The sequence below is a fragment of the Hyperolius riggenbachi genome, chromosome 2, assembly GCF_040937935.1.
Source record: "Hyperolius riggenbachi isolate aHypRig1 chromosome 2, aHypRig1.pri, whole genome shotgun sequence".
NCBI lineage: Eukaryota > Metazoa > Chordata > Amphibia > Anura > Hyperoliidae > Hyperolius > Hyperolius riggenbachi.
Genome location: NC_090647.1, coordinates 489,595,770 through 489,739,948, shown reverse-complemented (window position 1 = coordinate 489,739,948; position 144,179 = coordinate 489,595,770). Strand labels below are relative to the sequence as shown.

At 46.1% G+C, this 144,179-nt stretch overlaps 1 protein-coding gene across 1 annotated transcript; it reads left to right on the top strand.

Moving 5' to 3' along the window:
- Positions 1-41,144: 41,144 nt before the first annotated feature.
- Positions 41,145-142,906, top strand: LOC137545245 (interferon-induced GTP-binding protein Mx2-like). Its single transcript, XM_068266365.1, has 13 exons — positions 41,145-41,174; positions 41,254-41,443; positions 43,153-43,290; positions 44,720-44,874; positions 47,453-47,591; positions 80,506-80,704; positions 82,655-82,733; positions 85,021-85,143; positions 89,188-89,329; positions 108,329-108,487; positions 113,042-113,118; positions 115,942-116,166; positions 142,670-142,906. Exons 1-13 carry the CDS (start codon positions 41,145-41,147, stop codon positions 142,904-142,906), a joined length of 1,893 nt encoding a protein of 630 aa, XP_068122466.1.
- The last annotated feature ends 1,273 nt before the right edge of the window (positions 142,907-144,179 follow it).

Genomic DNA, 144,179 nt, shown 5'->3' with positions numbered 1-144,179 from the left:
AAGGAAGACCGCCAGGTCCTCCTGGGACCCCCTCCACACGCAAAATATGTCATCAATATACCGTAGCCAGCATGCAACATGCCTACGGTAATATTCATGTGTATAAACAAATGCCTCCTCGTATAGGCCCATGTATAGATTTGCGTAGGAGGGGGCCACATTTGACCCCATGGCGGTCCCCCTGCGTTGCTGATAATATACGCCCTCAAAGACAAAGTAGTTTTCCTCCAATATAATCCTAAGTAAAGCAATGGCAAATTTCCTCTGCTCCTCAGAGAGATCCGATTGGGTAAGTAAAAACCAATCCACAGCCTTTACACCCCCATCATGGGGGATGGAGGTGTAGAGGCTTTCCACATCAAGAGTGACCAGATAAATGTCAGAAGATCCGACATCCAACGTATTCAGCTTATCAAGAAACATGGTTGTATCCTTTAGATATGAATCCAATAATACAACAAAAGGTTGTAACAACCTATCCAAAAATTGAGCCAAAGGAACAAAAATAGAACCTACTCCGGCCACAATGGGTCTCCCTGGTGGCCGGAGTAGGTTCTTATGGATTTTAGGTAATGTATAAAACTGGGGGGTAGCAGGGTGGTCACAAAACAAAAATCTGCGCAAATCTTCATCTATGATATTTCTAGAATAAGCCTGATCCAAAACAGTCAATATTCTTTTACGTATAAGGTGAATAGGATCACCAGTGAGTCTCTTATAAACCTCAGGTTGATTCAATTGAGAGAAAATTTCTTCCTTGTAATAGCAAGTGTCTAGGACCACCACTGCACCCCCTTTATCAGCCACCCTTATAGTGATGTTAGAATTTGCCTGCAATCTCTTAAGAGCCAATCTTTCAGATTGATTCATATTGGATCTATATTGTAAATGTCCACTACGGAAATTACGCTCCAAAGATTGAACATCTTCCAAAATTCTTGAGGCGAACATATCAATTGCAGGATTACTTGGCGGAGAAAAAGAACTTTTGTTCCTCAAACCGAATTCCCTGGCCGAAAAAAGTCCCTCCTCAGGAGATTGAGATCTGGACAATCTGTTCAGGGGTATAAGCATCTGCAAATTTTGATGACAGGTGGTCTATGAGGGGCCGAATTTTATGGAACCGGTCATAAGCAGGGTGGCCTCTTAGATGACAGGTTGTATTGGCACTGAAGTGCAGGAAGCGCAGGATGTTCTCAAATCGTGACCTGGACATGGGAGCAGAGAACATGGGCATGTGATGTACTGGGTGCGTAGACCAATAAGACCACAATACATTCTTTTTGACTGGACCCATGTTAAGGAGAAGGCCCCAAAAATTGTTATGTTCGGAAACTTGGAGTGGTTTCCACCGAAAAGGCTGGGCATGGTAGCTTCTTGGATTGGCGGTTGCGTATTGTGTGGCATAACGGTTGGTCTCAGCGACAATTAAGTCGTAGAGACCAGCAGTGATCAGAAAAAAAAATTCTGTCACTGCGGTGGGGCGGGTGAGGGTTTGGCCGGGTGATCAGAAGCCCGCAGGGGGCAGATTAGGGCCTGATCTGATGGATAAGAGTGCTAGGGGGGACAGGAGGTGATTGATGGGTGTCTCAGGGGGTGATTAGAGGGGAGAATAGATGCAATTGATGCACTGGGAAGGTCATCGAAAGGGAGTCTGAGGGGGATCTGAGGGTTTGGCCGAGTGATCAGGAGGCAAATTAGGGGCAAATTAGGGCCTGATCTGATGGGTAGGTGTGCTAGGGGGTGACAGGTGGTGACAGGAGGTTATTGATGGGTGTCTCAAGGTGTGATTAGAGATGCAAGCATTGCACTGGTGAGGTGATCGAGGGGGAGGGGGGTGTCTGAGGGTGTGGGCGGGTGATTGGGTGCCCGCAAAGCTGCAGATGAGGGTCTGATCTGATGGGTATGATGGGTAGCAGTGACAGTGGGTGATTGATGGGTGATTAGATGGGAGAAAGGGGGCAGTTTAGGGTCTGATCTGATGGGTAGCAGTGACAGGGGTTGACGGGGTGATTGATAGGTGATCAGGGTGTGATTAGAGGGGAGAATAGATGCAAGAAATGCACTGGCGAGGTGGTCAGGGCTGGGGTCTGAGGGCGTTCTGAGGGTGTGGGCGGGTGATTGGGTGCCCGCAGATGAGGGTCTAATCTGATGGGTAGCAGTGACAGGGGGTGAAGGGGGGATTGATAGGTGATCAGTAGGTGTTTACAACGGAGAATATATGCAAGCAATGCACTGGCAAATTGATAAGGGGGGGGGGGTCTGAGGGCAATCTGAGGGTGTGGGCGGGTGATTGGGTGCCCGCAAGGGGCAGTTTAGGGCCTGATCTGATGGGTAGCAGTGACAGGTGGTGATGGGGTGATTGATGGGTGATTAGAGGGGAGAACAGATATAAACAATGCACTTCGGAGGCGATCTGAGGGCGGTCTGCGGGCGATCTGAGGGTGTGGGCGGGTGATCAGGTGCCCGCAAGGAGCAGGTTAGGGTCTGATCTGATGGGTGTTAATGACAGGTGGTGACAGGGGGTGATTGACAGGTGATCAGTGGGTGATTACAGGGAAGAATAGATGTATACAGTACACAGGGGGGGGGGTCTGGGGAGGATCTGAGGGTGTGTGTGTGTGTGTGTGTGTGGGGGGGGGGGTGATCAGGAGCCCCCAGGGGGCAGTTTAGGACCTAACCTAAAAAATAGCGTTGACAGATAGTGATAGGGAGTGATTGATGGGTGATTAGGGGGGTGATTGGGTGCAAACATGGGTGTGGGGAGTGGGCAGGGGGGGGGGGGTCTGAGAAGTGCTGTGTGCGATCAGAGGGCGGGGGGGTAGATCAGTGTGTGTGTGTGTGTGTGTGTGTGTGTGTGTGTGCAGACAGAGAGGGCTGCAGCCTGCCCTGGTGGTCCCTTGATCACTGGGACCACCAGGGCAGGAGGCAGCCTGTATAATACGCTTTGTATACATTACAAAGCGTATTATACGCTTACTATGCGGCGATCTGTGAGTTAACAACCCGCTGGCGCTTCCGAATGGCGGGCGGGTGGGCGGAGCCTATTGGCGGCGGATGCGCGTGCAACGAGCGCGCAATCCCCGGACAGACAGCGCAGAATGAGCCGCCGCCGATGGGCGTATTGCTGTCGTTCTGCGCACCACTTTGCCGCTGTCCATCGGCTGTGGGTTGTCGGCAAGTGGTTAAAGCTGTCCAGAGAGGGAGCCTATAGAGTAGGGACTGCATAGGAAAAGGCCCGAGCACCAAATGTTAAGTGTATCCTGGGAATAACCAGCTTCATCTTGTTGGCAGAGCGGAGGGTGCATGGAGGGGCATAAAGTTCCAATAGATCTGCTATGTATTTGGGTCCCATGTGGTTTAGGGCCTTGAATGTTAGCAGGCAGATCTGCTCTGGAAGAGTGGAGGCATTGGTTAGAAGGAGCTGAGAATCCTGTGATTGTTTACTAATCCTAAAATTCTTGAATACATTGAAAATGCTAAGAGGTTGAATTCTAGACAGGCCTCGATTCAATTTCGTCATTATCAAAATATCAAAGCAGATGCTTTATCTCGTTGCTTTGAAAAAGAAGCTTCTGGTAATGATCCTATTCCCATAATTCCTAAGAAATGTATTATTGCAGCTTGTGAGTTATTGCCTGATTTATGTTCTCAGTTGACTGAAGCTCAAGATGAGGCACCTCAAAGAAAGTTACCTGAGAAACTTTCTGTTCCCCTTAGTCTGAGACTCCAAGTGTTAAAGCGGTATAAAACCCTGATATTCAATAAAAATATGTGTTCCTACTTTTTATATGCCATAAGGTTATCGTGCCAGTATAGGAAACAGAGTCGCCAACAGAATAAAAACAGTAAATAAAATGTTCAAAAGTGCTTAGGAGGCAGTAGTGGACTTGCTTCCTGCAAGCAGACACAAGAAACTGTCTGTTTTCAAACAAAGTAAAATGTATTGGCATACTATAAAAAATGGGAGGGCTGCAACGCGTGTCGCAGGTTTAAACCTGCTTCCTCAGGCAATGAGTAGGAGCATACAACAGTATTTGGTCCGGGTAACACCAGACAGAGGCGCCAGGTTTTACCCGGTCCACATACTGTTGTATGTTCCTACTCTCATTACAGATGGCCCGTACCTCAGATTTTAGGTTCGCGAACCTCCCTAAATGTTCACGAACTTGCGAACTTTTGCGAACCGCAATAGACTTCAATGGGGAGGCGAACTTTGAAAACTAGAAACATTTATGCTAGCCACAAAAGTGATGGAAAAGATGTTAAGATGTTTCAAGGGGTCGAACACCTGGAGGGGGGGCATGGATGAGTGGGATAAATGCCAAAAGTCCCGGGGAAAAATCTGGATTTGACGCAAAGCAGCGTTTTAAGGGCAGAAATCACATTGCATGCTAAATTGCAGGCCTAAAGTGCTTTAAAACATCTTGCATGTGTATACATCAATCAGGGAGTGTAATTAGAGTACTGCTTCACACTGACACACCAAACTCACTGTGTAACGCACTGTAAACAGCTGTTTGTGTAGTGACGGCCGTGTTGGACTGGTACACACCATGGTGAGAGTGCCTGCTGTGACGGTTTTCAAGCCCATATGGTCGCCAGGCTGTGGTAGCTCAATGATAGAACAACAGTGACTGTCCGGCTGATCAAATTTGGTCTGTCCACAATGAAGCAACGACCTTATTATCTTTGGTGTGCCCTCCCCCCCCCCCGAGACACTCCTATAGCCGGCGGTCATTGCTCCATTGTAATACGCAAGCCCCTTCACCGCGGCAAGGTAATGATCATGAAGGGGAATTGACACATGTACATGTCTTTTTGTTTTGTTGTTGCAGCTGCACAGTGCAGCCAGAAACATTAGGCAAGCATGTACATGCACCAGAAAAAATATTATACCGGCCGCTGCTAGAAGCGGCATTAAAAATTCAGGAATCTGCCTGTAGTCCTGGACACTGTTGGTGGTGGCGGAGAAGGCAGTCAAGTGGCCTGCGGGCAGAGGTGCTGTGTGGGGAGCGACTTAGTCTTGGGGCAGGCAGCCAGTCACACGGCATGCAGGCAGAGATGCTGTGTGTGGGGACTGACTTAGTCTTCAGGCGGGCAGTAGCCCTCCGGGAACCATGCCTCATTCATTTTGATAAAGGAAAGGTGATGTACTGAATGCTTTTGTGACGTTGGTGACTTCTCTTCTCAGTGACAATGCCTCCAGCTGCGCTGAAGGTCCTTTCTGACAGGACGCTTGCGGCAGGGCAAGACAGAAGTTGGATGGCAAATTGGGACAGCTCTGGCCACAGGTCATGCCTGCGCACCCAGTAGTCCAAGGGTTCATCGCTGCTCACAGTGTCTACATCCACAATTAAGGCCAGGTAGTCAGCTACCTGCCGGTCTAGGCGTTGGTGGAGGGTGGATCCGAAAGCGCTAAGGCAAGGCGTTGGACTAAAGAATGTCCGCATGTCCAACATCACCATGAGATCGCTGGAGCGTCCTGTCCTTGCCTGCGTGGACATGGGAGAAGGATTACTGGTAGTGGTACCTTTATTCAGTTGTGCTGTGACATCACCCTTAAACGTACTGTAAAGCATAGTTGCCTGCTTGTTCTGCATGAGCTGCATCCTTTCTGCCTTCAGGTGAGTTGGTAACATGTCCGCCACTTTGTGCCTATACCGAGGGTCTAGTAGCTTGGACCCAGTACAGCTCATACCCCTTGAGTTTTTTTTATACGGGGGTCCCTCAACAGGCTGGACAGCATGAAAGACCCCATCTGCACAAAGTTGGTTCCAGACGTACTATCCATCTCCTCTTGCTCTTCCTCAGTGATGTCAGGTAAGTCCTCCTCCTCCACCCAGCCATGAACAATACCGCTGCCTCCTCCTCCTCCTCCAAAGAAACACCTTCCTCATCATCTGAGTCTGACTCCTCTTCCCCACACAACTCTTCCTCCTCCTCCCCCCTCTGTGCTGCCGCAGGTGTTGAGGAAACATCAGGTTCTGATGAAAATTGCTCCCACAACTGTTCCTCCCATAACTGTTCCTTTTCATGCTCCTCCACAGCTTGATCCACCACTCTACGCACGGCACACTCCAGGAAGTAAGCGTACGGGATCAAGTCGCTGATGGTGCCTTCACTGCAACTCACCAGGTTGGTCACCTCCTCAAACGGCCGCATAAGCCTGCATGCATTCCGCATCAGTGTCCAGTTGTTGGGCCAGAACATCCCCATCTCCCCAGATTTTGTCCTTTTACTGTAATTGTACAGGTACTGGGTGACGGCTTTCTCCTATTCTAGCAGGTGAGAGAACATGAGCAGGGTCGAATTCCAGCGGGTCGGGCTATCACATATCAAGCGTCTCACCAGCAAGTTGTTTCTCCGCTGAATGTCCATAAAGCGTGCCATGGCCGTGTAAGACCACCTGAAATTTCCACACAAACAACTTCCTGGCCTGCTTCAGGACGTCCTCTAAGGCTGGGTACTTTGACACAAATCTTTGAATGACTAGATTCAGCACATGTGCCATGCAGGGTACATGTGTCAGCTTTCCCAAATTCAAAGCGGAAAGGAGATTGCTACCGTTGTCACACACCACGTTGCCGATCTCCAGCTGTTGCGGGGTCAGCCACTGATCCACCTGTTTGTTAAAAACAGCCAGAAGAGCTGCTCCAGTGTGACTCTCCGCTTTGAGGCAAGACATGTGACACCGTCGTACCTGGCATGCAGCAGAGGCCCTGGGGAGATGGGGCTGTGTACCTGGAGAGGAGATCACAGCACCAGTAGAGTTGAACTGCCATTCAGCCGAGGAGGAGGAGGACGACGACGATAGCGAAGAGGATGTAGCAGGAGGAGAAGGAGAGGAGGTGGCAGAAGGCCTGCCTGCAAGCCGTGGAGGTGTCACAAGTTGGTCCGCTGCACAGCTACGTACTCCCTGCTTGTCAGCGGTCACCAGGTTGACCCAATGGGCTGTGTAAGTTATGTACCTGCCCTGACCGTGCTTGGCAGACCAGGCACCCGTGGTCAGATGGACCCTTGACACAATGCTGTGTGCCAGAGATGACACCACTTGCCTCTCAACTTCATGGTACAGTTTGGATATCGCCTTTTTAAAGAAATAATTGCGGCCTGGTATCTTCCACTGCGGTGTCTCAAAGGCCTCAGAGTCCACCAGCTGGTATGGTAACAGCTGGCGAGCTAACAGTTTCGCCAAGCCAGCTGTCAGATGCCGGGAAAGGGGGAGACTGGCAGAAATTGGCTTCTTCCGCTCAAAGATTTCCTTCACGGATACCTGGCTGCTGTGGGCAGAGAAGCAGGAACCACTCAAGGGCAGAGGCAGAGTGGAGGAGGGTGGCTGTGAAGGTCAAGGGTGAAAGCTGCTGAAGATGCTGCACCTGAAGGAGGAAGAGGAGAAGGAGGGTGGCTTTGCTTTTGTGTGCTACTTTTGCTTAGGTGCTTTTCCCATTGCAGTTTGTGCCTTTTCTGCAGGTGCCTTCGTAAGGCAGTTGTCCCTACGTGGGTGTTGGCCTTTCCACGGCTCAATTTTTGGAGGCAGAGAGAACAGATGACATTGCTCTGATCTAGGGATGATACACGAAAAAAATTCCAAACCGCTGAGCCCCCTGGGGTGATGGCACTATGGTGGCATCAGCAGCTGACCTTGAAGGGCATGCTTCTGATGACGAGCTCCCCCTGCTTCTTTCAGCAACTCGTCTCCTCCTACTCCTCTCTGGCGCCCCCTCTGAACTGTCCCCTTTTTCATCTTGTCTCTTAGGATCCCACGTGGTTTCCGTATCATCGTCATCATCATAATCATCCTGCCTAGGTTTGCTTGCCTCAGACACCTCCAAAACTGCACCAACAGCAGGTACTTCATCATCCTCATCCTCACACGTTACGTCCATAGTGTCGCCACCTAACTCAGACATATGAGGTGGTGTAATTTTCTTAGCTCCTTCATCTTGTTGTAACAATAATGGCTGTGAATCAGTGAATTCCCCACCAAATAACTCCTGCAAAGTGTCAAATGCAGCGGATGTGGTGCTTGTAGTAGCGCTGGTGGCTGTGGAAGATGAGGTGTTCTGTGGTAAATAGTCAACCACGTCCTGACAATCTTGGGAGTCTTCTGAGCACTGTACTTTGGGCCAGGGCCGCATAAAATCACATCAACACGACCTCACACAGACCTGCCGGGTGGCCTTCCTCTGGGTCTGCCTCTACCTATTTTGTCCATTTTTTCCATATCGGTGGGGATGAAGTGAAAGGTATGCACTGACTTGACTAATACAATGTGAATTTACACAGGTGCAGTTAACAGGTATGCACTGAGTGGTATATCACACTGCGTGTGCTCAACTCACGTAGGTAGGTGGGTGCACTGAAGTGAACAACAGGTACGTATATGCAGTAATGGATATTACAATGTGCACCTGTCAGTCACACACAGACAGGTTGCGACCAGGCACAGTGACACTGCGTGCACTCAGCTCACATAGGTAGGTAGGTATATGCAGTAATGAGTAATACAATGTGCTCCTGTCACACACAGACAGATACCGGACAGGCACAGTGACTTTGCGTGCACTGACATAGGTAGGTGGGTGCACTGTGAACAACAGGTAGGTAGGTATATGCAGTGATGGGTATTACAATGTCCACCTGTCACACACACAGGTAGTCAGCCACTGAATGTGCTGGGCCTGGCTGGCAGTGGCACACACAGTAAGAATTACCAAGGCTGTCTATGCAACACAAGTGTCAGTGGGGGACACACACACACAAAAAAATAGATCACAAGAACAAGATTAGCTCTTAAAAGAGCTGTTGTGGGGTGCGTTTTAGCAATAAGAATCAGCAAGGAGCAAGCTAAGAAGCCTACAAGAGCGTAACTAAGCTTTCCCTATGAGAGAATCTGCTACAGCTTTCCCTTCTCTAATTAATGCAGGCACACGAGTGAGTGAAATCCCTGACTCAGCCTGCCTTTTATAAGGGGGGGAGCGGCTCCAGGAGGGAGTGTAGCCTGATTGGCCACAATGTGCCTGCTAAATGTGATGTAGAGGGTGAAAGTTGATACTCATGATGCACTATAGGGGCGAACTGAACTTCTGGGAAAAGTTTGCGGTTCTCCACGAACGCGAACCATGGAGGTTTGCCAGGAACAGTTTGCCGGTGAACCGTTCGTGCCATCTCTAACTCTCATTGCCTGAGGAAGCGGGTTTAAACCTGTGAAACGCGTTGCAGCCCCCCATTTTTTTGGAGTATGCCATTAAATTATACTTTGTTTGAAAACAGACAGTTTTTTGTGTCTGCTTGCTGGAGGTAAGTCCACCACTGCCTCCTAAGCACTTTTAAACATTTTATTTACTGTTTTTATTCTATTGGTGCCTCTGTTTCCTATACTAGCATATATTATCCACCCTTGGTGGAGGGGGATACCCCTTTTTTCCTATCTACAGAGAGCGACTTCTTAATCCTGAGTGAGGACAGGAGACTCTCCTCACCTGCCTATACAGTGGTTGCCTTGGAGGTAACCCTGCTTTGTGAGTATAACTACTGTACTCTTTTCATAATTACATTTATTGCAGTAGTTACTACACTATATTGGGCTCTCGGTTTTATTATTCATTTAGAAATTACAAGTTCCCAAAATACAATTTTTTGCTCTGAGAGCTGCCTTTGCATTTTATTCATAACTGTTTTTTTCATCTTGTAATATAAGCAGAAATTCTTTCTGAGTGTCTGACTGTGTTCAGGAGTGTCTGCACAGTCAGAGAAGTATTTACTTAATTGTATCAAGTGAGGAATGTTCACACAAGATAACATTATCTGCAGTTCAGATGCGTCCAGCTTTCTCTGCAGGGAACTTGTGAGTCCTGTCTTTAACTAACTGAATGCTGTTCTAGTAAAAAAAAAAATGGTGGTAGTATATAATATGCTGTAAATAATATTTTAGAGCAAAGAAGAAATGCTGGGTTTCATTCTGCTTTAACACCCTTGGCGTTATGTTTCTGTGTGGACTTTAGGGTCTAAAAGTGGTGCAATTTTTTTGCACCCTTTCAGACCCTAAGGCTACTTACACACCAAGACATTGCGTTAGGTGCTACGTTAAGGTCGCATAACGTGCACCTAACGCAACGCATAGTGGGGTAGAAGCTGGACGTCAGATCGTGCCGCATTAAGCGGCTTTTCATGCGTCCTGTGATGCCGTGATGCATACTCTTGGACGCATGCGGCATCACGTGGTCCCGCCAGCCAATCACCGCGCAGAGCGGCGCTCCAGGAAGTAAACACTGCACGTCACACCGTGCAGTGAATATTAATTAGCCATGTGGCTGGCCGAGGAGGAGGAGGAAAGACCTCCTCCTCTAACACTACTGAGCATGTGTGCACAGTCTAACGCGGCTTAGCTGGGCAGAACGCACAGCATGCAGCACTTTCAACGTACGTGCTGCGTTACAATGTAACGCAACGTGGGCACTGTGAACAGCCCATTGATTAATCATTGCTGTGCGGTGGGCTGCGTTACAGGCTGCACTAACATGCACTGGTAACGTCTCACTGTGAAAGCAGCCTTAAACCTGGAAAAAAATCATGCTGCCAGGGAGATCTGCAGCAGTTCTGCATTCACTCACCTTCCTGGCTCCAGCGCTGCAGTTAGGCCTCCATCCTCTGGGTGGTGCTGCAACTCTAAAGTGAAATTGCCGGCTGTCGTCCAGCAGGAAGCAGAGCCCCGGAGGAGAGGAAGAACAATGCCGGCCGACATCGGGATCCAAGAGAGGTACAGTGGTGTGAAAAACTATTTGCCCCCTTCCTGATTTCTTATTCTTTTGCATGTTTGTCACACTTAAATGTTTCTGCTCATCAAAAACTGTTAACTATTAGTCAAAGATAACATAATTGAACACAAAATGCAGTTTTAAATGATGTTTTTTATTATTTAGTGAGGAAAAAAAACTCAATCTACATGGCCCTGTGTGAAAAAGAAATTGCCCCCTGAACCTAATAACTGGTTGGGCCACCCTTAGCAGCAATAACTGCAATCAAGCATTTGCGATAACTTGCAACAAGTCTTTTACAGCGCTCTGGAGGAATTTTGGCCCACTCATCTTTGCAGAATTGTTGTAATTCAGCTTTCTTTGAGGGTTTTCTAGCATGAACTTCCTTTTTAAGGTCATGCCACAACATCTCAATAGGATTCAGGTCAGGGCTTTGACTAGGCCACTCCAAAGTCTTCATTTTGTTTTTCTTCAGCCATTCAGAGATGGATTTGCTGGTGTCCACCCCGACCCTAGCTCGGGATAACCGAAATTTCATGAAGTTAAGTCGGTGGGTCATCCCAGGGAAAAGAAAACCATTGAATTATTAAAGAGACATGTCTGGTTGCCTTCCTTGAATAAAGATGTGATTGCATTTAAGTCTTGTTCTGTCTGTGCTTGCAGTAAGTCTTTGCGTACTGCTCCTCAGGGTAATTTACTACCACTACCCATTCCTGAGAAACCATGGACGCATATTTCCAATTTCCATGGATTTTGTTGGGGATTTACCAGATAGTTTCAATAAAATGGCTTATTTCATTCTTTGCCCAAACTTCCTTCGGCTAAGGAATTAGCTAACATCTTTGTTAAAAATATTTTTAGGTTACATTGAACCTAAAAAATTAGAGATTTAGAGAAACTTAGAGATGGCTCGGACCTCCGATTTTAGGTTTGTGAACTTCGAATGCGAACTTCCGCAAAAGTTTGCAAACGTGAACTTTGCGAACCGCAATAAACTTCAATGGGCAGGTGAACTTTGAAAAATACAAACACTGTTTCTGGCCACAAAAGTGATGAAAAAGATGTTTCAATGGGTCTAACCCCTGGAGGGAGCATGGTGGAGTGGGATATTCGCCAAAAGTCCCAGGGAAAATTACAGATTTGACGCAGAGCTGGGTTCTAAGGGCAGAAATCACATTGCATTGCTAAATTGGAGGCATAAAGTGCTTTAACCACTTTGCATCCACGTTTTAGCTATGTCCCTATTTAATCAGCCATAATATTATACTTACTCACGACACCTAAATGATCTAGGTATCGTTTTTTCAGGACAAACTAGACTATTATTGGAATCGGAGCAAGAGGAGGAAGATATGTCACGGTTCTGTGCGGAAGCTGAGGAAGATGAGGTGTTCTGTATTAAATAGTCAACTACGTCCTGACAATCTTGGGAGTTGATGGCACGTGCCTTCTGAGCACTGTACTTTGGTCCAGGGCCACACGAAATCATGACAGCATGACCTCGAACAGACCTGGCCTGCCTCTGGCTCTGCCTGTTGTTTTGTCCATATTGGAGGGGATGAAGTGAAAGGTATGCACTGACTGGACTAATACAATGTGCAGTCACATAGGTACAGTGAAAGGTATACACTGACTGCTGGTATAATACAATGTGCAGGTATGCAGTGACTGGTATAATACAGCATGCAGTCACACAGGTGCAGTGAAAGGTATGCAGTGACTGGTATAATACAGTGTGGAGTCACACAGGTGCAGTGAAAGGTATGCAGTGACTGGTATAATACAGCATGGAGTCACACAGGTGCAGGGAAAGGTATGCAGTGACTGGTATAATACAGTGTGGAGTCACACAGGTGCAGGGAAAGGTATGCAGTGACTGGTATAATACAGTGTGGAGTCACATAGGTGCCCTGAAAGGTATGCAGTGACTGCTGGTATAACAATGTGCAGTGAAAGGTATGCAGTGACTGCTGGTATAACAATGTGCAGTCAAAAGGTATGCAGTGACTGGTATTATAATACAATGTGCAGCAGTCACACAGGTGCAGTGAAAGGTATGCAGTGACTGTGCTGGGCCTGGCACAGTATAGCAATTAGCAAGGGCCATCTGCGACAGACTGTATATCTAGTGTCAGTGGGTCACACAAAAAAAAAAACATCACAAGAACATTAGCTCTCAAAAGAGCTTTTTTGTGGTGCTTTTCAGCAATAAATATCAGCAAGGAGCAAGCTAACAGACCTCCTAACTAAAGCTTTCCCTATCTCTCCATTGTCTCTCCCTTCTCTCACTAAAATCAGCAGCAGACAGAGTTAGTGTTGGGCGAACACCTGGATGTTCGGGTTCGCGAACGTTCGCCGAACATGGCCGCGATGTTCGGGTGTTCGCGCCGAACTCCGAACATAATGGAAGTCAATGGGGACCCGAACTTTTGTGCTTTGTAAAGCCTCCTTACATGCTACATACCCCAAATTTACAGGGTATGTGCACCTTGGGAGTGGGTACAAGAGGGGAAAAAAATTAGCAAAAAGAGCTTATAGTTTTTGAGAAAATCGATTTTAAAGGGAAAACTGTCTTTAAAATGCGGGAAATGTCTGTTTTCTTTGCACAGGTAGCATGCTTTTTGCCGCCATGCAGTCATAAATGTAATAAAGATAAGAGGTTCCATAAACAGGGACCGGCAACGCTAACCCAGCAGCAGCACACGTGATGGAACAGGAGGAGGCACAGGAGGAGAAGGCCACGCTTTCAGACACAACAACCCAGGCCTTGCATGAGGACAAGAAGCGTGCGGATAGCATGCATTTTGCCTCCATGCAGTCATAAATGTAATAAAGATAAGAGGTTCCATAAACAGGGACCGGAAACGCTAACCCAGCAGCAGCACACGTGATGGAACAGGAGGAGGCGCAGGAGGAGAAGGCCACGCTTTCAGACACAACAACCCAGGCCTTGCATGAGGACAAGAAGCGTGCGGATAGCATGCATTTTGCCTCCATGCAGTCATAAATGTAATAAAGATAAGAGGTTCCATAAACAGGGACCGGCAACGCTAACCCAGCAGCAGCACACGTGATGGAACAGGAGGAGGCGCAGGAGGAGAAGGCCACGCTTTCAGACACAACAACCCAGGCCTTGCATGAGGACAAGAAGCGTGCGGATAGCATGCATTTTGCCTCCATGCAGTCATAAATGTAATAAAGATAAGAGGTTCCATAAACAGGGACCGGCAACGCTAACCCAGCAGCAGCACACGTGATGGAACAGGAGGAGGCACAGGAGGAGAAGGCCACGCTTTCAGACACAACAACCCAGGCCTTGCATGAGGACAAGAAGCGTGCGGATAGCATGCATTTTGCCGCCATGCTGTCATAAATGTAATAAAGATAAGAGGTTCCATAAACAGGGACCGGCAACGCTAACCCAGCAGCAGCACACGTGATGGAACAGGAGGAGGCGCAGGAGGAGAAGGCCACGCTTTCAGACACAACAACCCAGGCCTTGCATGAGGACAAGAAGCGTGCGGATAGCATGCATTTTGCCTCCATGCAGTCATAAATGTAATAAAGATAAGAGGTTCCATAAACAGGGACCGGCAACGCTAACCCAGCAGCAGCACACGTGATGGAACAGGAGGAGGCGCAGGAGGAGAAGGCCACGCTTTTAGACACAACAACCCAGGCCTTGCATGAGGACAAGAAGCGTGCGGATAGCATGCATTTTGCCTCCATGCAGTCATAAATGTAATAAAGATAAGAGGTTCCATAAACAGGGACCGGCAACGCTAACCCAGCAGCAGCACACGTGATGGAACAGGAGGAGGCGCAGGAGGAGAAGGCCACGCTTTCAGACACAACAACCCAGGCCTTGCATGAGGACAAGAAGCGTGCGGATAGCATGTATTTTGCCGCCATGCAGTCATAAATGTAATAAAGATAAGAGGTTCCATAAACAGGGACCGGAAACGCTAACCCAGCAGCAGCACACGTGATGGAACAGGAGGAGGCGCAGGAGGAGAAGGCCACGCTTTCAGACACAACAACCCAGGCCTTGCATGAGGACAAAAAGCGTGCGGATAGCATGCTTTTTGCCGCCATGCAGTCATAAATGTAATAAAGATAAGAGGTTCCATAAACAGGGACCGGCAGCGCTAACCCATCACAGATGGTCATTGTTCATGTTACTTGGTTGGGGTCCAGGAGTGTTGCATAGTCGTTTCCAATCCAGGATTGATTCATTTTAATTTGAGTCAGACGGTCTGCATTTTCTGTGGAGAGGCGGATACGCCGATCTGTGACGATGCCTCCGGCAGCACTGAAACAGCGTTCCGACATAACGCTGGCTGCCGGGCAAGCCAGCACCTCTATTGCGTACATTGCCAGTTCGTGCCAGGTGTCTAGCTTCGATACCCAATAGTTGAAGGGTGCAGATGGATTGTTCAACACAGCTACGCCATCTGACATGTAGTCCTTGACCATCTTCTCCAGGCGATCGGTGTTGGAGGTGGATCTGCACGCTTGCTGTTCTGTGGGCTGCTGCATGGGTGTCAGAAAATTTTCCCACTCCAAGGACACTGCCGATACCATTCCCTTTTGGGCACTAGCTGCGGCTTGTGTTTGCTGCCCTCCTGGTCGTCCTGGGTTTGCGGAAGTCAGTCTGTCGGCGTACAACTGGCTAGAGGAGGGGGAGGATGTCAATCTCCTCTCTAAAGTCTCCACAAGGGCCTGCTGGTATTCTTCCATTTTGACCTGTCTGACTCTTTCTTCAAGCAGTTTTGGAACATTGTGTTTGTACCGTGGATCCAGAAGGGTATAAACCCAGTAATTGGTGTTGTCCAGAATGCGCACAATGCGTGGGTCGCGTTCAATGCAGTCTAGCATGAATTGAGCCATGTGTGCCAGAGTCCTGCCAGAATCCTCATCATCCTCTTGTGAGCGTTGTGATAGTTGTTGTGATGCATCATAGTCGTCACCTTCTTCCTGGTCTGCTTCTGCTGACCATTCGCGCTGAATTGTGGAGGTCCAACGTGCACCGCTCTGGCCCTCGTCAGTGGTGGCATGAAATTCCTGCTCCAACTCCAGCTGTTCCTCATCCTCTTCTTCGTCATAGCTGCTGGGGCCAGCGTTTCCTGAGGCAGATGGCCTGATGTTGGTACCATCACGCTGATCGTTTTCTCCTTCAGATTCCCCCAGTTGCATCATGACAGCTGTTTCCTTGATTTTCAACATTGACTTCTTCAGTAAACACAGCAGTGGTATGGTAATGCTGACTGAAGAGTTGTCACTGCTCACAAGCAACGTGGATTGCTCAAAATTTTGGAGGACTTGGCAGAGGTCCAACATGTTGGCCCAATCGGATCCACAGAAGCTTGGCAGCTGTCCGGATGCGCCTCGGTACTGCGCCGTCATGTACTGGACCACTGCACTCTTCTGCTCGCAAAAGCGGGCTAGCATGTGCAGCGTAGAATTCCAGCGCGTAGGGACATCACACAGCAAGCGATGGTGGGGGAGATTGAAGCGCTCCTGCATCTTGGCGAGTGCCCCCGAAGCAGTACTGGAATTTCTACAATGTTTGGCCACTCGTCGCACCTTCAACAGAAGATCGGCCACGCCTGGGTATGTCCTCAGGAACCGCTGAACTACTAGGTTCATCACGTACGCCAGGCAAGGGATGTGTGTCAGCTTAGCCAACCTTATAGCGCGAATGAGATTACTGCCATTATCACATACAACCATGCCCGGTTTCAGGTCCAGCGGTGCCAGCCACAAATCCGTCTGTTCCTTTATTCCCCTCCAAATTTCCTCCCCTGTGTGCTGCTTATCCCCAAGGCAGATCAGCTTCAGCAACGCTTGCTGACGCATGCCAACAGCTGTGCTGCACTGCTTCCACGATCCTACTGCTGCTGGGTTAGCGTTTCCGGATGAGGTACAGCTTTGAGATGCATTGGAGGAGAAGGAGTCAGAGAGGTAGGTGCTGCTGTTGTTATCCAGTGGGAGGGACGGCGGTGCAGCTGTTTGCGGCGTGGGCAACACCTGCGCCGTAGCAGGTGAGGAATCGCTGCCAGGCTCCACAAGGTTCACCCAGTGCGCGGTAAGGGAGATGTATCGACCCTGGCCGAACGCACTTGTCCAGGTGTCAGTGGTGAGGTGAACCTTGCAGGCAACGGCATTCTTCAAGCTTCGGGTTATTTTGCTGACCACGTGCTCATGCAACTCAGGCACTGCAGAGCGCGCAAAGTGGTAGCGGCTGGGAACCACGTAACGTGGGATGGCCACTGACATCATGCCCTTGAAGCTGTTTGTCTCCACCACTCGATATGGCAGCATTTCGCAGGCCAGAAGCTTGGCTATGCTGGCTGTTACTGCCACGGCCCGGGGGTCATTTGCTGGCAATTTCCTCTTGCACTCAAGCATCTCCGAGACAGACAACTGAACCATAGGGCTGCACACTGAACGGCTGTTGGTTGTTGTGTTTGATGACTGGGAGACCTCAAGAGCACTATTCCGGAAAGTGACAGTGTCAGCGTCGTCTGATGTTTGTGAATGTTGTTGTGAACCACGCAATGGCTGGGCTACTGCTGCTGCTGAGGAGGGTCTGGTGGTGAGTCTGGTGACCCCAAGGGAGGCAGTGTTGCTGCTGGTACCCTGTCCTGGCGGCCACAGAGTGGGATGTTTGGATACCATGTGGCGGGTCATGCTGGTGGTGGATAGGTTGTTAATATGTTTCCCCCTGCTCAGGCGGGTCTTGCACACCTTGCAAATCACCATGGTACCATCCTCACTGCAGTCTTCAAAGAAAGGCCAGACTTTGGAGCACCTGCCTTGCTGGCGATTTCTGTTTGCGCCTCTTTTTTGTCTCACTTGAACTTCCACGCTTGTGGTGCCTGAAATTTCGCGGCGCCTACCTTGTGGCACAAGTCGAACTCGTGCAGCAGTGGGTTCTTCAACAGACTCATCTGTGCTGCTGCTACGACGGCGATGTTCTCCTTCACATACAAAATCTGGGTCTCTGTCAACATTGTCCATACCCTCCTCCTCCTCTTCCATCTCCTCAAACTCGTCATATGTGATTGTGGGCTGCCGCCGTGGAGTAGAGCTCCCCACAACAACCTCTGCGCAGCACACTCCAACGTCGTCTTCAAGATCTTCTCGGCCGACCTCCTGCAATTGAAACCCGTCCTGCCCAACTTGCTCTGGGATTTGGGTTTCCGAGTCCTCCTCGGACTCGCCTTGCATTTCAGTGCGCGGTGCATTTCCTACAGTCAATGGTTGTGAATCCGGGCACAACATTTCTGGCAGTTCCATTGACCTTTGAAAGGTGGAAGTTTGTTGGGCTGGGAATAGCTCCTGCGAATACCCCATTGTGTCCTGAGGAAATTCTTCGGACTGGTTATTTGGCAGTTGTGTGCGTGGTGTCGCTGCCGGTTGTGTCTGCTTTGTGCCCACTGGCTCCTTGTAACTGGCTGAGGACTCGGACCTCGTGCGTGATGTGCTGGTGCTGCTTAACCCACTGCTGGACGCTTGAGAGGTCATCCAATTAATTATCTGGTACTGTTCTTTTGGATTTGTGAGGGTTGATTTCCTGGACAACATGGGCGGTATTGAGTGGGTTTTCTTCGGTGCTCCACTGTGGCCTGTACGTGAACCGTCAGGGGGAACACCTCTTCCCTTGCCCCTCCCTCTTTCACAGGATTTCTTCTTCATTTCACTTATCCGTAAAAGTACACGCTGACTGGCAGCAGTACAGTGGCAATACAGAAATGCTATACAGTGGCGGGTGAGTGGTGTACTACTATTCCCAGCAGCGACACAGAGCACAATGCTATACAGTGGTGGGTGAGCGGTGTACTACTATTCCCAGCAGCGACACAGAGCACAATGCTATACAGTGGTGGGTGAGCGGTGTACTACTATTCCCAGCAGCGACACAGAGCACAATGCTATACAGGGTGAGCGGTGTACTACTGTTCCCAGCAGAGACACAGAGTGGCAGTAAACACAATGCTATATAGTGTGGGTGAGTGGTGTACTACTATTCCCAGCAGCGACACAGAGCACAATGCTATACAGGGTGAGCGGTGTACTACTGTTCCCAGCAGACCCACAGAGTGGCAGTAAACACAATGCTATATAGTGTGGGTGAGTGGTGTACTACTATTCCCAGCAGCGACACAGAGCACAATGCTATACAGGGTGAGCGGTGTACTACTGTTCCCAGCAGAGACACAGAGTGGCAGTAAACACAATGCTATATAGTGTGGCTGAGCGGTGTACTACTGTTCCCAGCAGCGACACAGAGCACAATGCTATACAGTGGTGGGTGAGCGGTGTACTACTGTTCCCAGCAGAGACACAGAGTGGCAGTAAACACAATGCTATACAGTGGTGGGTGAGCGATGTACTACTGTTCCCAGCAGCGACACCGAGTGGCAGTAAACACAATGCTATATAGTGTGGCTGAGCGGTGTACTACTATTCCCAGCAGCGACACAGAGCACAATGCTATACAGGGTGAGCGGTGTACTGCTGTTCCCAGCAGACACACAGAGTGGCAGTAAACACAATGCCATATAGTGTGGCTGAGCGGTGTACTACTATTCTCAGCAGCGACACAGAGCACAATGCTATACAGGGTGAGCGGTGTACTACTGTTCCCAGCAGACACACAGAGTGGCAGTAAACACAATGCTATATAGTGTGGGTGAGCGGTGTACTACTATTCCCAGCAGCGACACAGAGCACAATGCTATACAGGGTGAGCGGTGTACTACTGTTCCCAGCAGACACACAGAGTGGCAGTAAACACAATGCTGTATAGTGTGGCTGAGCGGTGTACTACTTTTCCCAGCAGCGACACAGAGCACAATGCTATACAGGGTGAGCGGTGTACTACTGTTCCTAGCAGACACACAGAGTGGCAGTAAACACAATGCTATATAGTGTGGCTGAGCGGTGTACTACTATTCCCAGCAGCAATACAATGACCGGGGGACCCTGGCTAGCCTGGCTGGAGAGAGAACTACCCTGCCTGCCTACCCAAAGCTAAACCCACAGACAAATGGCGGAGAAATGACGTGGATCGGGTATTTATTCACCCAAACCACGTGACCCGTTCGGCCAATCAGAGCGCGTTCGGGTCCGAACCACGTGACCAGTTCGGCCAATCACAGCACTAGCCGAACGTTCGGGGAACGTTCGGCCATGCGCTCTTAGTTCGGCCATATGGCCGAACAGTTTGGCCGAACACCATCAGGTGTTCGGCCGAACTCGAACATCACCCGAACAGGGTGATGTTCTGCAGAACCCGAACAGTGGCGAACACTGTTCGCCCAACTCTAGATAGAGTGAGAAAATGGCAGATGCTGCTGTCTTTTATAGGGTGGTGGGGGCTCCAGGAGGGAGTGCAGCCTGATTGGCTGCCATGTGTCTGCTGACTGTGATGTAGAGGGTCAAAGTTTAGCCCAATGATGTAGTATAGGGTGCGGGTTGAACATGCATAAAGTTCGCGATTCGACGCAAACGTGAACTTGCGTTGTTCACGCAAATAAGTTCGCATACAAACCGTTCGGGTCATCTCTACTGAAAATTTTATTTCTGATAGAGGAGTACAGTTTGTATCACAGTTCTGGCGAGCCTTCTGTGATAGTTTGGGGATCTCTCTTTTCATTTTCTTCAGGTTTTCAACCAGAGACCAGCGGTCAAACTGAAAGAATAAATCAATTTCTGAGATGTTTTGTTGCAGGTTGTCACGAAGACTGGGCTCAGTTTCTACCCTTTGCTGAATTCGCTATTAATAACCAGGTTAACAGTTCAACAAAAATGTCACCATTTCAAGTTGTCAATGGGACAAGTCCCAAATTTAATTCTTTGTCGAGTACATCAAATCTTCCTGGTCTGCAAGAATGGAATTCACGTTGTAATCAAGTCTGGAGTCAGGTACAGGAGAATATTAAGATGGCTGTCAGTAATCAACATTTTTTTTCAGATTTGCATCCTGGGGATTTAGTATGGGTTTCTACTCTACATATTTCTCTCCGTCAACCTTCTGATAAGTTGGGTCCTAAGTTTATTTGTCCATATCCCATCTTGGAAAAAATCAATAAGGTAATTTACAGATTAAAATTACCCAGCTCTATGAGAGGTGTTGATTCATTTCATGTTTCTTTATTGAAATCTGCTGCCAATTTTGATACTTCAGATACTCCTCCTCCACCCATTGAAATAGGTAGAGAACAGGAATATGAAGTTGAGAGAATTGTTGATTCTCGATTTTTTTTTTCGCAATTCTCTTCAGTTTCTTATTGATTGGAAGGGATATGGACCAGAAGAAGGATCCTGGGTTCCTGCCAAACGGGTTCATGCTGATTTGGCTGTTAAGGAATTTTATTCTAAACCTCCTGACAAACCTAGGTTGGAGTGTTCTGGGTCCACTCCTAGGGGAAGGGGTAGTACAGGGAATGTACCTGATGCTGAGACCCGGGTCAGGACCGCTACTTCCAGGTCTTGGCGCTTGTTCCCCGCTGATGACGTGCAGGCTGGGACACAGGCCGCACTTCCTGATAGGCGGAGGACGCGTTCCCAATAAGCTCTCCGTAAAGGTAAACACTTAGTCAGCTGACTGCCGTCAGATGACAGCGCAGTGTCAGCTAATCTTACAGCTGACACTTAGGCAGGGAAATCTGCTGTGTGATTGGATGTGTGGAGTGTGGCCGGGCACTGATTGGATAAGTCTTGTATTTAAACATGCAGAGTGCTCCCAGTTATCGCCCGTGATAGCATAGCTATGGCTAGTTGCTGGCTGCGCAATCATACCTGTAGATAACTTGGAATTGACCTTGGCTGTATTGACTATTCTTGTCTGCTGTGTTATTGACCCTTGTTTGCTTCCTGAATACTCTTGCCTGCTGCCTGGACTGACTGTTGCTTGTTACCTGGATACCTGTTGCCTGCTGCCTGGACTGACCCTTGTTTGTTACCTGGATACTCTTGCCTGCCGCTTGGACCGACCATTGTCTTGTTGCCTGGATACTCTTGCATGTTACTGGACTAACCTTGCATGCTGACTGGATGTTCCTGCATGCTATATAAACCTAACACTGCCCGTTTCCTGAATCAACTGTATATTGTCGCTGAGAGCCTCATCCTCATTACCAAAGGTACTAATCCTGTTTATACTTGTGAGCTGTTGAACTTTGCTCTCTGCCTCAGTGGGATGTTGGCGGGTTATTCCACTCTACTTCAGTCTGTATGCCTTGCACAGTAAGACCTGGGGGTAACCATAGACAGTAGACGTATTGTGTGTCCTGTTCACGTGGGGGCTTGTCTATAGGTGAAGATGTGGGCCGGGCTCAGTCACCACACCAGATTGGGGCATAGAGACTGATTGTGGACATAACCTGTCAAGCCTTACACAGCTTCCATATAGGATGCCTGGACGGTGCTTCCACACAGAGAGGATGATTGAGGACAGATCAACTGTGGTTTAACCACTAACATGCTTGTATGCTAAGCTGTCAATATTGACATTTTCAGCCACGTAATAAGGTGAGCCGCTCTCTGCATTGAGAGGCGGGGATCTATTTTATACTTTTAAACACAAGGGCCCATATGCAACTAAAGAGTAACTGTCAGGCTGCAAAAGCTACTTTAAACCTCTATTCTCCTGTGTTAAACAGTTTAGAAGGAAGCCAAAAAGGCAATACTGAAGTTAAAAATCTCTCTTACTTTGATGTTTGCTGAACAGCAAGCCTCTATATTCCCAAGCTCCTAAGGAGGCCGGCAGGTCGCATAACAGATACTGCAAAGCATTCTGGGGCTGCTTTTTCTCCCCACTGCACTCCCTTGGTCCTTCCCTTCATTTCCCTATCCCGCCCTAAGGCTGCTTTTACAGTGAAAAGTTACAGGCTCATGTTACAGCAGCTTGTATCTTGCAGTCCAGCTCACAACACTGAAAAATCAATGTGCTGTTCACAGGGCACATGTTCCGTTAGAGTATACTGCATGAGTCCGCTATTGTTCCTAGCCACATGGCTAATTAATATTCACTGCACAGTAGTGTTGTCCGGATCATGAACCATTAGGATCTTTGATCCTGATCTTTTTTGTGAGCCGAATCATCAGGAAGCAAGGTAAGGGAGGATATTACATCACAATTGGCTTCATACAAGACAGACAAACATGGAACCTGCCATGAGCTGTCAGGAGCATCAATCTCAGCAAATACTATATACAAATTCTGTGAAATCCAAACGTGGACAGTGAAATGCATATGTAATGTAAGTACAGCCAATATTTAGCTACTGATATGTGTTTTTTTTTCTCTGAGACCTTCTACCTAACCGCTCCTCTTTAAAGGGAACCTTAACTGAACGGGGGTAAAGAGTTTCACTTACCTGGGGCTATTACCAGCCCCCTGCAGCAGTCCTGTGCCCTCGGAGCCGCTCTGGAATCCTCCGGTCCCCCGCTGTCACTTAGTTTCGTTTTTGATGACTCACCAGTCGGCCGGCCGCCATGCTTATTATTGGACGCATTCCCTACTGCAATTAACGCCGTTACGGACAGCAATGCGTACAAAAATACGCATTGCCGCATTCCGCACATGTAGATATGCGGCAACGCATATTTTTGTACGCGTGGCGGTCCGCAACAGTGCTAATTGCAGTAGGGAATGCATCCAATAATACGCATGCCGGCCGGCCTACTGGTGAGTCGTCAAAAACGAAACTAAGTGACAGCGGGGGACAGGAGGATTCCAGAGCGGCTCCGAGGGCACAGGACTGCTGCAGGGGGCTGGTAATAGCCCCAGGTAAGTGAAACTCTTTACCCCCTGTTCAGTTAAGGTTCCCTTTAAAGTGAACCTAAACTGAGTAGGATATAGATTTTTCCTTTTAAAATAATACCAGTTGCCTGACTCTCCTGCTGATCCTGTGTCTCTAATACTTTTAGCCACAGCCCCTCAACAAGCATGCAGATCAGGTGCTCTGACTGAAGTCAGACTGGATTAGCTGCATGCTTGTTTCAGGTGTGAGATCCAGATACTACTGCAGTCATAGAGATCAGCAGGACTGCCAGGCAACTGGTATTGTTTAAAAGGAAACATCCATATACCTCTCAGTTTAGGTTCCCTTTAACTTTTTCCCCTGAGTTTTCTCTTAGGTGATATTTTAACACCTTGTCAAAAATTCCTTTTAAGCCACCAGCAAGCAAGAAAATGCTTAAAATAATTTTGATGGTACCCTTTCTTTAACTTTTGGGTACTTTTTCAATTCAAACATCCTCAAATTATTTTAAACTAAATGTAAAAATTATCTCCTAGGAGATAACTTGGGAAAAAAAGTTAATATACAATCAACTTTTTCGTTTTCTCCTAGGAGATAATTTTTCATCTTCAATTTAAAATAATTTCAAATAAGCACTTGGCAACTAAAAATGTACCAAAAAGTAGGTGAAAAAGTACTATCAAAATTATTTTGAGTATTTTCATGCTTGCTGGTGGTTTAAAGGGAATTTTATTGACAATTTTGAAAATATCATATAGGAGAAAACTAAGGAGAAGAAGTGAATTGCATATGGGACAAGGAGTGCTTCCGCCTTATAAACGTGAAATAACATAATCTGTCATATCAGCCATTTTGTTTGAATTATGAGTTGTGCATGAAACGCAAATCTCCTCTATGGCTTAAAGCGATAAACACGGCATAAAACTAATAGAAAAAAAAAAAGATATGAATGGTTTCAAAGTCACTGGAAAGGTTAATACTGAAACTTCTTAAAGGGGAACTTCAGCCTAAACAAACATACTGTCATCAAGTTACATTAGTTATGTTAATTAGAATAGATTGGTAATATAATCTATTACCCGCCCTGTTTTAAAAGAACAGGCAAATGTTTGTGATTCATGGGGGCTGCCATCTTTGTCATGGGGGCAGCCATCTTTTTGGTTGAAAGGAGGTGGCAAGGAGCAGGAGACACAGTTCCAACTGTCCTGTGTCATGATTACCCCTCCCAGCTGTACACGCTAGGCTTCAAATGTCAAATTCAAAATGTAAAAAAAAAAAATTGCACCAAAACAGCAGAACGAGAGCAACAAAATCAGAAATCCCATCATGCTTTGCACAGCATCAGGGGAAAAAAGCCCAGGCAGTTTTCCTCTGTGCAGCTAAAAATGAGGCTTGTATAAGAGAAACAAAGTTCTGATGCTGTGAAACTGTTAAAGAAACACCAAGCCTTTTCAGTGCTGCTGAGTCGATTTTTAGTCCGGAGGTTCACTTTAACTTTACTCAAACGCTAAAATATAAAAATTGCCTTTGCCATATTAAAATTCCCAGATTGACTTGAGATGCACTAAACTGTGTAAACAATACACAATAGCTCCTGCTTTGTCCAAGGGGGAAGCAGAGAAATTTCTCTATTTTTGTTTGCACAGAAATTACTAAATTACAAGACAATCTGATCATTTGTCTTGCAATTGGCAATGTTATCAATAGGCTTTAGTGAAGTATAAACATGCTTTTCAGTTCTTTGTTTAATGTTTTAGAGCAAAAATGTATTTTTGAGTTCCATACCGCTTTAAAATAATGTTAATTAGGAAGGTGAATTGAGGAAGCCGGGATGTGGGGACACATGATAGACCCAATTCAAGTTTAACTATTATTAAAGAGGTTTCACCTGCAGCTCCACTTCCAACAGTTTTTTACTATAAGGCTGCTTTCACAGTGGGACATTACAGGCGCACGTTAGAGCAGCCTGTAAAGCAGCCCAACTCACAGTAATGAAAAAATCAATGGGCTGTTTACAGTGCCCACGTTGCGTTACATTGTAATGCTGCACGTTATATGAAAGTGCAGCGTGCTGTGCGTTATACGCGGTTTTAGCCGCGTCAGACTGTTTGCACATGCCCAGTAATGTTTTTTTCTTTTTCGTTTTATTAATGCAAGAGAGGAGGAGGGGAGAGCATGCTGTTGTGTTTAGCAATAGCCACATGGCTAATTAATATTCACTGCACTGCAGTGTTTAATTCCTGGAGAGGCCGCTTATTGGCTGGCGGGACTATGTGATGCGGAGTGTTCCGATCACGTGGTCTCCGTGACTATAGAACATAACGCGGCTCAATCTGGCTTCCTCCTTCAACACCACCAGGCATTGCATTAGGGGCATGTTATGCGACCTTAACATCCCCTAAAACGCAACGTCCTGATGTGAAAGAGGCCTTAAGGTATGTACACATGCACAATTAGGGACTCAATCCCTTGGGCAACGGTTGGGACCGAGTTCTATACAGACATGCCGCTAGCCTAGACTGCTGAAACAAAATTCTTATCTCTAAATGAAGCAAGTTCATTTATTGCTCTTATTAATTTTTTATTTATTTATTAATATCCAAGGTATTTAGGAGTTACCACTGTCAGTTGGGGCATCTGTTCCACAACAAGGATTCTCCATGCCAAAGAAGCAAAGTTTTAAGTGGTTACGTTCCTCTTCACTGTCACAGAGCAAAGATCCAGTCTTTGTGGAGGCTACAACAGATCATGGTATGTGCAACGGGGTTTATTTATTAAGGGTTTTCAAGGTTGGAGAACATAGATGATTGGAGAACACAAGACAACCCTCAAACCTGGCCTACAATTATTAACCACTTAAAGAGGAATATAACCCTGCATTTCAACTTTGCTCTAAAACATTATTTACAGTATATTATATGCAACCAGCATTTTTTTTTTTACTAGACCAGCATTGGAAGGGTTACACAGTGCTTTAAAGTTCCTGGAGATTTCTGCAGACGCATCCGAAGCTGACATAGATGCATTTTGTTTGCATAAATGTATCTAAGTGTTAATTGTGACTTATCTCTCTGACTGAGAAGGGGTTGGAGGACAGCCAAAGAGTGTGTAAGATTTCTCAATAGATACATATAACTAAATAGAATGTGACAATCTGAACTTCTGCATATCTCTCCACTGAACTTTAAACCTCTGTGTTTAACCCTTCCAATGCTGGTCTAGTTAAAAAAAAAATGCTTTTTGCATATAATATGCTGTAAATAATGTTTTAGAGCAAAGTTGAAATGCAGGGTTATATTCCGCTTTAAGCCTAACTGGATGAATATATTTGTCCAGTGTAGTTGTGGAGACTGCACCCCCAGTTTTTTGCTAAATGAGGCACATTTGGTATCATTTTTACCGTGACAAGTTGTAGAATACATTTTGGTGTGTCTTAAATCTTGGACACATGTCACATAAAAAATGGGTGGGGACAAACTCAATCCAACATAAAAAAAGTAATTTATTTTCAAAATTATGATCAAACTTGGGAAAGTCATAGCAAAACTACAAGAGACAAATGTGGTAACATTTTAACCCTGATAAGTTGTAGAATAGAGTTTAGAGACTTTTAGGGTTGAGGTCCATGTCTTGTGTATTCTTTTTAGTCACAAACTGAATCAAAAGCAATTACATTTTTGCATATTCTGTACCAAAATAAAAGACTTGTAAAAAGAAAACAAAGTGACAGAATATAAGAGAAAAGACATGTATTGTTACCTTAAGGAACTTGGCTTTTTAAATATGTATATCATGAGGGTATATTACTATTATTTTTATAAATGAGGTCTCGTAATTATCGATGGTGTACAATAAGAAAGCAAAATACACAAAACAGAAAAAAGACACCTTTATTTCCAAATACAATATTGTCACCATACATTGTGCTAGGAGCATAATCTAAATGTTGTAATAACCAGGATGGATAAGCAAATAAAATGTATGGGTTTAACTTATAGTTAGCACTGTTTATTGTAAAGCTTTAATGGATGTAAATGGAGAGTGTGTTTTTTTTCTAAATTTTTACCTTAATTTCCCTTTAAAATGCATAGAAAATAAGGTATTTGCTAAACAACATTTTCACGCACTAAAAGCCTAATTTGTACTGAAAAAAAATATAGATCATTTAACTGTGATAAGGAGTAATAAAGTTATTGGCGAATGAATGTGAGCAGCCCTGATATGTGAAAATTGCTCTCGTCCTGAGGTGGTAAAATAGTAATAGCTATTAATGAGCAACAATTTGCAGTTAGAGATGGAGCGAACCTCAAATTTTTAAAAGCTTAGCAGGAAGCAGTTTGTATCAGCATCTATGCAGAGGAGGAGACCAGCGGCAAGTGAGTGGCGATTGGTACGCAGGCAGGTGAGTTGCTGTCTGTATATAGCGCTTCCTTGCACTAACTCTGCAGTCGGAGGGGGGAGCACGGAGGGTGGCTCGGGGAGAGGAAGGGAGGGAGAGGTCGGGTTGCCCTCCCCGCGGCTGACTCCCCCCTCCATTACAGCGCCCCCCCTCCTTCAGCTCTCAGGGCGGCCGCGTGGGCCGCACGGCCCTAGAAACAGGCCTGGAGGAGTGGGATACATGCCAAAAGTCCCTGGGAAAATTACGGATTTGACGCGCAGCAGGGTTATAATCCCTAAAGGGCAGAAATCACATTGCATTGCTAATTTGGAGGCATGAAGTGCTTGAAAACATCTTGCGTGTGTATACATCAATCAGGGAGTGTAATTAGAATACTGCTTCACACTGACAGACCAAACTCACTGTGTAACGCACCGCAAACAGCTGTTTGTGTAGTGATGGCCGTGCTGGTGCGCACAATGGCGAGAGTGCAGGTGGAGCTGAGGTAGCTCAATGACAGAACAACAGTGACTGTCCAGCTGATCGAATTTGGTTGGTCCACAATGAAGCAACGACCTTATCACCACGTTCACACTCATATAGGTCATTGTTTCATTGTGATACTCAAGCCCCTTCACTGCGACAAGGTAACGATCATGAAGACGAATTGACACATGTACATGCCTTTTGTTTTGTTGTTGCAGCCGCAGTGCAGCCAGAAAAATTAGGCATGTACACGCACCAGAAAAAAATATTATTGATTTTGTTAGCGGCCGCTAAATTCAGGAATTCCCCTGGCGTCCTGGACCCTGTTGTTGGTGGCGGAGAAGGCAGTCAAGCAGCCTGCAGGCAGAGATGTTGTGTGGGGACTGACTTAGTTTTTGGGCAGGCAGCAGTGGACGGCAGGTAGAGATGCTGTGTGGGGACTGACTTAGTTTTCAGGCAGGCAGTCACACGGCGTGCAGGCAGAGATGCTGTTTTTGGGACTGACTTAGTCTTCGGGTAGGCAGCAGCCCTCCGGGAACCATGCCTCATTCATTCTGATAAAGGTGAGGTACTGAACACTTTTTTGACCTAGGTGTCTTTTCTTCTCACTGACAATGCCACCGGCTGCCCCGAAGGTCCTTTCTGACAGGACGCTTGAGGCAGGACAAGCCAGAATTTGGATGGCAAATTGTGACAGCTCTGGCCACAGGTCAAGCCTGCGCACCCAGTAGTCCAGGGGTTCATCGCTGCTCAGAGTGTCTACATCCACAGTTAAGGCCATGTAGTCGGCTACTTGTCGGTCGAGGTGTTGGTGAAGGATGGATCTAGAAGGGCTGAGGCGAGGCGTTGGATGAAAGAATGTCCGCATGTCCAACATCACCATGAGATCGCTAGAGCTTCCTGTCCTTGGCTGCGGGGACATGGTAGGAGGAGAAGGATTACTGGCAGTGGCACCTTTATTCCGTTGTGCTGTGACATCACCCTTAAATGCACTGTAAAGCATACTTGCCAGCTTGTGGTGCAACTGCTGCATCCTTTCAGCCTTCAGGTGAGTTGGTAACATGTCCGCCCATTTTGTGCCTATACCGAGGGTCTAGTAGCGTGGCCACCCAGTACAGCTCATTCCCCTTGAGGTTTTTTTATACGGGGGTCCCTAAACAGGCTGGACAGCATAAAATACCCCATTTGCACAAAGTCTGATCCGACCTAGTCATCTCGTCTTGCTCTTCCTCAGTGATGTCAGGTAAGTTCTCCTCCTCTCCCCAGCCATGAACAATACCACGGGAAAGGTGAGCAGCACATGCCTCCTGTGACGCCTGCTGCGGTTGTTCTTCCGCATCCTCCTAAAAAAAAAAACACCTTCCTCATCTCACTCCTCTTCCTCAAACGGATGCATGATTACGCATGAATGTCCAGTACCTCGGCAACAAAAATGCCTAGCTCCCCAGAGCATGTCCTAGCATCGTAGCTGTACAGATACTCATTGACGGCTTTCTCCTGTTGTAGCAGGCGGTTGAACATCAGGAGCGTTGAATTCCAGCGAGTCGGGCTATCACAAATCAAGTACCGGCAAGTTGTTCCTCTGCTGAATATCGGCTAAGTGCGCCATTGCCGTGTAGGAACGCCTGAAATGCCCACGCACCTTCCTGGACTGCTTCAGGACCTCCTGTAAGCCTGGGTACTTAGACACAAATCTTTGGATTATGAGATTTAGCACATGTTCTATGCAGGGTACATGTGTCAACTTTCCCAAACTCAAAGCCTAAATGAGATTGCTGCCGTTGTCACACACCACGTTGCCAATCTTCAGTTGGTGCGGGGTCAGCCACTGATCCACCTGTTTCTTCAAAGCGGCCAGGAATGCTGGTCCGGTGTGACTCTCGGCTTTGAGGCAAGACATGTCCAAGATGGCGTGACACTGTTGTACCTGGCATGCAGCATACGCCCTGGGGAGCTGGGGGTGTGTAGTTGGAGAGGAGATCGCAGCACCAGTAGAGTAGCACTGCTACTCAGCCGAGGAGGACAATAGCAAAGAGGATGTAGCAGGAGGAGTAGGAGGAGAAGGAGAGGAGGTGGCAGCAGGCCTCCCTGCAAGCCATGGAGGTGTCACAACTAGGTCCGCTGCACAGCCACGTACTCCCTCCTTTCCACCAGCGGTCACCAGGTTGATCCAATGTGCTGTATTAGTAATGTACCTGCCCAGACCGTGCTTTGCAGACCAGGCAACACTGTGTGCCAGAGATGACACCACTTGCCTTTCAACTTGCACGGTACAGTTTGGGTATCGCCTTTGGTATCGTTTGGGTTCCCACATGACATCCATGGCAGTATCCTCATCATAATAATCCTCCACTTGTATCAGATGACTCTAAAAACTGCACCAACAACAGGTATTTCATCATCCATCCACCTTACGTCCATAGTGACGCCTAACTCAGACATATGTGGTAGTGTAACTTGCTTAGCGCCTTAATCTTGTAACAATAATGGCTGTGAATCAGTTAAATCCCCAACAAATAACTCCTGCAAACTCTCAAGTGGAGCGGATGTGGTGCTAGTAGTATCACTAGTGGCTGCCGACTGAGTGTTAAGTGGGTTGCCAGAATCAGAGCAGGAGGAGGAAGATATGTCATGGTTCCGTGCGGAAGATGAGGTGTTAAATAGTCAAGTACGTCATGACAATGTTGGGGGTTGATGGTACGTGCCTTCTTCTGAGCACTGTACTTTAGTTGAGGGCCGCACAAAATCATGTCAGCACGACCTCGAACAGACCTGCCAGGTGTCCTGCCTCTGCCTGCAGTTTTGTCCATACTGGGGGGATGAAGTGAAAGGTATGTACTGACTTGACTGATATAATACAATGTGCAGTCACACAGATGCAGTGAAAGGTACTGACTGCTGGTATAATACAATGTGTAGTATCATACAGATGCAGTGAAAAGTACTGACTGCTAGTATAATATGTGCAGTATCACACAGTTGCAGTAAAAGGTATACACTGAATGTGCTGGGCCTGGCACAGTATAGCAATTAGCAAGGGCCAGCTGCGACACACAGGGCTGTATATGCAGTGTCAGTGCCACAAATGTGCAGTCACACAGATGCAGTGAAAGTTACTGACTGCTAGTATATTATGTGCAGTCACACAGATGCAGTGAAAGGCACTGACTGCTGGTATAATACAATGTGCAGTATCACACAGATGCAGTGAAAGGTACTGACTGCTGGTATAATACAACGTGCAGTATCACACAGATGCATTAAAAGGTACTGACTGCTAGTATAATATGTGCAGTATCACACAGATGCAGTGAAATGTACTGACTGCTGGTATAATACAATGTGCAGCAGTCACACAGGTGCAGTGAAAAGGTATGCACTGACTGGTATATAAAACGGCATGCTGTCACACAGGTGTAGTGAAAGATATGTAGTGACTGGTAGTATAATACAATGTGCAGCAGTCACACAGGTGCAGTGAAAAGGTATGCACTGACTGGTTTATAAAACAGTGTGCTGTCACACAGGTGCAGTGAAAGGTATGCAGTGACTGGTATTATAATACAATGTGCAGCAGGCACACAGGTGCAGTGAAAAGGTATGCACTGACTGGTAAATAAAATGGCATGCTGTCACACAGGTGTAGTGAAAGATATGTAGTGACTGGTATTATAATACAATGTGCAGCAGTCACACAGGTGCAGTGAAAAGGTATGCACTGACTGGTATATAAAACAGTGTGCTGTCACACAGGTGCAGTGAAAGGTATGCAGTGACTGGTATTATAATACAATGTGCAGCAGTCACACAGGTGCAGTGAAAAGGTATGCACTTAATGTGCAGGGCCTGGCACAGTATAGCAGTTAGCGAGGGCCAGCTGCGACAGACAGGGCTGTATATGCAGTGTCAGTGGGCCACACACAAAAAAAAACACATCACAAGAACATTAGCTCTCAAAAGAGCTCTTTTTGTGGTGCTTTTCAGCAAGAAATATCAGCAAGGAGCAAGCTAACAAAAGCCTAACTAATATTTCCCTATCTCTCCAGCATCAACCTCTCCCTTCTCTCACTACAGGCAGGAGAGAGAGTGAGAAAATGGCCAACGCTGCTGCCTTATATTAGGGGGTGTGGGGGTCCATGGGTGAGTGCAGCCTGATTGGCTGCCATGTGTCTGCTGACTGTGATGTAGAGGGTCAAAGTTTAGCCCAATGATGTGGTATAGGGGGCTGGTTGAACTTGCTATGTGTTCGCGGTTCGCTGCAAACGCGAACCACCAAGTTCGCAGGCGAATCGTTCGGGCCATCTCCATTTGCAGTGATCAAATGGGTCAATAATAAAACATTTGTTAAAAAAAGCATAACAAAATCATAAATTAGGGACTCAGATTTCTTTTAATATGTATGTCATAAGGGTATATCACTATTATTATTGCAAATTAGGGTTTTTCATTATTAACATACAGGGTGGGCCATTTATATGGATACACCTTAATAAACGGGAATGGTTGGTGATATTAACTTCCTGTTCGTGACACATTAGCTTATGTGAGGTGGGAAACTTTTCAAGATGGGTGGTGACCATGGTGGCCATTTTGAAGTCGGCCATTTTGAATCCAACTTTTGTTTTTTCAATAGGAAGAGGGTCATGTGACACATCAAACTTATTGGGAATTTCACACGAAAAACAATGGTGTGCTTGATTTTAATGTAACTTTTATTCTTTCATGAGTTATTTACAAGTTTCTGACCACTTATAAAATGTGTTCAATGTGCTGCCCATTGTGTTGGATTGTCAATGCAACCCTCTTCTCCCACTCTTCACACACTGATAGCAACACCGCAGGAGAAATGCTAGCACAGGCTTCCAGTATCCGTAGTTTCAGATGCTGCACATCTCGTATCTTCACAGCATAGATAATTGCCTTCAGATGACCCCAAAGATAAAAGTCTAAGGGGGTCAGATCAGGAGACCTTGGGGGCCATTTAACTGGCCCACGATGAACAATCCACTTTTCAGGAAACTGTTTATCTAGGAATGCTCGGACCTAACACCCATAAAATGATGCACCACCACATTATTGGTGTCAGGTCTGAGCATTCCTAGATGAACAGTTTCCTGGAAAGTGGATTGGTCGTCGTGGGCCAGTTGAATGGCCCCCAAGGTCTCCCGATCTGACCCCCTTAGACTTTTATCTTTGGGGTCATCTGAAGGCAATTGTCTATGCTGTGAAGATAGGAGATGTGCAGCACCTGAAACTACGGATACTGGAAGCCTGTGCTAGCACTTCTCCTGTGGTGTTGCTATCAGTGTGTGAAGAGCAGTGATGAGCGAATATGCAAATATCCTTTCGCCGAATTTCCGCCGAAATAAGTAAAATTTTCGCCCGCATATTTTAGCGTTTATTTTCGCGGTAAATTGCCAAGCGGCCTTACAAGATAAAATCACCAAATTAGCAAAGTATGTTAAGGAGAACAGTGGGTATAAGGGGGAAAAATAATTTTTTTAAAAGTCCTTATAGTTTTTGAGAAAATCAATTTTAAAGTTACGATAGGAAAAAAGTATACATTTATGTAAATTTTTTTTGTAAAACGCCTCAATAAACATAGTGATTTGAATAAAAATGAATATATGAAGAGCACGTGTCAGTATTATTACAGTGTCAGGGGAGCAGCGGCTCGGTCAGAGTGACCATCACCCCCATAAGTCAGGAGAAGCAGGCAGTGTACACATCCTATAAAATGCCAGTGTCATAGGAGCAGCGGCTCCGTCAGAGTGACCATCACCCCCATAAGGCTGGAAAAGCAGGCAGTGTACACATCCTATAAAATGACAGTGTCAGGGGAGCAGCGGCTCCGTCAGAGTGACCATCACCCCCATAAGGCAGTAGAAGCAGGCAGTGTACACAACCTATAAAATGACAGTGTCAGGGGAGCAGCGGCTCGGTCAGAGTGACCATCACCCCCATAAGTCAGGTCCAGGAGAAGCAGGCAATGTACATATCTCATAAAATGACAGTAGTGGGGGGAGCAGTGGCTTGGTCAGAGTGACCATCACCCCATAACTCAGGTCCAGGAGAAGCAGGCAATGTACATATCCCATAAAATGACAGTGGTGGGGTGAGCAGTGGCTCGGTCAGAGTGACCATCACCAACATAAGTAGGTCCAGGAGAAGCAGGCAATGTACATATCTCATAAAATGACAGTAGTGGGGGGAGCAGTGGCTTGGTCAGAGTGACCATCACCCCATAACTCAGGTCCAGGAGAAGCAGGCAATGTACATATCCCATAAAATGACAGTGGTGGGGTGAGCAGTGGCTCGGTCAGAGTGACCATCACCAACATAAGTAGGTCCAGGAGAAGCAGGCAATGTACACATCCCATAAAATGACAGTGGCGGGGGGAACAGCAGCTAGATCAAAGTATCCATCACCCCCATAAGTCAGGAGAAGCAGGAAGTGTACATATTCTGTAAATTGACAGTGGCAGGAGGGAAGGGGGGGTCAGCGGCTTGCAGTGTACAAATAAAAAAAAAAAAACATTGGAACCTCGGCTTGGACACAGCGACCATGCTTAAAGGACAACTGTAGAGTAGGAAATGGCTGCCAAATGTATGTCTTTTAAAACAAAACAAGTTGCTTGGCAGCCCTGCTGGTCTGTTTGGCTGCAGTAGTATTTGAATCAAACCAGTCCAGAAACATGCATGCAGCTAATCTTTTCAGAAATCTGACACAAATATCACAAACAGCTGATCTGCTGCATGCTTGTTCAGGGTCTATGGCTAAAAGTATTAATGGTAGAGGATCAGTAAGATAGCCAGGGAACTGGTATTGCTTAAAAGGTAATAAATATGGCAGCCTCCATATACCTCTCAATACAGTTCTCCTTTAAAGGACAATGTAGCAAGAAGAATATGGAGGCTGCCATATTTATTTCCTTTGAAACAATACCAGTTGCCTGGCTATCTTGCTAATCCTCTGCCTCTAATACCTTTAGCCATAGACCCTGAACAAGCATGCAGCAGATCAGCTGTTTCTGACATTATTGTCAGGTCTGACAACATTAGCTGCATGCATGTTTCTGAAGTGATTCAGACACTACTGCAGCCACATTGATCTGCAGGACAGCCAAGCAACTGGTATTGCTTAAATGGAAATAAATATGGCAGCCTCCATATACTCCTCACTATGGTTCTCCTTTAAAAAAGACTTTTGTTTTAGAGTACAACTACAACCCAGTCTGCTGTAGCTTGTATTTGTGGAAATTTTCAAACCACAAACACACAGCAGACTGCCAATAAATGAGCAGTAGCTAGCCGTGGCATAGCTAAGAAGCTGTGGGCCCCAGTGCAAGTTTTGCACTGAGGCCCCCAAGCTCTCTATACATAACAATTGATACGCCACACCAAAACCAATCAAGGACAACCACAGTGTCAGAGGTGCAAGAAAGGGATGGGAAACAGTGTGTTAATGATCAATGCTATTCTAATCATATCTATAGAAGTGAATATTATCAGCATAGGACCAATAAAGAGCTAATACTGTGGTTGAGGGTGGGCCCCTCGGGGCCCCTCTAGCCCAAGGGTCCTGATGCGGTGGCTACCTCTGCACCCCCTTTTGCTACGCCACTGGTAGCTAGCTAAGCTCTCTCTACTCCTATCACATCCACTAACTCTTCCCAACAGAGGCTGGTGTGTCAGATAGCTAGTGTTATACTCAGGGGGCTGTCTGTTGTCTGATTGGTTGTAGGTATATGGTTCCTGGGTCAATTCTACAGCTAAGAATCATGGGAGACCTAATATGGGGAGAGAAGACATTACTTCCTATCAATTTATCGAATTTTCATGCTAAGCACATGTCGAATATAGCAGTTATTTTCGAAATTTAGTATTTGGGCGAAAATATAGCACTTTCCCTTTAAATTTTGCTATTGAGCGAAAATGTAAGCTAATTTTTGTGAAAATTCGGCGAAAACGGGATTTTCAATGTGAAAATGACTTTGGTGAAAATTCGCAAGCAACACTGGTGAAGAGTGGGAGAAGAGGGTTGCATTGACAATCCAACACAATGGGCAGCACACTGAACACATTTTATAAGTGGTCAGAAACTTGAAAATAACTCATGAAAGAATAAAAGTATGTTAAAACCAAGCACACCATTGTTTTTCTTGTGAAATTCCCAATAAGTTTGATGTGTCTCACGACCCTCTTCCTATTGAAAAAACAAAAGTTGGATTCAAAATGGCCGACTTCAACATGGCCACCATGATCACCACCCATCTTGAAAAGTTTCCTCCCTCACATATACTAATGTGCCACAAACAGGAAGTTAATTTCACCAGGCATTCCCATTTTATTAAGGAGTATCCATGTAAATTGCCCACCCTGTAGTATAAGGCTACTTTCCCACCAGGACGTTGCGTTTTAGGGGACGTTATGCTCGCATAACGTGCCCCTAACGCAACGCCTGGTGGTGTTGGATGTGGACGTCAGAGCGAGCCACGTTGTGCAGCTCACTCTGGCGTCTGTGATGCCGTGATGCATACTCTTGGACGCATGCGGCATCACGTGGTCCCGCCAGCCAATCGCTGCCGCTCCAGAAAGTAAACACTGCACACGTCACAAAGTGCAGTGAATATTAATTAGCCATGTGCCGCTCTCCCCTCCTCCCCAACATTACTGAGCATGCGCAAGCAGTCTACCGCGTATAAAGTACTGCATGCAGTACGTTGTCTTGACATCTTGCGTTACAATGTAACGCAACGTGGGCACTGTAAACAGCCCATTGATTTTTCATTACTGTGCGGTGTGCTGCGTTACAGGCTGCACTAACGTGCGCCTGTAACCTCTCACTGTGAAAGCAGCCTAAAGAAACAGAAATGGAAACAGAAAAAATACACCTTTATTTCCATATAAAATATCGTCTCCATTCATTGCACTAGGAACATAATTTACATGTTGTAATAACCGGAACAAATGGGTAAATAAAGCATGTGGGTTTTATCTACTGTAGCACATTTCATTTTAAAACTATAATGGCTAGAAATTGAGAAAGTGTTTTTTCATCTTTTTCTTCCTATTCCCTTTAAAATGCATATAAAATAAAACAATTCTTAACAAAAAGTACCACCCAAAGAAAGCCTAATTTGTGCCCCCCTATATATACGTTATTTTGGTGTGATAAGTAGCAAGCAATACAATTATTAGCGAATGAATGGAAGGAGTGTGATATGTGAAAATTGCTGTGGTTTTTAAAGGAAAATAACCTGTGAAGGGAAAGTGGTTAAGAATAACCACTTACAAAATTGCTTGTATATTTGAGAGATTTTTACATTTTTTTATGTAGATCTATTTTACATTGTATATTAGCTTTTTATCTGCTTACAATACTTTTCTATGTCATTTCTACAGTGCCCGAGCTTCAAAGACCAGCTGGCATGGTAAGAATATGTGACAATAAAGTGGTAAAGACAATAAATATGGACAGTTGCCATTTATTATTTGTACACCTGCGACCCATTGGGATTCCGTTTGACCACATTGCTGTGACTGCAGTTACACGTTAGGTCTAAGTTACAGTAGTAGCAGTAGAGTATTGTACCGTGTTAGCTATCAGTAAAAAGCAATCAGGATGATACCAGTTATTGGCTAACTTAGAAGAACAAGAGCAAGCTTTTGGCTAAAAAGCCTTCTTTAGACTCCATTCCTGTCTGCTGACAAGACGCTAGAACAGGCATTAAATACAGTACACTGGACATTAAAAGGAGATGCATTGTTTTGCAAACTTAAATAAATATCATTAAATGCCTTATTAACAAAATAAGGAGAGTCTCACAGGGATACTAGCTAATTTATGACAAATAGATAAGACCACTTGTTTGCTTAAACATCACATACCATGGACTCAGGGTGATGAGGAGACATCATAAAACCATAGTTCAAAAGTTAACTTAGGGCGTGTACATACAATATATATTTATTATTGGTTAAAAAGAAACCCATCTTACCAGCACAAGAAATAAAAAAGAATTAAAAAAATTGTGGCACTGGTGATTGTTTGGGTGACAGTTAGGAAGGATCAGACACACTGCTGAGCTAAAGCCTGTTGTCTTTTATGAAGAGGCCTTACAAATTGATTAGATTATCACCAGGGCCGGGCTAAGGCATAGGCTGGAGAGGCTCCAGCCTCGGGGCACAGTGTAGGAGGGGGAGCAGAATTTATTCAGCTGTCATTCCTAATTGTGTATGAAGCAGAAAGAAATAAGAAAAGGGGATACATAGCAGTGACTGCAAGCCAGATAACTGGATATTAAGGTGTTGGGGAGGTTTTGGGCCCTGTGGCCCTCTTAGTCTAATAGCAATCAGTGTGTGACAGCTGGGGTGGGAGGGATGGAGGGGCGCACTTTGGTGTCTCAGCCTTGGGTGCTGGAGGACCTTGTCCCTGCTCTGATTATCACGTTGTCAGAGGCATGGTCAGAAGTTAATACAGGTGTGCATTCTTTCTACTGTTTTATATGAAAACCTTTATTTTCTGGCACAATGTGTTCTTTAAAACTTTTTAACCAGCCAATCAGAATTTTCTTTTCTGACATTCTATTGGCCACACATATTTAAGTGCACAATCCATTTGGATTTGCCATTTTCTAAAGGTCTATACACACGCAACAAAAGCTAGCTCAAAAAAACAACCAATGTAGTGAAGACAACTTTACTAGTGACAAAGACAAATTATGAGTCTTTCCAATGCCGTTGTCTGCACTCTGTTTGATATTGCAAGCGACCAACTCATTTAAATACTGCACGTGAAAAAAGTGACATTATGCACGACATGCGCGCATTCTGTAGAAAAATAAAATTTGAACCAGAGCTGCCTCTAGGCACCAGCTGATAAGCCAACTGCCTGGAGCGGCGGATTTATCTGGGGGCGCGTCCAGGGGAAAAAAAGTTTTTTTACCGTCCTTAGAGACTGAAAACTGAGGGGGCGGAGATAAAAAATTCTAATGAAAGCATCTGCTGCTCAGCCTCTCATAAGGAGTCTACAAAACTTTTGTCTACAACTCTTTGTATGACATTCCCCAATTAGTTGTTATCTCGGGATCTAGAGTGTGTCCATTCCTGTCCCGCCCCTCTTTCCCCTCCTTATGACCATGAAAAGAAAACAAATCAGAAGATGAGGATGGTGTCTTTCTGGGAAGCAGGTACAAGGCATTCCAGAACGGACTGGCCAGGGGCAGAGGGGAGAGATTTTCCTCCAGGCTGCTGGTACCAGTACCTGGTGCTTTGAGGTTTTTCTTGTATAAGGCAATGTGAAGCACTAGGCTGGCTGAGGAGGCTTGCCTTATGCAGAGTCCAAAGAAAAAAAACTCTGTCTGCTATCTCACCATTGTAAAGTCTGCATGTGGACAGCTTGAAAGGTATTACACAGGGTGAAAAGTTTTCGACTGTCCCTAGACTCCAGGAGGGCTGCTGCAGCCTTGTGTGAGAGACTGGCAGGGCAGGAGTCACATTACAGACAAGTAGCCTCTGTGTGATATGGGACTGCAATACTATCTAAGCTCTCTGCTCCATCTCAGTATCTCTCCACTTCTCTTCTCTTCATTATTAACCTTCGTTTCCCCCTTACCCTAGTGCTGGCTGTCTTCTTGTCTTACAGGAAAGCTAAATAAAAGTTCTTTTCTCCCCTCTCTCTGGATAGTGTAATGGTTAAGGGCTTTGCCTCTGGCACTGGTGACCTGGGTTCAAACCTCAGCAAACCTCCGCTATTCCTGCTCAGTAAGCCAGCACCTATTTAGTAAGAGACCTTGGGCAAGACTCCCTAACACTGCTACTGCCTATAGAGTGCGTCCTAGTGGCTGCAGCTCCTGAGTCTGCCAGGAGAAAAATGCAATATAAATGTTCCTTGTCATTCTCTACTTTGCCCCCCACCACCTCTTACCCTCACAATTTAATCACCCCGATCTTGTCATTAGTAACCCTAGCCTATAGCTGTCAATACATGCATTCATTTTTACTGACAGATTCTTTCACTAGGATTGAATCTGGTGATTACCAACCACCGAGATCGATTATACTTTCGATCAATGAATCCGTTGCAAAAATGTATCAAAATTACGATCAAACAATACATTTTTCAAATGGACACAGTGGTATGGAGGAGGTAGATTGGCGGCTCGCAGTATTGCACTGAACCACTGCTATATTACGATTATTTTCTGGTGAAATGCTGCAGCATTGTGATTATTTTAATTGGGGGCGGCACAGATTTCCTCGCCTGGAGTGACAAAATGGCCAGAGGCGCCTCTGATTTGAACAACATTGTACACATGTGGCAGACATGAAATCTGGTTAACTGAGTTGATCCTGCCTGATGGTTTGGGCAAAATGCCCAATATTGGTCATTCGTCATTTTGCGAAATATGTAGTTTGTCGTATGTTTCAAAAAACGTTTGTTGAGCGTGTGTACAAAGCTTAAAGGAAACCTGTAAGGTAAAAAAAAGAGTTTAACTTACCTGGGGCTTCTACCAGCCCCCTGCAGACATCCTGTGCCCGCGCCAGGGCAAAACGATCCTCTAGTCCCTTCGACATGCCTCAGTTCCGCTTTGGTAGTCGGCGGGTCACTGCGCTGCGTCGCACGTCCTTGTTCCCACTCGCATTGACAGAGCAAGGATCTGTGCAAGGGCTGCACAGGCACATTGGCCATCGACTTGTAAGTTAGTGTTAAAAATCATTTGGTAACGTTGCCGGCACAGGATGGCTGCAGGGGGCTGGCATAAGCACCAGGTAAGTGAAACTTTTTTTTTTTAATAGTCTATAAGTCTGATTTAAATAAAGACTGTTTTATCTCTCACTGTAACCACAGGACAAAAATCTTCTGGGTAAAAATTATGAGGATAAGATCCGTCCTCATATTGACCTCATTGACTCGCTGAGATCACTGGGGGTGGAGAAGGACCTGGCCTTGCCGGCCATTGCTGTCATTGGTGATCAGAGTTCAGGGAAGAGTTCTGTACTGGAGGCTCTATCTGGAGTTTCTCTACCCAGAGGCAATGGTAAGGAACTTTACACAACTGCCTTCACTGATCAGGGATATAATGAACAGGAACGGGACAAGGTCCTCCAAGACATAGATACTAAAGTGGTGGCTCATCAGACCTTGATTGCTTGCTCAGGTCTCTGGCCACCCTGCCCTCATTTACTTCCTCGGGCTTCAGATGGGCAGCTTGCAAGAGGTTCCCCCCTCCCATACTCAGGATTACATTGTTCACACACTTTCCAGCCCTTCTGACAGTGCCATTTGGATCAGAGAGTGGATGGCAATGGCCCAGAAAGCATGTTATTCCCAGCTGTTAATTCTGATTTCCTAAAGGTATTATAAGTCTTTACTGTAAGTGACAGCAACATAGGAGAAAAACTGGTATTGCTTAAAAGGAAATAGAAAATGGCAGCCTCCATATACCATCCATCACTTCAGGTTCCTTTTAAGGTTACAAAATTCTGCAGTATTTTTGGATTATGCCTGTTCAGTCAAGCTTTCTCCTTTTAACTGTCTATCCCATGCCATGTCATGCATTAAAAACCTTAATGGCCTCATTTTGGGGTCATATGCTTTTAGATATAAGAAACACATACATTATATTCAAACCTATTTTCCAGGGAGCAGGGGACTCTCAAATTCAGGTTCACACCATTTATAAAAAATGGGCTGTGATAGATTGAGGATAAGAGAGCAACAGCACCTAGCAAGGCCTTGGTCCTATGATGTATAAAAAACAAAAAAAATTAGTTACTTACCTCAGTAAAGGGAAGCCTCCGGATCCTCCAGAGGCTTCTCCGATCCTTGTTGAGCCCACTTCTGGTCACTAGGACCCTTTTCTTCGTGGCCTCTCTCCCATCCGTGAACAAGCGTGGCAGCACTGATGGCTCGTGCCTCTGCAGTAGCATGGAGCCGCTCGTGCATGGAAGAAAAAGCCATACAAGTGCTGCTCCATGCTACAGCACATGTGAGTGGTTAAAAGGACAGCACTTTCTTTGAAATACCATGGCAAACTTTTTGCAGAACAAAACCTGATTTAACTTTATTGGCACAAAAATACAAAAATAGTGCTTTCATAAAACTCTTATCCCAGTCCCAGAATTCAATCTTCATGAACGGCAATAGGACAGATCAATATCCTTCACAAAACATATAATCTGACTTGGCGTAATGAGCAGTTCTACTTTCATGCAACGACACATGTTCGTTTCGGGTGACATATGCCCTTCATCAGGGCTCGGTTTATTTAGAATTTCTAAAAAAAATAAGCAAACAAACAAGATTCAGATTAAAATCCAATGTCATACAAAGAAAGTTAGAAGAAATGTAGAACAAACATGCTACAGCGCAGACGCAGAACGTTTGCACCTACATAGTGCAGCCATGCCTGTTCATGGATGGGAGCACAGCCTTGCCAAACCTATTCAACAAGCTCTTGTTGAATAGTTTTAAACTGTTCCAGTGTTGGAAATTCAAGTTCAGGGGGGTGGGGAAGCCTCTGGATTATCCAGTGGGTTCCCTCTAATGAGGTACAGTATCTAATTTTTTGTCAAAATTTGCCTTCAGGTACACTGTAAGTTTGCTGGAGTCAAGTCAAGTTGTTTTTTTGAATTCCTGGGGGTGGTCCATCAATGCGTGTATCCCATAAATGTCACCATGTTTTGTCTTCTACGAGTGTCTGATTCTGGACTGCTTTTGCCCTGTGTGGCTGTGTACCCCCTGCAGGAATTGTCACACGCTGCCCCCTGGAGCTGAAGCTGAAGAAAGACATGGGAAGCACAGAGTGGCGTGCAACTATTTCTTACCAGAATGTAACGGAATCTCTTGACAGCCCTGGGAAAGTGGAGGAGGCAGTGAGGAGAGGTAAAACTTTTTTTATTTTAACTGCTTAATGACAACCTGACTTATAAAAATGTCCTGCTAGAGCCTCTTAATGGCTCCAGGACGTTTTTATAAGTCAGGCAGTGCTGCTGCTGTGGGCGTGCATGAGTGCGCGCTCCCGCACGTGCACATGCATTCCCGTGCAAGTGCACGTGAAAATAGTGGGAAAAAAAACAAAGAAAAAATACACTTTTATTTCCAAATACTATATTTTCACCATACTTTCTACTAGGGACATAATTAAAATCTTGTGATAACCAGGACAAATAGGCAGATAAATGTGTGGGTTTTATGTACAGTAGCAGTGTTTATATTAAAACTATAGGGGATGAAATTGGAGAAATAGTGTTTTTCCCTTTAAAATGCATAGAAAATAAAGTAATTGCTGAAAACAAATATCAACCCCAAAAAGCCCAATCGGTAGTTAAAAAAACAAGCTATAGATCATTTCATTGTGAATAGTAGTGATTAAGCTATTGGCAAATGAAAGGGATGAGCACTGAAAGGTGAAAATCGCTCTTGTCCGTTGGGGTAAAAACCGCCTTTGGGGTGAAGTGGTTAAGACACTATTATGAAGACATAGTTTATATCAACCAGGGTATATTCTAGGTCAGGCGTGGGCAAACTTGGCCCTCCAGAACTACAAGTCCCACAATGCATTGCAGGAGTCTGACAGCCACAGTCATGACTCATAAAAGCAAATGCATTGTGGGATTTTTAGTTCCTTAACAGCTGGAGGGCCAAGTTTGCCCATGCCTGTTCTAGGTCATAGAGCTCCCAGGGCAAGGGTGTATAAATGGCGCCCCTTCCCCCCTTTTACATAGACTTGGGCACACTGTTTCAATGCAGTGGCCAGAAGTGCCTTCCAGTATTAGGTAGCCACCAATATAGCTAGCCAGAGGCACCCAGTATTAGTTAGCCAGACATAGCCTCCACCCCCACCCTGCGTATGTAGCCAGAGAAGCCCCAGTATTAGCCAGATACAGCCCCCCAGTATTAGGTAGCCACATGCAGCCCCAGCCTCAGTCAGAGAGAGCCCCCTCCCTGGTATTTTTAGCCAGATAGGCCCCATTTTGGAAGCCAGAGAGTCCCCCCTCCCCCCAATTTGGTACCCAGAGAGTCACTGTTTACAATAAGATAGACAAGATGCAGGGAACCAGGAAGTAAATTCAGAGTGTGGATCCCGGCAGGTGATCTTTTCCTAGTAATAATTATAGTGAAGCAGAGTAGAAAAGCTGATTTTAACTTTACTTAATTGCTGACAACCTTTAAAATCTAGCACAGGTTTGCTAGATGTCGTTCATTCTCCAGTGGTCTCCTGCCAATATATTTGAGTATCTTTGTCAGCTACTTTAGTATATTATTATCGTCTGACACCTTCCTTTGTCTCTAATACGTATTTTTGTTTCAGCCCAGGACAATGTGGCCGGCACGGGGAAGGGAATCAGCAGTGAACTGATAACTTTGGAAATTGTCTCACCAAATGTTCCTGACCTGACGCTTATTGATTTGCCTGGGATCACAAGGATTGCTTTGCAGGATCAACCCGTTGACATTGCACAACAGGTCTGAGACAATTCCCCCCTCCATAGTGTTATGGTCCATTCTGCATGCAACAGATTTAAAAGCCTTCTATGATTAAATAGAAAAAAATGTAGAACTCGTACCCTCAGACATACTTCTCAGGTAAATTTTAAAGTACATCTGAAGTGAAAAATAAAATTAAAACTAAGAATAGTTCTCCATCCCTGTCTGGATTCTCACGTTTCCTTCAGCATTCCTCCCATTAACCATGATCTTCCCCACAGTGGACTACATAGAAGAGGAGATTGTGGGAAACTGGAGGAAACTGGGAGCACAAGAAGGTAAGGAAAACAGGGAAGGAGCACTATACCTAGTTTTTGTTTTTGTAATTTTCACTTCAGGTGCACTTTCGTTTAAGGCTCGGTTCCCACTATAACACAAAACTGACTCATTTTTATGAAAAGCCACAAAACAGACCAAAAAAACCCCAGTTATACTGGCCTTATTTATTAATAGGATCTGTTCACACTTGTCAGTCTGAAATGGATCCATTGGATTTGTTGCAGTAAGCGGAATGCACTCTTGTATTGTCTGCGATTTATCATGGACAGCGGATGCATTTCCCATATAGCCTATGGTGGAAATGCATCTGCTCCATGCTCCAACTTGACCACAATGAACCACTGTTGGAGATCCGGCTCAAGTAGGAATCTAGCATAACTGAACTTTGTCATGTCTGGTAATGTGGGCCTTTCTGTATGTTCATACATGTACAGTGTGTGTACCATATTTTTTGGCATATAAGACACACTTTTCCCCCAAAAAATTGGGGAGAAAAAGTCCCGACTTACAAACGCCTGCCGCCTGTGGCCGGCGATCCGCCACAATGTCACGGACTCCCTGTATTGTAATCATATCTACTCCGCTCCCTATGTCCTCCAACGCTTCTAATGAATAAATAGAAAGCAGCGGCAGCTGAGCTCATCTAATCCATCAGCTCCAGCAGCGATTAGAGACCTCTCCCTCATGGCTCCCCTAGTGCCGGCTTCTGCTGATCATGTCATCAGCAGAAGCCGACTCTAGGGAAGCCAAGAGGGAGAGGAGAAGTTATACATGGGGAGCGCAGGAGGACACGATGAGTGGAGGAGACACATGGGGGAGCGGAGGAGACACATGATGGTCAGAAGGGGAGACATGGGGGAGCGGAGGAGACAGAAGGAGACACATGGGGGACAGAAGTGGATAGGATACATGGGGGACAGAAGGGAGTACATATTATTTTGGCACCATTCAGTTGGGCGCAAGGAGAGCCGAATGACGTCTCTCCCTGCTGCCGCTAAACTCAGAGGCGGCATTAAATACTATTCCCCATCCGGGTTGTTGCAACTCGGAGGGAGATGCAATTCAGGGTCTGGCAGTTGCCAGAGCCCCGAATTACTTTTACGTGTGGTGCGCAGCATAGCATTGCTGCTATGCCGTCGCTCATCTTTGGCGCACAGTGCTCAGCGTCGCAGGGTGAAATAACCTGCTTCAACAGAAGGGGACACATGGGGGACACAGGAGGACACATGGGGGACACAGGAGGACACATGAGGTACAAGGGAAATAAACACAATCATTGAGGTAAAAAATCTGCAAGACATTTCTGGACCATGGATGTACCAGGTTTAGTATATTTTTTTTCTTTTCCCTGTTTTTTTCCTGCGTCTTATAGTCCAAATTCTAAATTTAAAATACAAATACCATATTTTTCGGCACATTATGTGCCGACAAATATGGTATTTATATTTTAAATTCAGAATTTGAAATGCCCTTAAAATCTTCAGGATGTGTTCTCCTACCAGCCTCACTAGCCTATTTCAGATTTAGTTGCATCTGCAGATATCCAGATATATGTGCGCCTAGTAAACTTGAAAAGGGGTGCAGCATCTGAAAGAATGGCAAGTGCGTGTATGAGGACAAGTGGATTTTACAGTACTGTAAATGCTAAGAAAATTGTTGTAATGTGACTTGCATGGTTTACACTAACAAATGGCCCATCACTAGTCCATAATAACAGCATTATTGATGAACGCTGATAAGATCTGCACAGAGTGGGCAGCCAAACAAGAGAACAGGGAAGGAAAACTAGAAGCAGTAGACTTTTTTTTAGGCAAAAACAAGGAAATCTGCCACTAACATGCTTATTTATTGCCAGCATAGATAAAGTGACAAGTGCAAATGTACAATCCTCATGATACTTATAGCTGGTTGGCACATAGATGAGTGGGCGCCAGGAGGTGCACATGGCCTGATGACTGTTTCGAAGAGGGTCACCTAGCTTCTTCCGAGGCCAAATGGGGGTATAGTATTTGATTCTTTTAGACAGAGATCAGCACACATGGCAGCTAATTCACTATAGGTATCAACAAAATGTAACAGCTTAAGCCTCGTACACACATACGAAGACTGTCGCCTGGCAGGAATTGGGACTTGATCACTCGACAGTTCTATAGAGGGAGGAGGATAGGTTAGGGCTCAGTGCATGACAGAGAGGCACAGAGAGGGTGGGGTGAGTAGAAAAACTATAAACAAAAAACATTTTACTAATATTCTTTTGACTGTTGTTTGAACACCACAGATCAAGCAAATGATTAAGAGATATACAGAAAGACAAGAGACCATCAATTTGGCTGTGGTCCCCAGTAACGTGGATATTGCTACAACAGAGGCACTGGAGATGGCCCGAAAGGTGGATCCCACAGGAGACCGTACCATAGGTCAGTAAAATGTATATTTTGTATTGCACTGGTGTCACATGCCTGTAGTGCAGTAAAACCTCTTGTATATCTCTATAATGAAAGCAGGAAGCCATATGCACTACGCATGAGTGTGGTTTAGTTGGTGTGCAGTGTCACTTCTGAGGGTAGTGTGTGTGAATGAGCTAGAATTATTCGCATTGCAAATTAAATTTTAGCAAGACTAGACCTTTTTGCCAAAATAGAATGGCTTTTTGCAAAATATACATGTCCGTGAATATGAGAACTAATTGAAATCCACATACAATTGCAGAAAAAAACACACCTCCATGGGGTGTGCACAATGCTTAAGTAGGGGGGGGGAGGAGTTAGATACCTCAGTGCAGGGAAGCCTCTGGACAGTCCAGAGGCTTCCTCAGTCTTCTTACGCCCCTCCATTTGTGCGCTGTAACCCTCTGACGATATAAAACATTCATGTTGAGTATTGTTTGTTGAATGTTGTGAAAGATCTGAGGGAGCCATTGGAGCAATTACAGGCTTCCCTTTACTGAAATTAGTATTTTTATTTTTCATACTTCAGATTAGTGCATTTGCTAATTATAGCATAAGGGCAGAGTAACACATTTAAGGGTACATAATAAATAACATTTCAAATTAAAGTCAGCCATTTGGTTTTAAAGTGTTAAATGTATCAGTCCACCTACCTTCTCTCTGGAGCATGTTGCAATGGGGTGTTTCAGCTCCATGCAGGAAAAGACAGAGACAAAACGGGAGCCCAGATAGTGTATTATGTTGGATGAAAAAAATAAATAAAAATGTTACAAAGGTGGCTTGCGGTGGGGCTACCAACTAACAAAGGGGGGTTGCATTGGGGCAACCAACCTCTTGAAGCAGGTGGGGACAATAAACCTGACTCCACTCGGGGTGTCCTGATGGACTGGAGGTGGTCGCTCTCTAGATAGTAAAAGGCTGGCTATTACAATGGTTTAAACCATGTAGGGCCAGACGATTCCCCACTCACAACTCGTGTGAGGGAGTGACGCTCCGCACAATGGGGGTAAGAGGCACCCGGGTGTGGATAAAACAAGTTTAAAAGTTAAAACAACAATAAAATTTGAAGAGAAAATGAGGCAACAGTATCATGAGAAAAAATAAATTTATTAAAACACAGGCAATGCGTTTCATGGGTCCAAGCCCGCTTCCTCAAGCCAGTAGCAGTGCCAGAAGATAACAGCCAGAAGGTATCTTATATTGCTGTGGTGTTATTATTATTTATTGTATTTGTAAAGTGCCAACATATTACGCAGTGCAGAGGTGTTCATTCAATCATAAATGTACTGATCTTGAGGTCTGACCGACATATCCCATCCTATAGAGGCATTTGAGAAAATAAATCGCATTGTTAGTATGACACGTCAAAAAAACTTTATTATTGATGTTAAAGCCACCTGCGGGATGTAAAATTCCATCCCCTCTCATTATGCTGGAACAGTTCTAACGGTTCCAACTTGGTGATGTGCCATTGCACCTTGCAGTCAGGGTTTTCTAAACCATTGTGTAAGCAGATATAGGCCGAAAAAAAGAAATGGTGCAGATCACCCAGACTGTAAGACGCAATGACACATTCCCATGTGTTAGCTGTCACAATATTGTACTGCTATGCGCTAGCCAGAGGACAAATAGTGTAATTCAACAAGGACATAGAAGATGGATTAGGGGTATAGGTAGCCATACATCTAGCGATGTATGGGCAGATTCGATCAAGAGACAAGTCTCTCTCTAATTGAATCTGATTAGAGGCTGATCTGTCAGCTGCCCATACACCGCAGGCAGATTCCCGATCAATTTCATGCTCTACTCGATCCGGAATCGGCCTTGTGTGATTGCCGCTTTGTCCCACAGACGCTGTCCACTGATGTAAAATGTCCCCCTGGTGCCCAGTGTAAAGTATACATTACCTGTCTGTGGCCTGCTCTTGTCCTAGCTGGCTTAAGGGATTCCTCCTCTGCACACTCACGCACCACATGGTTTCCTAGTAAGGGTGCACTTGTGTGACATCACACGCATGCCCTTACTAGGAAACCACGTGGGTCGTGCGTGTATGGAGGAAGGCGTGTGCCCGAAGCAGCAAAGGGACAAGTGCAGGCCGTGGACAGGTAATGTATACCTTTTACTGTTCACCGGGGGGACATTTTACATTAGGGGACAGTGTTGGGGGTTTTATCGCATTCGTCAATCATCGCAAAATTGCATGCCATTCCCGCTGCGCACCCATTCAAGCAAGTCTGCCCAACATCTTGCACCACGCGCAATCGAGAAAAGGACCAATTTTTGCCCCAAAATTGGCTGCATTTTCGTTCGGGCATGCACTTGGCGGCACCGATTTTCATCCATTTCGATTATAATAATCGAATCGGATGGTCAAACGGCCGCCAGGTCGCCTGATGTATGGCCACCTTAAAGCATACCTGAAGTGACATGGGACATGAGATAGACATGCGTATGTACAGTGCCTAACACACAAACAACTATGATGTGTTCCTTTTTTTCTTTCTGTGTCTGAAAAAGTTAAATATCAGGTATGTAAGTGGCTGACTCAGTCCCGATTCAGATAGTAAGTGACTACAGTGTGGCCCTCACTGATAAGAAATTCCAACTATAAAACACTTTCCTAGCAAAAAATGCCTTCTGAGAGCAGGAAAGAGATAAAAAGGGGCAATAGTTCATAGATTTTTAGCTCTGGCATACTTCTATGAACGTGTCATTGAGCAAACACAATAAGACAGTTAAAACTTAAAAAGTAGATTTAAACATAAAATAAAACTGTGGAGTATCTTAAAGGGACCCTATGCAGTACCCTAAATTAAAAAAATGTCACTCACCTGGGGCTTCCTCCAGCCCACCGTAGGCCGCAAGGTCCCCCGGCGTCCTCGTGGCTCCTCTCCGTGTCCCGCCGGTGGCTCCCCTTACTGGTGACCCTTCCTGAATTCTGATGTGTCGCGTCATCACATCGGCCGGCGTGATAGTCCTGCACATGCGCAGTTTAGAGTTAGATTTTGGGTTTGCGAACTGCAAACTTCCGCAAGCGATCGCGAACCGGTGAACTCGGCGAACCGCAATAGACTTCAATGGGCAGGCGAACTTGAAAAACTACAAACACTGTTTCTGACCACAAAAAGTGATGGAAAAGATATTTCAAGGGTTCTAGCACCTGGAGGGCTATACACGCCAAAAGTCCCGGAGAAAATTACGAATTTGACGCACAGCAGGGTTATAATCCCTAAAGGGCAGAAATCACATTGCATTCCTAAATTGGAGGCATAAAGTGCTTGAAAACATGTTGCGTGTGTATACATGGATCAGCAGGTAGTGTAAGTAGTGTACTGCTTCACACTGACAGACCAAACGCACTGTGTAACGCACCGCAAACGTCTGTTTGTGTAGTGATGGCCATGCTGGACTGGTGCGCACGATGGCGAGAGTGAAGGCGATGGCGGTTTTCAAGCCCATATGGTCGGGCTGAGGTAGCTCAATGACAGAACAACAGTGACTGTCCAGCTGATCGAATTTGGTCTGTCCACAATGAAGCAACAACCTTATTACCTTGGGTGTGCCACCCAACACACATATAGGTCATTGCTTCATTGTTATACGCAAGCCCCTTCACCGCGGCAAGGTAACGATCACAAAGGGAAATTGACACATGTACATTTGTTTTGTTGTTGCAGCCCCAGTGCAGCCAGAAAAATTAGGCAGGCATGTACACGCACCAGAAAATGTATTATTCTTTTTTTGTTCAGGAATCCACCTGGAGTCCTGGTGGACCCTGTTGGTGGTGGCGGAGAAGGCAGTCAAGCGACCTGCAGGCAAAGATGCTGTGTGGGGACTGACTTAGTCTTGGGGCAGGCAGCAGCGGCCGGCAAATGGGCGTGGCTATAACCTACGACGCGCGAAGCACGCCGCAGCAAAAAATGGGTGTGGATAGAACCTGCGGCGCGTAGCGCCGCGGCAAAAAATGGGCGTGGCAATGACCGGATAAGGGCGGAGCTAACTGTAATTTAAAGTGATCCCGGGGTGAGAGTGATATGGAGGCTGCCATATTTATTTCCTTTTAAACAATACTAGTTGCCTGGCGGCCCTGCTGATCTATTTGGCTGCAGTAATAAACTGAATTACACCAGCAACAAGCATGCAGCTTAATCTTCTCAGTTCTGACAATATTGTCAGAAACCCCTGACCTGCTGCATGCTTGTTCAGGGTCTATGGTTGAAAGAATAAGAGGCAGAGGACCAGAACGGCAACCAGGCAACTGGTATTGCTTAAAAGGAGAGAAATATGGCAGCCTCAATATTATTCTCACCTTAGGTTCCCTTGAAAAGTGCAACGCAAAGACAGTGGGCCCAGGTTTTGGTGACCCTTTCCCCAGAAAATTCACATAATTGTGCAGGTTTTCTCATGAAAATACACATAATGTGAGCAGATATGCCCAGAAAATACGTGCAATCATGTCGGCAGATATGCCCAGAAAATACGTGCAATCATGTCGGCAGATATGCCCAGAAAATACGTGCAATCATGTCGGCAGATATGCCCAGAAAATACGTGCAATCATGACGGCAGATATGCCCAGAAAATACGTGCAATCATGACGGCAGATATGCCCAGAAAATACGTGCAATCATGACGGCAGATATGCCCAGAAAATACGTGCAATCATGTCGGCAGATATGCCCAGAAAATACGTGCAATCATGTCGGCAGATATGCCCAGAAAATACGTGCAATCATGTCGGCAGATATGCCCAGAAAATACGTGCAATCATGTCGGCAGATATGCCCAGAAAATACGTGCAATCATGTCGGCAGATATGCCCAGAAAATACGTGCAATCATGTCGGCAGATATGCCCAGAAAATACGTGCAATCATGTCGGCAGATATGCCCAGAAAATACGTGCAATCATGTCGGCAGATATGCCCAGAAAATACGTGCAATCATGTCGGCAGATATGCCCAGAAAATACGTGCAATCATGTCGGCAGATTTGCCCAGAAAACACATGCAATCATGTAGCAAATTTGCCCAGAACATACATGCAATCATGTGGCAGACCTGCCCAGAACATACACGCAATCATGTGGCAGACCTGCCCAGAACATACACCTGCTAAAATAAATAATAAAAAAAACCATTTACTCACCTGCAGCAGCAGACCTCCTGTCCCAGCCTCCATCCAGCGCGCAGCTCCCATGGGTGGTTGGGTGGATAGGTAGCCTGGTGGGTAGGTAGGTAGGCAGCCCTTAGCCGGGTGGGTAAGTAGCCTGGTGGGTGGCTGGGTAGCCGGGTGGGTGGGTAGCCTGGTGGGTAGGTAGCCTGGTGGGTGGGTAGGTGGGTGGTTAGGTAGCTGGGTGGGTGGGTAGGTAGCCTGGTGGGTCTTTAGGTAGGTAGCCTGGTGGGTTGGTAGGTAGCCGGGTGGGTAGGTAGGTAGGTAGCCTGGTGGGTGGGTAGGTAGCCGGGTGGGTGTGTAGGTAGCCGGGTGGGTGGTTAGGTAGCCGGGTAGGTAGCCGGGTGAGTGGTTGGGTAGCCGGGTGGGTGGGTAGCCAGGTGGGTAGGTAGCCGGGTGGGTAGGTAGCCGGGTGGGTAGGTAGCCGGGTGGGTAGGTAGCCGGCAGGGTGGTTAGGTAGCTGGGTGGGTAGGTAGACGGGTGGGTGGTTAGGTAGCCGGGTGGGTAGATGTGTGGGTGGTTAGGTAGCCGGGTGGGTAGCCGGGTGGGTGGTTAGGTAGCCGGGTAGGTAGCTGGGTGGGTAGGTAGCCGGGTGGGTGGGTAGGTATCCGGGTGGGTGGGTAGGTAGCCGGCAGGGTGGTTAGGTAGCTGGGTGGTTAGGTAGCTGGGTGGGTAGGTAGCCGGGTGGGTGGCTAGGTAGCCGGGTGGGTAGGTAGCCGGGTGAGTGCGTAGATGTGTGGGTGGTTAGGTAGCCGGGTGGGTGGGTAGCCGGGTGGGTAGGTAGTCGGGTGGGTGGTTAGGTAGCCGGGTGGGTAGGTAGCCGGGTGGGTGGTTAGGTAGCCGAGTGGGTAGGTAGCCGGGTGGGTGGGTAGGTAGCCGGCAGGGTGGTTAGGTAGCCGGGTAGGTAGCCGGGTGGGTGGGTCGGCAGCCGGCAGGGTGGTTAGGTAGCCGGGTAGGTAGCCGGGTGGGTAGGTAGCCGGGTGGGTGGTTAGGTAGCCGGGTAGGTAGCCGGGTGGGTGTGTGGGTATCCGGGTGGGTAGGTAGCCGGGTGGGTAGGTAGCCAGCAGGGTGGTTAGGTAGCCGGGTAGGTAGCTGGGTGGGTGGTTAGGTAGCCGGGTGGGTGTGTGGGTATCCGGGTGGGTAGGTAGCCGGGTGAGTGTGTGGGTAGCCGGGTGGGTAAGGTAGCCGGGTGGATGGGTGTGTAGCTATCCGGGTGGGGGGCCCGACTCCTATCCTCCCTCACTCACCTCGGGGCCCCCCTCCCGGTATGCGCGGCGGCGGCGGCGGGCGGGAGAGCAGAAAATCCAGGAAGTCTCCGCCGGGGCTGCAGCAGACACTAGAGGCTGCTGCCGCTTGGTCTCCCGTGTCTCCAACTTTGTACACTGCTCGCTACTAAACCAGGAAGTAGCGAGCAGTGTACAAAGTTGGAGACACGGGAGACCAAGCGGCAGCAGCCTCTAGTGTCTGCTGCAGCCCCGGCGGAGACTTCCTGTATTTTCTGCTCTCCCGCCGCATCGCATGAGGGGGAGGGGGGGGGGGCCGATGTGAGGGGGGAGGACAGGAGTAGGGGCCCGGCAGGTTAAAATAAAAATAAAAGGTAAAATTAAAAAAAAAACCTGCAATACTTAATGGGCCCCTGAAGCAGCGGAACTTCAGGGGCCCTCGTGCGGCGGCACGGCCTGCACGGCCGTATGTCCGCCACTGATCCTTAAAATAACTCTAGAGTTTACTAACTGCGTGTGAAAATAACTACAGAGGAGGTAAATTAACTACAGAGGAGGTAAATTAACTACAGAAGAGGTAACTTAAGGAATGAAGAGATACAATAACTCTCTCACTGGGTGGAGGTAAGTTATCTCTTGCCTTATTATCTCCAGCATGATCTTAGTGAATTGAGGCCAATGTTTCTAGCTGCGCTAAAGGTCCTTTCTAGGAAGCTGGAGGCAGGGCAAGCCAGAATTTGGATGGCAAATTGTGACAGCTCTGGCCACAGGTCAAGCCTGTGCACCCAGTAGTCCAGAGGTTCAGACTTTCGATGGATCTTTCTCTACCATTGTTAAAGCTTACCTCTATTTTTTTAAATTACTGTTTCTGCTGTCTGTGCAGTTCGTTCAACGAGAATCTGTTATGGAGGGCAAGTCTGCCATTAACTATGTGATTAACTTTCCAAGGTACATTCTCAGTACCATGGTGACCACCGGTAATGGGCCAGGAATCAGGGATTGATTCCGGTCTGGAGTGGGAGCCTGAGAAACGGCTATGACCACACATCCAAGGAAGGACCCAATATGCTGTATAAGTAATGTACATGCCCTGACCGTGCTTTGCAGACCAGGCATCTGTGGTACGAAGAACCCTTGACCCAACGCTGTGTGCCAGAGATGACACCACTTGCCTTTCAACATCATGGTACAGTTTGGGTATCACCTTTTTAGAAAAATAATTGCGGCCTGGTATCTTCCACTGCGGTATCTCAATCTCCACAAATTTACGGAAGGCCTCCGAGTCCACCAGCTGGTATGGTAACAGCTGGCGAGCTAACAGTTCCGCCAAGCCAGCTGTCAGACGCTGGGCAAGGGGGTAACTGGCAGATATTGGCTTCTTCCGATCAAAGATTTCCTTAACGGACACCTGGCTGCTGTGGGCAGAGGAGCAGGAACCGCTCAAGGTGAGAGGCGGAGTGGAGGCGGGTGGCTGTGAAGGTGGAAGGGATAAAGCAGCTGAAGATGTTGCACCTGAAAGAGGAAGAGGAGGTGGAGGGTGGCTTTGCGTTTGTGTGTTGCTTTTCCTCAGGTGGTCATCCCATTGCTGTTTGTGCTTGTTCATCATGTGCCTTCGTAAGGCAGTTGTCCCTGGATGAAGTGAAAGGTATGCACTGACTGGACTAATACACAATGTGCAGTCACAGATCCAGTAAAAGGTATGCACTGACTGGTATAATACAATGTGCAGTCACACAGATGCAGGGAAAGGTATGCACTGACTGGTATTATAATACAATGTGCAGTCACACAGATGCAGCTAAAGGTATGCAGTGACTGGTATAATACAGTGTGCAGTCACACAGATGCAGGGAAAGGTATGCAGTGACTGGTGGTATAATACAGTGTGCAGTCACACAGATGCAGGGAAAGGTATGCAGTTACTGGTGGTATAATAAAGTGTGCAGTCAAACAGATGCAGGGAAAGGTATGCAGTGACTGGTATAATACAGTGTGCAGTCACACAGATGCAGGGAAAGGTATGCAGTGACTGGTATAATACAGTGTGCAGTCACACAGATGCAGGGAAAGGTATGCAGTGACTGGTATAATACAATTTGCAGTCACACAGATGCAGGGAAATGTATGCAGTGACTGGTATAATACTATTTGCAGTCACACAGATGCAGGGAAAGGTATGCAGTGACTGGTATAATACGATGTGCAGTCACACAGATGCAGGGAAAGGTATGCAGTGACTGGTTTAATACAATATGCAGTCACACAGATGCAGGGAAAGGTATGCAGTGACTGGTATAATACAGTGTTCAGTCACACAAATGCAGGGAAAGGTATGCAGTAACTGGTATAAATAATGTGCTGTCACACAGATGCAGGGAAAGGTATGCAGTGACTGGTACAATACAGTGTGCAGTGACACAGATGCAGGGAAGGGTATGCAGTGACTAGTTTAATACAATGTGCAGTCACACAGATGCAGGCAAAGGTATGCAGTGACTGGTATAATACAATGTGCAGTCACACAGATGCAGGGAAAGGTATGCAGTGACTGGTATAATACAATGTGCAGTCACACAGATGCAGGGAAAGGTATGCATTGACTGGTATAATACAGTGTGCAGTCACACAAATGCAGGGAAAGGTATGCAGTGACTGGTGTAATGCAACATGCAGTCACACAGATTCAGGGAAAGGTATGCAGTGACTAGTATAATACAGTGTGCAGTCACACAAATGCAGGGAAAGGTATGCAGTAACTGGTATAATACAATGTGCAGTCACACAGATGCAGGGAAAGGTATGCAGTGACTGGTATAATACAGTGTGCAGTCCCACAGATGCAGGGAAGGGTATGCAGTGACTAGTTTAATACAATGTGCAGTCACACAGATGCAGGGAAAGGTATGCAGTGACTGGTATAATACAGTGTGCAGTCACACAGATGCAGGGAAAGATATGCAGTGACTGGTATAATACAGTGTGCAGTCACACAAATGCAGTGAAAGGTATGCAGTGACCAGATCAAATTCGGATTCGGCTGTGATCACGCCCATCAAATTGGATTCAAATTCGAATTGTGATCCGTAATTGAATTCGGGTAATAGTCGTGATCACGAATTGGGATGGCCTTCAAGCCAATTTTTTTTTTTGAAAGGGAAATCACAATAAAATAGGTGTAATGTAAAAAAAAAAAAATTGATGGAAAACTTTTCTTTCTGCATTTCTTGTTTATTCTTCTTCACCGTCTTCACCTTCTTCTTTTTCTTCTCTCCATCTTTTACTTCACCGTCTTCTTTTTCTGTTTTACAATCTTCTTTCTCGTCATCATTCATCCCCAACATCTTCATCATCTTCTTCTTCACTGGCACCTGGTTCTTCTTCTTCACCTAGTTCTTCTTTGTCTTCTTTTTCTTCTTCATCATCATCATCATCATCTGGTTGTTCTTCTTTTTCTTCACCTGGTTTTTCTTCTTCTTTTTCTTCACCTGGTTCTTCTTCTTCTTTTTCTTCACCTGGTTCTTCTTCTTCTTTTTCTTCACCTGGTTCTTCTTCTTCTTTTTCTTCACCTGGTTCTTTTTCTTCTTCTTCTTCTTCACCTGGTGCTTCTTCTTCTTTTTCTTCACCTGGTTCTTCTTCTTCTTCTTCCCCTGTTTCTTCTTCTTCACCTGGTTCTTCTTCTTCTTCACCTGGTTATTCTTCTTCTTCTTCTTCACCACCACCATCTTTTTCTTTCTTTTGTGTTCATATTCTTTCTCTTGTGCCCAACAATGTTTTTTTCCCTTACAGAACTCAACTGTTGTAAAAAGTTTTCTTCAACAGCATAGCTACATTTGTGGCATAATAGCTATTGGCGCATGGCATCAGCGCATAATTCTGTGGACCCTGGTGGTGGGAACACAGACAGCAGGAGGTTAAATACAGCAGCAGCAGGAGGAAGAGGAGGAGGAGTGACGTTTGGCAGCATGCAATGTAACGGGCCATGGTACCTACCATTGGTACCACGGCTGTAAATAGACCCCAACAGCAGGAGGTTCCAGACAGCAGTCGTGCAGCCCACATTGTGCCCAATGCACAACTGGGACAGCACAGTTTTCAACCCAGACACCTCAGATTTTTTTTTTACAAAAAAATGTAGCTATTGTAGTGGCGTAATAGCTAGTGGCGCCTGGCAGCAGCGCATAATTCTGTGGACTCTGGCGGTGGGAACACAGACAGCTGGAAGATAAATGCAACAGGAGGAGGAGGAGGAGGAGTGACGTTTGGCAGCAGGCAACGTAACGGGGCCATGGTACCTAGCGTTGGTACCACGGCTGTAAATAAACATCAACAGCAGGAGGTTCCGGACAGCAGTCGTGCAGCCCACATTGTGCCCAATGCACAACTGGGACAGCACAGTTTTCAACCCAGACACCTCAGATTTTTTTTTTACAAAAAAATGTAGCTATTGTAGTGGCGTAATAGCTAGTGGCGCCTGGCAGCAGCGCATAATTCTGTGGACTCTGGCGGTGGGAACACAGACAGCTGGAAGATAAATGCAACAGGAGGAGGAGTGACGTTTGGCAGCAGGCAACGTAACGGGGCCATGGTACCTAGCGTTGGTACCACGGCTGTAAATAAACATCAACAGCAGGAGGTTCCGGACAGCAGTCGTGCAGCCCACATTGTGCCCAATGCACAACTGGGACAGCACAGTTTTCAACCCAGATACCTCAGATTTTTTTTGTTGTTTTACAAAAAAATGTAGCTATTGTAGTGGCATAATAGCTAGTGGCGCATGGCAGCAGCGCATTATTCTGTGGACCCTGGCGGTGGGAACACAGACAGCAGGAGGTTAAATGCAGCAGCAGGAGAAGGAGAGTAACGTGTGGCAGCAGGCAATGTAGTAGGCCATGGCAATGGCACCTAGCGGTGGTACCACAGCACCTAAAGGAAAACCAGGCCAAAGTAGCAGGGGACTAAAGGTTGGTGTTGTCACAAATGACAATAATTCCCAGGCACCTCATGTCCTCCTGCTGCCGACAACAGGGGCCTGGAACGGCACTGGAACCAAGCCTGGTTGATCTTCAGGAATGTCAGTCTGTCCACGGACTCTGTGGACAGACGAGAGCGCTTCTCGGTGACCACGCCACTGGCCGCACTGAAGCACCTCTCGGACAGCACGCTGGAAGGGGGGCAAGAAAGGACTTCCAGGGTGTACTGCGCCAGCTCATTCCAGATCTGCAAGCGGTCAACCCAGTACTCCAAGGGGTCCACAGGCTCCTCGCTGCCGGTGTCAAGCCCGCTGGAGGACCCCATGTAGTCAGTCACCATCCGGGTCAGGCACTGGCTGTGACTTTGAGAGGAGGATGCTGCTGCATGCACCTCCTCTCTCGGCTGATCTACCGTCATGTAGAGCACCTTAGTCAATGGCCGCAGGCACCGGCTGCTGTGCTGGCTGAACAGGGACAGAGGGGGTGGAAGGCTGGGGGAAGGCTTCCTCCAGTCTCCGAACAAGGAGCTGCTGCAACTCCCTTGTTCACTGCTCATGGTCTCCAGCAGGCAGGAACTGACTCACCTTCCCCTTCAGCCATGGGTCCAGGATCATGCTGATGCAGGCTTCCTCCTGAGCACGCATCTGCTTGACCCTGGAGTCTGAGCACAGGCAACGCAGCATGTGCGCTGCCATGGGGAACAGGGTGGTCCGTCCAGAGACATCAGGGTCAGCGGCCGCAACGTTGTCCTCCTCCTCCTCTCTCCACTCTCGCACCACTGCAGCTGCGCTACGCTGTTCCCCCTCAGCAGCAACATCCAGGACCTCTAACTTCTCCTTCTCCTCCTCCAACACCTGAAAATCCTGTGCAGAGGTGGAATGCGCAGGCGGCTGCTGTTCCAGCTGGATCAGGGCCTCCTCTCCTAAATCCACCAGATCAAAAAGTACCCTGTCCAGCAGACAAACAAAGGGCACCCACTGGCAGAGGGATGCCCACTCCTATCTCACCAGGTTGGTTCCCTGCAGGAAGGGAGCCAACACCAAGCAGACCTGCTGCATCTGCCCGCACTGTGCACTGGAAAGGAGCTAAAGTTTGGTGGTGCCGGCAAAAGTGGCCTCCAGAATGTAGCGGTTGACAGCCCTCCTCTGCTCAACCAACTGCTTCAACATCACCAGGGTGGAGTTCCAGTGAGTTGGCACATCAATCACAAGCTGGTGTCGTGGCAGGCCCTCGCGCTGCTGCAGGTTGGCCAGGTTTGCTGCAGCAGCGGTTGAGCAGCGGAAACTCCGAACAATTTTCCTTGCCTCTTTCAAAATATTGTCCATCCCCTGGTAGCACCTGATAGGAACTTCTGCACCACCAGGTTCAAGACGTGGGCCAAGCAGGGGATGTGGGTCAAGTGCCCCCTGTTGATGGCAGACAGCAGGTTGGCCGCATTGTCGGACACCACTATCCCGACGCTGAGGCCTCTGGGGGTCAGCCACGTCTTCTCCTGCTCCCTGAGTTTGAGAAGGACATTGGCTGCCGTCAGTTGGGTCTTCCCAAGGCTGACCATCTCCAGCACTCAGTAGAGGAGTGCACAAAGGAGTATGGCAGGAGCTGGGAGCACATGGCCCAGTCAAGCAACCCATTCAGCACCCGGATGCGCCTGTTGGTGGGAGGCAGCACTTTGGTCACACCGGGAAATGACTTGCTGAGAAGGTTCTGGCGGCGTTTGCCTGCACGGGAAGAAGAGGCGGCGACTGTGGAAGGAGCAGATGAGGCCACTGACGACTGGCTGCCCGGGGGCGGGGGGGATAGGAACAGTGAGTTGCTGTGCTCCTGCGGCTGATGCTGGTTGAGCAGGAGGGTGGGATGCTGCTCCTGTTGCTGAAGTCTGTAGTGTGGCTCTGGCCACTACCTGCGCCACTGCTTCAGAAACTCACTGTAGTCCTGAAAATGTTTGGTCTCCAAGTGGGTCTGCAGGCACTAGGTACCCAACTTGTATAGATTGTGACCTCTGCTCAGGCTGGCACTGCAACTGTGGCAAATGGCACGGGTCTTGTCGTCTTCGCACACAGTAAAGTACCGCCAGACTGGGGATTTGAACTTGCCCTTCAAGCTTGAGGGCTGAGGAGCTTTTTTGCCTTTGGAGGGCGTTTTTTTTTGGGGGAAGAGCTTTGGTGCGGGTGGTGGTGGTGGTAGCGGCTGAAGCAGCAGGCTGTGGCTCCTGCCTTCCACGCCCTGTGCTGGCCGCCATGCTGCTCTGTGCCAGAGACGCCTCCTCCTCCGATGATGAGCTGCCTTCACCCAACTGTGCTGGTGGTGGCACATAGGGACGATCCAGCACATCATCATCATCATCATCCCTAAACATCTCCTCTGAGCCCGCCTCAACCAACTCCTGCCCACTGCCAAAATGTGGACTTCCCTTTTCTCAGGGGCATAACAATAGGGGATGCAACCCCTCCACCTAAGGGGGGCCCGGGGCCGGAGGGGTCGCAACATGACGGGAAAGCATTGGACATCGGCGGGGAGGAGGGACAGTCCCCCCCCCCCCCTCACCTGGGGCTTTCCCCTCCAGCATATATCACTGGCAGCAGGCGGCGGGCAGGAACACGTACCTTCTCACGTTCTACCGCCAGAGGTTCCTCTAAGTGTCTGACGCTACTTCCGTGGTGGATAGAGGTATGTTTCCTGCCTGCCGCAAAAAACGGCCCTGAGCAGGACCGGTTGGGGGGGGGGGAGCCCAATCCAAATTTTTGCAGGGGGCCCGGCGATTTCTATTTATGCCCCTGCCTTTTCTGCACCTTTTTGTGGTACTGTACACCTATCCATGAGTATCGGAACCAAGTGTTTGCTTCCCTTCATGATCGCATGGTATGTCTGGTGACTTTTGACCCTAAAATTTGCCTCTTGGGTGTTTTACCGGATGAAGTTCTGAGACTCCATCATAGCCAGATTATTAATTGCTAAGAAGTGGTCATAGGCTAATATCCGCAACAGGCAAGAATGGGTGGTGCTAGTAGACAGGGATTTACCAAGGAAAAGTTTAATATATATAGTGGAACTTTGGTTTGCAAGTTGCAACATAATTAATTCTGGAAACATACTTGTAATGCAAAACACTTTTATGTCAAAGTGAATTTCCCCATAATAATTAATGGAAACTCAGATGATTTGTTCCACAAACCAAAAACATTTATAGAAAAATATTTAGTACAAAGTACTGTACTGTACTGAATACATACATTTTACTTTTGAAAAGAATTGGCTGGCCTGGTGAAAACTAGAGGATGAGGGTTGTTGCTTTCACTATAACAGAATAATTGCTATCTGTAGGCCACCTCAACCTTTTTTCCTTTTGTGTGACAAGAACAAGATACGGATCCAATAACAGTTGCCTTTTTTTGTTGTTGAGGATTTCACAGAAATGTGACGTTTTCACTCTGATTAAATCTACCGTAATTAAATCAATCCTGCAGTGTCAAAGAGAGAAGAACCATCGGCTTAGTTGGATGACGTGATGCGCGTATACAGTCCTGGCCAAAAGTTTTGAGACTGTCAAAAATATGAGTTTTCACAAAGTTTGGTGTTAACTGCTTTTAGGTCTTTGTTTCAGTTGTTTATGTGATGCACTGAAATATAATTATAAACACTTACGTTTCAAAGGCTTCTATTGGCAATTACATGAGATTTATGCAAAGATTCAGTATTTGCAGCGTTGTCCCTTCTTTTTCAGGACCTCTGCAATTCGACTGGGCATGCTCTCAATCAACTTCTGGGCCAAATCCTGACTGATAGCAACCCATTCTTCTTTGAGTTTCTCAGAATTAGTTGGTTTATGTTTGTCCACCTGCCTCTTGAGGAATGACCACAAGTTCTCAAGAGGATTAAGATCTGGCGAGTTTCCATGCCATGGACCCAAAATATTAACATTTTGGTGACACGAGCCACTTAGTTATCACTTTTGCCTTATAACACTGTGCTCCATCATGCTGGAAAGTGCATTGTTCTTCACCAAACTGTTGTTGGATTGTTGGAAGAAGTTGCTGTTGGAGGGTGTTTTGGTACCATTCTTTATTTATGGCTGTGTTTTTTTTTTCAAAATTGTGAGTGAGCCCACTCCCTTGGATGAGAAGCAACGGCACACATGAATGGCCTCAGGATGCTTTACTGTTGGCATGACACAGGACTGATGGTAGCGCTCACCTTTTCTTCTCCTGACAATCCTTTTTTCCAGATGCCCCAAACAATCGGAAAGGGGCTTCATTGGAGAATATGCCCCAGTCCTCAGTAGTCCATTCACCATACTTTCTGCAGAAGATCAATCTGTCCCTAAAGTTTTTTTGGGAGAGAAGTGGCTTCTTTGCTGCCCTTCTTGACACCAGGCCATCTTCCAAAAGTCTTCGCTTCACTGTGCGTGCAGATGCGCTCACACCTGCCTGCTGCCATTCCTGACCAACCTCTGCACTGGTTGCACTCTGATCCCGCAGCTGAATCCTTTTTAGGAGACGATCCTGGCGCTTGCTGGACTTTCTTGGACGCCCTAAAGCCTTCTTAACAAGAATTTAACCTCTTTCCTTGAAGTTCTTGATGATCCTATAAATTGTTGATTTAGGCGCAATCTTAGTAGCCATAATATCCTTGCCTGTGAAGCCATTTTTATGCAACGCAATGATGGCTGCATGCGTTTCTTTGCTGGTCACCATGGTTAACAATGGAAGATCAATGATTTCAAGCATCACCCTCCTTTTAACATGTCAAGTCTGCCATTCTAATCCAATAAGCCTGGCATAATGATCTCCAGCCTTGTGCTCATCAACATTCTCACCTGAGTTAACGAGACGATTACTGAAATGATCTCAGCAGGTCCTTTAATGACAGCAATTAAATGCAGTGGAAAGGTTTTTCTTGGGATTTAGCTAATTTTCATGGCAAAGAAGGACTATGCAATTCATCTGAACACTCTTCATAACATTCTGGAGTATATGCAGATTGCTATACAAACTTAAGCACCAACTTTTCTAATTTCCTATATTTTTGACGGTCTCAAAACTTTTGGCCAGGACTGTACATTCTGTGCTTTTATAACAAGACGTTGCTTGCTTATCAAGTTAAAATTTTATAAACTTTTTTTGCTTCTCTTGGAAACCAAGTTACTTGCAATCCAAGGTTTTACTGTACATATGGGGTAAACCACAAAAGTTGCTCAACATTTAGGAGAGATGGCAAAGTAAGTAGCTCCCACATTTGTGTTTTTGAAGGGCCGAGAAAATAATGCACCAGGTGGTTCTAAAATGTTGATGCTTCAATCCTTTATACATATACAGTGGTGTGAAAAACTATTTGCCCCCTTCCTGATTTCTTATTCTTTTGCATGTTTGTCACACTTAAATGTTTCTGCTCATCAAAAACCGTTAACCATTAGTTAAAGATAACATAATTGAACACAAAATGCAGTTTTAAATGATGGTTTTTATTATTTAGTGAGAAAAAAAACTCAAAACCTACATGGCCCTGTGTGAAAAAGAAATTGCCCCCTGAACCTAATAACTGGTTGGGCCACCCTTAGCAGCAATAACTGCAATCAAGCGTTTGCGATAACTTGCAACAAGTCTTTTACAGCGCTCTGGAGGAATTTTGGCCCACTCATCTTTGCAGAATTGTTGTAATTCAGCTTTATTTGAGGGTTTTCTAGCATGAACTGCCTTTTTAAGGTCATGCCACAACATCTCAATAAGATTCAGGTCAGGGCTTTGACTAGGCCACTCCAAAATCTTCATTTTGTTTTTCTTCAGCCATTCAGAGGTGGATTTGCTGGTGTCTTTTGGGTCATTGTCCTGCTGCAGCACCCAAGATCGCTTCAGCTTGAGTTGACGAACAGATGGCCGGACATTCTCCTTCAGGATTTTTTGGTAGACAGTAGAATTCATGGTTCCATCTATCACAGCAAGCCTTCCAGGTCCTGAAGCAGCAAAACAACCCCAGACCATCACACTACCACCAACATATTTTACTGTTGGTATGATGTTCTTTTGCTGAAATGCTGTGTTACTTCTACGACAGATTTAACAGGACACGCACCTTCCAAAAAGTTCAACTTTTGTCCCGGTGGTCCACAAGGTATTTTCCCACAAGTCTTGGCAATCATTGAGATGTTTTTTTAGCAAAATTGAGATGAGCCTTAATGTTCTTTTTGCTTAAAAGTGGTTTGCGCCTTGGATATCTGCCATGCAGGCCGTTTTTGCCCAGTCTCTTTCTTATGGTGGAGTTGTGAACACTGACCTTAATTGAGGCAAGTGAGGCCTGCAGTTCTTTAGATGTTGTCCTGGGGTCTTTTGTGGCCTCTCGGATGAGTTTTCTCTGTGCTCTTGGGGTAATTTTGGTCGGCCAGCCACTCCTGGGAAGGTTCATCACTGTTCCATGTTTTTGCCATTTGTGGATAATGGCTCTCACTGTGGTTCGCTGGAGTCCCAAAGCTTTAGAAATGACTTTATAACCTTTACCAGACTGATAGATCTCAATTACAGTACTTTTGTTCTCATTTGTTCCTGAATTTCTTTGGATCTTGGCATGATGTCTAGCTTTTGAGGTGCTTTTGGTCTACTTCTCTGTGTCAGCTCCTATTTAAGTGATTTCTTGATTGAAACAGGTGTGGCAGTAATCAGGCCTGGGGGTGACTAGAGTTGGGCCGAATGGTTCGCCTGCGAACGGTTCCATGCGAACTTCCGTGGTTCGCGTTCGCGTCCCGCAGGCGAACGTTTGCGGAAGTTCGGTTCGCCCCATAATGCACCATGGAGGGTCAACTTTGACCCTCTACATCACAGTCAGCAGGCCCAGTGTAGCCAATTAGGCTACACTAGCCCCTGGAGCCCAACCCCCTTATATAAGGCAGGCAGCGGCGGCCATTACGGTCACTCGTGTGCCTGCATTAGTGAGAGTAGGGCGAGCTGCTGCAGACTGTCTCTCATAGGGAAAGATTAGTTAGGCTTAGCTTGTTCCTGGCTGCATACCTGTTCTGTGAACCCACCACTGCATACCTGTACTGTGAACCCACCACTGCATACCTGTTCATTGAACCCACCACTGCATACCTGTTCAGTGAACCCACCACTGCATACCTGTTCAGTGAACCTGCCACTGCATACCTGTTCTGTGAACCCACCACTGCATACCTTTTCTGTGAACCCACCACTGCATACCTGTTCAGTGAACCCACCACTGCATACCTGTTGTGTTCAGTGAACCCGCCACTGCATACCTGTTTTGTTCAGTGGACCCGCCACTGTATACCTGTTCAGTGAACCCGCCACTGCATACCTGTTGTGTTCAGTGAACCTGCCACTGCATACCTGTTCTGTGAACCCGCCACTGCATACCTGTTCTGTGAACCCACCACTGCATACCTGTACTGTGAACCCACCACTGCATACCTGTTCAGTGAACCCACCACTGCATACCTGTTCAGTGAACCCACCACTGCATACCTGTTCAGTGAACCTGCCACTGCATACCTGTTCTGTGAACCCACCACTGCATACCTGTTCTGTGAACCCACCACTGCATACCTGTTCAGTGAACCCACCACTGCATACCTGTTGTGTTCAGTGAACCCGCCACTGCATACCTGTTCTGTTCAGTGGACCCGCCACTGTATACCTGTTCAGTGAACCCGCCACTGCATACCTGTTGTGTTCAGTGAACCTGCCACTGCATACCTGTTCTGTTCAGTGGACCCGCCACTGTATACCTGTTCAGTGAACCCGCCACTGCATACCTGTTGTGTTCAGTAAACCTGCCACTGCATACCTGTTCTGTGAACCCGTCACTGCATACCTGTTCTGTTCAGTGGACCCGCCACTGTATACCTGTTCTGTTCAGTGAACCCGCCACTGTATACCTGTTCAGTGAACCCGCCACTGCATACCTGTTGTGTTCAGTGAACCCGCCACTGTATACCTGTACTGTTCAGTGAACCCGCCACTGTATACCTGTACTGTTCAGTGAACCCGCCACTGTATACCTGTTCTGTTCAGTGAACCCACCGCATCAGTGCGCATACCTGTGCAGTTAAGTGAACCCACCTACCTACGTGAGTGCACGCAGTGTGATATACCACTCCGTGCATACCCGATCAGTGGTGCTCAAATACCCCTTTTTAAAATTCGAGTTTGGTCGAATTCGAATAGTAAATTATTCGAGGTCAGTCGAATATTCGAGTCGAATAAATTTTACTATTCGATTCGACCTCGGACTTCGAGCTCACTATTCGAGTCGGTATTCGAGCTCATTATTCGAGCTGACTATTCGAATTGGCCTTAAATAGCTTCCCAACACTTGTTTTGAGGGTGAATGATGCAAGAAACATATTTTTTTCCAAGTAACAACAGCAAGTGATTATGTGGGGATGTTCCTTTAAAAAAAAAAGGTGAAAAGAGAAGTTGTGTCCAGAATTTTGTTCAGTACTGTATATACTTCTTCTTCTTCTTCTTCTTCTTCTTTATCTTCTATATCTTCTTCTTCTTCTTCTATATCTTCTTCTTCTTCTTCTATATTGTCTTCTTCTTCTTCTTCTTCTTCTTCATCTTCTTCATCTTCATCTTCTTCATCTTCTTCTTCATCTTCTTCATCTTCATCTTCTTCATCATCTTCTTCATCTTCATCTTCTTCATCTTCTTCTTCTTCATCTTCTTCATCTTCTTCTTCTTCATCTTCATCTTCTTCTTCTTCTTCTTCTTCTTCTTCTTCTTCTTCTTCTTCTTCTTCTTCTTCTTCTTCTTCTTCTTCTTCTTCTTCTTCTTCTTCTTCTTCTTCTTCTTCTTCATCTTCTTCATCTTCTTCTTCTTCATCTTCTTCTTCTTCATCTTCTTCATCTTCTTCATCTTCTTCATCTTCTTCATCTTCTTCTTCATCTTCTTCATCTTCTTCATCTTCTTCTTCTTCTTCTTCTTCTTCTTCTTCTTCTTCTTCTTCTTCTTTTTCTTCTTTTTCTTCTTCTTCTTCTTCTTCTTCTTCTTCTTCTTCTTCTTCTTCTTCATCTTCTCCTATATCGTCTTCTTCTTCTTCACTTATTTCTCTTTTTTATTTTTATTTTTAAAGAAATGCAGCTATTTTTGAGCGTAACAACAAATAGCTGGTGGCGCACGCATGTTGGAAGCGCCATTGTATGTGCTCCCTGGCAGTGGAAACACACAGACAGCAGGAGGTAAATTCAGCAGCAGGAGGAGGAGGATGAGTGTGTGGCAGCATGCAGTCAATGAGGCAGGCAGCGTGACATAATAGCCCTGGTACCTAGCGGTGATACCAGGCCGTAAATAAACACAACAGGAGGTCCCAGACAGCGGTCGTGCAGCCCACATTGTGTCCAATACACAACTGGGACAACACAGTTTTCAACCCGGGCACCTCAGAAAAATTAAACCTTTTTTTGTAATGGTTTTGTAGTTTTGGTTTTACAACCAATTACACAGATATATAGCTATTTTTTGACGTAATAGCTGGTGGCAGAGTGGCAGCAGAAGGTAAATCTGTGTACCCTGGCGGTGGGAAACACAGACAGACAGCAGCAGCAGGAGTAATGGAGGAGTAGTGTGAGTGTGGCAGCAGGTAGACAGCGTGACATAATAGCCCTGGTACCTAGCGGTGATACCAGGCCGTAAATAAACACAACAGGAGGTCCCAGACAGCGGTCGTGCAGCCCACATTGTGTCCAATACACAACTGGGACAACACAGTTTTCAACCCGGGCACCTCAGAAAAATTAAACCTTTTTTTGTAATGGTTTTGTAGTTTTGGTTTTACAACCAATTACACAGATATATAGCTATTTTTTGACGTAATAGCTGGTGGCAGAGTGGCAGCAGAAGGTAAATCTGTGTACCCTGGCGGTGGGAAACACAGACAGACAGCAGCAGCAGCAGGAGGAGGAATGGAGGAGTAATTATGTGAGCAGCTATTGTTTGACGTAATAGCTGGTGGCAGTGTGGCAGCAGAAGGTAATTCTGTGTACCCTGGCAGTGGGAAACACAGACAGACAGCAGCAGCAGGAGTAATGGAGGAGTAGTGTGAGTGTGGCAGCAGGTAGACAGCGTGACATAATAGCCCTGGTACCTAGCGCCCTGGTACCTAGCGGTGATACCAGGCCGTAAATAAACACAACAGGAGGTCCCAGACAGCGGTCGTGCAGCCCACATTGTGTCCAATACACAACTGGGACAACACAGTTTTCAACCCGGGCACCTCAGAAAAATTAAACCTTTTTTTGTAATGGTTTTGTAGTTTTGGTTTTACAACCAATTACACAGATATATAGCTATTTTTTGACGTAATAGCTGGTGGCAGAGTGGCAGCAGAAGGTAAATCTGTGTACCCTGGCGGTGGGAAACACAGACAGACAGCAGCAGCAGGAGTAATGGAGGAGTAGTGTGAGTGTGGCAGCAGGTAGACAGCGTGACATAATAGCCCTGGTACCTAGCGGTGATACCAGGCCGTAAATAAACACAACAGGAGGTCCCAGACAGCGGTCGTGCAGCCCACATTGTGTCCAATACACAACTGGGACAACACAGTTTTCAACCCGGGCACCTCAGAAAAATTAAACCTTTTTTTTTTTAATGGTTTTTTGGTTTTGTTTGTAAAAGAAATTACACAGATATATAGCTATTGTTTGACGTAATAGCTGGTGGCAGAGTGGCAGCAGAAGGTAAATCTGTGTACCCTGGCGGTGGGAAACACAGACAGACAGCAGCAGCAGCACACAGCAGCCCACTGTAGGTGTAAAATGTGTGGCTGCAGGCGACGTAATAGTCAAAGTGAACCAGGCTGGCTTAGTGAGCAGGAGCCAGGAGGTGGTAAAGGGTGGTAAGGCACATTAACGATGGTTCTTAGCCAGTTCATGTCCCCCTCTCGCCGACAACAGGGGCCAGGAACTCGCCTTCCACCCACGCCTGGTTCATCTTGAGAAACGTCAGTCTGTCCACAGACTTGTGAGACAGACGTGAGCGTTTCTCGGTGACCACGCCACCAGCTGCACTGAAGCAGCGCTCGGACAGCACGCTGGAAGGGGGGCAGGACAGCACTTCCAGGGCGTACTGCGCCAGCTCGCTCCAGATCTCCAGGCGCTTGACCCAATACTCCATGGGATCAACAGGGGCATCGCTGTCAAGCCCGCTGTAGGACCCCATGTAGTCAGCCACCATGCGGGTCAGGCGCTGGCTGTGACCGGAGGAGGATGCTGCTGCATGCACCTCCTCTCTAGTCACTGCTGCCGGAGCCTCTACAGTCCTGTAGAGCTCGTGGCTGAGAGACAGCAGGTCTGTGGGGCGCTTGCTGCTGCTGGATGCAGGCACCTGCTGCTGCCTCTGTGCTGGCTGCTGGACAGTGGGGGTGGAAGGCTGGGGGAAGGCTTCCTCCAAGCGCTCAACAAGGGCCTGCTGCAAGCTCCTTATTTGTTGCGCTGGGTCTCCTCCTGCAGGCGGCAGGAACTGGCTCAACTTCCCCTTGAGGCGTGGGTCCAACATCATGCTGATCCAGATGTCATCCCTCTGCTTCATCTGGATCACCCTGGGGTCCCTGCGCAGGCACGTCAGCATGTGCGCTGCCATTGGGAAGAAGCGGGCCACGTCTGCTGGCACATCGACGGCAGTGCTGCTGTCCTCATCCTCCTCCTCTGCCTCGTCAGCCTCATCCTCTCTCCACCCCCGCACCAACTCAGCTGCACTGTGCTGCTCCCCCTCATCAGCAGCAAGGTCAGGGACCTCCACCAAGTCCTCCTCCTCCTCCCCCTCAGAGGTGGACTGTGCAGCTGCTTGCCGCTCCTGCTGGTCCAAGGCTGCCGCTCCCTGTTCCAGCAAAGCATCGAGGGCCCTGTTCAGCAGACAAACCAGGGGCACCCACTCGCAGACCATAGCATGGTCCCTGCTCACCATGTTAGTGGCCTGCAGAAAGGGAGCCAGCACTAAGCACACCTGCTGCATGTGCCTCCAGTCATCATCGGGGACGATGGACGGGATGTTGCTGGTCTTGTCCCTTCTCTGAGCGGCGGAAACAGTGGCCAGGGCAAGGTACTGGTTGACAGCGTGCTTCTGTTCAACCAGACGCTCCAACATCGCCAGGGTGGAGTTCCAGCGAGTCGGAACGTCAAGGATCAGCCGATGGCGTGGCAGATCCAGCTCCTTTTGCACGTCTTCCAGGCTCGCACAGGCTGCAGCCGAGCGCCGGAAGTGACGCACAACGTTCCTTGCCGTTTCCAGCAGTTCGCCCATCCCCTGGTAGGTGCGCAAGAACTTTTGCACCACCAGGTTCAGCACGTGGGCAAGACAGGGGATGTGGGTCAGGTTTCCCCTGTCTATTGCGGCAACCAAATTGGCCCCATTGTCGGCCACCACCTTTCCGACTCTGAGGCCTCTGGGGGTCAGCCAAATCCTCTCCTGCTCCTGGAGTTTGGCCAACACATGGGTTGCCGTCAGCTTGGTCTTCCCAAGGCTGACCAAGTGCAGCAGCGCTTGGCAGTGGCGGGCCTTCACGCTGCTGCTGAGGCGGGGGGTTTGGCCAGGTGTGCCGGAGGATGGCAGAGGATCGGAGGAACCTGCTGCAGTTCCCCTGACCCTGCGGGGTGGCACCACCCACTGTGTTGCTGCTGCTGCTGTGCCCGCTGCTGCTCTCCCATCCTCACCCCCTTCCACCAAGCTGACCCAGTGGACAGTGAAGGACAGGTAGCGGCCTGTCCCGAAGCGGCTGCTCCAGGAGTCCATGGTGACGTGGACCCTTTCACCAACCGCGTGCTCCAGCCCTCTCTCCACATTGGCCATCACAAAGCGGTGCAGTGCAGGAATGGCCTTGCGGGAGAAAAAGTGTCTGCTGGGGAGCTGCCAGTCTGGGGCTGCGCAAGCAAGCAGCGCACGAATGTCGCTCCCCTCCTGCACGAGCGTGTACGGCAGGAGTTGGGAGCACATGGCCCGTGCCAGCAAGCCGTTCAGCTGCCGCACGCGACGCCTGCTGGGAGGCAGAGCCCTAACCATCCCCTGGAAGGACTCGCTCAAAAGGCTCTGGCGTGGCCTTTTGCTGGCACGGGAATCAGCAGACACAGCGGAGGAGGCCACTGAGGACTGGCTGCCAGAACAGGCCTCAGTGTCGGCGGCAGGAGTTGCAGAGGGGGGAGGAGCAGTGCGTTTCCGCACTCCTGCTGGTGCTGCTGGAGGAGCAGGAGGGCGGGTGGCTGCTGTTGCTGCTGCTGAAGGCTGTGCAGTGATGGGTGTGGTGCCACTGCCAGCACCAGATGCCTTCAGCCTCTGGAACTCCTCATGCTGGTGGAAATGTTTCGCAGCAAGGTGGTTGATGAGCGAGCTGGTGCTGAACTTTAAGGGGTCTGCACCTCTGCTCAACTTCCGCTGACAGTGGTTGCAAGTGGCGTACTTGCTGTACACAGTGGGCATGGTGAAATATCGCCAGATTGGTGACAGAAACATCCCCCTACGGCATGGAAGCGCTGCTGCCTGTCTCCCAGTGGTGGTTGGGGGGGGGGCTTGGGTGCGGCTGGTGGTGGTACTGGCAGATGCTGCTGCTGCTGCTGCTGAGCCTGAGACACCAGCTGGCTGTGGGACCTGCCTACTGCTGCCAATGCTTGCAATGATGCGCCTCCTTGCAAGGCCCACAAGCGCATCCTCCTCCTCCTCCTCAGAGCTGCTGAGGACGACATCCCCTGGAGGTGGTGGCACCCAGTCTCTGTCTGTCACCGGGTCATCATCATCCTCCCCCTCCTGAAACATGTCCTGCTGGGATGATGACCCCCCAAACTCCTCTCCTGATGCATGGATGGGCTGCTTGACTGTCGCCACAGTCTTGCTGTCCAATCCCTCATCCCCCAAAGTGCCCATCAGCATCTCCTCCTCAAGATCGCCAACAACAGCAGACAATTTACTCATGATGCCTGGGGTCAAAAGACTGCTGAATGACAGGTCGGCGAGTGACGGTGAACTGGCCTCCTCCCCAGACCCTGCTGGGCGGCTGCTGCGAACAGGGGTGGTGGTGGTGGTGGTGAGGGTGGAGGCCTCGGATGCAGAGCTGATGGCGGGCTGCTCATCCTCCGTCATGAGTTGCACCACAGTGTCTGCATGCTTTTCCTCAATGGGACGTTTCCGACCCGGCTGGAGGAAAATCGGAGCAGGTGCTACACGCTGCTGCTGCTGTGTCTCTGCAGCGTGAGTTGCAGATGCTCCTGCTGGGCGGCGCCCAAGGCGTCCACGGCCAGTGGCTATGGGAGGAATGTTAGCCACTGACGCTGCTGCTGCTGCTGCGGAACTGTGCATGGTGGCGCGGCCGCGGCCTGCCACAATGCTGCTCCCTCTCCTCCTGATTCCCTTGCTGCCCTTCCCCTTGCCCAAACCGCGCTGGCTGCCACTTCCAGACATCTTCGATGTTTTGGGCGTATAGACAAAAGTTTTTTAAAAGGGCGGGTGAAAAGTGGGGTACTTTAATGGAGTGGGTTGGTGGGTGAGGTGACTGAGTGAGTGTCCCTAGTACAGTAAGTAAGTAGTAACAGTCAGGAAGTACAACTAACTAATTACAATAATCAATCAGTAATCAGAAGGAAATAGAGTGTGTGTAGTGTGTACTCAGACAGTGAGTGCACACACGCAGGAGCTAGTAGCCTATGAACAGTGACTGAGTGTCCTAGACTCCTAGTACAGTAAGAGTAACAAGTAGTAACAGTAAGTAACTAACTAATTACAATAATCAATCAGTAATCAGAAGGAAATAGAGTGTGTGTAGTGTGTACTCAGACAGTGAGTGCACACACGCAGGAGCTAGTAGCCTATGAACAGTGACTGAGTGTCCTAGACTCCTAGTACAGTAAGAGTAACAAGTAGTAACAGTAAGTAACTAACTAATTACAATAATCAATCAGTAATCAGAAGGAAATAGAGTGTGTGTAGTGTGTACTCAGACAGTGAGTGCACACACGCAGGAGCTAGTAGCCTATGAACAGTGACTGAGTGTCCTAGACTCCTAGTACAGTAAGAGTAACAAGTAGTAACAGTAAGTAACTAACTAATTACAATAATCAATCAGTAATCAGAAGGAAATAGAGTGTGTGTAGTGTGTACTCAGACAGTGAGTGCACACACGCAGGAGCTAGTAGCCTATGAACAGTGACTGAGTGTCCTAGACTCCTAGTACAGTAAGAGTAACAAGTAGTAACAGTAAGTAACTAACTAATTACAATAATCAATCAGTAATCAGAAGGAAATAGAGTGTGTGTAGTGTGTACTCAGACAGTGAGTGCACACACGCAGGAGCTAGTAGCCTATGAACAGTGACTGAGTGTCCTAGACTCCTAGTACAGTAAGAGTAACAAGTAGTAACAGTAAGTAACTAACTAATTACAATAATCAATCAGTAATCAGAAGGAAATAGAGTGTGTGTAGTGTGTACTCAGACAGTGAGTGCACACACGCAGGAGCTAGTAGCCTATGAACAGTGACTGAGTGTCCTAGACTCCTAGTACAGTAAGAGTAACAAGTAGTAACAGTAAGTAACTAACTAATTACAATAATCAATCAGTAATCAGAAGGAAATAGAGTGTGTGTAGTGTGTACTCAGACACTGAGTGCACACACGCAGGAGCTAGTAGCCGATGAACAGTGACTGAGTGTCCTAGACTCCTAGTACAGTAAGAGTAACAAGTAGTAACAGTAAGTAACTAACTAATTACAATAATCAATCACTAATCAGAAGGAAATAGAGTGTGTGTAGTGTGTACTCAGACAGTGAGTGCACACACGCAGGAGCTAGTAGCCTATGAACAGTGACTGAGTGTCCTAGACTCCTAGTACACTAAGAGTAACAAGTAGTAACAGTAAGTAACTAACTAATTACAATAATCAATCAGTAATCAGAAGGAAATAGAGTGTGTGTAGTGTGTAATCAGACACTGAGTGCACACACGCAGGAGCTAGTAGCCGATGAACAGTGACTGAGTGTCCTAGACTCCTAGTACAGTAAGAGTAACAAGTAGTAACAGTAAGTAACTAACTAATTACAATAATCAATCACTAATCAGAAGGAAATAGAGTGTGTGTGTACAAGACTGTGAGTGCACACACGCAGGAGCTAGTAGCCTTAGCCTTAGCCTATGAACAGTGACAGTGAGTGTCCTAGGCTAGCCTAACTACAATACTAAATACAGAATCAATCAGTAGTAAAGGACAGCAGCAGAAATACTGGTATAGATGAGAGAAATATACTAACAGAGGACAGGAGAGAACAGCTGCCCACACAGGCAGGCCCTGAGGCCTAAAGCTGTGTAAGCCTGCAGCAGCTGTGTCTCTGTCTATGTAACACAAAAGCTACTAACTAAAATACAATGTCTATCTAACTAACAACAATATAGGTGTATATAGGAGGTGTATGTGAGCAAAAACGCTAGGTAAATGACCACAATAGAGCTCTTGCTAAGCCAAAGCACAAAGGAGCAACTCTCTCTCTGTACAAGTCTCAGGCAAGCACGGAGAAACCTAACATGGCGGCCGCTATTTATAGGGTAGGGGCTGGCCAGGGTCCCCCTCTGTGATTGGCTGCCGTCAGAGGGCCTGGGAGCCCTCTGATTGGCTCTAAGGACATCAATCTGGGCTATGACGCTATTCGAGCTCGGTACCGAGCTCGAATAGCGCCGTTTTGCTCGAATAGCTCGAATAGTGAATGGGCTATTCGAGTGTACTCGAATACCCCATTCGAATAGCTCTAGCTATTCGGAGCTCGAATACCGAGCTCGAATAGCTGAGAAAGAGCTCGAATATTCGAGCTACTCGAATATTCGAGCTCTGCTGAGCACCACTGTACCCGATATGGACAAAACAGGTAGAGGAAGAGGTAGTGCCAGAGCCAGAGGAAGGCCACCCGGCAGGTCTGTGCGAGGTCGTGTAAATGTAATTTCGTGTGGACCTGGCCCACAGTACAGTGCTCGGAAGAAGGCACGTCCCATCACCTCCCAAGATTGTCAGGACGTGGTTGAGTATTTAGCGACACAGAACACCTCATCTTGCTTAGCCACCAGCGCTACTACTAGCACCACTTCCGCTGCATTTGACACTTCGCAAGAATTATTTAGTGTTGAAATCACTGATGCACAGCCATTGTTGTTACAGCCAGATGAATTTTCACCAGCTCATATGTCTGAGTTACGCAGCAACACTATGGATGTAACGTATAAGGAGGATGAAGGACCTACTGATGGTGCATGTTTGGATTTTTTTGAGGCAAGCGAAGCTGGGCAGGATGATTACGATGATGACGATGATAGGGATCCTCTGTATGTTCCCAATAGAGGAGATGAAGAGGGGGACAGTTCAGAGGGGGAGTCAGAGAGTAGTAGGAGGAGAGAAGTTGCTGAAAGAAGCTGGGGCAGCTCTTCGTCAGAAACAGCTGGTGGCAGTGTCCGGCACCATGTATCGCCACCTATGTACAGCCAGCCAACTTGCCCTTCCGCATCAGCTGCTGAGGTCCCCATAGTGCCCACATCCCAGGGTGGCTCAGCGGTGTGGACATTTTTTAATGTGTGTGCCTCAGATCGGACCAAAGCCATCTGTTCGCTCTGCCAACAAAAATTGAGCCGTGGAAAGGCCAACACTCACGTAGGGACAAGTGCCTTACGAAGGCACCTGGAGAAAAGGCACAAACAGCAATGGGATGGCCACCTGAGCAAAAGCAGCAGCAGCACACAAAAGAAAAGTCACCCTCCTTCTCCTCTTCCTCCTTCAGGTGCATCATCTGCTTCTGCCGCTTTTTCCCTTCCACCGTCACAGGCACCCTTCTCCACTCCGCCTCTGCCCTTGAGCACTTCCTGCTCCTCTGCCCACAGCAGCAGTCAGGTGTCCGTGAAGGAAATGTTTGAGCGGAAGAAGCCAATTTCGGCCAGTCACCCCCTTGCCCGGCGTCTGACAGCTGGCGTGGCGGAACTGTTAGCTCGCCAGCTGTTACCATACCGGCTGGTGGCCTTCCTTAAATTTGTGGCCATCAGAACACCGCAGTAGAAGATGCCAGGCCGCACTTATTTTTCGAGAAAGGCCATACCCCAACTGCACCGTGAAGTTGAGAGGCAAGTGGTGTCATCTCTTGCGAAGAGCGTTGGGTCAAGGGTCCACCTGACCACGGATGCCTGGTCTGCCAAGCACGGGCAGGGCCGCTACATTACGTACACAGCCCATTGGGTCAACCTGGGGGTGAACGATGGCAAGCAGGGCGCAGCGGACCAAATTGTGACACCTCCACGGCTTGCAGGCAGGCCTCCTGCCACCTCCTCTCCTCCTGCTACATGCTCTTCGCTGTCCTCCTCCTCCTTGGCTGAGTGGCAGTTCTCCTCTCCAGCTACACAGCCCCAGCTCCACAGGGCCTATGCTGCATGCCAGGTACGACGGTGTCATGCCATCTTAGACATGTCTTGTCTCAAAGCGGAGAGTCACACTGGAGCAGCTCTCCTGGCTGCTCTTAAGAAACAGGTGGATGAGTGGCTGACCCCGCACCACCTGGAGATAGGCAACGTGGTGTGCGACAACGGCAGCAATCTACTTGCCGCTTTGCATATGGGGAAGCTGACACACATACCCTGCATGGCACATGTCATGAATCTAGTTGTTCAAAGATTTGTGGCAAAGTACCCTGGCTTAGCGGATGTCCTGAAGCAGGCCAGGAAGTTCTGTGGGCATTTGAGGCGGTCTTACACAGCCATGGCACGCTTTGCGGAAATTCAGCGGAAAAACAACATGCCGGTGAGACGCCTGATTTGCGATAGCCCGACTCGCTGGAATTCGACCCTGCTCATGTTCTCCCGCCTGCTAGAACAGAAGAAAGCCGTCACCCAGTACCTCTACAACTACAGTAGAATGAAACAGTCTGGGAAGATGGGGATGTTCTGGCCCGACAACTGGACACTGATGAAAAATGCATGCAGGCTCATGCGGCCGTTTGAGGAGGTGACCAACCTGGTGAGCCGCAGTGAGGGCACCATCAGCGACTTAATTCCCTACGCTTACTTCTTGGAGCGTGCTGTGCGTAGAGTGGCGGATGAAGCTGCGAATGAGCGTGACCAGGAACCGTTACGGCAGGAACAGGCATGGGACCAATTTTCATCAGACCCAGCTGTTTCCTCAACACCTGCGGCAGCACAGAGGGGGGAGGAGGAGGAAGAAGAGAAGTCGTGTGCAGAAGACGAGTCAGACTCAGAGGATGATGAGCAAGGTGTTTCTTTGGGGGAGGAGGAGGGGACGGCGGCAGGAGAACAACCGCAGCAGGCGTTGCAGGGGGGCTTGTGCTGCTCAACCTTCCCGTGGTATTGTTCGCGGCTGGGGGGAGGAGGTTGACTTACGTGACGTCACTGAGGAAGAGCAAGAGGAGATGGAGGGTACTGGATCCGACTTTGTGCAGATGTCGTCTTTTATGCTGTCCTGCCTGTTGAGGGACCCCCGTATAAAAAACCTCAAGGGGAATGAACTGTACTGGGTGGCCACACTACTAGACCCTCGGTACAGGCACAAAGTGGCGGACCTGTTACCAACTCACCTGAAGGTGGAAAGGATGCAGCACATGCAGAACCAGCTGTCAACTATGTTTTACAATGCCTTTAAGGGAGATGTGACAGCACAACGCCAGCAAGGTACCACTGCCACTAATCCTCCTCCCGTGTCCACGCAGTCAAAGACAGGACGCTCCAGCGATCTCATGGTGATGTCGGACATGCGGACGTTCTTTAGTCCAACGCCTCGCCGTAGCCCTTCCGGATCCGCCCTCCACCAACGCCTGGAACGGCAGGTAGCCGACTACCTGGCCTTAAGTGTGGATGTAGACACTGCTGTGAACAGCGATGAGGAACCCTTGAACTACTGGGTGCGCAGGCTTGACCTGTGGCCAGAGCTGTCCCAATTTGCCATCCAACTTCTCTCCTGCCCTGCCGCAAGCGTCCTGTCAGAAAGGACCTTCAGCGCAGCTGGAGGCATTGTCACTGAGAAGAGAAGTCGCCTAAGTCACAAAAGTGTTAAGTACCTCACCTTTATTAAAATAAATGAGGCATGGATCCCGGAGGGCTGCTGCCTGCCCCAAGACTAAGTCAGTCCCCGCACACACAGCATCTCTGCCTGCACGCCGTGTGACTGGCTGCCTGGGCTGCCCCAAGAAGACTAAGTCGCTCCCAGTCCCTCCACACAGCATGTCTGCCTGCAGGCCGCTTGACTACCTTCTCTGCCACCACCAACAGGGTCCGGGACTCCAGGCGGATTGCTGAATTTTTTAGGCCGCTGCTACCAGCGGCCGCTGTAATAATTTTTCTGGTGCGTGTACATGACTGCCTAATTTTTCTGGCTGCACTGCGGGCAGCTGCAACAACAAAAGAAAAGGCATGTACATGCGCCCATTCCCCTTCGTGATCATTACCTTGCCGTGGTGAAGGGGCTTGCGTATCACAATGAAGCAATGACCGGCGCCTAGATGAGTGTCTCGGGGGGCACACAAAAGATAATAAGGTCGTTGCTTCATTGTGGTCAGACCAAATTTGATCAGCTGGACAGTCACTGTTCTGTCATTTAGCTACATCAGCCAGGCGACCATATGGGCTGTAAAGCCACCAAAACCTGCACTCTCGCCATGGTGCGCACCAGTCCAGCACAGCCGTCACTACACAAACAGCTGTTTGCGGTGCGTTACACGGTGAGTTTGGTGTGTCAGTGTGAAGCAGTACCTTAATTACACTACCTGATTGATGTATACACATGCAAGATGTTTTAAAGCACTTTAGGCCTGTCATTTAGCATTCAATGTGATTTCTGCCCTTAAAACGCTGCTTTGCGTCAAATCCAGATTTTTCCCGGGGACTTTTGGCGTGTTTCCCACTCCGCCATGCCCCCCTCCAGGTGGTAGACCCCTTGAAACATCTTTTCCATCACTTTTGTGGCCAGCAGAATTTTTTTTTCCAAAGTTCGCCTCCCCATTGAAGTCTATTGCGGTTCGCGAACTTTTCCGCGAACCGAACGTTCCGCGGAAGTTCGCGAACCCGGTTCGCGAACCTAAAATCGGAGGTTCGGCCCAACTCTAGGGGTGACTACAGAAATTGAACTCAGGTGTGATAAACCACAGTTAAGTTATTTTTTAACAAGGGGGGCAATCACTTTTTCACACTGGGCCATGTAGGTTTTGAGTTTTTTTTCCTCACTAAATAATAAAAACCATCATTTAAAACTGCATGTTGTGTTCAATTATGTTATCTTTGACTAATAGTTAACGGTTTTTAAAGAGCAGAAACATTTAAGTGTGACAAACATGCAAAAGAATAAGAAATCAGGAAGGGGGCAAATAGTTTTTCACACCACTGTATGTAGTGTTGCCCTTTTTTGTGTCACTTGCACTTTAGCTCATACTGTGGATGTTTATATACATGACCAAGATTACCTTTATTTGCTCCACTGTAAACAAACTCTGCTGTTTATTATTATTGTGTACTGAAATAAACTTCATTATTGTTGAATAAAAAAAATGTTTTTGACTTTCTTCTTAGGGATTCTCACCAAGCCAGACTTGGTTGATAGAGGAGGAGAGAAGGAAGTTGTACAAACAGTCCAGAATCGAGTCTATGTTCTCAAGAAAGGCTACATGATCGTGAAGTGCCGCGGCCTGAGAGAGATCCAGAATAACCTCTCCATGGAAGATGCCCTGAAAAATGAAAGAGCTTTTTTTGAAGAACATGATGAATTCAGGTAAAATCTGTGATAAAACTATGAGGTGTATTTGTGTGCTGCATGTGGTCAAAACTACAAAGTTGTAGGGAAAGGATCGATTCCTTGACAAATTTAAAGATATTCCGTGGTAAAAAGAAAAAAGTTAAATTTTTTTCAACTCCCTTTCTGCAACCACCCTGATTAAATTGGCAATAATTATCAGAAACTCGTCTCAATAAGCCTCCATACACATTAACCTCCCCGGCGTTCTATTGAGATCGCCAGGGAGGCTGCGGGAGGGTTTTTTTTTAATTAAAAAAAACCTATTTCATGCAGCCAACTGAAAGTTGGCTGCATGAAAGCCCACTAGAGGGCGCTCCGGAGGCGTTTTTCCGATCGCCTCCGGCGCCCAGAATAAACAAGGAAGGCCGCAATGAGCAGCCTTCCTTGTTTGGCTTTCCTCGTCGCCATGGCGACGAGCGGAGTGACGTCATGGACGTCAGCCGACGTCCTGACGTCAGCCGCCTCCGATCCAGCCCTTAGCGCTGGCCGGAACTGATTGGTCCGGTTGCGCAGGGCTCGGGCGGCTGGGGGGACCCTCTTTCGCCGCTGCTCGCGGCGGATCGCCGCAGAGCGGCGGCGATCAGGCAGCACACGCGGCTGGCAAGGTGCCGGCTGCGTGTGCTGCACTTTATTTGATCAAAATCGGCCCAGCAGGGCCTGAGCGGCACCCTCCGGCGGTGATGGACGAGCTGAGCTCGTCCATACCGCTCAGGAGGTTAAAGGAATACTATTGATTCACATGTTTTTTTCAATTGACACAGGCATTGTTTGGGAAGTGCTGCTAAGTACTGGTGTATACATTTTAGTAGCAACTTCTTTGTTTACTGTTATCAAAATACATTCAAACTTTACTGACGCCAAAACTGACGGCTGACTGAGCCATGAGGAGAGGGGAAAGTCCCCTCACACTTGATCAGTTAACTCTATGGGCTTGATTCACAAAGCGGTGATAACTGAGTTATCACGCCTAAAAGACTTTAGGCGTGATAAGCTGTGCACTGCTGAGTTAGCACCGCTTTTGCTCTTTATCGCGTTTTGCGATAAGTTTTGCGCGCGCAATCGCGCAATTCCGCGCACAGCGCCCATAGGGTTTAATGGGCACATCGCGCGAACTGCACCGTGCGCCGGGCGATTGCGCGGAATTTCGCGCGAGTTTCATTTTATCACGCCTAAACTGAGTTTAGGCGTGATAAAGGGCTTTTCACAGGCGTGCAAACACTTTGCACCGCTTTGTGAATCAGGCCCTATGTGTAGCTCTGTGTGTGACAGAGAAGAGAGCTCCCAACAGCTGCAGCTCCTGTGTCCTGTGTGTCTAACTGACCTGTCTGAAGAGAGCAGAGGAAATGTAACTAATTGTTACAGCTTTTTCATACTGTTTTTGCTTTCAGAGTTTGATATGTTTGATATTTGCTTTCTGTAGTCTGATATGCAACTCTGTTCAAGGCTGTGCATTGAAGCAGACACCCCTTCTGCAATTGATTTGTCCCAATATAGCTAAATCCTACCCTCAATACATTACAGCTTTTGCCTCTGATATTTAACATGAAAAGTAGGAAAATGTTTACACAGCTACTTAGACATTATTTGCACACTGTCATTTTAGAACACTTGGGTATCGATAGTATTCCTTTAATAAAGTCATATGTTACCGATGAGGAAGGATCACTATTTCTCCATCTTTCTTTTTCTGTTTCCTACTCAAATTCCGCTGGCAATCAGTCAAAGAAGGAGGGAGTTGGGGTGGTGCAGAAGAAACTGTCTGACTGCACCATGGGTTCGAATGTAGGAATGGGCCCCGAAAAAGTTTCTCAGGAAGGGCCCGTGAGACATAGTTATACACCTAAGCACAGCTTTGCTTTAATATGCAATTAGGGAGTGTTTTTGAATAACTTTATTAAAGTATGACCAATTTTATTTCATTTTTAGCTGCCTGCTGAAAGATGGTCTGGCCACAATCCCCAACCTGGCCGAGAAACTCACCACTGAGCTTGTGTCCCATATTGCTGTAAGTACTTAGCTTATTACAATACAAAGGACACCCAGGGTTATCAACCCTTCGTAATATAGATCAGACCTAGCAGTGGGTAATACAGTAGATTCCAGACCTTGTCAGAATTCTGGATTATCCCAATTTGTAAAGGAAGTGCTGTATCCCTGATGGAATTGTAACGATTGGTGTCAGCACACAGAGAGAATCTGATTATTGGTGATCTGCAATATCACCAACAATACAGATATATACCTGATTATTGATGATCTGCAGAATCACCAATAATACAAATATGACTAACCTCTGGACACCTGATAAAGTATTTGGTGCAACAGTAGGCTGTCTCCCGTGGGGCGGGAGACGCAGATAACAATGAGCATGGACCACCTGAGGAGCAGATGGCCCTTGGCTGTGTGTGAACTATCTCCTAGGAAAGGGGATAGAGATAACCTGCGAGCCAGTGATTCCCTGCAATACTGGGAATCAGACTATACTGCAGCCAAAGGACTCCTAAGCGATAGAGCCCCTGACTGGACTGCAGAGATGCCTCTCTGAGGAACAGGAGGTCTCTGCAGCTATCTGACACTTGGCGGGGTAGTGTCACAGGTAGTACAGACAGACTGAACACTCAAGGAATGAGTGACAGCCAGAAGGGTCGGCCAGGCCAGGTCGGCAACACACGAGCAGATAAGGTACAGAGACAGAAGGCTGATTCGATAACCAGGTACAGGCAGGGTTTGGCAACAGGTAGACTGATATGCATAGGTACCGAATCAGAAAGCAGGAGAGAGGTCGAGAGAGCAATTGGTCATAACAGATAAAGCAAAGGCCTAGTCTAGAGTGTGAGGTCCTTGGTCACAACACCCTGGAACTGGTCTAAAGTATAACACAGCAATGACACAGTATTTCTAAGCTTGGGTGTGAGGTCCTTGGTCACAACACCCTGGAACTGGTCTAAAGTATAACACAGTAATAACAATAGCGTAATCTGGCTAAGTGTGAATTCCCAGGTCTACCTGGTTCTAACACACTGTGGGATCTGACTATGGTCTGAGTGCTCACACGTATGTATTCGCAACGGCAGACAACCTGAGACTGACCAGCGAGATCTATATATAGTGTAGCGCTCCTCAGCGCCACCCAGCGCTACTCGGCCAATTACAGTCTGCGCTGGAGAGCTGACCAACCTGATCAGCTGATCCCTCTCCTCCTGGCATAAAGGTCCTGCCTCCCCGCACGCGCGCGCGTAGCTCTCCATCTGTGTGCACTAGAAGGCTCAGACAAACCAGACGCATACTGCTGTGCGGAAACCGCCGGTCTGAAGACGTGGAGACAGCCGCCCGCCGCCAGACCGCGTGGCGGCATCTCCGCAATCCTTTACAGGAATGATGAACTATCTACTGTATTTGTAAGGGGTTGGGAATACAGTGAATTCTCAGTACTGAAATAATGTGTGGATTTGTGAGTTCAATATGTCTTCATCTTAAAGTTGACCTGAACTCTTGCACAGGACACAGGTAAAACAGAGACATTCACCTTGTGTGTTTTTAGAGAGAAGAGCCTGTCTAATTCCCCCTTATCTGTAAGTAATCACAAGTGTAATTTGATCTCTCAGCACAGAAATTCTGTGGTGCTAGGCAGACGCAGCTAATATGTAAACACAGGATGTTAACCCTGTGTCTGCTTTCGTGAAAACAGGAAGAAGACTCAATGCAGATTTAATGCAGTTCTGTGAGCTGTAACTAAGAAATGTTTCTCTTTGAAAGTTATTATACGCTTGCCTATCGTTTAGAGCAGAGAAGAAGTTCTGAGTTCAGGTCTGTTTTAACCAATGATAGATCATCTCTTGGGAAGGCGTAGGTAATATAATGGATAGGATTATCCACACAGTCACAATATCATGTCAGTCATGTAAGGCAAAAATGTTTATGGGTTATTATGGTAGGCAGGGGTGTAACTATAGGGAAGCAACCCCTGCAACCGCAGGAGGGCCCAGAGCTGTAAGGGGGCACCAACTACTACTTCACTTAGATAAAGGGGTCCATCATCCAGATCAGGTGTTTTGTGGCTACACTTGTGAGGGAAGTGAAGATTACGATAGTTACATAATAGCTGTATGGCCCTTGCAAGATGGACCCCCAGGCTGTGAGGGTCACCAAGGGCAACCAAGATAAATGGTGTAAACATTGGGGGACCCATGATTTGTAGTCTTCCCTGAATGGCAGGAGTGGGAGGAGTTGCAATATCATCATCTACATTTTTTTTTTTCTCATCCAATCTGACGATGCTCTATTTTCTCCAGAGGTCTCTGCCTAATATAAGTTATCAGATCAGAAGCAAGCTCCGTGACGCAGAGGAAGAACTGAATGCAATTGGCAGAGGCGTTCCTGACTCAGAAGATGAAAAAAGCCAGTTCCTTTATGCTGTAAGTCTTGGTGAAATGTATCATGTCTTTTAAGTGTACCCGAGATGACATGTGACATGATGAGATAAACAGGTGTATGTACAGTGCAAAGCATATTCATAACCAGGCTGTTTCACTTGTTGTATTTGCTGTCTGAAAGAGTTATTTTTCAGGCCTGGAAGCTTCTGTCTTGTCGGTACCTTGTTGGGAATATAGTAATCATCAGTGATAAGCAGATTACAGCTATAAACGTTTTTCTGGCAGAACACAACTTCTGAGAGCAGAAGGAGATTAAAAAAGGTCAATAGTTCATGTATTTTAACTCTGACTGGGACACTTAATAGACTGCCACTGAGGCAACAAAACATTCATTCTACTTTGTATATGTTTAAATATAAAATAAAACCATGGGATATCTAAAAAAAAAAGTCATTTTATGAGTAGGTAGATAAATACAATTGTTTATCTCATCAGTTTCTTTTCACCTTGGGTTCACTTGAAGATGTCAAGGTGGATACATAACAAATGGAGAGGTTATTTAACTATAGTTAGCTACCCTGCCTGTATAGTAAGCCTCTGCCTATACTTTCTATAAACTTCCCACCCCACTGAAATGATATGTAGTCCACTTGATGCCCCTTAAACTCAACCTAAGAAGATGCCACCCAAAAAATACAATTCTAAAAACAGTTTAGGCCCCGCAGAGTACTCCGCAAGGGTCCCGGGGGACAACTATTAACTTGGGGGTCGTCAGCTGGCTCTGGGGCCCTAGCCAAATGCCCAGTTTTGCCCCTATGGCAAAACTGGGCATTAGCGTATGTACCTTAACGCAGTCTCCTCCTGATGTCCTTTTATTTCCAGAAACTTGATGTAGATAAAACAGAAATTGCCATTTTTCCACCCCAAGGTCTAACTCCTCTGCCTGACATAACAATTAATCATTGTTGATAGCACATCTGTAACTCCTGCCCTCTCAGGCCCGATGCCTAGGTGTATTTTGATTCAGCGCTTTCCTTTAGACATCATGTATGTTGTTTCACTGGCCACATCTCGACCTAAACAATCAGGGGAGCCTCTAGGCATAGGCAGTACAGGCCATTGCCTGGAGTGCCATTGGTCCTGGGGGTGCCATGTTGCTGGATTAAGCCATGCCCCCTGGATGAAGCCATAGGTTTTCTCGCCTGGAGTGACAAAATGGCTAGAGGCGCCCCTGTAAACTATTGTTCCCACATCCGCTCTTTCCTTACTCAGGACACAGCTAAACTACTTGTGCAAACCCTCGTCTGTGGCCTACCAGGTAAATGCTCCAGTTCATCATGAACTCTGCTGCATGTCTCATATACCTCTCCTGTCATTTCTCTTAGGGCTCTTTCACATTAGGGCAGACTTTGTGCGTTAACGCAAACGGAAGCCGTTTGCGTTAACCAAGGTAAGATGAAAGTCCATAGACTTTTATTTTACCTTTCACACTCGACGCTGCGTTTCGATGCGTTGCGGTTCCGACGCACCCGGGCGCAGTTTTTCCTCCAACGCACCCGCGAGCTGGCGTTTTCCGTCGGGTTTAATTACCAGCTACCGCCGCTGATTGCGTCGCACCGCAGATACCCGACGACACGCCGCAGGCAGACAACGCGTGCAGGAGAAAGGCTCCTGTTCGCGTTGTCTGATGTGAAAGAGCCCTAATGCTGCCCCATCCCTATCAGTCCCTCCATTGCCTCCCTGTCTTACAACGGATACAATTCTACACCAGCACCAATTACTCCACTTCCTTCACCTATTTTCTAATCCCTTAAAGCACAGCTGACCCGAGGTAACACTACCTAAGGTAAGCACAGAGGTAGGTCCATGCTGGATCCTTATACCTCTGCGTGTTGTCTGTTCCTCTCCTCATCCCCTGATACCTGTAATCACTCCTTGAAAAATGTGAGTTTTGGCTAAAGGAAAATATGCAGATAGGAAGAGGGGAGTGAATGGGGCTGGGAGCAGTAGAGATAAGAGTGAGCATCACAGCAAGCCTGTCTCGGCCAGTGACAGATATAGACTTCAGAGGACCATTAAATCGGTAGAGAGGATAATTGGTATGCCCCTTCACCCTCTGGACCTCCTTCACAACGCCAGATTGCGCTCAAGAGCGATAAAAATTGCTAACAACCCCTCCCACCCAGGCTCTCGTTACTTCAGACAACTCCCACGCCACCTGTTGGGGGAAGGAGAGGTATGGGCGATGCAGAGAGATATGTGGGTCATGCATGATAAACTTGCATCTGTGGCGACCTTAGGTATTATTTATCCCCTTAGACTATAAGCTTATCTACTTTTCCCTTGAGCACCAGAGCAATTTTCACCTTTCAGCACTCTTCCTTTCATTCACCAATTACTTTACCACTACTAATCACAGCTAAATGATCTATATCTTGTCTTTTCTGTCAACAATTAGGCTTTTTTTTGGGTGGTATATTTTGCAAAGAATAATTTTCTTCTAAATGCATTTTAGTGGAAATACGGTAATACAAAAAAAAATTGGAAAAAAATCATTATTTCTCATGGTTTTCTACCATTATGGTTTTTAAATAATACATGCTACCATAAATGAAAAGTACATATTTTATTTGCCTATTTGTCCCAGTTATTACACCATTTAAATTATATCCCTATCACAATGTATGGCGCCAATATTTTATTTGAAAATAAAGGTGCATTTTTCAGTTTTGCGTCCATCACTATTCACAACAAGCCCATAATTTATATAATTATAATTATTATAATGAATTATAATATATTTATTATATAATATAATTAATTACAGTAATAAACCCTCTTGACATACATATTCAAAAAAGTTCAGTCCCTAAGATAACCTTTTATGTATTTGTTTTTAAGGACATTTTTTGTATTTATTTTTCTTTTTTATGCAAAACTTTTATTTGGGTAATTATGGGAGAGAGTGGGCGGTAAGGATTTAATTTTAAATTATGTGTAGGTATTTTTATAAAAAAAAAATAAAAAAAATGTATGTACGTGTAACCTTACTATTTGACCACCAGATGTCAGTGATTTCTTTTCCAAGTGCCCTGCAAGTGTGGACGTGTAAATTTTTTTTTTTTTTACAATGACGTGGCTTCTCATTGAAGCCATCAATCATTGCAACAGGGACCTAAATCAATGGACGGGAACTGCATTTCCATTCATTGATCTCCTGGCTATTGGCTAACGGGCGTCAGTGAGTATGCGAGCGGGAGCATGCGCACAGTGGTGGTTGCGGTGGCATGCATATATCTACACCCCGGGTGTTAAAAGTGAAGTCTGCCGGGGTGTAGATATATTGTCGCGGAGCGCGCAAGTAGTTAAAAGTACACCTGAAGTGAGAGGGATATAGAGTCTGCCATATTTTTGTCCCTTTAAACAATACTAGTTCCCTGACAGTCCTGCTGATCTTTCTTGCATCAGTAGTGTCTGAATCACACACCTGAAAAAAGCATGCCACTAATCCACTCAGACTTGAGTCATGCAAGGCATGCCGACGGACTTTAGACAGCGAGGTTGTGTGCGCGGGTTGGGAATGTGGGTGGCAGTTGTGTGCCTGTTGGGGGGGTGTCACGGCCAAGGCCTAGCGCCCGTTTTTCAAAGGGTGGGCCTTTTAACTAGTACAATTATGGTAATAATACAGCAAAACACCCATTATCCGGCACCAATGGGGATTGGCTGATGCCGGGTAAGTGTAGTTTGTGGTTGCTTGGGAGTCTATGTTAAATAAAAATAAGCCTACCTAAAAAAAAAAAAAAAAGCACTACTATACCCTCATTCTATACTTACCATAAATTCTGTATTAATGTTAAAATACCGTAATTCAAACCAAATAAAGACAAAGTACAGACTTAATGTAACAGAGGTTTATTACTGTATAAAGAATTGTAAAAGTAGATTTATACTGTACATCCTGCAAGGCCAGGATTTTTTCCTTGTTGCTTGAGACTTCCAGGTTATCCATTAAAAGGATTTTTTTTATCTCATTGTAATAAATGCTATCTATCTGTCTATACAGCCTGTATTTTTTGTTCCCGACAGAAAATTAAATGTTTTTCAATGGCAATAACACATGTAATGAATGGAGACCTAGATGGAAGCACTGAGGACTTAAAACTTTATAAAAACTTTAGAAACTTCTTCAGTGATTGGGAGAAACTTATGAAGAATAACAATAAAAATTGTAAGTATGGAACAGAACTAGAATAGAACTCACATAGCTAATAATTGTTTTGTTGATAGGAAAGATATTTGTTACTGAGAATAGAGATTCAACCACTTAAGGACTGCAGTCATAAAAACCCATTAAGGACCAGACACTTTTTTCCATTCAGACCACTGAGGCTTTGACGGTTTATTGCTCGGTCATACAACCTACCATCTACTGTAAGATAATTTTACCTCATTTTCTTGTCCCTAATACAGTTTTCTTTTGGTGCTATTTGATTGCTGCTGTGATTTTTAGTTTTTATTATATTCATCAAAAAAACATAATTTTGTAAAAAAAAAATAAAATGATTTTTTTAACTTTCTGTGCTGACATTTTTCAAATAAAGTAAAATTTCTATATACATTTTTGTCCAAATTTATTGTGCTACATGTCTTTGATAAAAAAATAAAAAAATCCAATAAGTGTATATTTATTGGTTTAGGTAAAACTGAATTTTCCCATTTTGAAGCATCTCTGACTTTTCTGAGCACCTGTCAGGTTTCATGAGGTGCTAGAATTCCAGGATGCTATAAATAACCCCCAAATGACCCCATTTTGGAAAGAAGACATCCCAAAGTATTCACTAAGAGGCATGGTGAGTTCATAGAAGATTTTATTTTTTGTCACAAGTTAGCGGAAAATGACACTTTGTGACAAAAAAAATAAATAAAAAAAAGTTTCCATTTCTGCTAACTTGTGACAAAAAAAAAATGAAATCTGCCACGGACTCACCATGCCCCTCTGTGAATACTTTCGGATGTCTACTTTCCAAAATGGGGTCATTTGTGGGGTGTGTTTACTGTCTTGGCATTTTGGGGGGTGCTAAATTGTAAGCACCCATGTAAAGCCTAAAGGTGCTCATAGGACTTTGGGCCCCTTAGCGCACCTAGGCTGCAAAAAAGTGTCACACATGTGGTATCGCCGTACTCAGGAGAAATAGTATAATGTGTTTTGTGGTGTATTTTTACACATACCCATGCTGGGTAGGAGAAATATCTCTCAATTTTTTTTATTTTTTTACACACAATTGTCCATTTACAGTGATATTTCTCCCGCAAAAATACACCGCAAAACACATTATACTACTTCTCCTGAGTATGGCGATACCACATGTGTGGCCCTTTTTTGCACCCTAACTGCGCTAAGGGGCCCAAAGTCCAATGAGTACCTTTAGGATTTCACAGGTCATTTTGAGACATTTGGTTTTAAGACTACTCCTCATGGTTTAGGGCCCCTAAAATGCCAGGACAGTATAGGAACTCCACAAATGACCCCATTTTAGAAAGAAGACTCCCCAAGGTATTCGGTTAGGAGTATGATGAGTTCATAGAAGATTTTATTTTTTGTCACAAGTTAGCGGAAAATGATACTTTGTGAAAAAAAAATAAAAATCAATTTCCGCTAACTTGTGACAAAAAAATAAAATCTTCTATGAACTTACCATACTCCTAACAGAATACCTTGGGGTGTCTTCTTTCTAAAATGGGGTCATTTGTAGGGTTCCTATACTGCCCTGGCATTTTAGGGGCCCTAAACCGTGAGGAGTAGTCTTGAAACCAAATGTCTCAAAATGACCTGTGAAATCCTAAAGGTACCCATATGACGTTGGGCCCCTTAGCGCACCTAGGCTGCAAAAAAGTGTCACACATGTTGTATCGCCGTACTCAGGAGAAATAGTATGTGTTTTGGGGTGTATTTTTACACATACCCATGCTGGATGGGAGAAATGTATCTGTAAATGGACAATTGTGTGTAAAAAAAAAATGTCATTTACAGAGATATTTTTCCCACCCAACATGGGTATGTGTAAAAATACACCCCAAAACACATTATACTACTTCTCCTGAGTATGGCAATACCACATGTGTGACATGGGCCCAATGTCCTATTCACAGGTCATTTTCAGGCATTTGGTTTCTAGACTACTCTTCACGGTTTAGGACCGCTAAAATGCCAGGACAGTATAGGAACCCCACAAGTGACCCCATTTTAGAAAGAAGACACCCCAAGGTATTCCGTTAGGTGTATGATGAGTTCATAGAATATTTTATTTTTTGTCACAAGTTAATGGAAAATGACACTTTGTGAAAAAAAACAATAAAAATCAATTTCTGCTAACTTGTGACAAAAAATAAAAACTTCTATGAACTCACCATACTCCTAACGGAATACCTTGGGGTGTCTTCTTTCTAAAATGGGGTCACTTGTGGGGTGCCTATACTGCCCTGGCATTTTAGGGGCCCTAAACCGTGAGGAGTAGTCTAGAAACCTGTGAAATCCTAAAGGTAATCATAGGATGTTGGGCCCTTAGCGCACCTAAGCTGCAAAAAAGTGTCACACGTGGTATCGCCGTACTCAGGAGAAGTAGTATAATGTGTTTTGGGGTGTATTTTTACACATACCCATGCTGGGTGGTAGAAATATCTCTGTAAATGGACAATTGTGTGAAAAAAAAAAATCAAAAAAAATTTAATTTACAGAGATATTTCTCCCACCCAGCATGGGTATGCGTAAAAATACACCCCAAAACACATTATACTATTTCTCCTGAGTATGGCGATACCACATGTGTGACACTTTTTTGCAGCCTAGGTGCGCTAATGGGCCCAACGTCCAATGTGTACCTTTTCACAGGTCATTTTGAGACATTTGGTTTCAAGACTACTCCTCAAGGTTTAGGGCCCCTAAAATGCCAGGGCAGTATAGGAACCCCACAAGTGACCCCATTTTAGAAAGAAGACTCCCCAAGGTATTCGTTAGGTGTATGGTGAGTTCATAGAAGATTTTATTTTTTGTCACAAGTTAATGGAAAATGACACTTTGTGAAAAAAAAATAAAACAATAAAAATCAATTTCTGCTAACTTTTTACAAAAAATATAATCTTCTATGAACTCATCATACACCTAATGGAATACCTTGGGGAGTCTTCTTTCTAAAATGGGGTCACTTGTGGGGTTCCTATACGGCCCTGGCATTTTAGGGGCCCAAAACCGGGAGGAGTAGTCTAGAAACCAAATGCCTCAAAATGACTGTTCAGGGGTATAAGCATCTGCAAATTTTGATGACAGGTGGTCTTTGAGGGGCCGAATATTGTGGAACAAGTCATAAGCAGGGTGGCCTCTTAGGTGACAGGTTGTATTGGCACTGAAGTGCAGGAAGCGCAGGATGTTCTCAAATCATGACCTGGACATGTCAGCAGAGAACATGGGCATGTGATGTATTGGGTGCGTAAACCAATAAGACCGCAATACATTATTTTTGACTAGACCCATGTTAAGGAGGAGGCCCCAAAAAATGTTACGTTCGGAATCTTGAAGTGGCCTTAACCGTAAAGGCTGGGCATAGTAGCTTCTTGGATTGGCGGTTGCGTATTGTGTGGCATAACGGTTGGTCTCGCCACAATTAAGTCGTACTAGCAGTGATCAGAAAAAGAAAATTCTGTCACTGCGGTGGGGCGGGTGAGGGTTTGGCCAGGTGATCAGAAGCCCACATGGGGGGCAGATTAGGGCCTGACCTGATGGATAGGAGTGCTAGGGGGTGACAGGTGGTGACAGGAGGTGATTGATGGGTGTCTCAGTGGGTGATTAGAGGGGGGAATAGATGCAATCAATGCACTGGGGAGGTGATCGGAAGGGGGTCTGAGGGGGATCTGAGGGTTTGGCTGAGTGATCAGGAGCCCACACGGGGCAAATTAGGGCCTGATTTGATGGGTGTGCTAGGGGGTGACAGGAAGTGATTGATGGGTGTCTCAGGGTGTGCATAGAGGGGGGAATAGATGCAAGCAATGCACTGGGGAGGTGATCGGGGGTATCTGAGGGCAATCTGAGGGTGTGGGTCATTGGGTGCCCGCAGGGGCAGATGAGGGTCTGATCTGATGGGTATGATGGGTAGCAGTGACAGGGGGTGATTGATGGTTGATTGATGGGTGATTAGAGGGGAGAACAGATTTAAATAATGCACTGGGGGGGAGGTGATCAGAGGGGTGTGGGGGGGGCTATCTCGGGGTGTGGGCGGGTGATTGGGTGCCCACAAGGGGCAGATTAGGGTCTGAATAGATGCAAGCAATGCACTGGGGAGGTGATCGGGGATATCTGAGGGCAATCTGAGGGTGTGGGCCGGTCATTGGGTGCCCGCAGGAGCAGATGAGGGTCTGATCTGATGGGTATGATGGGTAGCAGTGACAGGTGGTGACACGGGGTGATTGATAGGTGATCAGTAGGTGATTACAGAAGAGAATATATGCAAGCAATGCACTGGCGAGTTGATCAGAGCGGGTCTGGGGGCTATCTGAGGGTGTGGGCGGGTGATTGGTTGCCCGCAAGGGGCAGATTGGGGTCTGATCTGATGGGTAGCAGTGACAGGGGGTGATGGGGTGATTGATAGGTGATCAGTAGGTGAATACAAGGGAGAATCTGAGGGTGTGGGTGGGTGATCAGACACCCGCAAGGGGCAGGTTAGGGTCTGATCTGATGGGTAGCAGTGACAGGTGGTGACAAGGGGTGATTGATGATTGATTGACAGGTGATTGACAGGTGATTATAGGGGAGGATAGATGTATACAGTACACAGGGGGGGGGGGTCTGGGCAGGATCTGAGGGTGTTGGGGGGTGATCAGGAGCCCCCAGGGGGGCAGTTAAGGGCTTAATCTAAAAAATAGCGTTGACAGATAGTGACAGGGAGAGATTGATCGATGATTAGGGGGGTGATTGGGTGCAAACAGGGGTCTGAGGGGTGGGCAGGGGGGGGTCTGAGGGGTGCTGTGGACGATCAGAGGGCAGGGGGGGGTAGATCAGTGTGTTTGGGTGCAGACTAGGGTGGCTGCAGCCTGCCCTGGTGGTCCCTCGATCACTGGGACCACCAGGGCAGGAGGCAGCCTGTATAATACGCTATGTATAGGTGGTGGGCGGTCGGCAAGTGGTTAAAGGACCACTATTGTGAAAAATGGTAAAATTTAAAATACACGTAAACACAAATAATGAATATGTTTCTTCCAGAGTAAAATGAGCCATACATTACTTTGCTCCTATATTGCTGTCACTTACAGTAGGTAGTAGAAATCTGACAGTACCAACAGGTTTTGAACTAGTCCATCTCTTCACGGGGGATTCTCAGCAAGGCTTTCATTCTTTATAAAGACACTCCCTGAAAAGGATTTATACAAAGATGCTGGCCAGCCTCCCTGCTCAGCATACACTTTTTTGGCAGTTGGACAGAGCACCTGCCATTCACTTAGTGCTTTTTAAACTAAAGAAAACCCTGAGAATACCCCATGAGGAGATGGGCTAGTCCAAAACCCGTCGGTTGTGTCAGATTTTTTACTACCTACTGTAAGTGACAGCAACATAGGAGAAAAGTAATTCACGGCTCATTTGACTCTGGAAGAAATTTACTGCTAATGTATGTGTTTACATGTATTTAAAATGTTACTATTTTCGAGATAGTGGTTCTTTAACCATCACCTAAATACATCATTAATCTCCAGTGATTACAAAGCAGGGCTGAAACGGCTCAGTTGCATCCCATGGGTCTTAAATAGAAAAGAGACAAAAGCACAAAGACACCGGGAACCCAATCTGGTGTAGTATATTGAGTAGCCTGATGGAAGTTTCTAAGAATAACAATAAAATACTCCCAAGGCCAGGTTGCCACTTGCCAGTATAAGCAACCACTTAAGGTAGCCATACACTGGTCGGTTTGCCATCAGATTCGACCAACAGATAGATCCCTCTCTGATCGAATCGGATCAGAGAGGGATCGTATGGCTGCCTTTACTGCAAACCGTTCACAATCTGTGGTGGTGGTGGTGGTGCTGCTGCCGCCGCCGCTCCCCCTCCGCATACATTACCTGCTCCGCCGGCGCGACTCCCCAGGTCTCCGCTGTCTTCTCCGCTCTGGTCTGGTCTCCGGCATGCTTCACTTCTTCCTGTCTGGGGGAAGTTTAAACAGTAGAGCGCCCTCTACTGTTTAAACTTCCTGCCAGGACAGGAAGAAGAAGTGAAGCATGCCGGACCCGGAGACCAGACCAGAGCGGAGAAGACAGCGGAGACCTGGGGAGTCGCGCCGGCGGAGCAGGTAATGTATTGCAGCTGTATTGCGTCGGTCGTCGGGCACTCGAACGCCGTTAGTGACACGCTCCCTACCTGCGGGCGATCAACGGTAATTTCCTGCATGGAGCGATCGACGGGATCGATCTATTTCGGGACAAAATAGATCGAAATTTAGCGTGTAACGTGAATGATGTGACAGCAGATTCAATCCCAGTGATCGAATCTGCTGTCGATCGGCGGGGAATCTGCCTAGTGTATGGCCAGCTTTACTGTGCATGTGGGGGAGTGCCGCCCCCACTCGGCCTTTGAGGTGGAAGATAACAGTTGCTGCTCCAAAAAAATAAACTTAAAGAATACTCCTAAGTTAGAACCCTTGTACCAAGAGTAATACAATGCAAAAAACAAGTAGGAGGCGCTCTCTATGGATCAGTGGTATAACTCTAATGATGCTATACAGTATATAGTTTGAAACAGTCCTACCTGAAATGAAGTTAAAAAAAAAAATAAAGATTTTATTTAGCACTGGACAATGCATTTTGCCACTAGAAGTAGCTTCATCAGGTCAATAGTAGTGCTTAAAAAACAAATAAGTGTTACAAATAACCACTCAAGTCACAATATAATAAAATTATACGGTAAAATACAATAGTAAGACGTGGAACGGCGGACTCATAATAATAGAAATGCAATAAAACATGATAATGGAAATGGGAATTCATTGGGTTAGTCATTTTAGATCCTAGACTGTGAATCATATAACAATCCAGTATGAGTTATAATAAAATATATGGATGAATATATAATATGGTATATAAGGTTCAAAAAACAGCTTTTATGGTACATGAGCTGCCTTACAAAAAGATGGTTGAGAAGTAGCCTGTTCAAGGTTTTTTTGAGGGCTATGTTTTTTAAGGGCTGTAAATGATACTTAGAATAATGACAAAAGTATTCACATGAGTGGATTAGGGTAAAAAGTATATGAGGGACAGGCAGTAACAAAAACCACTTAGAATAATATGAAATGTTTATTTAAGCACTTTGAGATATGCTGGCCCGATACAGGCGCCCTGATGGGCTAAAGGCACCCTGACACTAACCACTCGAGACATGCTGGCACGATACAGACACCCTGACACTAATCACTCGAGACATGCTGGTGCGATACAAGCGCCCTGACGCTAACCACTAGAGACATGCTGGCGTGATACAGACACCCTGATGCTAACCACTAGAGACATGCTGGTGCGATACAGGGGCCCTGACACTAACCACTCGAGACATGCTGGTGCGATACAGGTGCCCTGACACTAACCACTCGAGACATGCTGGCACGATACAGGCGCCCTGACACTAACAACTCGAGACATGCTGGCACGATACAGGCGCCCTGACACTAATCACTCGAGACATGCTGGTGCGATACAAGCGCCCTGACGCTAACCACTAGAGACATGCTGGCGCGATACAGACACCCTGATGCTAACCACTAGAGACATGCTGGTGCGATACAGGCACCCTGATGCTAACCACTCGATACATGCTGGAGCGATACAGGCACCCTGATGCTAACCACTAGAGACATGCTGGTGCGATACAGGGGCCCTGATGCTAACCACTAGAGACAACCAGTCGCGATACAGGGGCCCTGACACTAACCACTAGAGACATACAGGCGTGATGCAGGCACCCTGACACTAACCACTCGAGACATGCTGGAGCGATACAGGGCACCCTGACGCTAACCACTCGAGACATGTTGGTGCGATACAAGGGCCCTGATGCTAACCACTCGAGACATGCTGGTGCGATACAGGCGCCCTGACGTTAACCTCTCAGGACATGCTGGTGTGATACAGGCACCCTGACACTAACCACCCGAAACATGCTGGTGCGATACAGGGGCCCTGACACTACACACTAGAGACATGCTGGTGCGATACAGGCTCCCTGATGCTAACCACTCGAGACATGATGGTGCGATACAGGCGCCCTGACGCTAACCACTCGAGACATACAGACGCGATACAGACGCCCTGACGCTAACCACTCGAGACATACAGGCGTGATGCAGGCACCCTGACACTAACCACTCGAGACATACAGACGCGATACAGGCGCCCTGACGCTAACCACTCGAGACATACAGATGCGATACAGGTGCCCTGACGCTAACCACTCGACACATGCTGGTGCGATACAGGCGCCCTGACGCTAACCACTCGAGACATACAGACGCGATACAGACGCCCTGACGCTAACCACTCGAGACATACAGGCGTGATGCAGGCACCCTGACGCTAACCACTCGAGACATGTTGGTGCGATACAAGGGCCCTGATGCTAACCACTCGAGACATGCTGGTGCGATACAGGCGCCCTGACGCTAACCTCTCAGGACATGCTGGTGCGATACAGGCACCCTGACACTAACCACCCGAGACATGCTGGTGCGATACAGGGGCCCTGACACTACACACTAGAGACATGCTGGTGCGATACAGGCTCCCTGATGCTAACCACTCGAGACATGCTGGTGCGATACAGGCGCCCTGACGCTAACCACTCGAGACATACAGACGCGATACAGGCGCCCTGACGCTAACCACTCGAGACATACAGATGCGATACAGGTGCCCTGACGCTAACCACTCGAGACATGCTGGTGCAATACAGGTGCTCTGAAGCTAACTTCTCGAGACATGCATGCGATTCAGGGGCCCTGATGCTAACCACTCGAGACATACAGTCGCGATACAGGGGCCCTGACGCTAACCACCCGAAACATGCTGGTGCGATACAGGTGCCCTGACGCTAACCACTCGACACATGCTGGTGCGATACAGGCGCCCTGACGCTAACCACTCGAGACATACAGACGCGATACAGACGCCCTGACGCTAACCACTCGAGACATACAGGCGTGATGCAGGCACCCTGACGCTAACCACTCGAGACATGTTGGTGCGATACAAGGGCCCTGATGCTAACCACTCGAGACATGCTGGTGCGATACAGGCGCCCTGACGCTAACCTCTCAGGACATGCTGGTGCGATACAGGCACCCTGACACTAACCACCCGAGACATGCTGGTGCGATACAAGGGCCCTGACACTACACACTAGAGACATGCTGGTGCGATACAGGCTCCCTGATGCTAACCACTCGAGACATGCTGGTGCGATACAGGCGCCCTGACGCTAACCACTCGAGACATACAGACGCGATACAGGCGCCCTGACGCTAACCACTCGAGACATACAGATGCGATACAGGTGCCCTGACGCTAACCACTCGAGACATACAGATGCGATACAGGTGCCCTGACGCTAACCACTCGAGACATGCTGGTGCAATACAGGTGCTCTGAAGCTAACTTCTCGAGACATGCAGGTGCGATTCAGGGGCCCTGATGCTAACCACTCGAGACATACAGTCGCGATACAGGGGCCCTGACGCTAACCACCCGAGACATGCTGGTGCGATACAGGTGCCCTGATGCTAACCACCTGAGACATGCTGGTGTGATACAGGGGCCCTGACACTAACCACCCGAGACATGCTGGTGTTATACAGGCGTCCTGACGCTAACCACTCGAGACATACAGGCGCGATACAGGCGCCCTGATGTTAACCACCCGAGACATGCTGGTGCGATACAGGCACCATGATGCTAACCACTCAAGACATACAGGCGTGATACAGGTGCCCTGACGCTAACAACCCGAGACATGCTGGTGCGATACAGGCGCCCTGACACTAACCACTCGAGACATGCTGGTGTGATACAGGCACCCTGACGCTAACCACTCGAGAGACATACAGGTGTGATACAGGCGCCCTGACGCTAACCACCCGAGACATGCTGGTGCGATACAGGTGCCCTGACGCTAACCACCCGAGACATGCTGGTGCGATACAGGTGCCCTGACGCTAACCACCCGAGACATGCTGGTGTGATACAGGCACCCTGACGCTAACCACTCGAGACATACAGGCGCGATACAGGCGCCCTGATGTTAACCACCCGAGACATGCTGGTGCGATACAGGCACCATGATGCTAACCACTCAAGACATACAGGCGTGATACAGGTGCCCTGACGCTAACAACCCGAGACATGCTGGTGCGATACAGGCGCCCTGACACTAACCACTCGAGACATGCTGGTGTGATACAGGCACCCTGACGCTAACCACTCGAGAGACATACAGGTGTGATACAGGTGCCCTGACGCTAACCACCCGAGACATGCTGGTGCGATACAGGTGCCCTGACGCTAACCACCCGAGACATGCTGGTGCGATACAGGCGCCCTGACGCTAACCACTCGAGACATGCTGATGCGATACAGGCAAGCTGACGCTGGTCACTCGATGATATATTTTAAGCGATTCTTTTGAATAGACTTTTCACGCTGAGTATATCCACTTTGTATATTGCTGAACACATGTATATGCCTTTTCCAGATTACTGAATCCTGCTTAAACTGTATACTACTAGACACCATTTAATTCTGGTATACCTATACTATGCCATGGATCATAGGCTTAGTGTCTATGGCCCTGTTCTCCTGAGATCTTTTTGGTATTTTACGCATATGCATACATTAAATATAAGTGTCTTTTTGTTACAGCTACTCCTTCATTTACTTTTTATCCTAATCCACTAATGTGGATACTTTTTTCATTATTCTATCATTTATAGCCCTTAAAAACACAGCCCTGAAAAATACCATCCACAGGATACTTATCGACCATCTTTCCTAAGGCAGATCGTGGTACATTTTGTACCTTAAAGGTTCAGGGACTGTTTAAAAAAAATAAAAATCCGCATCCACTTACCTGGGGCTTCTTCCAGCCTGTGGCAGGCAGGAGGTGCCCTCGGCGCCGCTCCGCAGGCTGCCGGTGGTCTCCGGTGGCCGGCCCGACCTGGCCAGGTCGGGCTCCTTCCGCGTTCCAAAATGCGCCTCACGGCGGCGCGCTGACATCATCGGACGTCCTCCGGGCTTTACTGCGCAGGCTCAGTAGTTCTGAGCCTGCGCAGTAAAGCCCGGAGGATGTCCGATGACGTCAGCGCGCCGCCGTGAGGCGCATTTTGGAACGCGGAAGGAGGCCGCCGGCCTGGCCAGGTCGGGTCGGCCACCGGCAGCCTGCGGAGCGACGCCGAGGGCACCTCCTGCCTGCCACGGGCTGGAGGAAGCCCCAGGTAAGTGGATACGGATTTTTATTTTTTTTAAACAGTCCCTGAACCTTCCCTTTAAAGAGAGTTTTTCTGCACTTTATATACCATATATTCACCCATATGTATTAAAGTGGACCTTGCACAGGACGGAAGGAAAACATAGAGAAATGCACCCTGTATGTATTTAGACTTTAGCCTTTTTAATTCCCCCTCATCACCTAACCACCACCGTAATTTGATCTCTCAGCTGTGTCAGCTCAGGAATCTCCTTTGCCATGTCAGAGCATCTAATTTGTAAACACAGGATGTTACCATTATGTCTGCTTTCATGAAAGCAAGAAGTAGACACCTTACAGATTTATTGCAAGACTTGTATCAGCTGTAACAAAGACATGTTTTTCTTTAAAGGTTATTTTTCTGTTGCTTAACTTTCAGAGCAGAGAGGAAGTTCTGTGTCCAGGTCTGCATTTACCACTTAATGTATATGATACAGTATATCTACACCCCTGCAGACTTCATCTTAGCTTCAGGGGCGTAGATATAGGTATCTCCACCGCAGTGTGTGCTCATCTGCATTGCCGCCCGTTAGCCCGGAGAACAGTGAACATTCATTGATCTAAGTTCCCATTGCAATGATCGCGGCTTCAATGAGAAGCCACGGCATTGTGAAAAAAAAAGTTACGTGTCCATGTTTTTCTTCGTGTAAGCGTACATAGTATGCTTACAGGACGCAATAAATAAAAAAAATGACAGGTGACATCTCGTCGCCAAATAGTAAAGTTAAACCTATATACTTTTTTTTTTTTCATAAAAAGACCCACAATTACATTTAAAATAACTCCTTCCCTCACACACTCTCCCATAATAGCTAAATAATTTTTTAGCATTGAAAAAAAAAAGACATATATATATATATATATATATATATATATATATATATATATATATTTCCCTGGTGCTTCCATGGCAGCATACTATGGGTTTGGCTCCGCCCCCCAAACCCCATTGGACAACATAACTATAAGTGTTTGCTGTGCTAGCTAGCCCACCATTCTTTTTTCTCTTGTCCTCCCCTCTCTATGGACACTATTTTACTCTATTTTCCTTTTGTGTTTGCAGTTCCCCCAGGGTTTATCCCTTTCCCTGGGGAAGGCTCCTATGTGTGCTAAATGCACTCTTGAGGGCAGGGGGGTTGCCTGTCCCCAATATTGTACAATGTCTGCTAAATGCAGATTAGTTGCATGGCTGCAGATTCTGGAAGCTTTTTTTTTTTTTTTTTTTTCGTTTCTCTTACCTGCTCTGGCTCTGCTTTGGGCGGTGCAGGCGCATCGCTGGGTGTCAGGGGCGAGCGGAGATGTCTGTCCGCTCTGCCCTACGGGCAGGCTCTGGTTGCTCCGGTGGACGCCGGCTGAGGAGGACGCTAGACGCTGTGCAGCCAAACTCTCGCGCGCGCGCGCGAGACTAGGGAGGAATTTGTACTTCCTCTCTAGATCCCTCCTCTTTGCCCTTTCTCTCCGTAGCGGCGGCCATCTTTGTTTTGGGCATCTCTCTCTAAGCATGCTCAGGAGATGCCTAACTATTTAAGCTGCCGTTTTCAGCCTGACAGGTGCTTTTTTCTGAAGCTCCTGTCAGAGCTGTGAGGAGAGAAGCTGACTACCCTCTGGGGAATACCTGTGCAGTATTTTTACACAGATACACATTTGTTTAGGTATGCAAATGTTTATTTAAAGCAGAATCCCCATTCTTCTTTCTAATCTTTCTTTTATAATTAACCTTATTCTTTTCTCTCTTCCTTTATCTGCAGATTGAGCTTTCCTAATATGGGTCGAACAAGGGATCGGCAGGAAGCTTACAGGTATGGCTGGATATCTTGAAAAAAAAAAAAAAAAAGGAGGGTCTTGGCTCTAGAATACTAATTAGTATTCCTTTCAGCCCCTCTAGACCTAAAAAAGACAAACATCGATCTCAAACCTCGTCGAAACATCATAAATCTTCACGGAAGGATGAGACCAGAAGATCTAGAACTGATTCTCGTCGAGACAAATCTGCTTCACGGTACAGATCAAGATCGAGGTCAAGGTCGAGAAGACGCTCACCGACGCCTCCGCGTCTTTCCTCGCCAACTAGGCCGCAAAGATCTGATTGTTGGATGTGCGGAAAGAAGGCAATTCCGGGAAAAATTGTTTGTGAAAAATGCTTTGAAGAACAGTCAGTAAATACCGCTGAAGATTCTTCAACAGTATTACAGCTTATTAAACAGGCGGTGAGGGAAGAGTTAGCAACACAAGCACCAGTTCCGGGCCCGTCACAGGAGGCCCCTACTCAGCGGGAAGTTACGCAAGTTCCAATAGCCGCGGCTACTCAACCCAATGTCTCTTTAAACATGGATCAATCACAGGACTCGAACTCGGAGCCAGAAGAGCAGATCAATTTCCAATTTTCGCTGGTACAACCGCTGGTTGCGGCTATAAAAGAGGCCCTTCAATGGGAAGACCTAGACGACTCCACCCCAGAGGTACCAAAATACTATCCTCATCTATCAAAATCAAGTACTTCTTTTCCCCTTATGAAGGAAATTAAAGGGGTGATAGAAGAGGAATGGTCAAAGGTGGAAAATAAATCATCCTTTACAAACAGATGGGCAAAGCTGTATCCATTGAAGGAAGAGGAATTAAGATCTCTCCAGAATGCTCCTACGGTAGATGCATCGGTGGCAAGTCTAGCGAAGCACGTCACCTTGCCGTCAGAGGACTCCGTGTCGTTCATAGATACTCTGGATCGCAAGATGGAAGGTGACTTAAGGAAGAATTATGTGGCAGCGGGAGCTGCTTGCAGAACATCTATAGCGCTTACTTCTTTATCAAGAGCCATGAAGGTTTGGATTAATAATATCGAAGATGCAGTTAAAGCGGGAGCAGATATGGAGCAGATCGTCTCGGGGCTAGAAGACTTAAAGATTGCTTCAGATTTCGTGGGCGAGGCAGCCATAGATGGAGTACGAGCTTCTTCAAGAGCGATGTTAACATCGGTGACGGCCAGGAGAGCTCTCTGGCTGAAGCCTTGGAGTGCCGACTCTACCTCCAAACAGACATGGGTCAAGATACCGTTTAATGGTTCAGCCCTGTTCGGTGAAAAGCTTGATGCGGCTATAGCAAGAAAAACTGGTGGAAAATCCGGAGACATTCCTCAAGATAGGAAAGTGAGAAAACAGCGTTTTGGCCAGAAACCTCCTTTCCAAAAGTTCAATACCGTTAAATCGTATAGACCTGGTAAAGAGTATCAGCGAAGATGGCAAGGAGCCCAAACTGCCTTATCAAAGAAAATTAAATCCACCACCTCTACTCGACAGTCCCAGGGGAAGTCCTTTTGAGGCCTTGTCCGCCCACACTCCGCCGGTTGGAGCGAGACTCAGTTTCTACGCTCGAGTGTGGGCGGACAGGGTTTCAGATCCTTGGGTCTTGTCGACCATTTCGAAAGGTCACAAATGGGAGTTCAGAACACCTCCAGAGAACATATACATTCCGACAAGACTCCCGGCTTTGAAGGAGAAGAGACTATGCCTCATACGCTACGTCAAGCAGTTAGTCTTACAAAATGCTGTACGGGAAGTTCCCATCTCACAAAGAGGCAAGGGCGTCTACTCGCCTCTATTTTTAGTAGCAAAGAAGTCAGGGGATTGGCGCCCTGTGATAGATTTGAAGAAACTGAACAAGCACATTCATCTGCCTCATTTCAAGATGGAATCCCTTCGATCCATCATTCTCTGCGTTCAGCCCAACGATTATATGGCGTCTATAGACCTAAAGGACGCATACTTCCATATCCCGATTCATCCAACTTTTCAGCTCTACTTGAGATTCGTCCTGCAGGACATACATCTACAATTCACAGCACTACCGTTCGGCCTTTCCACCTCGCCCAGAACTTTCTCGAAGGTCCTGCAAACCGCAATAGCTCTATTAAGGCAAGAGGGAATTCGTATCTTCCACTACTTGGACGATATACTAATCCTGTCAGGCTCCCAGATTCACCTTCAAGAACAAGTAAGAAGAAGCTTGAATCTATTACAAGATCTGGGTTGGGTGGTCAACCACCAGAAGAGCCAGTTAGATCCTTCCAGAGCAATGACCTACCTGGGTGCACGGTTCGATACCATCAACAATACAGTGTCCCTTCCAAAGGAAAAAATTCCGGTGATTTTCCAATGTATACTAAAAGCTTTCAAATTCCCTCACTTGTCAGCAAGGGAATGTCTTCAGCTGCTAGGAACATTATCAGCAACCATACCCATGGTCAGATGGGCTCACTGGCGCATGAGGGGCTTCCAACTCCCTTTTTTGCGCCAATGGGACAAGACAGATCACCAGCAGAGGATATCTATGCTTCCAGCCATGAGGGACTCCCTTCTCTGGTGGTGCGAGGAACTTCATCTTCAGAGGGGTTTCTCTCTCCTGCCAGTATCTTGGATATATGTCACGACGGATGCCAGCCTATTCGGTTGGGGAGCATGGTGTCAAGACCAAGTAGTCCAGGCTCAGTGGCCATGTCATCCTTTTATGAGCAGTTCAAATCTATTAGAGTTGCGAGCAGCACGGTTGGCTCTAGAAGCAATGGCTCCTCTTCTCCGCAATCAGGCGGTTTGCTTAAGGTCGGACAATTCCACCACAGTGGCCTACATCCAGAATCAGGGAGGAACTCACAGTCAAGTGTTGTCTCAGGAAGCTGCTCTCCTGTTCAGCTGGGCGGAGGAGAATCTTCTTCTTCTGAAAGCGGTTCATATTCCAGGCAAACTCAACAAGAAAGCGGACTCGTTGTCAAGAACAACCTTGGACAACAACGAGTGGTCTTTAAATCAGGAAACCTTCCGGGAACTTACGCGGAAATGGGGTATGCCGAACATAGACCTCTTTGCTTCAAATCGCAATCACAAGCTGCCTCTTTTTTACTCGAGAACGCCCTCTCCAAAAGCACTAGCTGTGGATGCCTTAGCCCAGAGCTGGCCACCAATCCTGCTTTACGCATTTCCACCAGTTCCGCTGATATTCAGATTCCTCCGGAAGTTAATGATGGAACCATCAACTGTTATTGCAATTCTGCCATACTGGCCCAAGAGGGTCTGGTTCCCACTCCTGTTGCAGTTGGCACAGTCCAGACCTCAGTTCCTACAGACCTCTCCAAAACTTCTGTGCCAGGGAGAGATTTTCCATCCAGCTCCGCACAAGCTACATCTAGCGGCTTGGATATTGAGAGGCAAAGGTTTACAGACGTAGGGTGTTCCGAGGCAGTGGTAAATACACTTCTAAAGGCAAGAAAAACTACCACTTATACAGTATATAACAAGGTTTGGTCTAAATTTGTGGACTTTGCATCCAGAAACGATTTTGACCCTCAATCAGCTGTAGTTTCTAATGTCCTAGACTTTCTTCAAGCCGGATTAGACCTAGGCCTTAGTTATAACACTCTCAAGGTTCATGTTACAGCATTATCCTCACTTTCAGGGGAAAGGTGGTCTCTGAATCCGCTAGTACAGCAGTTTTTGAAGGCTACCCTAAAAATGAGACCGCCCAGAAGGAATATTTATCCTAAGTGGGATTTGCCTATTGTCCTGGATTTCCTAAGTTCTACTCCTTTCTATCCATTGGAACAATGTTCATTAATAAACTTGACGAACAAGCTGGCCTTTTTATTGGCTATCACCTCTACAAAAAGAGTATCGGAATTACATGCTTTAGGTTGCAAGGAGCCATACCTGGTACTATATGAGGATCGGGTCATTCTAAGACCAATAATGGAGTTTCTTCCAAAAGTGGTGTCAGTATTCCATCTGGACAGTGAATTATCTCTTCCAGCCTTGTTTGATGACGAAGATTCGTTAAAGCCTCATCCTCTGGATATGGTCTCTTTACTTAGGAAGTATCTAACCTTGACGCAACCCTTTAGAAAAACAGACCGCTTACTTGTGGCTCCGAGAGGATATAGAAAGGGGTTTGAAGTTTCTGCAAGAACTATTGCTTCCTGGATAAGGAAAATTATATCGGATGCTTATAGGTCTAAGGGGCTTCTTCCTCCTGATAATACTTCGGCCCACTCTACTCGAGGAATCGCTTCTTCTTGGGCGTCCTTCGCTGGAGTCTCCTTATCGGCAATATGCAAGGCTGTGGGATGGTCTTCCAGTAACACCTTTGTGGATCATTATAAAATTGATCCGTGCTCTCTTACTACGGCGGATGTCGGTCGTTCAATAATTTCTGCCGCTCATACTGTTAAATAAATAGTGTTGGCATTCCCTCCCTGTTTGATTCCATTTATTGGCTAGTTAAATCCCATAGTATGCTGCCATGGAAGCACCAGGGAAACAGGAAAATTAATACTTACCTATCGGAAATTTTCCTTTCCTGGTGCAATTCCATGGCAGCATACGGTCCCACCCAAGATCGGGGAGGTGGATAGTTACAAGAATGGTGGGCTAGCTAGCACAGCAAACACTTATAGTTATGTTGTCCAATGGGGTTTGGGGGGCGGAGCCAAACCCATAGTATGCTGCCATGGAATTGCACCAGGAAAGGAAAATTTCCGATAGGTAAGTATTAATTTTCCTGTATATATATATATATATATATATATATACATACCTTGGGGAGTGAACTTTTTTTTAACATGTATGTCAAGAGGGTACCATACATTACTGTTATTTTTTAAATTAGGGGCTTGTAAATAGTGATGGATGCAAAACTGAAAAAATGCACATTTATCTCCACATAAAATATTGGTGCCATACATTGTGATAGGGACATCATTTAAATGGTGTAAAAACGGGGACAAATAAAATACATGGGTTTTAATTATGGTAGCATGTATTACTTAAAAACTATGATGGCCGAAAACTGAGAAATTATGATTTTTTTTTATTATTATTCCTGTTAAAATGCATTTAGAATAAAATAATTCTAAGTATAATGTACCACAAAGAAAACCTAATTGGCGAAAATAACAAGATATAGATCATTTTGTTGTGATGAGTAGTGATAAAGTTATTGGGGGGGGGGGGGTGCACTGACAGGGAAAAATTCTCTGGTGGTCAAGGGGAAAAACCCCTCAGTGGTGAGGTGGTTAATATACCCCTTACTGTTTTTTTTATAGGACACACAGTGTGGGTCTAGGATTGAATATGAATTCCTATTTTTAATATGACATTTTATTGCATTTGTATTACTATTAGTTCTCTGTTCCATGTTTTACTATTGTATTATTACATATTTTACTAACATATATAGTACAATATAATAAAATGACGTGCGACTTATTGAGTGGTTGTTTTGATCATTAATTTGTTTTTTTAAGCACTATTATTGACCTGATGAAGCTGCTTTTAGTGGCAAAGTCTGGTAGTTGTCTGGTGGGTCCCAGCCCTTACTACTTGCTAAAACAAATAGCATTATGCAGCCTATAGACATTCAATACAGCCTCGTTTTGTTACTTCTTAAAATAACAAGCTGTGGCAAACTAGCAAACAGGATGTTTGATATGATCAGCATAATCTACACCACTGTTCTCCATTGTAGCCTATGGCTTTTACGTCCATGAAAATGGTGATTGCTATCTAGAAATCTATAAAGTGGCGATTTTAATGAATGGTACTGAAATGTTGTTCCGAAATGCATTTCCGCTAGTCAAGTAAAAGCAGGGAGCCTTAGATGCTTCAGCGGATTTCATTTATAAGATCACATTTTAAACTGTTTCAGTTTTGGATGAACTGAGGAAGGAGGTAAATATTTGTGAAGATCGATGCCGGGGTCGGGAGCTCCAGGGCTTCATCAACTACAAGAGATTTGAGGATATTCTGCGTGAACAGATACTCGAATTTAAGAAACCGGCAGTCACCCTGCTGCACAGTGTGAAAGGTGAGATTCTGCCCATCTAGAGGTAACTGACACATTTATCTTGTGTATATCGTAATCACCTGTAGGGATTTATTTAAGTATTTATATAGCGTTGAAATATTACGCAGCACTGTACAGAGTATTGTCACTAACTGTCCCTCAGAATATAATCCCTAACATAGTCCTATGTCTATGGATGTATCATGTAGTGTATGTATCAATTTAGAGGTAAGCCAATTAACTTATCTGTAAGTTTTTGGGGATGTGGGAGGAAAACAGAGAGCCCGAAGGAAACCCACACAGACTTGGGAAGAACATACAAACTCCTTGCAGATGTTTACCTGGCTGGGATTCGAACCAGCAGGGACCCAGCGCTGCAAGGCGAGAGCGCTAACCAATACGCCACCATGCTGCCAAAATGATGAGCACAAATTTGGCAATCTGAATTTCACCTCGTAATTTGCAATTACGATGTGAAATCGTAATGCGAAATGTCAGGTATATGCAGGGCCGGCCCGCTCATGAGGCGGGGTTGAAAAATTTGCCTCAGGCGGCAAACTTCTAGGGCCGGAGGGGTAGCGGGCAGGTCGGGGGTATTGGGCCTGGCGGTGGGGAGGGGAATCGGACCCCCGCCTCCCTCGCCGGCGCTCTGACGTCATCGGACGTCCTCCGGGCTCTACTGCGCAGGCGCAGAACTACTGCGCATGCGCAGTAGAGCCCGGAGGACGTCCGATGACGTCAGAGCGCCGGCGTGGGACGCAGAAGTTCCGGGCCTTGGAGCGCAGAAGAGCCCGACCTGGCAGCCGGCCTGGCCAGGTCGGGCGCGCCACCGGAGACCACCAGGAGCCTGCGGAGCGGCGGCGAGGGCACCTCCTGCCTGTCACGGGCTGGAGGAAGCCCCAGGTAAGTGGAAATTGATTTTGATTTTTTACCCACCCTCCCTGAACCTTCCCTTTAAGCTATTACGTATTGCATCAATCTTGCTTGTGAAATATGATGCAAAGTCATTGGCTGACAGACGTGTGGTAGGGGGAGGAGGTAGGGGACGAAGCTCTGTGGATCTCCGCCTCCCCCCTGCCGCTCTCAGTGAAAGAAGACTGAGAGGGGTGGGGAGAGGTGGCGATCAGCAGAGATTGACTGCGGAGGAGGCAGAGCTACAGCCTAAATCTCTGCCTCTTCTAGGAAGTAAAGCCCTGCGAGCCCGGGAGCTTAGCTAGGCAATCTCTCTGTAATAAATCAATCATCTGCCATGGGGATGCGGCATTCTACTAGGGTAATCATGCTGAAGAGGATTATATAAGAAAAGCAGGTAAAAATTGAGACTTCAGAGTTTCTTTAAGCAGAGGAGAGGTTTGTGTTGTTGTGATGAAATTCTCTCACTACTGCATTGAATGAGCTGTCAGCTGATCAGTTGTTAGGTCAATGGGCTAATAAATAAGTACCAAGTTTGCATATGTGTATCAGCGCCATGGAAACAAAGTGGCCGCTGCTGAGAGAAGAACAATGTCCAGAGTTCACAAACAGGTAAATTATATATGATCAGCACAGAGTCTAAAAACAGAAGGCGAGTCTTCAACAAAGAATAAGAGCAGGAAAATCTCTACCACAATAAATATTGGGGTCACGGCACAGCTCTGCAATCATGGATACCCAGAAAGAGGCTTACCAGCTGGTGACAACCCACATTATAAGGTTGTATCAACAATTTGGTAGGACACCAGGAAGCAACAGTCTGTCCAGGATCCACCAATTCAGCAATGATTCATCTCACGAATGGATATCAGTAAACATCATAAAAAATAAACAAATAGCAACTCTAAGTGTAAACTTACATATGGGGCCCATTGTATAGGCCCCGTACGTAAGTTTTGTTTTTATGCTATTTTTATGCTATTTTTACTATGGAAACTCTATATTAAACGGTTTACACTTAGAGTTGCCGTTTGTTTGTTTTTTATGATGTTTACTGATATCCATTCGTGAGATGAATCATTGCTGAATTGGTGATCCTGGAAAGACTGTTGCTTCTCGATGTCCTACCAAACCGTTGATACAACCTTATAATGTGGGTAGTCACCAGCTGGTAAGCCTCTTTCCTTTTTCTGGGTATCCATGATTGCAGAGCTGTGCCGTGACCCCGATATTTATTGTTAGTAACCAATGCCCCAGAGAGCATAAAAAGAACTGCGCTCCACAGCACTAGACACAAGACTGTTAATATAAAATACCACTGTAGCACCAATGTAGGGGATCCGCAGACTTTGTCAGAGTACACACACTCTCCACTCCCGATAAGTCCACAAAAAAAAGTTGCGATCACAATCCAGAGCTCTGAGCGTGGCCTAGGATTTCCCTGTAAAAGATATCCAATATAGTGCAATATTGCTTTCAATGAACACACCCGGTGACACACTTCAGGGGGTTGTGTAAAAGCAGCCTCCACCGACTTATAGAAGAAAAACACAGGGGGATATTCTCACCCCCTTAGTGAGTCTCACTCACCAGATTGTTTCTTTAATATCAAGCTTATAAACCCTCCATCCTGGGTATTCACAATTCCAGACCGGATTTCCAGAGCTTAAGCGCTTGTATGTGCGTGTCAGCACCGCCGCGGTCGGATCTCCGCTGCACGCCACAGTCCCCGCTTAGCTTCCTCCTTCCGTCCCACGTGACTCCTTAGCTCCGCCCTATTTATTGTGGTGGAGATTTGCCTGCTCTTATTCTTTGTTGAAGACTAGTCTTCTGTTTTTGGACTCTGCGCTGATCATATATAATATAATACATAAGTACCCCCAATTGTCCAAATAATGTTAATAATGTACAAACAAATCAAAAAATAGAATTTTTAAAATTCATTAATAAAACCGTATATACACAGACAGACGGTTATGTGGTAAGCGGTATACAACACTGCCATCTAGTAATGGAAAACAAAAATACAGCTAATATTGTAAATGCGAAAGTTTGGATGTTTGTTACTCAAGCACGCAACAATGGCTGAACGGATTTCAATGAAATTTTGCACACACATAGTACATAACCTGGAATAACATAAAGGATACTTTTTATCCCCATAACTAAAAAGTGGGCGGAGACAGATACAAATTTCACTGGGAAAATGTAAACTGCAACCATTCTTTCACTGTTAATGGTAGGGTTCTCAAACTTTGCACAGTTGGCAACTAGGTGACTAGTAGGATTAATTTTCTGAAAAGTGGGTGCAGCCAACAAAAGCCAATCAAAATTCACCTTTAGATTTTCAGGGGGAATTTTAATTGCTGCTATTCTTGCAGTGTTAATGGCACAAGCCTTTAAACCTGGTACAGTTGGTCATTGGATGACCGACGTTCAAATTCAGAAAAGTGGGTGGAGTCACAGCCAATCAGATTTGTTTCATTTAAATGCATATTATTAATGCCAAAGACTGCAAACCTCACAAACTAGGTCATTGAGTAATTGTGTGTTAGAGTTAGAAAAAATAGGCAGAGCCAACACCAGCTAAATACATACCCGGGGATTGCTGGGCCATCAGCTAGTATAGAAATAAATTAAAACTAGCAAGTTTTGCAGGAGAGAAAATCAGATACTTTACCTTGGCAGAGGAAAGCCTGTGGATCCTCCTTTGGTTCCCCTTATTCTTTCCACACCATCACTAGACTACAGGACCTCCTGGAGGTTCGCAAACACGCTCCTGTCCGTGAACAAGTGAGGCCTCAATCTGCAGGGGCTGGATGCCTCGCACCTGCTCAGTAGCACGGAGCCACTTTTTACGCCAAACCTGAGCAGCTCGGTGCCACTGCACAGGTGTGAGGTGTCCTGCCCAGTGCAGACGCACTCGATCATGGACGCAGCTGCACGCACTCTTTGATGAAAACCTTGTCAAGGAGGTTTGAGGGTTTCCAGCACTGGAACAGCAAAATGAAGTGGGATGGGGTAAGTCTCTGGATTATCCAGAGGCTTCCCTCTACTAAGATAAGTATCCATTTGTGGCTCTTTTTTCCATTCAGGTTTCCTTTATTAGGAATTAAATCAGGTTTAAAGGACAACTGTAGGGAGAGGTATATGGAGGCTGCCATATGTTTTTCCTTTTAAACAACACCAGTTGCCTGGCAGCCCTGCTGATCTATTTGGCTGCAGTAGTGTCTAAATAACACCAGAAACAAGCATGCAGCTAATCTTGTCAGATCTGACCATAATGTCAGAAACGCCTGATCTGCTGCATGCTTGTTCAGGGTCTGTGGCTAAAAGTATTAGAGGCAGAGGTTCAGCAGAATAGCCAGGCAACTGGTATTGCTTCAAAGGAAATAAATATGGCAGCCACCATATACCTCTCGCTACAGTTTAAATAGTTTAAACTTTTAATAGAATTCATGTACAGTATAAGGAGGAGGAACAAGTCAATCAATGGGAGAGGAGAGTTGATAATAATCTGATGATGGGATGGTTGCTATTAATTCTGAAAATGAATTGAATGGTGTTCTCGTGAAGTTTCCTTTAAATGGTTGCAGCTATCTTTATAATGATACTGTACTGCAGAAAGTAAATGCTTATTTTGTATTATTTTGCTTTCTGTAGACTTGGTCCAACGTTGTTTCAAGAATGAAGCATCAAAATGTTTTGATCAGTTTGAGAATCTGCATTCTTCTGCTGTGGTAAGAGCCTCTGAAATGCAAAGTATAAGTCATTCTGTTCACCAGAAGTAATGGCTAATACTGTTATGAATAGGTTAAAAAGAATATTCCTGCCTATAAGAGATCTCTAGGACACCATACATAAAGGAAATCTCCTGTAGTTATATAATACGAGTCAACCTAGTTTGTAAGTTGAATCCAATATTTGAACCTCCTAAGCTGGAATTTTTATTTACTCAAGTATAAGTCTCCACAGCAAAGTTATTGGATGCACATTGGTGACCAGGAAGAATTAATGGCTGCATTTGGGGACCAGGAGAAGGTAATGACTGCACTGCATACAGTATAGGAGCCATTAACCTCTCTTGGCCCTAAAGTGCAGCCAATAGCTCCTCCAGGCCCCAAGTGTAGCAATTATCCACTCCCCCTCCATAGTAAGCATTGCAACCCAGTATCTTCCCCGCTACCTTTTCCTTATTGATTGCTGTGACCAGGGCCGGTTTAAGCAACAATGGGGCCCCAGGGCAAAATAAACCTGGGGGGCCCCCCAAAATATACCCCGGAACAAAAATCGGCATTAGGGGACCTTTTTTGCAGCTGGTATAGTCAGAGTGTGAAGTCCCAATCGGTCAGAGCTCCACATTCTGGCTATCCCAGCCTGCATGGGGGACAAGGGGTTAAAAAGTTTCAGGAGGGGGGACCCTACATAATTTTTTTTTTTAAATTCCCACACTCTAAACATAAAAAAAAATTGGGAAAATAGGAAAAAATGCCAGGGATCTTCATACAGCCATATTGCGGCTGTATAGCGATCCCTGGCCAAAGCGCTGCGGCTGCGTATAGACCCCCTGGAAACCCCGTCAGGAAATTTATTGCGCTTTCGTTTGATGCATGTAAAATTACACTACCGTTTAAAACTATACTTGTTTTGCTTCTAAACTTTAAAATCAATTTTCTCAAAAACTTTAAGATCTTTTTGAAAAATTGTTTTTTCCTCTTATTCCTAATGATCTCCTTAACATATCCTGCAAATTTAGGGTTTCTAGCATTTAAGGTGGATTTATTATTAACCATTAAAGTCGGCAGGTTTTTAAATGTGTTTTTTTTTTCCTTTGAAACTTTAAAATCGATTTTCTCAAAAACTATAAGGCCGATTTGAAAATTTTTTTTTTCCTCTTGTAGCCACTGGGGGCCCCTACAAGCTCTGGGGCCCTGGGGCAGCTGCCTCCTTTGCCTTAATGGTAGCGCTGGCCCTGGCTGTGGCCAGGCCTTTTAGATCTGTGTTTTCTTGGCATTTCCTTTATTAAGAAAGTGTCACTTACCACTGGATAAATTGGTGCAAATGGGAATGGCTACGAGTCAGAAATTCAGGTCTGACTCGAGTACAAGTCGACCCCTATACTTTTTTATGGGGAGCCAGACCTAAATTTCTAGAGTTATAGTCGAGTATATATATTCTATTAGTATCAGATCTCTTTTTTCCTGCTTACACTGCTTACATTGTGCTAATATCAGCTCTTTTAGCTCCTGGAAAGACTGAGGTTCTGGACTGCAGTTCAACATTTGTTTCTTCCCAGTCTGACATAAGTTTGGCATCAGTTCAACACCAGTTAATCAGTTTGGCATCTGTTGGCCAATTAAAGGATACCTGAAGTGACATGACCTGAGATAAACACAGTTAAATTTAGCACTAGTCCTACTAAGATATTATCTGAAGTTCCTTTCTGTTTCCCTGAGCAAGTGTTAAAAAGCTCTGCAGATTATACCACTATGCAGAGGTGTTGAGGGCTGGGGAGCCGCAGACCACCAAGATAGGAGCAAGGATCAGAGCTGATGTCAGAGGAATCTCATGTATGTTGCAGTGTTTTTTACATGCTAAATAGAGAGATGGGATCGCATGACCATATAAGGTTAGGTATGTGCCGTTACGGTACCCATACCTGCTGCCCCGTCTGTGCCGTTCTCTACTCTGCTGCCTCCCGCCCCTGTGGTGCCTGTCTTAAAAAAAATTCAACAATATTGTTGACTTTTGAAAGGCAGAAAGGGGCAGATTTTCTCATCTGCTCCCTCTTGCTTTCTGCATGTGGTTCATTGATCACAGGGTCAGGAGCCAATGAAATCTGCTCCTGACTGGCTCACAGAGCTCTGCTGTCATACCCGATAGCAGAGTGAGTGATCGTAAGCGATGGGAGAGCGGCACGATCAACAGTAGAGGCAGATCTGTGCGGCGTGACATCGGTAGGCACTGTTTGTTGTACCAGCGCTCTCTGGTCTTTAAGAAGCCAGAAACTGCTGGCACTGAAGTAGTTGAGAGAAAAAGTGATAATTACAGTATGGGATCCAGGGGCGTAGTAATAACCATAGAAGCTGCTATGGGGCCCTGGAGCAGAGGGGGCCCAGGTGGTACTTAATGTATTCACCAATTACTTTTCAGTCATTAGTAATTCACTTATTACTTTCTTGTGTTCATCCATCCACCGACTTTGTCTCAGTGCCCATGGACTATGTGCAGTGTAGATTTCACGAGAATGTAAATTGCAAAATTAACTCATATCCATAAGGTAGGGGCAGGTGACATTGCTCATGAGTGCCTACATTTGAGGGCCCCATGAAAGTTTTGCTATGGGGCCCCATAATCCCTAGCTACCTCACTGATGGAATCCTAGTGGTCAGGAGCCAATCAGCATCGCTCCTCATTCATTTCAGGTGTCCGCTGTCAAATCGCACAAGACTGGAGTAAAAATGTACTGTGTGTGTCATAAACTAGTGTTCATGGAAAAGCAATATATTTTAATATGGATGTCCTAAAGTGATTACTACATTGTGTATCTTTTGTGTTTACAGGACAAAATTGAAGGACTTTCCCATTTACTAGAGCAGGAGGCTATGACTTCAGTCGAGCTGCAGTTCACAATGGAGAAAATTATCTACTGTCAGGACTCCATGCACTCCTCTGCTTTGAGGACGGAGGGGGGTGCAGCGACCCCTACAATTGGTCTGCTAGTGCAGCAGGACCAGGTTCAGCTTTCCAAGGATGAACTCATATGCCACCTACAGGCCTATCTCAAGGTGACTTCCTCCTGAATATTCTCAATTAACCAGCAGTCTCAACCAACCAGCAAAACTCACCAGCAGTACTCAGTGGTGAAGGCTAATTTCTTAGGCTGAGCTATACTTAAAGGAAACATCAAGCAAAATGTCCTGCACCATGGTATACTTACCAGTCGACATGTCCTACGCCGCATCCCCGATCACAGCCGCCTGCCCAGGGTCCCCGCTGGTGCATAGGCCGACCTCGAGGTTGTCCTTACTGTCCACGTCCGCAGCATACTGCATAGTCGCAGAACTATTAGGCCTGTGCAGTACACTGCGGCCAACGTGGACTTGATTGACAGCTGTGCTCACGCAGGCGCAGTAGAGGAGGTTGGCCTCTGCACATGGTGTGGAGCCCGGGCTGGTGTCTGAGATCAGAAATGCAGCGTGGGACATGTCGGCTGCAACAGGCTGGAGGAAGCCCCCAGTAAGTATATCATGGGGCAAAAAATTTTGCTTAATGCTTCCTTTAAAGGGAATCTGAAGTGAAAATAAACGTATGAAATAATGCATTGTATGTGTAGTACAGCTAAGAAATAGAACATTAGTAGCACAGATATGAGACTCATACTGTTTACAGTACAGTACAGGAAGAGTTAAGAAACTTCACTTGTTATCTATGCAAAAGAGCTTCTCTGAGCTCTCCGATCAGTTTAGTCGGCTACAGCTGTGTTTTCTCAGGCACTTATACTTCAAAGAAACAGTGAAAGACAACTTCAGGTAAGTTTTTACTGCAGGGAAGTTGAAAGAGTCATTAGCCCTGCTCTGTTTCATAGTTTAAAATACTGTGTGGTTTGTAAATTACCTTGTAACTCTATAACAGAGTCACATTTAATACTGTGTAAGTTCATGGTGAGCAATCATTTACAAAGGTTTACTCCATTTTTTTTTCAAACATATTTTATTGAATTTTATCATTTACAGGTTCAGATCAGGCATCTTATACATGACATGAACAAATGCGACTGCAGATTTTTGCCTTAAGGGCTATCAATAAAAGGTTTACTTAACAGTTACATATAGTCAACTAGATGTTCTTTAATTGGGGCATGCTAGCGCATACACTGTTCAAATTTGCCTGTTAGAGTTATCTATGATGTTTATAGGCTTGAAAACCAAAGAAGCCTTTCCCATGAAAGAACCCTCCCTCCCCACCTAACTAATTCCCTCCCTATCCCCTACTATCTCATCTTTCTCCTCTTTTATTGATGGTTAGGCCCCATGCCCCGGCATGGGTGTTGACACTATTTTTAGCAAGTTGTGCCCGGATCATTCCTGGCAGGTAGTGTTAATTGTCCCAGGGTTCCCAGGAGTTCCTCTGTGGCGTACCAGGATGTATAGCGGAAAGGTTCCATTAGAGACGTGATTTCATTTCTGGAGAAATTATGGATTATAAAGGGTTTACAACATTTAAAGAATTTCTTGGAGCATTTTTCTTTGTGTAGTAGAGTATCTATTTTGGCCATGGCAAAGAGGTCAAAGAGCTCTGCTTTGAGATCACATATTGTTGGTGCAGTTGGATATATCCATCTATTGTAAATGGATTTACGTGCTGCTATAACACACAGATGGGCTAGATTTGTTGGGGTTTTTGTCCAGTCTGATGGGTTGGGATTAGGAGCAGCATAGTTAAAGAGACAGAACACCGGGTCCAGGATTAATTGCTTATGGCACATGTTATTTATGAATTGAGTAACTGCAGTCCAGTAGGCCTGTATGTTTGTGCATTGCCATATGCAGTGCATTAGGTTAGCTTGCGGCACTTTACACTTTGGACAATAAGGTGAGTATCCTGGTGGGGGTGTCTTATACTTTATGTCGAAGGCGTACTTAGCCCTATGGATGAATTTCAAATGCGATTCTCTCCATGTTTCATTTGTGACTAGTTCTCTAAATTTGTTATTGCCTTCTATTATGGCATCCTCTATTTGAGAGTCCGGGAGGGTTTTGTACCAGAATGCAAAACTGCTTTTCCAGTGTTCTTTTGTTTGTAGAAGTAGCAGGTGTCGTTGTGTGGCCTATAGAGTTAAATCCTTGTTCTGAGGTTTGAGGAAAGTGTCCAGAGAGTTTATGGTAGCTATAGTTGGCAGATGAGTGACCTGGGATTCTACAAAAGAATGGATCTGTGCATACATGAGGAAGTCTGTACGAGGAATGCCATACATACTTCTGATTTCCATAAAAGTTCTCCACTTGTGTGTGTCTAAGTTGAATAGTTGACCTAGTTTAGTCAGTCCCTTCTTTTCCCATTTGATAAAGGTTCCGTGCTGCATTCCAGGGGCGAAGCCTGGGCTTCCCCAGAGTGTCATGAATCTAGATATTTTCCACGGCAAGCGGTGCATTTTACATAGCTCTCTCCATGTTAATATGGTATCTCGTAGCAGGATATTGTGTTTGATTCGGATTGGCAATTGAGACCAGGAAGCGTGCATGATCCCTACTAGTGTCCATGGTTCTGCTATAGCTGCTTCTAATGTATAATTAGTGAAAAAGGAGGTGGCAGACACCCAATCCCTCACATGTCTCGTCAAACAGGCCACATTATATTTTCTGATGTCCGGAATTCCCAGTCCCCCCACATTTTTGGGTGAATGCAGTTTAGTTAAGCCGATTCTGGCTCTTTTGCCTCTCCAAAGGAAGCGGGAGAATGCTCTATTTAGATTTTGTATGTCCTGATGTTTGAGAAGGAGTGGAAGAACTTGCATTGGGTATAATAATTTACCAAAGCTTACCATCTTCAGTAAGGCGGCCCGCCCCATTATATTAAGTGGTATTTCAGACCACCCTTCAATTTGAGCTATAACGTCTTTAATTTTAGGGGTAATATTGAGTTGGTAGAGGGAATAGGGATCCGGTTTGATTTTTATACCGAGATAGGTGATAGGGCCTTTCGTTATTTGGACTTCTAAGCTGCTTTGAGAGGTCTGTGGCCAGAATCTGGTTAGCGGCATTAGTTCACTTTTGGTTGTATTAATTTTGAATCCGGACATAGATCCTACCTGTTGGATTAGGTTCAGGATACCTCTAATTTGTTGAGAGGGGTCGTTGAGGAACAGTATTACATCATCTGCAAATAGTGCTTGCTTTATTCTTTTGCCATTTATTTCTATACCTGGATTTATTTTATCTAGCAGTCTTGCCAAAGGTTCTAGTGATATGTTAAATAGTATGGGGGAAAGAGGACATCCTTGTCGGGTGCCTCTGTAAATATTAAAGGGAGCTGAGATGAAACCTGGCAGGTGGATGCGTGCTGTAGGAGTGGCATATATGTGTTGGACTACATTAATAAAGGCCCCTGTAAACTCCATTTTGGAGAGCGTCATTTCCATCCATTTCCATTGTACGGCATCAAATGCCTTTTCAGCATCGAGTATAAGCAAGCAGGGGCGTAGGAATAGGCCCTGCAGCCCCTGCGCCCGCGGGGGGGCCCGGCCCCCCCCTGGGGCCCGCTTGGGGCCGTTTTGTGGGTGCTGGAGGGGTGGCAGCATGAGGGGAAAGCCTTGCCCACAGTCGGCGGGGAGAGGGGTAGTTCCCCCCTCTCCCTCACCTCGGGGCTCTCCCCTCTGTGCTCCCCTCCAGCTCGTAAGTGGCTGTGGTGGGCAGCGAGCGGCGGGCAGATACATACCTGCTTCCGTGCGTTCCATCGGAGACTTCTCCCTCTAGCGGCTGACGTCACTTCCGGAAGTGACGTCAGCCGCTAGAGGGAGAAGTCTCCGATGGAACGCACGGAAGCAGGTATGTATCTGCCCGCCGCTCGCTGCCCACCACAGCCCCACAGACACTTACGAGCTGGAGGGGAGCACAGAGGGGAGAGCCCCGAGGTGAGGGAGAGGGGGGAACTACCCCTCTCCCCGCCGACTGTGGGCAAGGCTTTCCCCTCATGCTGCCACCCCTCCAGCACCCACAAAACTCCGAGCGGGCCCCAGGGGGGGGGGGGCATATTACGATTTTCAGGTGTCTGCTGCCCACATTGTGATTTTCAGGTGTCTGCTGCCCACATTATGATTTTCTGTCTGCTGCCCACATTACGATTTTCTGGTCACTGCTGCCCACATTGCGATTTTCTGGTGTCTGCTGCCCACATTACGATTTTCTGGTCACTGCTGCCCACATTGCGATTTTCTGGTCACTGCTGCCCACATTGCGATTTTCTGGTGTCTGCTGCCCACATCATGATTTTCTGGTGTCTGCTGCCCACATTACGATTTTCAGGTGTCTGCTGCCCACATTACGATTTTCAGATGTCTGCTGCCCTCATTACGATTTTCAGGTGTCTGCTGCCCTCATTACGATTTTCAGGTGTCTGCTGCCCACATTACGATTTTCAGGTGTCTGCTGCCCACATTACGATTTTCAGGTGTCTGCTGCCCACATTGCGATTTTCAGGTGTCTGCTGCCCACATTGCGATTTTCAGGTGTCTGCTGCCCACATTGCGATTTTCTGGTGTCTGCTGCCCACATTACGATTTTCTGGTGTATGCTGCCCACATTAGGATTTTCTGGTGACTGCTGCCCACATTGCGATTTTCTGGTGACTGCTGCCCACATTGCGATTTTCTGGTGACTGCTGCCCACATTGCGATTTTCTGGTGACTGCTGCCCACATTAGGATTTTCTGGTGTCTGCTGCCCACATTACGACATTCTGGTGACTGACTGCTGCCCACATTAGGATTTTCTGGTGACTGCTGCCCACATTACGATATTCTGGTGACTGCTGCCCACATTAGGATTTTCTGGTGACTGATGCCCACATTGCAATTTTCTGGTGACTGCTGCCCACATGGTGATTTTCTGGTGACTGCTGCCCACATTGCGATTTTCTGGCCCACATTACGATTTTCTGGTGAACACTGCCCACGTTACGATTGTCTGGTGAATGCTGTCCACGTTACGATTTTCTGGTGAACGCTGCCCACATTACGATTTTCTGGCCCACATTATGATTTTCTGGTGAACACTGCCCAAGTTACGATTGTCTGGTGAATGCTGTCCATGTTACAATTTTCTGGTGAACTCTGCCCACATTACGATTTTCTGTCCCACATTACGATATTCTGGTGAACGCTGCCCACATTACGATTGTCTGGTAAATGCTGCCCACGTTACAATTTTCTGGTGACTGCTGCTCACGTTACTATTTTCTGGTGACTGGTGCCCACATTACGATTTTCTGGTGAACTCTGCCCACATTATGATTTTCTAAAGGCCCACATTACGATTTTCTGGTGAACTCTGCCCACATTACGATTTTCTGGCCCACATTACGATTGTCTGGTAAAATGCTGCCCACTTTACAATTAATTTACAGTGAAACGCTGCCCCATTACGAATATTTGGCACCTATGGGGGGGGCCCCATCCAAATATTCGCAGGGGGGCCCAGTGATTTCTAGTTACGCCCCTGTAAGCAAGGCTGCATTCTTATGGGTCTTGGGATAAGCTTTGACGTGCTCCAATATGGCTAGAACTTTCCTAATGTTGCTTACTGCTGAGCGTCCTTTTATAAAGCCTACCTGGTTGGGGTGGATTAGTTTGGGAAGTATTTTAGACAATCTAATGGCCATTAGTTTAGTTAGGAGTTTAATGTCTTGGTTAATTAGGGAGATTGGCCTATATGATTCTGGGGCTAGTGGGTCCTTTCCTTTTTTAAGTATAAGTTTGACATATGCTTCATTAGCGGATTTCAGGTAGCCTTCCCCTTTTAGGATTTTATTAAATATTTTAGCTAGTGTGGGGGCTGCCTCTACTTTTAAGATCTTGAAGAATTCTGCAGGGAATCCGTCGGGCCCTGGTGCTTTGTGATTAGACAATGATTTTATGACCTCTATAATCTCGCTTGGGGTGACAGGGGCATTTAGATCTTCCAGGTCTTGCTCACTGATCCTATTTAATTTTGCATCTTCTAACCAATGGTTGATGTGCTCATTGCTACTATCCAAAGGTTTGGCATAGAGTTGCTCATAATAATTTCGGAAGATATCCACTATTGTTTTTGGGTGGTGGGTTAAATTCCCCTCCTTGTCTTTAAGTTGTAGGATAGATTCATACTCTTGCGATCCCCTGGCCATAGCAGCAATCAGTTTCCCCGACTTATTGCCATATTTAAAGAAGAAATGGCGTTTGGATGATAATGTTTGCATTTCCCTGAGCGTGCACCATTTGTTTACTTCTGTCTGTTTTTTGGTCCACTCCATTCTAGTATTTGTATTAAGGGATACCTGGTACGCTTGGTATGCTTTTCTTAATTGGTGTATTGAGTCCATGTAAGCTTTATGGACCTGTTTTTTTTTTAATGAGATATGTGCCAAGATTTTCCCTCTGAGTACCGCTTTTGCTGTATCCCAGAATAGGAATGGATCTCCAGAGTGTACCGCATTGTCCATACTATACTCCCCCCACCAATTTTGCATCAGGAGATGAAATTCGTCGTCACCGTATACATATGTTGGGAACCTCCAATATAATGTCTGTGCCTGTCGGCATTTTATCTAGTAGCTGGATAGTGACCGGTGCATGGTCTGAAATCATTATGTCATGGATTGTGTTTGTAGTTTTGTTATTATGGTCTGTCCCAGAAAGAAGTAGTCGATTCGTGAGAAGGAAGAGTGGAGGGGAGAGAAGAAGGAGTATTCTTTATCACATGGGTGTAGGAATCTCCAGGCGTCTATTAGTTTTAGAGATTGTGTCAGTCCGTTTAGAGGTGTCTTCCCCACACTCTTCCTCCTGTTTCCTCCCCTCTCTGTTTTAGTATCCTCAGCCACGTCCATTACCTCATTCCAATCACCTCCCATTATTAGCCTATCTGTATTTTCTGTCAGTAGTTTGTCGGTCAATTTTTTATAGAATTGGGTTTTTCCGTCATTAGGCCCATAAATATTGTATATCACCAGACTTTCTCCCGGGAGATGTACTCTTACTGCCGCACACCTTCCATTTTTATCTGAGTGAATCATTTCCACTTTCCCTTTTATTGCTTTGCTTACTAGTATCATGACCCCTGCCTTTTTGCCTACTGCTTCTGATCCGAAGCAAGATTTTACCCACCCCTTTTGCATAAATTTAAATTCCTCGGTTCGGAGATGTGTCTCCTGGAGTAGTGCTATGTCTACTGATAATTTTTTGAGGTGTCTAAGTATTTTGCCCCTTTTTATTGGTGACCTGAGCCCCTTTACATTCCAGGAACAAAGTTTAATCGTCATGTTATTATTACTTTGGTTTTATGTATGCCGGTTAGTGACTCCTCCGGGTAATCCCTATATTCTGCATATACAGGCACATTCTCACTATCTGTTGGGAGGTGACGGAAAGATGAGACCCTAATCCCCATAACTGTTAAACATTTCAAACATACAGAGGAGCGATAATAAACATGTTTTAACTGCTGGCTTACATTATCATATCCAGGGCCGGATTTGTACTTTTTACCGCCCAAGGCCAACTATACCGTCTGTTTGGTTGTTATCTCTGTGTGTCCCAATGAGAATTCTCCTTACTCTCCATCATTGGATGCCACAGACAATAACTATTTTAGTAATATGCGTATAGTTAAGTTATGTTTTCCTTAAGAACTTTTATGTTATGTTTGCCATCTCTTTAATGATGTACCCATTGTGTCACCATGAGAGTTAGGCTGATTTGTACCTGCAGGACAGAGCTTACAGGTCTTGCAGGGATGACAAAAGTACAGGACAGATAGTTCAAAGGTTAAAGCTGTCCTTGTAGATAGGGATGGCTCCATAGAATAGCTTTACTGCCCCTCACTGAGCCGCCCCTAAATTTCTGGTGCCCTAGGCCATGGCCTAGGTGGCCTTGCCAGAAATCCGGCCCTGATCATATCCCCTCAGTAAAAAACAGCATATAGCATAATAAACAGTAAAGCACTTTTTCTGTGTATGGACTTCACTTCTTCCCCACAACATAGCTATAAAGCATCCTCGCTTCCAAAGCCTTTACACGCCCGCAGCAGTATGGATTGCGGGAGTATATTTATATTAATATGTTACTTATCAGAAGAGTCATTATTTATATAGGTTCCCCGATCTCTCAGAGACTGCAAGTCAGGTCTGATGCGGTGAAGACGGGGTAGATGACCGTCTCCCATTTTCTGGAGTAGTAGGTAAGTGTGTAGGAGAGCCATTTTCCCTGCGTGGCGATGTTACTGCCAGTTGTTTAAGGTGTTTCTCTGCTTCTTGTGGGGTCTTAAATATGTGGATTTGCCCATCCGGGTCTGTGATTTTTAGGATTGCTGGATACATCAGAGCAAATCTTATTATTTTTTTTTACTAAGGAGGTGCATATGGAGCTAAAGGTCTGACGTTTTTGTGAGACCTCCAAGGAATAGTCATTAAAGATTCGTATTCTGATCCCCTGATATTCCAATGCATTCTCTGATGATTTAAAGAGAATCTGTATCGTTAAAATCGCACAAAAGTAAACATACCAGTGTGTTAGGGGACATCTCCTATTCCCCTCTGTCACAATTTCGCTGCTCTCCGCCGCATTAAAAGTAGTCAAAAACAGTTTTAAAAAGTTTGTTTATAAACAAACAAAATGGCCACCAAACCAGGAAGTAGGTTGATGTACAGCATGTCCACACATAGAAAATACATCCATACACAAGCAGCCTGTATACACCCTTCCTTTTGTATCTCAAGAGATCACTTGTGTGTTTACCTTCTGTCCCCTTCAGCTCTCTCCCACTGAATACTAGTGACAGGCTGTGAGGCTGATCCTTTCTTCCTGTCTGTAATTCCTCCGTATGTGTCAGCCAGCTACTTTCACAGCCTAACAGAGGAGGAATTTTATCCAGCTCTCTTCTATCACTGATAAGATAGCAGACACGCTGCTGGCTTATGTAAATAACTCACACACTGAAGTGTGCATAGAGGGGGAAGTGCATAACAGACCAGCAGAAGAGTTGGCAGCCTTCCAGACACAGGCCGACAAGTCTGACAGGGGAAAGATACATTGATTTATTACAGAGACAGTTATAGTAGAAAGTGCTGTAGTAAGCCAGAGCACATTAGAATAGGTTTAGGAACTTGTAGGATGGTAGAAAAAACGTTGTAATTTTTGTTACGGAGTCTCTTTAAAGGCTCTGAGGAGCACAGATTTATCAGTGTAGTCCAGGTATTTCACCATGACCATTCGTGGTAGGTTTTTTGCTTTGCTCTGCTTTTGTGTGCCCACTCTGTGTGCCCTTTCCGTCTTGCATATATTCGGAATAGCCAAAAGTTCTGGAAGTGTATGCTCACAGAATTCTTTTAGGTCTTCAGGTTTAACTGATTCCGGCAGGCCTACTATTCTTAGGTTATTGCGCCGGGACCTATTTTCCAGGTCCTCAATGCGCGAGTGGTAGGCAGTATTCTGTCTAAGGGCCTCTTTGAGCTGTGTTTTGGCAGTGTGTAGGTCATCTTCGCAGTTTGATATGCGGCGACGCGTTCCACCTCTGCTAGCTGCGAGGCATGTGCCTGCAGTTCTGTGGTGATGGTGGATATAGACTGCGTCACTGCTGCCGCCACTATAGAGTGTAGGTCTGGCATCAGATATTTGGCTACCTCCTTTGCCATGCGTTTATATCTATTTGCCGTTGGAGTTCTCTTACTTGTTCTGCTGTCCCGCTCTGTCTCCTCATTCTCCTCATTCCACTGTGAGGACTGAGGAGACAGAGCGGGACAGCAGAACAAGTAAGAGAACTCCAACGCCTACATGGAAGGGTGAGAGAAGCGGAGCTCCGCTAAGCCCAGCGCTACGCAGCAGGCAAATCGGCAACAGGACACCTGGTTTTTACCACCCCAGGTGCCGCTCATCCTCCCCAAACCTCAGAGACAGCGTATGGATCGCTACCTCACCCGAGCGGCAGCGAAACAAGGAGGCCCAGAGGTGGACCAGCCGCGTGACAAGATGGCGCCTCCGGATCCGATAGATAGCTGCGCAACAGAAGAGTCCGCTTCTCTCACCCTTCCATGTAGGCGCCGGAACCGGAAGCCGGTTTACTCCATTTTAATTAGACAAAAACCATGAAACACATTAGTGCTACACACACTATTTTGTTAAAGGACAACTGTAGCAAAAGAAGGCTGTATATTTATTCCCTGTTAAGCCATACCAATTGCCTGGCAGCCCTGCTGATCCTCTGCCTCTAATACTTTTAGCCATAGTCCCTGGACAAGCATGCAGCAGATCAGGTGTTTTTGACAATGTGGTCAGATCTGACAAGATTAGCTGCATGATGCTTGTTTCTGGTGTTATTTTGACACTACTGCAACCAAATAGATCATCAGGGCTGTCAGGCAGAGGTGCTCGGATACCTCTTTTTTTAAATTCGAGTGTATCCGAATTCGAATAGTTCGAAACTCGGGTAAGTCCAAAGTCACAAATTCTTCTCACGAAAATTCGGTATTTGAACTGAAATCAAAACGTCTTTAGTAGTAAATGATGAATGAAGCATCATGTTTTTTTTTAAAGGAAAACAGCAATTGTTTATGTGGGGAGGTATAATAAAAAAAAAATGTAGATTAACAAGAGGACTGGTTCCAGACAGCGGTCGTGAAGCCCACATTGTGTCCAATTTACAACTGGTACATCACAGTTTTCAAGCCAGACATCTCAAAAAAATTAAACATTTTTTTTTCTTCAACAAAATACAGCTATTGTAGTGGCGTAATAGCTGGTGGCAGACTGACAGCATAAGATTTGTTCTGTGTGGACCCTGGCGGTGGGAAAAACAGACTGAGGACAGCAGGATGAGGCGGTAGATGCAGCTATTGTAGTGGCGTAATACCTGGTGGCAGATTGGCAGCATAACAGATAGTTAGTTAGATAGAAAATTTGTGGTTCACTGCGAAAGCGAACCACAGATTTTCGTGCGAATAAGTTTGCGGTCGAACCATTCGGGCCATCTCTAATAAGATATAGTTCTATGGACCCTAGCAGTGGGAAACACAGACAGCAGCAGGAGGAAGAGGTATATGCAGCTATTGTAGTGGTGTAATAGCTGGTGTCAGACTGGCAGCATAAGATATAGAGATGACTCGAACCTCCGATTTTAGGTTCTCGAACGCGAACTTCTGCAAATGTTCGGGTTCGTGCGAACTTTGCAAACCGCAATAAACTTTAATGAGGAGGCAAACTTTGAAAACTACAAACATTTATGCTGGCCACAAAAGTGATGGAAAAGATGTTTCAAGGGGTCTAACATCTGGAGGGGGTCAGCGACTACAAGAGGAATTTTTTTTTTAAAAAAGACCTTATACTTTTTGAGAAAATAGATTTTAAAGTTTCAAAGGAAAAAGAGCTGATTGATTCGATTCAATTCATTAAAAAGAACCGGATCATTCATGAACCGGTTAGTATAGCTTAGAATGCGTCCTGTGCAGGACGCATAGCTGTGGCTCCCGCTGTCTCTCCCTACCTGCCTTCACCTGTCAACCCCCACCTAGGCTGGCACCCGGTGCACCCATGGGTGAATGGTGAGGAGGCGGGGAGGACAGCGTGAGCTGGAAGCTATGCATCCCACAGGACGCATTCTCTGCTATGTGGGGGGCGGTAGAGATCTTCAATCAACTTAATTGAAGATCGCAAGATTAGAGGATACTGTAGCCATCGAACATTTCCAAGGATATTGGCATGGAAACTTTTTTTAAAGGTACAGGTAAGTATTTATGGTTAACTAAGAACTTTAAAGGACTTTTTTGTTGAGCCCCTGGTCCATGAATTGGGCAAGGGCTCTCGGGGAGAGGGGAAGGCTTGGCCACCCCTCTCCCCCCTCTCCCCCCCCCCGCATACCATGGACCATGCGGGCTGGTATAGCTCAGGGTGTGAAGCCCCACACGGCCGGGGCTCTGCATGGGGGACAAGGGGTTACAGAGGCTCGGGAGGGGGGACCCCACGTCATTTTTTTTTTCAGATTTCACACACTCCGCACATAAAAATAATAACATTTTTTTTTCTTTAAATACTGTTTCCTGCTATCTTTTTTAACATATCCTGCAAATTTGGTTTTGCTAGGATGTAAGGGGCCTTTGCTTTTAACTGATAAATTCGGCAGGTGATAACCAACCAGAGTTATGGGGGTGCAAAAATGCTGAATTTTGCCATTGGCTTTCATTGGGCTTCCTATTTCACTTTCAAAAATCCCTTTTCAAAGGACGATGGCTCCTCTAATATCCTCTAGTATCCTCTAATCTTGCGATCTTCAATTAAGTTGATTGAAGATCTCTGCTGCCCCCCACATAGCAGAGAATGGGCTTGATTCAGAAAAGGGTGCTAAGTGTTAGCACGCCAGTGAAAAGCTAACATGCTTTGAACGTGCTAAGTATTTAGCACATGTAAACTACTTAGCACCGTAGTTAGCACATATAAACTACTTAGCACCCTAGTTTTTTTTTTTTAAAAAAATCAATGTTTATTCAACAAAGAAAAGGAACATATGACAGAATATGCAGTGTAGCAGTGTGCCTCCTAACTTTTCCAACACTAGCTTCAGCATCAATTATCACTGTGAAAGATGAGAGGTATTGTTAACAATAATATAATGATCATCACATAATATATAGAGCTCAGATTGAATTTAAATGTCCAAATATTCTATCTTTTACAAGATCATAATTAGGAAGACAAGGGGTATCTAACCATGGAGCTTAGCACCCTAGTTAGCACGGTGCTAAGTAGTAGTTTGCATGTGCTAACTACGGTGCTAAGTAGTTTGCATGTGCTAACTACGGTGCTAAGTTTGCATGTGCTAACTACGGTGCTAAGTAGTTTGTATGGGCTACTGCTAACTACTTAGCACCCTAGTTAGCACGCCCAAAGCCTTTAGGCGTGCTAACTGGGTTAGCACCGTTTACTGTATAGAGCCCAATGCGTCTTGTGGGATGCATAGCTGCCGACCCCCGCTGTCCTCCTCTCGCCTCCTCACCTTCACCTAGTTCGCACGCAAACGATATTGGTTTCACAAGAAAATGTTATAATTTCACGCAAAAAATTGCGATCGCGCGAAACGCGAACATTTGAGCAAAAACGGCCGTGCTATCAGTTAGCACTCTTTTCTGATTCAAGCCCATTGTGACCAATACACAACTGGGACAGCACAGTTTTCAACCCAGACACCTCAATAAATGTAACTTTTTTTCTACAGCAACAATAACAGCAATTTTTTTTTGGGGGGGGTGCATAATACGTAGCAGCAGCAGTGGCCTGTGGCACCCTGGCGGTGGGAGCACAGGCAGCAGGAGACAGGAGGAGGAGTATAGCGTGTGGCAGCATAGGTAGTCCATGGCACCTAGTGTTAGTAACACTGCACAGATAAACCATAACAACCATGAGGTTTCAGGAAGCGGTTGTACTGCTGCAGTTGGGGACTCCCCACAACTCCGACAGCACAGTTTTCATCCCATACACCTCAAAAAAATTACTAATTTTTTTTTTCAAATGTGGCAACCAGCAGAGTACCACTCCGGGGCATATTTAAAATGATTTTACAGCAACATAGCTATTATTTTTTTGAGCTTTACAGCTAGCAGCAGTGGACTGTGGCACCCTGGCAGTGGGAGCACAGGCATCAGGAGCAGGGCAATGCAGCAGAAGCAGGTGTAATGTGTGCCAGCAGCATGCAGGAGGTTGTACCATAGCACGTAGCGTTGGTACCACGGCTGTAAAAAAATTTGTGAACCAGGTGTGACACTGGGTATTTAAACGTAATCAATGCGATTATTGTGATACAAAAGGACTGAGGCAAGGCTAGATCAATAACAGGCTGATTTCATACACAGGTGGTCAGATGGCTATAGTACAGAAGGTTTAGACAGAGACAAAAACGTTAAACAGGCTGAGGTCATACACTTAGATGGCTCCTCTGGGCCATAACCTTTCCAATCCTCCAAATATTGTAGAGAATTACGGAACTTCCGAGAATCCAAAAATTGTTCTATCTCATACTCAGGTTCCCCATCCACCTCAACAGTCATGCTCAACTTCTACCTGGGAGAAATCCGGATAGTTGCTATCTGGATAACTCCCAGGAATGCTGTGCGGGGGGGTCAATCTTACCTGAATGACGTCTTCATCGGGTCCATACGTGCCACCTCCCACCATGTGTTCCAAGCGTCGGGTTGAAGGAGGAAGCGTTTGTGTCACGTGACCGGCGAATGCGGATCTTGGAATGCATGGTAGGAGGCGACGCGTATGGACCCGATGAAGACGTCATTCAGGTAAGATTGACCCCCCCCACCTGCACATCATTCCTGGGAGTTATCCGGATAGCAACTATCCGGATTTCTCCCGGGTAGAAGTTGAGCATGTCTGCACCTCAATAGGTGGAGGAGGATCAGAAGAAGAAACATTGGCTGCTGGTTTCAATAAAGATACATGGAAAGATCTTACTTCCCTCATAGACTGAGGCAAAGTCACCCGATATACAACACCATTAATTTTCTTAGCAATAGGATAAGGACCAATATATTTGGGACCCAACTTGGCAGATGGCTTGTCTATGGATAAGAAAAAAGTACTCAGGGGACCGATGACGATCAGCCTGAGATTTTTGTTGAACAACCGCTCCTTTCAAATTTTCCCTGACCTGAGTCCAGACTGTCTGCATGTGAGAAATCCGTTTCTCCAAGAGTGGATGAGAGGAATGTGAATGGGAGAATGAGGTGAATTTAGGAGTTCAGCCAGTAATTACCTGAAATGGTGATAATTTTGGTGGAGGAACTAGAGAGGTTATTAAATGCAAATTCAGCAAATGGTAAAAACTCAAGCCAGGTCTCCTGACAATCAGACACAAAACACCTGAGGTACTGCTCCAGGGATTGATTAGTTCTTTCAGTCTGACCGTTGGTCTCAGGATGAAACCCAGATGAAAATGACAAGGAGATTCCTAAATGAGAACAGAATGATCGCCAAAATTGGGAGACAAACTGAACTCCCCTATCTGACACAATATTCTCTGGGATACCATGTAAACAAAATACAGTGGGTTGCAGAAGTATTCGGCCCCCTTGAAGTTTCCACAAATTTATCATATTACTGCCACAGACATGAATCAATTTTATTGGAATTCCACGTGAAAGACCAATACAAAGTGGTGTACATGTGAGAAGTGGAACAAAAATCATACATGATTCCAAACATTTAAAAAAAAAAAAAACCTGCAAAGTGGGGTGTGCGTAATTATTCAGCCCCCTGAGTCAATACTTTGTAGAACCACCTTTTTGCTGTAATTACAGCTGCAAGTCTTTTAGGGTATGTCTCTACCAACTTTGCACATCTAGAGACTGAAATCCTTGCCCATTCTTTGCAAAACAGCTCCAGCTCAGTCAGATTAGATGGACAGCGTTTGTGAACAGCAGTTTTAAGATCTTGCCACAGATTCTCGATTGGATTTAGATCTGGACTTTGACTGGGCCATGGATATGTTTTGTTTTAAACCATTCCATTGTTGCCCTGGCTTTATGTTTAGGGTTGTTGCCCTGCTGGAAGGTGAACCTCTGCACCAGTCTCAAGTCTTTTGCAGAGTCCAAGAGGTTTTCTTTCAAGATTGCCCTGTATTTGGCTCCATCCATCTTCCCATCAACTGTGACCAGCTTCCCTGTCCCTGCTGAAGAGAAGCACCCCCAGAGCATGATGCTGGAACCACCATATTTGACAGTGGGGATGATGTGTTCAGAGTGATGTGCAGAGTTAGTTTTCCACCACACATAGCGTTTTGAATTTTGGCCAAAAAGTTCCATTTTGGTCTCATCTGACCAGAGCACCTTCTTGCACATGTTTGCTGTGTCCCCCCACATGGCTTGTAGAAAACTGCTTAAGGGACTTCTTATGCTTTTCTGTTAACAATAGCTTTCTTCTTGCCACTCTTCCGTACTTCCATACAAGGCCAACTTTGTGCAGTGCATGACTAATAGTTGTCCTATGGACAGAGTGCCCCACCTGAGCTGTAGATCTCTGTAGCTCGTCCAGGGTCACCATGGTCCTCTTGACTGCATTTCTGATCAGCGCTCTCCTTGTTCGGCCTGTGAGTTTAGGTGGACGGCCTTGTCTTGGTAGGTTTACAGTTGTGCCATACTCCTTCCATTTCTGAATGATCGCTTGAACAGTGATCCGTGGGATGTTCAAAGCTTTGGAAATCTTTTTGTAGCCTAAGCCTGCTCTAAATTTCTCAATAACTTTATCCCTGACCTGTCTGGCGTTTTCTTTGGACTTCATGGTGTTGTTGCTCCCAATATTCTCTTAGACAACCTCTGAGGCCATCACAGAGCAGCTGTATTTGTACTAACATTAGATTACACACAGGTGCACTCTATTTAGTCATTAGCACTCATCAGAAAATGTCTATGGGCAACTGACTGCACTCAGACCAATGGGGGCTGAATAATTACGCACACCCCACTTTGCAGTTATTTATTTGTAAAAAAAAATGTTTGGAATCATGTATGATTTTCGTTCCACTTCTCACGTGTACACCACTTTGTATTGGTCTTTCACATGAAATTCCAATAAAATTGATTCATGTTTTTGGCAGTAACATGACAAAATGTGGAAAACTTCAAGGGGGCCGAATACTTTTGCAAACCACTGTACATGTTCTATACATAATTCTTCCAATTCTTTGGTAGAGGGCAACTTACATAATGGAACAAAATGAGCCATCTTACTAAATCTATCGACAATCACCCAAATTACACTTTTCCCACCAGAAGTAGGCAAATCGACCACAAAATCTATAGAAATATGAGTCCATGGAACCTGCGGAATGGGCAAGGGCATCAAATTACTTCTAGGAGCATTCCTAGAGACCTTGCTTTTGGCACAGACACTGCAGGCACCAACAAAAGCCTTACAGTCCTTCCTTATGGTAGGCCACCAAACATGACGTGTTAATAACTCTAAGGTTTTAGTCTCTCCAGGATGTCCTGCCAGTTTGGTATCATGAAATTGTTGAAGCACCTGTAGGCGAAGATAAATCGGTACGTAATATACACCTAAAGGTTTTCAAGGTGGACAGTCCTCCCGAAAAGACAATTTTTCAGACAGGTCAGAAAAATCTTGAGTGTCAGTGGCGGCAACCCCACAGTACTTAGGTATAATAGAAACAGGGGACTTGGGTTGTGAAACTTCAGAATCAAAACACCTGGATAAAGCATCAGCATCACTACCATTGAAATTGCCCAAATAAACAGGTTTTTGTGACCCTAGGCTATGACCTCTTCGGCCTAGGACTGCATTGAACGCGACCCACGCATTGTGCGCATTCTGGACAACACCAATTACTGGGTTTATACCCTTCTGGATCCACGGTACAAACACAATGTTCCAAAACTGCTTGAAGAAAGAGTCAGACAGGTCAAAATGGAAGAATACCAGCAGGCCCTTGTGGAGACTTTAGAGAGGAGATTGACATCCTCCCCCTCCTCTAGCCAGTTGTACACCGACAGACTGACTTCCGCAAACCCAGGATGACCAGGAGGGCAGCAAACAACACAAGCCGCAGCTAGTGCCCAAAAGGGAATGGTATCGGCAGTGTCCTTGGAGTGGGAACATTTTCTGACACCCATGCAGCAGCACACAGAACAGCAAGCGTGCAGATCCACCTCCAACACCGATCGCCTGGAGAAGATGGTCAAGGACTACATGTCAGATGGCATAGCTGTGTTGAACAATCCATCTGCACCCTTCAACTATTGGGTATCGAAGCTAGACACCTGGCACAAACTGGCAATGTACGCAATAGAGGTGCTGGCTTGCCCGGCAGCCAGCGTTATGTCGGAACGCTGTTTCTAGAGTTGAGCTGAAATTTTTGTAATTTCGCATTACTAAAATTACGCATGCGAAATTTGCGATTACGATGCGAAATTACGGTAGCGTAATTGCCATTAAAATCGTAATTTAAAATACCGTAAGCGTAATTTTCAACGCGTAATTTCGCGTTTCGTTCATGCCGTAATTTCGCATTAAACGCTACCGTAATTTCGCGTTAAACCGTAACGCTCCGTATAGTATAAAAAAGCCGCCGACTTTAAGGGTTAATAGCAAAGCCCCCTTAAATGCTAAGAGCCTCAAATTTGAAGAATATATTAAGGAGATCAGGAGGAATAAGAGGAAAATTTTTTTTTTCAAAAAGACCTTATAGTTTTTGAGAAAATCGATGTTAAAGTTTCAAAGGAAAAATGTAAACATTTAAAAACCCGCTGACTTTAACAGTTAATAGCAAAGCCTGCTTAAAGTTTAGGAACACCAAATTCCCAGGGAATATTAAGGGGATCAGTGAGAATAAGAGGAAAAATTTTTTTTTCAAAAAGACCTTATAGTTTTTGAGAAAATCGATTTTTAAGTTTCAAGGGCGAAAATGTCTTTTAAATGCAGAAAATGGCAGTTTTTTTTGCACAGGTAACAATAGTGTATTATTTTCATAGATTCCCCCAAGTGGGAAGAGTTTTACTTACTTCGTTCTGAGTGTGGGAAATATAAAAAAAAACGACGTGGGGTCCCCCCTCCCAGACCTCTTTAACCCCTTGTCCCCCATGCAGGCTGGGATAGCCAGAATGCGTAGCACCGGCCGCGTGGGGCTCCGCACCCTGACTATACCAGCCCGCATGGTCCATGGATTGGGGGGTCTCGGAAGGGGAGGGGCAGCCAAGCTTTCCCCTCCCCCTCCGAGCCCTTGTCCAATCCAAGGACAAGGGGCTCTTCTCCACCTCCGATGGGCGGTAGCCTGCATGGGGGACAAGGGGTTAAAGAGGTCTGGGAGGGGGGACCCCACGTCGTTTTTTTTTATATTTCCCACACTCAGAACGAAGTAAGTAAAACTCTTCCCACTTGGGGGAATCTATGAAAATAATACACTATTGTTACCTGTGCAAAAAAGACATTTTCCGCATTTAAAAGACATTTTCGCCCTTGAAACTTAAAAATCGATTTTCTCAAAAACTATAAGGTCTTTTTGAAAAAAAATTTTTTCCTCTTATTCCTTCTGATCTCCTTAATATATTCTCCAATTTTGAGGCTCTTAGCATTTAAGGGGGCTTTGCTATTAACCCTTAAAGTTGGCGGCTACCTAACATTGATCCATGCGTCACCTTTTCCGCTTCGGGAGCATGGCCATACGCATTAATTTCGTAAAACCCATTGCAATGCGAAAATTACGCGTAAATTACGCTTACGCGAAATTTCGCGAAATCCTTCTTCATTACGATTATGTACTTACGGCCATAAACGTAATTACACTAATTACGCGAAATTTCGCGAAATCGTAATTACGCCATTACGCTCATCTCTAGCTGTTTCAGTGCTGCCGGAGGCATCGTCACAGATCGGCGTATCCGCCTCTCCACAGAAAATGCAGACCGTCTGACTCAAATTAAAATGAATCAATCCTGGATTGGAAACGACTACGCAACACTCCCGGACCCCAACCAAGTAACATGAACAATGAACATCTGTGATGGGTTAGCATTTCCGGTCCCTGTTTATTGAACCTCTCATCTGTATTACATTTATGACTGCATGGTGACAAAATGCAAATTGCTATCCGCACGCTTCTTGTCCTCATGCAAGGCCTGGGTTGTTGTGTCTCAAAGCGTGGCCTTCTCCTCCTGCGCCACCCTCCTCCTGTTCCATCACGTGTGCTGCTGCTGGGTTAGCGTTACCGGTCCCTTTTCCTGGAACCTCTTATATGTATTACATTTATGACTGCATGGCGTCAAAAAGCATGTTACCTGTGCAAAGAAACATGACATTTCCCGCATTTAAAAGACAGTTTTCCCCTTGAAACTTTAAAATCGATTTTCTCAAAAACTATAAGCTCTTTTTGCTAAAAAATTTTTCCTCTTGTACCCACTCCCAATGTGCACATACCCTGTAAATTTGGGGTATGTAGCATGTAAGGAAGCTTTACAAAGCACGAAAGTTCGGGTCCCCATTGACTTCCATTATGTTCGGAGTTCGGCGCGAACACCCGAACATCGCGGCGATGTTCGGCGAACGTTCGCGAACCCGAACATCTAGGTGTTCGCCCAACACTATCTAAAACCTAGGTAGGTCTCATGGATGGTCAGGATCGTCTTATAGTCCAAAAATACCGTACATATTGCTGTATATTGTTATGTGACCCCACCCTCCGACTAATGCTTAGCCTAAGCTAGGATGCCATGATCCAGAGCATTCTGGGAGACAAGATGTTATTTCTGCTCACTTTGGAACACACAACAAATTCCACAGTGATGCACCTGCCAGCAGTAAAGATGTCACCACTTGTGATAAATTTAAGATAGTAAATCAGGGAGAGGAGAGATTTTACAGTGGGCAAACACTGACTACCGTATATACTCGGATACAAGTCGACCCGTGTATAAGTCGACCCCCAAATTTGATCCCCAAAAGCTGGTATTTTTTAAAGTCTCAAGTATAAGTTGGCCTAGGAAAGTTGATGGCTGCAGGTGGGGACTAGGGGGGGTTACTGGTTTTGCACTTGGGGTCCAGGAGAAGTAATGTCTGCACTTAGGGAACAGGAGAAGTTAATGGCTGTAGTGCATAAAACTCTGCAGCCATTAACTCCTCCTGGTCCCCAGGTGCTGCTTCAGCTTTTCACATATGCAGAGCGGATATATGCACATATCTAGGCATCGAGTACTATGGGCTGTTTTCCCGTACAAACTCCCCCTCCCAGCAGCAGCGGTGCCTTCCGCTCTCTCCCCCGGGTGGCCCACTCGCCTCCCACCCCCTGTGTTCTGTGAAAACAATGTAGCAGAGCTGTCATACGTTACCTATTAATTTTTAACTGCAAACCTCCCCTCCCGGCCACAATGGTGCCTTCCGCTCTCTCCCCCGGGTAGCCGCCTCTCTCCCCCGTGTTCAGTGACAACAGTGTGGCAGAGCTGACATACGTTACCTAATCCACCCCTGCGCGCTGTGTCCTTTGATCTCCTCCTCGTTCATGCCGGCGAGCATACTATAGCGTCTCTCCCGCTTCCAGTACCATGTGACTCCCGATGTCACATGGTACTGGAAGCGGGAGAGACGCTATAGTATGCTCGCCGGCATGAACGAGGAGGAGATCAAAGGACACAGCGCGCAGGGGTGGATTAGGTAACGTATGTCAGCTCTGCTACACTGTTGTAACTGAACACAGGGGAGAGAGGCGGCCACCAGGGGAGAGAGCAAAAGGCACCATAGCGGCTGGGAGGGGAGGTTTGTAGGTAAAACTGGCAACAGTTATGATTAGGAGGAGACAGGAGGGAGGGAGAGCTAGAGAGGGGGCAGTGCAGTGTAGCCTAATGAGGAGAAAGTGGCACCCCGACCCCGGCTATAAGTTTGGAAATTTAGGTCTGACGTGACTATAAGTCGACCCCCCCACTTTTACATTGTGAGTCAGTCCTAAATTTATCGACTTGTAGTCGAGTATATACGGTAAATCATTTCTAAAGTAATACAGTACTGTAAAATATAAGCAATTTTATTCATTAAGTTATATCCACTAAAGTTCCTCTTTGAGCAAAAGGTACTAGAAACACCACAGTGGCTGATCAGAACTGACAGAACAGGGCTGTTGTCACTGGAAGCCTAAAAACAAAAAGCAACATAAGTGATATAATGTGTCCTATTTGGACCATTGTGCTAGTTCCACCACACATAAACAAATACGTAAACCTCCTCTTTTGAATGATAACTTCACACAGAAATATGGTTTTAAAATCAGAACATTCATTCATAAACTATTTTCTTTACAAAAAATACATTTATTACAATGTGCAGGTAGATATGAATTTCTAAAGCTAATAATGGACAGTTCGATAATGGTTTGGAGAAATGAGTGTAGAGGTACTTGTACCCCTTACCCATTTCCTTTAAGAGTTAAAAGTAAATAAACACACAAACACTTAGAAAAAGTATTTTAATTGAACAAAAAACATAACCACGAAAAAAGTCCTTTAATATTCTTAATTAACCATTAATACTTACCTGTCCCTTTAAATAAATGATCCCTCGAAATAGCCTCGGAAATGTTCTATCAGTTACAATGTAACAAAGTTATTACAATGTAACAACTTTGTTACATTGTAACTACGCCGCACCCGACGTCACTCGCCGCCGCCGCATACGCGTCTGCGCTGCACGGACCCTACAGAGCTCTGAGCTATATAGCTCAGAGCTCTCTAAAGCATCTTTGTATTTTGGCTCCAAGGAGCCCCATTGGTCCTTAGCAGACCAATGGGGTTCCTTCTGATTTGAAGGAACCCCATTGGTCTGCTAAAGACCAATGGGGCTCCTTGGAGCCCAAATACAAAGATGCTTTAGAGAGCTCTGAGCTATATAGCTCAGAGCTCTGTCGGGTCTGTGCAGCGCAGACACGTATGCGGCGGCTGAGCGGCGAGTGACGTCGGGTGCGGCGTAGTTACAATGTAACAAAGTTGTTACATTGTAATAACTTTGTTACATTGTAACTGATAGAACATTTCCGAGGATATTGCGTGGGATCATTTATTTAAAGGGACAGGTAAGTATTAATGGTTAATTAAGAATATTAAAGGAGTTTTTTCGTGGTTATGTTTTTTGTTCAATTAAAATACTTTTTCTAAGTGTTTGTGTGTTTATTTACTTTTAACTCTTAAAGGAAATGGGTAAGGGGTGCAAGTACCTTTATACTCATTTCTCCTGGGAGGGGGGGTGGGCATCTGGGGGACCCCTTTTTAAAGGGGACTCCCAGATTCCACCATAACCCCCCCCCCAGGAAATCGCGGCCTCCACCTCCACCGCCCATCGGAGGTGGAGAAGAGCCCCTTGTCCTTGGATTGGACAAGGGCTCGGAGGGGGAGGGGAAAGCTTGGCTGCCCCTCCCCTTCCGAGACCCCCCAATCCATGGACCATGCGGGCTGGTATAGTCAGGGTGCGGAGCCCCACGCGGCCGGTGCTCCGCATTCTGGCTATCCCAGCCTGCATGGGGGACAAGGGGTTAAAGAGGTCTGGGAGGGGGGACCCCACGTCGTTTTTATTTATATTTCCCACACTCAGAACGAAGTAAGTAAAACTCTTCCCACTTGGGGGAATCTATGAAAATAATACACTATTGTTACCTGTGCAAAAAAAACTGACATTTTCCGCATTTAAAAGACATTTTCGCCCTTGAAACTTAAAAATCGATTTTCTCAAAAACGATAAGGTCTTTTTGAAAAAAATTTTTTCCTCTTATTCCTTCTGATCTCCTTAATATATTCTCCAATTTTGAGGCTCTTAGCATTTAAGGGGGCTTTGCTATTAACCCTTAAAGTTGGCGGCTACCTAACATTGATCCATGCGTCAACTTTTCCGCTTCGGGAGCATGGCCATACGCATTAATTTCGTAAAACCCATTGCAATGCGAAAATTACGCGAAAATTACGCTTACGCGAAATTTCGCGAAATCCTTCTTCATTACGATTATGTACTTACGGCCATAAACGTAATTACACTAATTACGCGAAATTTCGCGAAATCGTAATTACGCCATTACGCTCATCTCTAGGCCTGTTTCAGTGCTGCCGGAGGCATCGTCACAGATCGGCGTATCCGCCTCTCCACAGAAAATGCAGACCGTCTGACTCAAATTAAAATGAATCAATCCTGGATTGGAAACGACTACGCAACACTCCCGGACCCCAACCAAGTAACATGAACAATGAACATCCGTGATGGGTTAGCGTTTCCGGTCCCTGTTTATTGAACCTCTCATCTGTATTACATTTATGACTGCATGGTGACAAAATGCAAATTGCTATCCGCACGCTTCTTGTCCTCATGCAAGGCCTGGGTTGTTGTGTCTCAAAGCGTGGCCTTCTCCTCCTGCGCCACCCTCCTCCTGTTCCATCACGTGTGCTGCTGCTGGGTTAGCGTTACCGGTCCCTTTTCCTGGAACCTCTTATATGTATTACATTTATGACTGCATGGCGACAAAAAGCATGTTACCTGTGCAAAGAAACATGACATTTCCCGCATTTAAAAGACAGTTTTCCCTTTGAAACTTTAAAATCGATTTTCTCAAAAACTATAAGCTCTTTTTGCTAAAAAAAAAATTCCTCTTGTACCCACTCCCAATGTGCACATACCCTGTAAATTTGGGGTATGTAGCATGTAAGGAGGCTTTACAAAGCACGAAAGTTCGGGTCCCCATTGACTTCCATTATGTTCGGAGTTCGGCGCGAACACCCGAACATCGCGGCGATGTTCGGCAAACGTTCGCGAACCCGAACATCTAGGTGTTCGCCCAACACTATCTAAAACCTAGGTAGGTCTCATGGATGGTCAGGATCGTCTTATAGTCCAAAAATACCGTACATATTGCTGTATATTGTTATGTGACCCCACCCTCCGACTAATGCTTAGCCTAAGCTAGGAAGCCATGATCCAGAGCATTCTGGGAGACAAGATGTTATTTCTGCTCACTTTGGAACACACAACAAATTCCACAGTGATGCACCTGCCAGCAGTAAAGATGTCACCACTTGTGATAAATTTAAGATAGTAAATCAGGGAGAGGAGAGATTTTACAGTGGGCAAACACTGACTACCGTATATACTCGGATACTCCTAATCATAACTGTTGCCAGTTTTACCTACAAACCTCCCCTCCCAGCCGCTATGGTGCCTTTTGCTCTCTCCCCTGGTGGCCGCCTCTCTCCCCTGTGTTCAGTTACAACAGTGTAGCAGAGCTGACATACGTTACCTAATCCACCCCTGCGCGCTGTGTCCTTTGATCTCCTCCTCGTTCATGCCGACGAGCATACTATAGCGTCTCTCCCGCTTCAGTACCATGTGACTCCCGATGTCACATGGTACTGGAAGCGGGAGAGACCCTATAGTATGCTCGCCGGCATGAACGAGGAGGAGATCAAAGGACACAGCGCGCAGGGGTGGATTAGGTAACGTATGTCAGCTCTGCTACACTGTTGTAACTGAACACAGGGGAGAGAGGCGGCCACCAGGGGAGAGAGCAAAAGGCACCATAGCGGCTGGGAGGGGAGGTTTGTAGGTAAAACTGGCAACAGTTATGATTAGGAGGAGACAGGAGGGAGGGAGAGCTAGAGAGGGGGCAGTGCAGTGTAGCCTAATGAGGAGAAAGTGGCACCCCGACCCCGGCTATAAGTTTGGAAATTTAAGTCTGACGCGACTATAAGTTGACCCCCCCACTTTTACATTGTGAGTCAGTCCTAAATTTATCGACTTGTAGTCGAGTATATACGGTAAATCATTTCTAAAGTAATACAGTACTGTAAAATATAAGCAATTTTATTCATTAAGTTATATCCACTAAAGTTCCTCTTTGAGCAAAAGGTACTAGAAACACCACAGCGGCTGATCAGAACTGACAGAACAGGGCTGTTGTCACTGGAAGCCTAAAAACAAAGAGCAACATAAGTGATATAATGTGTCCTATTTGGACCATTGTGCTAGTTCCACCACACATAAATAAAGCATACGTAAACCTCCTCTTTTGAATGATAACTTCACACAGAAATATGGTTTTAAAATCAGAACATTCACTCATAAACTATTTTCTTTACAAAAAATACATTTATTACAATGTGCAGGTAGATATGAATTTCTAAAGCTAATAATGGACAGTTCGATAATGGTTTGGACCAGAAAGTTATTGATTGCTTCCCAATAAAAATCGATTGGGTGGTGGTGATTACAGCAGAAATCATATCCAGAAATAATACCTGATGCAGTAGAACACTAAAGGTGGCCATACATCAGGTGACTTGGTTGGACGATAGACTATCCGATTAGATAATTATTATCGAATCGAATGAGAATCGAGCATGCCTGATCGACAATGCAACCAATTTAAATGTTAAATGTATTTAGAATGGTGACAGTAAATGTTTGTTAGTCGAGTTTTATCTTATAGTGAATAAAAGTTATATTTTAGGTTTACTACACCTTTGCGAAGGGCTAATAGGGTCTGTAATCACAGCTCCAGAGTTTTTCTATTTAACCCCATTTCTCCTCATTAGTATATGTGTGTTTTTCTACTTTTACAAACTAAAGCTGGCCATACACTGGCCCGATTTGCGGCCGTTTCGACAGCAGATTCGATCACTGGGATCGAATCTGCTGCCAATCGTTCGCGCTAAACGTACCCGCCGATTTCCTCCTGAAATCAGATCGGTCCGTCGATCGCGCCGTGTGGAAAAATACCGTCGAACGCCCGTGGGTAGGGAGTGCGTCGCTAGCGGCGGCCGATCCGATCAGGTATACATTACCTGACGCTGGCTCCCGGGCATCTTCTCCGCGCAGCACCGCTCTGTTCCTGCTTCCATCCCAGCGTACATTAACTTCCTGTGTCACTGCAGTGACCAGGAAGTTCAAATAGAGGGCGCTAATGGCAAATCGGCCAGTGTATGGCTACCTTAAGGACTGAATAGCTGGTTGCCCTTTGTTATTTTATACACAGAAAAGCAATTAATAGATCTGCCATGGAGGTAATTTACCAATCTCTTCTAGGGTGTGACCAACCGGATGTCCAACCAGATCCCGCTCATCATCCAACACTTCATGCTGCGGGAATATGCGCACAAGCTCCAGGACCAGATGGCGCGTCTTATAACCAACAACAAGCAGTTTACATATCTACTGGAAGAGACACACCAAATCTCTGAACAGAGGCAGAGACTCAAAGACCAGATTCAGCGTCTAAGCCTGGCAGTGAAACGCTTAACAAAATTCTCAGAGGGAAATTAGAGCTGCCTTTAAATGCCAGGTCTATTAAAAATAGTATTTCTTGGGTATTGTTGGGATTTCCAATATGGCGGAATATCGATTTATCGATTAATTGAACTGTTTATATGATTGAATAAAATTGAGCATAATTTTCCTTTATTTAGGTATAGAAGATGAAGTCCATAAAGGTGGCCACACACGATACAATAAAACAGGGCCGGGCCGAGGCATAGGCTGGAGAGGCTCCAGCCTCAGGGCGCAGTGTAGGAGGGGGCACAGAATTCATTCAGCTGTCATTCCTAATTGTGTATGAAGCAGAAAGAAATAAGAAAAGGGGATACATAGCAGTGACTGCAAGACAGATAGCTAGATATTAAGGTGTTGGGAAGGTTGTGGGCCCTGTGGCCCTCTTAGTCTAATAGCAATCAGTGTGTGACGGCTGGGGTGGGAGGGATGGAGGGGCGCACTTTGGTGTCTCAGCCTTGGGTGCTGGAGGACCTTGTCCCTGCTCTGCAATAAAATGATCCGATTTTAGGTTAATTCGATAAAAACGATCGGATCTCCTCAAAAATTGAAAGCATTTTTTTAATCGACTGAAAAATCCGATCGGATTTCCCGTTTTCTTTGATTTTAATCGATCCAGAATGCCAGATATTTTTCTTTACTCTTTCTAAAGATTGTATGGTGTGTGTTGGATTATCAATTTATTAATATACATATCCTAGCAATTTTGTCAGAGTTTCCAATCATTTTTATCATAATTGGGGGAAAAAATGAACATGCGTGTGTGGTACATTGGTCATATATTTGAAATGTTACAATCAGTCAGAAAAATGTATTGAAATTCTTACATTGAACAGATATTTAAAAAATTGTATGGTGTGTGGCCACCTTGAGATGTATGATTTAATATGATAATGATTATAAATATTATTATACATGCCATGTAGTTACAATGATTACAGCTATAAATACCATATTTTTCGCCGTATAAAGGTGGCCACACACCATAAAATTTTTTAAATATCTGCTCAATTTAAGAATTGCAATCAATTTTTCTAAATGATTGTAACATTTCAAAAATATGATTAATGTACCACACACGTATGTTTAATTTTTCCCCAATTATGATAAAAATGATTGAAAACTCTGACAAAATTGCTATGGTGTGTATATTAATAAATTGGCAATCCAACACACACCATACAACCTTTAGAAAGATTGAAGAAAAATAACTGGCATTCCAGATCGATTAAAATCGATGAAAACGGGAAATCCGATCTGATTTTCCAGT

What these genes read in the sequence shown, in the direction of transcription:
- LOC137545245 (XM_068266365.1), top strand. Translation starts at nt 41,145, where the DNA reads ATGGCTGCAGGGGGCTGGCATAAGCACCAG. An exon ending in CACAGGAGACCGTACCATAG is followed by an intron (nt 47,592 to 80,505) that starts GTCAGTAAAATG and finishes CTTTCTTCTTAG; the next exon opens with GGATTCTCACCAAGCCAGAC. An exon ending in ATCTGCATTCTTCTGCTGTG is followed by an intron (nt 113,119 to 115,941) that starts GTAAGAGCCTCT and finishes TTGTGTTTACAG; the next exon opens with GACAAAATTGAAGGACTTTC.